This window comes from Vigna angularis, chromosome 8 (assembly GCF_016808095.1).
Source record: "Vigna angularis cultivar LongXiaoDou No.4 chromosome 8, ASM1680809v1, whole genome shotgun sequence".
Lineage (NCBI taxonomy): Eukaryota > Viridiplantae > Streptophyta > Magnoliopsida > Fabales > Fabaceae > Vigna > Vigna angularis.
The window spans coordinates 31,933,250-32,071,289 of record NC_068977.1 but is presented as its reverse complement, the minus strand read 5'-3'; the positions used below and the strand labels follow the sequence as shown (position 1 = coordinate 32,071,289).

At 36.0% G+C, this 138,040-nt stretch overlaps 10 protein-coding genes, 3 long non-coding RNA genes and 2 pseudogenes across 26 annotated transcripts; 12 read left to right on the top strand and 3 right to left on the bottom strand.

Annotated features, from left to right (window-relative positions):
• Window positions 1-744: 744 nt before the first annotated feature.
• On the bottom strand, window positions 745-1,314 carry LOC108345418 (uncharacterized). The gene is made up of 2 exons (XR_001833659.2): window positions 1,047-1,314; window positions 745-907 (listed from the first exon to the last, which is right to left on the bottom strand). It is a non-coding gene; the product is annotated as an uncharacterized LOC108345418 (long non-coding RNA).
• Window positions 1,315-6,599: 5,285 nt separating this feature from the next.
• LOC108345554 (inactive protein RESTRICTED TEV MOVEMENT 2) lies at window positions 6,600-7,535 on the bottom strand. Its single transcript, XM_017584144.2, has 2 exons — window positions 7,378-7,535; window positions 6,600-7,159 (listed from the first exon to the last, which is right to left on the bottom strand). The coding sequence occupies exons 1-2, from the start codon at window positions 7,487-7,489 to the stop codon at window positions 6,813-6,815; spliced, it is 459 nt and encodes a 152-aa protein (XP_017439633.1). The 5' UTR covers window positions 7,490-7,535; the 3' UTR covers window positions 6,600-6,812.
• Window positions 7,536-9,600: 2,065 nt separating this feature from the next.
• LOC108344034 (TMV resistance protein N) lies at window positions 9,601-11,159 on the top strand. The gene is made up of 2 exons (XM_017582495.1): window positions 9,601-10,055; window positions 10,181-11,159. Exons 1-2 carry the CDS (start codon window positions 9,601-9,603, stop codon window positions 11,157-11,159), a joined length of 1,434 nt encoding a protein of 477 aa, XP_017437984.1.
• A 664-nt stretch (window positions 11,160-11,823) lies between these two features.
• LOC108344035 (disease resistance protein Roq1-like) lies at window positions 11,824-14,842 on the top strand (annotated as a pseudogene).
• Window positions 14,843-18,122: 3,280 nt separating this feature from the next.
• On the bottom strand, window positions 18,123-22,233 carry LOC108345552 (disease resistance protein Roq1-like). Of its 4 annotated transcripts, XR_001833699.2 has the most exons (5): window positions 21,005-22,232; window positions 19,714-20,830; window positions 19,329-19,551; window positions 18,625-18,975; window positions 18,123-18,471 (listed from the first exon to the last, which is right to left on the bottom strand). XR_001833699.2 is itself a non-coding variant. In XM_017584142.2 (4 exons), the coding sequence occupies exons 1-4, from the start codon at window positions 21,469-21,471 to the stop codon at window positions 18,956-18,958; spliced, it is 1,827 nt and encodes a 608-aa protein (XP_017439631.1). In that variant the 5' UTR covers window positions 21,472-22,232; the 3' UTR covers window positions 18,513-18,955. The 4 variants fall into 4 exon arrangements, 3 of the variants coding, with proteins under 3 accessions (XP_017439631.1, XP_017439629.1, XP_017439630.1); XM_017584142.2 differs by lacking the exon at window positions 18,123-18,471 and having other exon boundaries at window positions 18,513-18,975; XM_017584140.2 differs by lacking the exons at window positions 18,123-18,471; window positions 18,625-18,975 and having other exon boundaries at window positions 19,239-19,551; window positions 21,005-22,233.
• A 24,143-nt stretch (window positions 22,234-46,376) lies between these two features.
• Window positions 46,377-57,312, top strand: LOC108344036 (uncharacterized; annotated as a pseudogene).
• A 4,553-nt stretch (window positions 57,313-61,865) lies between these two features.
• On the top strand, window positions 61,866-65,715 carry LOC128193596 (TMV resistance protein N-like). The gene is made up of 5 exons (XM_052867431.1): window positions 61,866-62,367; window positions 62,475-63,588; window positions 63,748-64,038; window positions 64,127-64,921; window positions 65,018-65,715. Exons 1-5 carry the CDS (start codon window positions 61,898-61,900, stop codon window positions 65,636-65,638), a joined length of 3,291 nt encoding a protein of 1,096 aa, XP_052723391.1. The 5' UTR covers window positions 61,866-61,897; the 3' UTR covers window positions 65,639-65,715.
• A 2,039-nt stretch (window positions 65,716-67,754) lies between these two features.
• LOC128193347 (TMV resistance protein N-like) lies at window positions 67,755-68,732 on the top strand. The gene is made up of 2 exons (XM_052867919.1): window positions 67,755-68,224; window positions 68,612-68,732. Exons 1-2 carry the CDS (start codon window positions 67,755-67,757, stop codon window positions 68,730-68,732), a joined length of 591 nt encoding a protein of 196 aa, XP_052723879.1.
• A 61-nt stretch (window positions 68,733-68,793) lies between these two features.
• LOC108344037 (disease resistance protein Roq1-like) lies at window positions 68,794-75,660 on the top strand. The gene is made up of 8 exons (XM_052867432.1): window positions 68,794-69,727; window positions 69,924-70,214; window positions 70,320-71,111; window positions 71,191-72,278; window positions 72,382-73,495; window positions 73,660-73,956; window positions 74,038-74,775; window positions 74,872-75,660. Exons 4-8 carry the CDS (start codon window positions 71,809-71,811, stop codon window positions 75,520-75,522), a joined length of 3,270 nt encoding a protein of 1,089 aa, XP_052723392.1. The 5' UTR covers window positions 68,794-69,727; window positions 69,924-70,214; window positions 70,320-71,111; window positions 71,191-71,808; the 3' UTR covers window positions 75,523-75,660.
• LOC128193394 (disease resistance protein Roq1-like) lies at window positions 69,198-71,466 on the top strand. The gene is made up of 6 exons (XM_052867918.1): window positions 69,198-69,207; window positions 69,312-69,727; window positions 69,924-70,214; window positions 70,320-70,910; window positions 71,009-71,116; window positions 71,191-71,466. Exons 1-6 carry the CDS (start codon window positions 69,198-69,200, stop codon window positions 71,464-71,466), a joined length of 1,692 nt encoding a protein of 563 aa, XP_052723878.1.
• A 5,740-nt stretch (window positions 75,661-81,400) lies between the features above and the next one.
• On the top strand, window positions 81,401-98,272 carry LOC108344038 (toll/interleukin-1 receptor-like protein). Of its 5 annotated transcripts, XR_008244714.1 has the most exons (5): window positions 94,312-94,775; window positions 94,940-95,236; window positions 95,324-95,427; window positions 95,492-96,267; window positions 96,364-98,272. XR_008244714.1 is itself a non-coding variant. In XM_052866858.1 (4 exons), exons 2-4 carry the CDS (start codon window positions 83,606-83,608, stop codon window positions 94,945-94,947), a joined length of 660 nt encoding a protein of 219 aa, XP_052722818.1. In that variant the 5' UTR covers window positions 81,401-81,693; window positions 83,595-83,605; the 3' UTR covers window positions 94,948-95,045. The 5 variants fall into 5 exon arrangements, 3 of the variants coding, with proteins under 3 accessions (XP_052722818.1, XP_017437986.2, XP_052722817.1); XM_052866858.1 differs by lacking the exons at window positions 94,312-94,775; window positions 95,324-95,427; window positions 95,492-96,267; window positions 96,364-98,272 and adding exons at window positions 81,401-81,693; window positions 83,595-84,075; window positions 84,170-84,351 and having other exon boundaries at window positions 94,940-95,045; XR_008244713.1 differs by lacking the exons at window positions 94,312-94,775; window positions 94,940-95,236 and having other exon boundaries at window positions 95,340-95,427; window positions 96,364-97,724; window positions 97,825-98,272.
• On the top strand, window positions 85,666-94,216 carry LOC128193473 (uncharacterized). The gene is made up of 2 exons (XM_052866856.1): window positions 85,666-86,560; window positions 86,639-94,216. The coding sequence occupies exons 1-2, from the start codon at window positions 85,666-85,668 to the stop codon at window positions 87,655-87,657; spliced, it is 1,914 nt and encodes a 637-aa protein (XP_052722816.1). The 3' UTR covers window positions 87,658-94,216.
• A 10,922-nt stretch (window positions 98,273-109,194) lies between the features above and the next one.
• On the top strand, window positions 109,195-110,268 carry LOC128193632 (uncharacterized). 2 transcript variants are annotated; one of them, XR_008245018.1, is made up of 4 exons: window positions 109,195-109,295; window positions 109,405-109,487; window positions 109,579-109,673; window positions 110,217-110,268. It is a non-coding gene; the product is annotated as an uncharacterized LOC128193632 (long non-coding RNA). The 2 variants fall into 2 exon arrangements; XR_008245017.1 differs by lacking the exon at window positions 110,217-110,268 and having other exon boundaries at window positions 109,579-109,735.
• A 642-nt stretch (window positions 110,269-110,910) lies between these two features.
• Window positions 110,911-111,590, top strand: LOC128193652 (uncharacterized). Its single transcript, XR_008245068.1, has 3 exons — window positions 110,911-111,187; window positions 111,284-111,348; window positions 111,453-111,590. It is a non-coding gene; the product is annotated as an uncharacterized LOC128193652 (long non-coding RNA).
• Window positions 111,591-116,866: 5,276 nt separating this feature from the next.
• LOC108345755 (E3 ubiquitin-protein ligase RING1-like) lies at window positions 116,867-126,571 on the top strand. Of its 6 annotated transcripts, XR_008244715.1 has the most exons (3): window positions 116,867-118,187; window positions 124,235-124,335; window positions 124,779-125,301. XR_008244715.1 is itself a non-coding variant. In XM_052866862.1 (2 exons), exon 1 carries the CDS (start codon window positions 117,061-117,063, stop codon window positions 118,165-118,167), a length of 1,107 nt encoding a protein of 368 aa, XP_052722822.1. In that variant the 5' UTR covers window positions 116,867-117,060; the 3' UTR covers window positions 118,168-118,187; window positions 126,157-126,571. The 6 variants fall into 6 exon arrangements, 5 of the variants coding, with proteins under 5 accessions (XP_052722822.1, XP_017439982.1, XP_052722821.1 ...); XM_052866862.1 differs by lacking the exons at window positions 124,235-124,335; window positions 124,779-125,301 and adding an exon at window positions 126,157-126,571; XM_017584493.2 differs by lacking the exons at window positions 124,235-124,335; window positions 124,779-125,301 and adding an exon at window positions 126,092-126,571.
• Window positions 126,572-138,040: the final 11,469 nt, after the last annotated feature.

The window sequence follows — 138,040 nt, the reverse complement described above, 5'->3', positions numbered from 1 at the left end:
AAAAACAAATATTGAAATATGAGACTCAAGTCATTAATACTCGTATTTCTTATTTTTTTAATATTCATTATTAATTCTTATTAATTTAAACATTAAAAAGTAAATAGCTTGATTTTTAATAGTCTCATTTTACTTTATGCACCATACTTGTCTACTATATTGCTATATTGCTATATAATAATATAGTATACATAATAAGCTACGACTTTATTGAAATTTAAAGAAGGACTACTGTATTATGTGATTTCCTTACATCTCTACCATGACTAATTAGAAAGTTTATCTTCAGAAAAAAAGAAAAGAAAAATGTCTATTTAAAATAATTTTTATTTTATAACCCTTAAATATAAGACCTCATTCAACTATATACAAGGAATAACAAAATTATGGGAACAAAATAAATTGATTGCGGTTTTTTAGTTTTGTTAAAAAAACTATTAATAATTTATTCAAATATATTTTTATATGCTTGAAAAAGTATAAAATAATTAAATATTTATATACTTATCATATTTTTACATATCCACGTTTATATTTGTGATTCATGTTATAAAGGCTTATTACCTTTATCAGAGTTTAAGTATCACTTTCTCTTCAGTGTTTTATTTTTCTTGTTGTCTTCTTTAATAGAATTTGTCGATAAATTTTTCTTTAAAAACAAGTTTTATTAATACTCAAGTTACAAGAATAAAAAAGATAAGAAAGATGAAAGGACGTAATTGGAAAAGAAAATTAATACAGAAATAAATAAGAAATATTATTTTTTATTAATATTTATTACTCATAATTCAGCAGGAAATATTATTTCTAACAATTTCTCAGTCAGAAATTGTAGTTACAAATTAAAATATTTTTTTACACTCTTTCATACAAGTATTCATCAGATTATTCCCAAGATCACCAACACCTGATAAACATGTAAAAATAATGGTTAAAATCCCAAGCAATTGAAATTAATATCAAAGTCTCGAAAAAAAAAAGATTAATGAAATGAAATATAAAGGAAAAATATAAAATGAAGGAGAAAATAATTTTAGAATACATACCATTTTTTACGGCAATAGACTTCTGACAATTAGTAATACAACTATAAAGTGGATCAGATGATGTACAGTGTGCTTCACAATTCTTCAAACAATTTTCTTCAGGAATTGGTTCTTCCAGACATTTGATTTTACACCAGGTATAGCACAAAAGCTTATCCGTTGATTGAGCTGCAGCAAAACTGATAGAATCATGACGGCCATTATAACTCCAATACTTCTTATTTCAATTTTCTCCATAACTCTTATCTAAATTCTCTCCAATACAAGATGAGATCTTACTTTCAATGTTTCATGAAACCTAAATATGAATTTATAGAAAGAGAATTTCCATACTCGTTTACTCTAGAAAATATATTTAGTAAATATGCTTTTACTCTTTTACTTTCAATGTGAAATCATAAATATTATTTTCTCCAAAGTTAAAGAATATCTTACGTTCAAGAAACCTTTTAACCACATTCTTCAAATTTATGGAGATATAGCAAATTAAAAGGATTAGATGAAATTTTATAACATGATTTGTTTCCTAAATTTACTCAAGAGATGTTGTGAGATTTAATAAATTACCCATTAATATTGATTTTACTAACTTAATCTTTTTTCATTAAATTATTATCATAACTTAAATGATTATTATTTAACACAGAAAAGAACACATTGCCAGACTATAGATAATAAATCAGGTTCAATAGTTATCTAATATCTTGATAAAACTTGGTAAAAAAACCTTTTTTTTAACTTCATCTCCACAACTAATCAAAATCACATAGAAGAATCATTCAAACCCTCTGGTAATATATAAAGTATGTCCGATCCTAACAATGTGAAATTAACCAATCAAGTTATCTAAATACATGTGAAATTAACACAATTATTACTAGTTATTAAAATATTAAAATATATTGTTTCCTTTAATTAGTACATATTATATATATATATATATATATATATATATATATATATATATATATATATATATATATATATATTATTAGTTTATTTTATTTATATAATTGACAATTGCACATAAAAAAGTGTTTAGGTAATTTTTACAATAATATTTAGCAGCATCTTTTTAGTATTAAAAACCTTTTTAAATAGTTTCAATAATTACGAATATAATTGAAAACAAAATTGCCGCTATTACATTTTGCAAATGAAAACAAGTACAGTTAATAAAACATAATTATTCTTCATTACTTATTGTGATATATTATTCGGATGTTATCAAAAACAAAATTATTATTCCAGTAACTTTTTCATTTGCGATTTCTTATAAATATGGCATGGTTTATTAGGTGGGGTCTTTCCTTCTCTATCATAACTATATCCAGAATATTTATTTAAAGTAATTCTTATTCCCATTTTAATAATATAAAATTATTAAAATAAAATATTACATTGAAGATTTTTAGAGAAGGAGATTATATATTTGAAAAGTAAATCTATTTATACTTATGCTTCATCTTTCTGTTTATGCTGAAACGACTAAAGAGATATTTATTTTCTAAGTTCACACCGGTTAAAGTGATAATCGCAAAAGAGAAACATACACAAAGACAGACAACTCAAAACCAAGGATAAGCTAGTGATAAAACAATTCATAATATACTTAAACATTTCATACATGAATTATATATCACATAACACAAACCAAACATCTTAAACATGATATGACCTAGATTGAATTATTCAGATTTAGTATGGATGTCGAGTTATGGTGGGTTGTGCACTTATGGAGGCCTCCAATGTTTTCCAAAGCCATTGTCAATAGGTTTGTCACACTTACTAGGTTAGTTTGTACTGCGTCGTAGGTCATACTATAAACACATAGACTAAGACCTCCTGCTACTCTCACCACATGTGTCAATCTTCTCTACTTGAGAATGAATGATCATTAGAGTGTCAGTATAACCTCCAAGACTGAGTTCCCTGCATTCATACTAATAACTCTTGAAACCACACCAAGAAGTTTCACCTTTAAAATTCATATCACTACTTTGAAACCATGAGATCACTTCAAATTCACATAGTATACCAATACATAAAACTATTGGTCATACATTAAAGAACTAGAAACACTCTTACAAGTAATCAGAAATCACACAATAACACAAATTTTCTGCATAGCAGCTTGATATCTACAATAGGCAAGGAAAACAGCTTGGAAACCCTCACAAATAACTTCAGAAGGGTTTAAAACCCCCAAAACGACCTAACGTCCAAAATTGATATCCAGAATGCTAAATTTGAGATTTCTAAAACCTGAAAAACCTAAAACTAATGCAGTGGTGCTCAACCCCCCCTAAAAGGACGCTCAGACTTTAGACTACCTAAACCCAATTCTACCATTCCATACACAAAAATAACAAACTAAAGGCCTAGACAAGTTTTAAGTGACTCCTCCAAACTTCTCAAACATGTCTCAACTCCTTATTTCAAAATTTCACTACCCAAACCATTCATTTGCATTAGAAACCACTCAACCATCAATCATGGACCACCCTCTTTAGTTCCAAAACAGTTTCCAATTAAACCATGCTTCTAACAACCTTCAATTGTTCCCATAACAGGCCTGGAATTCCCATTTTCTTACACCAATACTTAATTCACCAACTCACTTAGTAAAAACCCTTTTTTTTTCTAGCCTTAAAACTCATGACTTAGTCTCTTAATACTCCAAACACATTTCAGCCAATTATACATCCAATATACATTTAAAACGCACAATTCACATAAGTAAATACATTACAACGATATCATATCAGAATTTATCAAAATCAAACAACTCAAATTCTACTAAATTGCACTAACAAAGTATAAGTATCTGAACATATAATTCAACCATTATGATATACATGCAAGTACTAAAACTAAATAACAAACACCAATTAAAATTGAATATCTAGCTTTCCTTACCTTAGAAAGAACTCTTACGGCTCCAAGAACTCCCAACTATTGCTTCCACTGTAAGGAACTCTAGGAAAAACTTACAACTCACCAATTGGTGATCGAAATCAAACCTTAGAACCTCAATTTGACCAAAAGTCAAGGAAAAAACACTTTTGATAGATGCAAAAACAGATTTCTTTGCATGATCATCCAAAAATAAAAAGAAAAGTGGATAGAAATTACTTGCTCTAAACAAAACATTGATTGGGTAGAAGTGGAGATTGCTCTACCGTGATCTCCTAATACCTCTTGATCGTTAAACAAATTATCGATGAGTTAAAACTCTTAAAGACATGACAGAAAACTTTAGAAAAGTGATTTTTAAAAAAATATACGTTTTAAAATAATTAAACTCATTTATAACAAAATTATTTAATATTAAAAATATCACTATTTTTATATTATCACCACTTCTTAAATATCACTTTCTAGGATTTTACAGCTATATTAATCTTACAAAATTCCGTTAATACAGCATATAGGAGAATTATATTAATGTTCATTTTAAAAACCAAACATCTTTTTGTAAAATAATTATAAATATATTTTCATCATGATACAATTATATTATAAACTTTAAATTGCTTCAATATATTTGATTACAAATATTTACATATCACTATACATTTTTTATTTGTTTTCAGTTCAAATAATCTATTTTTATTAACAAAATTTCATCCAAAATACTCTATAAAATTAGTATTTTTAAATGATTTTTTTATTTATTATAAAATTAAAGTTGGATAGATTGAAACTTTATACTCTTTGAGAAGAATTTTTTTAATATTTTGTTTATATAGAATTTCAAGTATAATATTTAGTGATTTTAATTTGAATTTCTTTTATTTAATTTAGTTAAAATTTTTAATTATGTTTAGAAAAACACTTTTATTATGGATTTAAATAGATAATTAAGTTTAAATACATGATGTGTTTTGTTATGATTTTTGTTTTGCAATCAAATTAATCAACAATGTGGCTGTCAAAGTTAAAGTTTTCTATTTCTCCTTCCATCCCCTTCTACCTTTTCTTCCAATCCTCATTTCCCTCCTTCACTCTCACTCGCAACCCTCATCACTTGACGACTCCGTTTCCAAGTTTGATTGCTTGCTTCTTACGCGTTCTCTTCCTTCCAATTTCAAATTTGGGAAAAAATCATCCTGACCTTGTTAATTTGAGCATGGTCATCAATTGTTTCTGCCATTTTTCTAAAATGAACTTTGCTTTTTGTATATTGGCCAAGATTCTCAAATTGTCTAAAGTGGGAAGACGTAGAGATGCACAATATGTTTTCAAAAATCTTTAATACCATCTTGATGTTTAGGCGTATACTGATATGATCAATGTGCTATGTAAAGAGAGGGTTTACTTGATAATGCGAGTTGTCAACTTAACCTTATGGACTAATTCTAACTTATTATTAAAAAAAAAGTATTTTAGAAAACTTCTCAAGTAGGAGTCAAAAAAGTATCCCAACTCAGAAAATTCCTTTTCAAGTGGGTTAGGATAAGAGTTAAGGTAAGTTTAATCTCAATCCCATTATAAAACTTTGTATTTTTTATATTTGCAAGTAGATTTGTCAATTTGGTCTCATTACACGGTCTGATCCTGACTCACGTGGGTTGGGATCAGAAAAACCCACATGACCAAAAAATCCTCTATCAAAAAAAGTCCATGAAACCAAAACATCTACAAAATTCCATGAATCAGGGTCAACCAATGAATTTTTTTAGAAAAAATATTGATTTTGAATACAAGAATTTATAACATATTAAACTATTAAATTATTACATAAATATAAAATTATAACATATTAAATTATATATTTATGTTTATAAACATAATTTAAAATTTTATTTATATTTAAAACATAGTATTACCACATATGTATAATCAAGCAGTTAATAATAATAAAAGAACACAAAAGTGGTGGAAAAGAAATATATTGATAAATAAAAACCACAAAGTTAAGATATATTACACCAACGTGAATAAGGAAGTTAGCTATTCATCTACATTATGAATACTGAAAAAGAATAATGAGCAATGTCTCCAACCTTCAAAATAAGTTTATTTTGTATCTCTGTTAAAGTTAGTTTCCTATATTTCAAGACTGTGTTTCCTAACTCTGTTAAGCTTCCTATTTATAATATCTAGACAAGTTCACTTGAATTGGACTGAGTTTGAAATTTGTATTTGATTTTTGTAATTAAAGTAAACTAATATGGTGATAAGTGATGTTGCTGAGATATTATTTTCGACCTTTAGTGATTTCCACTTATCTGTGTAGTATTTTCACAAACAAGAACAAAATATTTCTATTTCCCAATTTATTAAATAAAAACCTTAATTATCTAAAAAGTAATAATAAAACTATGGATAAAAATAAACAAAACAAAAACAATGATAATGATAATTATCATATAGGTGTATCTGAGTGATAGCGCAGTATGATTATTCTATTTTGTTTGGTTAACACTTTTGCAATAATGTTGGACCAACTAGTTATATGCTGACAAGAGTTAATTTGATTTTTCATTCTGTCACACACACACAATCACACACCAGAAAAAGCACTAAAATCACCACAAAGCAATAGTGTATTGTGTGATCCCAAGCACACTTTATTATTATTATTATTCTTCTTCGAAGGTATGTATATGTTACAAGAAAACATAAAAATATGAACACCTTACTCACTTTTTCTCATTGCCACAGAAAACCATTCTGAAAGCAAACATTCCTCTGCCATGCATTATCAGCATAGAATACATATCCTGATTTTTTAACACCCCACATTTCAATTTTGATGTTCTAGCTAATTAACTGAATACTTTCATCATTATATACTCTTCGAGCTATGTAAGTCCCGAGTGCCACCACAAACACTACAGCAATTGCCACTTTGATAGCATTTGTTCTGTTTCTTGTTTCTGCCCCATAGATGAAAAGCTCCCTTACTGCTTCTTTAGGCATGGCAATGAAGAGAAGGCCATGAGAAAACTTTGCACGAATTGCCTTCGTATCACTCCCTATTGAGATCTTAATTTCTTTCTGGAAACGGCACCATTTGTTATTGGTCGCATTCACAGGCCTTTCTCCATAAATTTTTAGTGTTCCCCAGTTGTCGGTTTCAACCTTAAGTTGCTCCTTTTTGAAGCCTGTAAAAATGTAACACCATAAGAGATAACTTTTGTTTTCCATTCAGACCAATCGAATCTATCTATATATAGTTTATAACAACTCTATCATATAAAGTTATATTATACTTTCCCACTTTTTATTGATTATAGATGTGAATGTTTTGGAAAAACTATTAAGTGATTCATATATAAATGAGAACACAAGTAGAAACTAAAAAAGGAAATTTAACAGATACCCTTCAAATGAATCTCAAGAATCGCTTGTCCTTCCTGTGTAAGCCATTTGCAATAAGGTTCAAAATCTTCATAGGAGCGATTAGTAGCAGCTTCAGCAGCATTGATTTCCATAGTTGTATTTTCCTTTATGGTTGAGTTGAGATTTTTCTATTGCTTGTGGAAATGGATTGAATGAATAAAAGAATTGTGATTCAGTTTCATTTTATATTTAGCTTTGGGTTGAGAATAATTCCTTTTTGGTTTGAGTAGGAATTCTATGGGATGTTGTTTGCTTCATTCCTGGTGTTGCATGGTGAGAATCAGGTGTTAAACTGTAAATGAAGGAAACCCGTGTTTTAATTTCATACCCCATCTTATTATTCTTTTTCTTTTCTTCTCATACTTTTTATCCTTTTACTACCACTCAAGAATTTTCATTTCACAAAATTTTTGTTCCAAAAGTCTTATTAACTAGCACTGGAATAACAAAATATTATAAAATGTTAACGTGATTGAGAAACAAAAGATAATGTTTGCAGCAGCAGAAATGTTAAACATTGATCTCTTCTTCTTCTTCTTCTTCTTCGTCTGGAATTCTTAGTTATTCTTGATTTTTTTTTTCTTTTTCTTCTCTCTTAAATGCTTTAATTCTTTTTCTTCTTCGTATCTTTCTTCCTTTTTAATCCCTTTTCTTTTCGACATTTTTCTTATTTTTGAATTCTTAATTCTTTCTTTTTCTTGAGTTATTTCTTCCTCAATACATTAGATCTATTATCGAATCCTTTTTGCTTCTCGAATTCTTCCATTCTTTAACTTTTCTTTAATTTCTTTTTCTTAAAATTGAAAAAAGAATTAATGACTTAAAATTGAGTAAACAAATATGTGTGTCTAGTTTTCTTCTTCTTCAAATTATAATGATGTGAAAACCACAAAAATAAAATTGAAAAGAAAATATTGATTGGTAGTTACAAAATTGAAAAAGAGAGAAGGTAAAGCTGAAATGTGAAAAGCTTGCTGTACTCCGTAGCTAAATTAATCTGGTTCTTTTCACCATTTTCTCACCGGACTACTTCACTGTCGATTATCGAGAAGTACTTAGTCTTGTAAGGTGGTTCTTGCTACTCGGATAAAAAAATAAGTTAGTGATGTTTTTGACTACTTAACTCTCGGCATCTAATAAGATGCAACATTCTATGTTGCTTCCCCACCAGCACGACACTTGTATTGCTCTCTCACACACATTTGACACAAGTGAAAAGCTTGAGAAAAACATAATCTAACAATAGTCACCAAAACATAAGAAAATATAAACGAAACTAGCTTAACTGGCTTATCCATTAAGCAAAAGAGTAAAAAGAAACAAAGAAATGAATACACCATACTTAAACAAAAATAGATACATCACACAAAAGATTGAAACAAAGAAATGAATACACCATACTTAAACAAAAATAGATACATCACACAAAAGATTGATCACTGGTACCCTTATAGTCCCACTCATAATTAAAACAAGAGAAAAAGAAAACCTAAAGCCAAAAGAGATCTTTCTTCAAATTTTAAATTGTTGACCTGCGAGGTTTTCAATTCATGATCAACTGTTTCAGTTTGTAAATGAAAAAAAAATCCACCATGCTTCTTTTGTTAACTGCTTTTAGCCACTTCCACTTCCACTTCTTCACAACCGGCTGTCAACCATACGTGAAAAATAAACGAAATTGAATCCAAACCAACCTGAACATTTGAACATCTTTTAGGTTTTTCAACGAAGATTTAACACAGATTTGACACCAATAAGTTAAGTTATCAGTCAACTTATATAAGAAACTTTACCTCTGAACAAGAAACCTTAACATAATGAGTTTACAAGTTTTCTTCCATACATATTGCCTAACTTTCTCATTTCTACTTATCGTAGTACTCAAACTCACTTGAATTTCTAACACTTCCTAACACATTCCAATAATAAAAAGTGATAAATCACCACAAAAAAAAAATTTTTGAAACAGACAGTGAAAGAGACAAAAAGGCCACCTTATAATCGTAATATGAAAAGTTCAAGGTTGTCTAATTAAGATAATTTATTTATACGTTGTAATATATGTTAGAGTAAAGTCAACTCAAAACTTGATGCTATCTGCTTAATCTTTGAGTTTATCTAGTTCACGTTTATTCAAGTTTGATTCTTCATTCCAACACACCGACCAATCGATCCATAATCATACCAACCAACCCCTACTCTAATGGCTGCATCATCCACCTATGATGTGTTTCTCAGCTTCAGAGGAGGATACACAGGCGATAGTTTTGATAGCAATCTCTACAAATCTCTCTGTAAGAGGGGAATTCACACTTTCAAGGATGATGAGATGCTTCTGAAGAGAAAGGAATCAATAGCAACGCTTCTGAATGCAATTGAAGAGTCTAGGATTGCCATTGTTGTGCTCTCTCACAACTATGCTTCTTCCTACTTCTGTTTGGATGAACTTGCCAGAATCCTTCACTGCCAGACCAAAGGACTGTTGGTTATACCGGTCTTCTATAAGGTGCACCCTTCTGATGTCAGACATCAGAAAGGGAGTTATGGAGAAGCATTGACTATGCATCAGAAAAAATTCGAAGATATGGAGAAGGTGCAGAAATGGAAGATGGCTCTGCACCAGGTAGCTAACTTGTCTGGCTATCATATCGAAGACGGGTACAGCACCTTACCAATATTTATACATGAACTTTCATTGTATTGCATTAAGTTTGAGAGAAGAAATATTTGATAACCATGACAATACAAGGCTTTTAGTTTTAACTTTGTTTTGTTTGAAACAGAGTTGGATATGAATACAAGTTTATTAAGAGAATTGTTGACGATGTCTATGACAAGATTACTCGTGATTCTTTTACACATGTTTCGGATTACCCAATTGGACTACAGTCACAAGTGCTAGAAGTGAGGAAGCTTTTGGATTTTGGATCTGAGGATGGTGTTCACATGATAGGAATCCACGGGATGGGTGGGGTAGGAAAATCAACACTTGCTCGAGCTGTCTACAATGATTTAATTGGTGAGAATTTTGATGGATTGTGTTTTCTTGAAAACGTGAGAGAAAAAACAAACAAACATGGGTTAAAACACCTGCAAAGCATCCTTCTATCACAGATATTAGAAGAGAAGGACATCAACTTTACAAGTACGCAGCAAGGAATGAAGAAGGTTCTCCTGGTTCTGGATGATGTTAACAAGCCGGACCAATTACAAGCAGTTGCTGGAGGATGTGACTGGTTTGGTCCTGGCAGCAGAATCATAATCACAACTCGGGACAAACAATTGTTGGAAAATCATAGAGTTACAATGACATATGAAGTGAAGGGATTGAATGACAATGATGCTCTTCAGCTGCTTAAATGGAAAGCTTTCAGAAATGAAAAGGCTGATCCATGTTATGAGTTAGCCTTGAATCGTCTTGTAACTTATGCTTCTGGCCTTCCACTGGCTTTAGAAGTAATAGGAGGCAGCTTGGTTGGAAAAAGTATAGAAGGATGGAAGACCGCTATCCAACAATATGAAATGATTCGCAAGAGGGAAATCCTGAATATACTTAAAGTAAGCTTTGATGCTTTGGAGGAAGAAGAGAAGAGTGTTTTTCTTGATAATAGACTTAAAATGCATGACTTGCTAAGGGACATGTCTAGGATTGTCCGGAAGGAATTACAGAAAGAATTACAGAAAGAGCCGGGGAATAACATTAGATCATGGTTACATAAAGATGTGATTCATGTTTCGAATAACAATGTGAGTGAGGCTTAGGAATGTTTGGTTTCTTATATTAGAAAGTGGGTTTTAAGCCTAACTCAACCCCACAAAACCAGCTTGTAAGGTAAAGTTTGCACCTCACTTATATATTATAAATTGGCCTTATCTCTAGTCGATGTGGGACTTCCAACACACCCCTTCACGCCGCCGAGGTATAGACATCTCGTGCGTAATAGTAGAAATTGGGTGGTGTGATAAGTTAGGCTTAAAACACACTTTCTAATATCTTATCTTAATCTTTGTTCACTATCTATCACATTCTCACCTCATGCTTGTATTCTGGCGTGTTGTGGCCGTTTCGAGCCTTTTTGCATTTACAGAGAATCTTTGAAAGTGAAATTAACCATCTTGTTTTCTCCATATCTGCCATACAGAGAATAGTAGGATCGTATGCAAACACCTTCAAGAGGATGAAAATCCCCGAAAAACATGATAAAAAATTTCAGTTTTTTAATCATTTTTTTCAAAGTTTGAGAGCACTGATATGGTTCAGAATTTCTTCAAATTTACAATCTTCGTTGGATAACTTATTGAAGGCAAGTTTAAATAGTATATTTTTCTCATCTTGAAAATTACAAAATTAATTTCAAATTTATTCATTAGATTCTTATTTATTTTTCCCTTATTTTCTTTTCAGAAGTACGAGACTCTAACCGTCATGAATTTTGACGAGTGCAGAATTTTGACGCAGTTGCCTGATGTATCTGATCTCCCAAATTTGATAGAACTTTCATTTAGAGAGTGTGAGAATTTAATTACAGTTCACGACTCAGTTGGTTTTCTGACTAGACTTAAAATATTGAGGGTTGTTGGTTGCAGCAAGCTTATTAGTTTTCCACCTCTCAACTTCACCTCTCTTGAAAGACTTGAACTTTGTTTTAAGAACTTTCAGAGATTCACCACAGGTTTCAGAGTTTTTTTTCTTCTTTGTATTTTGTTTCCGTTTCAATCATTACATGCTACATGATTTGACACAACCTGAATATGACTAGAGTTACGGAGATTAAAGAAAGAGATTTTAAACAAACTAGTTTGCTGACTTGACTTTATTTGGAGCTCATATCTGTCTTCTAGATCTTTTGTCAGTTCCTTTTAGATTAGAAATGGAATCATGTTGTAACTTATGCTTCTTGCCTGCCATTGTTTTGAAGAAGATTGGGAATGTGCTATAAATGAAAATGACCCTGTTGGACTGGAGTCACGTTCAGAGGCATTCTGCTACGATGTGTTCCTCAGCTTCAGAGACTTGGACACACTCTATGGTTTTACGGGCTATCTCTACAAAGCTCTTCATGACAGTGGAATCCACACTTTCATTGATGATGAAAACCTTCAGAGAGGAGAGGAAATTACACCAACAACTGTGAAAGCAATTTAAGAGTCCAAGATTGCTATCACTGTGCTTTCTATAAACTATGCTTCTTCCACCTGGTGCTTAGATGAACTTGTAACCATTCTTGATTGCCTTAAGAGAAAAAGACTGCTGGTTTTACCAGTCTTTTATCATGTGGATCCTACTCAGGTGCAATTGCAGCAAGGCAGGTTTGGAGAAGCCTTGACTAAACATGAGGAGAGGCTCAAGAATAATATGGAAAAGTTGGTTAAATGGAAGATTGCTCTTTATCAAGTAGCTAAGTTGTTTTCCTTTCATATCTACCATGGGTACCCCACCCTGCCACTCTTCTATTTTCAAATGAGATTACGTTTCACTTGGATTTATGAAAAAATAATTTTTTTATCAACCTTGACTTCATACAAGGTTTTAACTTTAAACTAACTAGAACTTTTTTGAAACAGGGATGGTTATGAATATGAGCTTATTGGGAAGATTGTGGAGTGGGTCTCCAAGAAGATTAATCGTGCTCATTACCCAATTGGACTAGAGTCACAAGTGCAAGAAGTAATGAAACTTTTGGATGTTGGATGTGATGGTGGTGCCCACATGATCGGGATTCATGGAACTGGCGGGATTGGAAAATCGACACTTGTTCAAGATGTTTATAATAATTTGATTTCTGAAAGGTTTGATGCTTCATGTTTTGTTGAAAATGTGAGAGAAAAATCAAACAAGCATGGGTTACAATACCTCCAAAGCACCATTCTTGAGAATTTACTTGGAGAGAAGGACATCAAGTTAACTAGTATGCAACAAGGAATTTTAATGATACAACGCAGGCTCCAGAAAAAGAAGGTTCTCTTGATTCTAGACGATGTTGACAGGCAGGAGCAATTGCAGGCAGTTCTTGGAAGAGCTGATTGGTTTGGTCGTGGCAGCAGAGTCATAATCACAACACGAGATGAACAGCTCCTTGCCTCCCATGATGTTCAAAGAACTTATGAGGTGAAGAAATTAAATAACAAGGATGCTCTTGTATTGCTTAAATGGAAAGCTTTTAAAAAGCATTACTTTGATCCAAGGTATGAGAAGCTCTTGAATCGTGCAGTAACTTTTTCTGCTGGCATTCCATTAGCTTTGGAAGTAATAGGTTCCAACTTGTGTGGAAAAAGTGTAGAAGAATGGAAATCTGTCATTCATCAATTAGAAAAATGTCCCAATAATCCGGTCGAAGCAATACTTAAATCAAGCTTTGATTCTTTGGAGGAAAAAGAAAGGGGTGTTTTCCTTGACCTTGCTTGTTGCTACAAAGGATATGAATTGGCAGAGGTCGAAGATATACTTCAAGCTCATTATGGTCAGAACATGAAGTGTTACATTGACTTATTGGTTGACAAATCTTTAGTTAAGCTTAGTCATGGTACAAAACCTTGTTATGACAGAGTTACATTGCATGACTTGATTGAGGACATGGGTAAAGATATTGTCCGACAGGAATCATTGATAGGGCCAGGTGAGCGTACGAGATTATGGTTACTCGAAGATGTAAGACAACTTTTAGAAAACAACAGGGTGAGTTAAATTCATGATTGGTTTGGTTTATCGTTTTTGATTATCATATTTTCACATCATAGTTGTTTTTTCTTTTCTTTTGTAGTATTTCTCCCTAAATATGTGTACTGAAGTCTTACACATTCTTGTATTGTGGTTGGTTCATGCCTTTTGCATTAACAGGGAACTAGTAAAATTGAAATCATATGTCTGGATTTCTCCATATTTGATCAAGAAGAAATAGTAGAATGGGATGGAAAGGTCTTCCAGAATATGCAAAACCTCAAAACACTTATTATTAGACATGGTGGTTTTTCCAAAGGTCCAGAATATCTCCCAGATAATTTGAGAGTGCTTGAATGGTGGAGATATCCGTCAAATTGTTTACCATCTGATTTTCATCCAAAGGAATTTGCCATATGCAAGTTACCCTGCAGTAATATTTCGACAATTGAGTTGACAAACTTATTGAAGGCAAGTTTAATGAGTGCATTTTCCTTATCTTGTAAATTGATAAATCCACTGTAAGATTATTCATGCAATTCTTCTTTTTTCTTTGCAGAAGTCGGTGAATCTAAGAGTTTTGAAATTTTCCAATGCAAAAGGTTTAACCAAGATATATAACATATCTGGTTAGCAAATGTGGAGAAACTTTCATTTGAATAGTGTCAGAATTTAGTTACATGGTTAAAATAATGAGTGCTTTTGGTTGCACCCAGCTCAAAAATTTTCGACTGTCAAGTTGACCTCTGTTGAAACCTCCATCTTTCGTGCTGTTATATCTCGATAGTTCTCCATAAGTATAAGAAAAAAACTGGAAAACATATGTGAACTCAATTTCCAGTACACTCCCATAAAAGAATTTCCATTTTCATTTCAAGATTTTACATGGCTTTCATAAACTGACTGTCAAGATTCTCCCTTGATTTTGTCAGGTTCTGGATGGAATTAGATCATATATATATTTTTTAATCTTTGTAACAGAATTCAAAAACTTGTGTATTGTGAACAAATCTCAATCCTTAAAGGAGTCATACTTTATGTACTTAAAGGAGTCATGCCATAGTCCATGGAGGATATTCATTTCATTGATCCATTAGCATGAGAAAATTGAACAATCATCTTAGCGGTATGGACTAGCAAGATTCACACACGGTGCAAGTGCATAGTGTGAAGTTCGATGGAGTTAAAGTTTATAAGTGGTAAAATTAGTTCGAAAGGTAAATTATCCTGTGTCATACTTTATCATAGTAACTCATTTTATATAAACTTGTTATTTTGATCTGTGTAAATTGAAGAAGAGAAAAGATAGTTGAAAAATAAGACTGATTTATTATTCTCAATCATAAAAAATACATTATGATACCCTCTATTTGTAATAATCTAATTCTCCTAAAAAGGAAAATAGGAAAACTAGGAAAATAAAATAAAACAAAAGATTATATGTCTATTTCCTCTAATTAGGAAGATTCTAAAGATATTATCTCAAATTACAATACTCCCCCTCAAGCTGGATCATACAAGATTGTATGAACCAAGCTTGGAATAGTCAAACTCAATTGTAGAGAACGTCAATAAACCAAATTGGACAGCAATGGACAAAAGCGAACTAGCACAATGAAACTTCAACTTGGACAGCAATGGACGAGGGCAAACTAGCATCATGAAACTTCAACTTGGACAGCGATGGACGAGGGCGAACTAGCACCATGAAACTTCAACTTGGACAACAATGGATGAGAGAGATTTCCATAAAAAATGGATAATGACTTGCAGCAGCAAACAACAACAAACTACAAGAACAAGATTTCCATGAGTAACATATGGGAGGCCTGAAAAGGCTAACAACCACAAACCTGTAGGGACTTTAACCACCCTGAACAACAACGAACCTTAAGGGACTTAACTGCCTTAACAACAACAAACCTTTAGGGACTTAACTGCCCTAACAACAACCAACCTTCATAGATTTCACTGCCCTAAACAGCAACAAACCTGCAGGAACTGAACTGCCTGCAGTGGCTAACAACAACAAACCTATAGGGACTTACCACCCTACAGAGGCTGAAACAACAACAAACCTTCAAGGACTAACTACCCTGCAACGACTTAAACTTTTCTTCCCCTCACGATTGAACACACGTCAATGACGTGAACGTGGAAGAACGGGTAAGAACCGATCCGTACTTGGGGACAAATCTGAAACCCCTAACATCGAACAAGTCAAATCAGGGGGCAATCTCATAAAACAACTCTTAGTGAGCTGTTACAACAAGGCATTGGCGGTGCAAAGATCATTTCACATGGCAGAAACCAAAACACCAAATATTGGGACTTATGATGGCATCAAAAGACCCAAAGAAGTGACACACTAAACTTGAGCCCAAGAAGAAAGTCAGCAATCCAAGAAAGAGGTGATGCAGTGGCGTCGAGAGAATGGTGGAGACAGGTCAGTGGCTCACAAGTTGAATCAACGGAGCAGCAAGGAAAGGAAGAGCGCTCGATTGGTCCTAAGAAGATGCGTGCATGGATTCCAACTCCTCCAAGTTGGATTGAAGGTGGAACACCCGAAGATAAAAAAGAAAAGACTGTTCAAGGGTTGCAGAGAGATTGACAATAGCTCACAAAGCGGCGAGACTCCTGTCTGTGGCGGTAGCGACTGACTGCAATGGCGGTTGATTGTGCCGACGCCGACTGTGGCATCAGTGACATTAAAGCAGCAGAGACGACATCAAGAAGCACCAATCAATGTTGCACAAGAAAGGGAAGAAAAGGCAAGAATAACACAGCACGACGCGAGGCGAAACCCATTGGTGGAGGCAGAGAGCCCTTCGCAATGGAGAAGAAAGAAGTGACGCATTGGTGTCGAAAGCGAACTAGGCATCAAAAGAAGTCTCCCTGGTCATGAAACGTGAGGCGAACAGTAGCTCGCAAAGCAGAAGTCACGGAGAGAAGACGAAGATGCTGTGAAGACAACAAAGATGGCAGCCATGGCTGCTATGGAGGGTCAGAACAGAAAGATGGAGGTCCGGCGACACGACCGGAAGTGACGCGGTGTGATTCCGACACAAGGACGACGGCGCGTGATGAACACGCGTCCGAGATCTACCAGAGAGAGGAGGCGCGTGACGGTGCGTGCGGACGAGACAGAGACGTCGACCACCAGGGTTAGGTCGCGCTTGAAGAGACGATCCAGATCCGCTGATCACCGATCGAAACTATGACAGTGGCCGGCGACGATCAGACAGATTTGGTGCTCGTGACGGCGCATGAATGAGAGGTAGCCCTCGGAACCGGCGTGGTTAGTCGTCGCTTAAGGAGGCGGTCCAGATCCACTGGTCACTCGACGAAAGTGCGATGGTGGCAGCATACAGAGGACGATGGTGTTCGATGGCGGAGAGCAGCGGTGCACAACAGAATAAACAGTGAAGGCAGTGGCCTTCCATGGGTTCTTCGAAGAAGAGACTTTCGGTCTCTTTGATTCAACTGGAAGTCAATAAGAATGCGCTAAAATTGATTTGGCATCAACAGATCTAAAGCACCAGTTTCAGCTACTGGTCCGAAAGGGAATGAGTTCGAATCCCATTCTGATCATACTCAAACAAACTTTGTATTTGGTAATACTGGAAAAACGGCCAGAATTCTAAAACAGAAGTTGACTAGGGCAATTGGAGCCCATTAAAAACACATGGTAAAGAAGAGACTTTTAGGGGGCCGCCGACAGCTGGCGGCTGGCTGCCGGCAGACAACAAAGATAGCGGAAGCGAATCAAACAGACTCTGATACCAAGTTGAAAAATAAGACTGATTTATTATTCTCAATCATAAAAAATACATTCTGATACCCTCTATTTGTAATAATCTAATTCTCCTAAAAAGGGAAATAGGAAAACTAGAAAAATAAAATAAAATAAAAGATTATATATCTATTTTTTCTAATTAGGAAGATTCTAAAGATATTATCTCAAATTACAACAGAAGGGAGCAGAGTGTTCGATTGTTTCAGATGATTAGTATTTTAATTAAATCTGAAATGGAAAGCCTGATTTAATGTAAACTAGTGAAGCAGGTAAAGAATGTTGCCATTGTTTTCTTCCTTCTTTATTATGATTAATTTCTTTGGTGAATGGACTTAATCAAGCTAATAGGGTAAATGGTGAGGAGAAAATGCTCAGAAAGAGGGAAGGCAAGGATACTACGAGATTAGGAAAAAAACCCATGGACAACTGTTGCTAACCCAATTAAAAAGGGTTGCTAAAATTAAAGAAAAAAATATTGATAAGGCAAATGTATCTAGGAAGGGATTATATGTTGATGATAATAACTATTGTACCAGATGACCCCGGACGGTCCCAGACAGAACACATGGGACGTTCGGCAGGACTCGAGCACTCAGACCGGACGATCATGATAGGTAGGTCTGCAAAAATGATTAAGGTAAAACACCGATTAGAGGGCTGGGCTCTGGATTGAACCGTGTTTAAGGTCCTGCTAATCCTAGGCCCATGACCAAAACTATAAATATAGGTCAAAGGTAAGAGGTAAACAGATTCATTAATTACACATTTATTACCTAAACAACCGATCAGACCTTTACTAACTTAAGCATCGGAGCACCTTTGATAGGTACCCTCCCAGGCATACAGGACGAACGGACTGTGACCAACGGAAGAGAGGACGGCGAGAAGATCGGACGAACGTAGCACCAAGCCCACAGATTTAGGTGACTCGACCCCATACAGAAACAACTATCATCAACATAATATAAGAAAACAACTGGAAAACATATGTTATATCTTGATAGTTCTCCATAAATGTAAGAAGTACAAAATTTAACTTGTTTAAGTCTTTCTCCTTCATGATAAAATTATTCATAGTAACCAGCAGCCTTATCATCCTTGCATTTAGAAGGAAACAATTGAACCTGCAAAAAGATGTAGTAAAAGCTATTTGAGAAAAGAACAAGATGGTTTTCTGATGTGTCAATGGACACTATCCTTAATGACTTATCTATGGTTTATTGCACAAATGGGCCTTGTGTACATAAAATGGTGGTACTTCCCATGTCTCTCCTCTATTTTCTATGCTCTGAAAATATTTTCAAACTACACGGAAAAATTAGTACAAATTTTGTTACCAAGTGAGATCTTTGAATACCATTAACAATAAACTTACATGCAAACATCATCTCTAGAATATTACTATGAGCTTACAGTGAATTTATTTATTTACAACATGAGTAAAATGTATTCTTCAAACTTGCCTTGGATAACCTACCATACTCCAATGATGTGATGCAACCATTAGCTACTACCTGTGCCCTCCATTCTAGTACCTTCAAACCTTCTGGTAGATGATTCCAAATTTGGGAAAAGATACCATTTCTAACAATAAGTATTTTAAGACTTTTCATATCTGTGAAAGCGTTTCCATCCCATTCTACTACTTGATCGTCGGATATGGAGAAATGCAGGCAGATAATTTTGATTTCACTAGTGCCCTGTTATAGCAAAATGCACTAATCAACAAGTATATGTGAGACATTGAATAAAGTATTGAGAGAAATTTCCAAATTGTAAGAAAAAAGACAACGGTGATGAAAAAATTCAATAGACAGAAAAAGGATGAGAGACAACCATTCATAAGTCACTCACTCACTCACCGATTTGTCTTTCAAAACTTGAATAATATCTTCCTGTAACCATAATCTCCTTCTCTTCCCTGGCTCTCTCGGTGATTGTTGACGGTCAATTCTTTTACCCATGTCCTCAATCAAGTCATGAAATGTGACTCTTTCATCATGACTAAACTTTATGAGAGACTTTTCAACTAGCACCCCAATATGGTACTTCATGCAGTTATCATAAAGAGCACGAAGTTTCTCTTCAATCTCTGTCAATTTATACCCTTTGAAGCAACAAGCAATGTCAAGAAAAACACTCTTCTCTTCTTCTCCCAATGAATCAAAGCTTACTTTAAGGATCTCTAGGATTTTATTATTAGGAATTCTTTTGTATTGTTTGATAGCAGATTCCCATTCTTGAACACTTTTTCCAAACAAGTTGGAACCTATTACTTCCAAAGCCAGTGGAATACCGGAAGCATAAGTTACTACCTGATTCAATACCTCATCGTAACTTGGATCAACTTCTTCCATTTTAAAAGCTTTAAATTTAAGCAACTTAAGAGCATCTATCTCATTCAATTCCTTCACCTCATGTGTTCTTTTAACCTCATGAGATGCTAGAAGTTGTTTGTCCCGAGTGGTGATGATGACTACGCTGCCGGGACCAAACCATTCAGGACTTCCAACAATTCCATGTAATTGCTTGTGCTTGTCTACATCATCCAGAATTAAGAGAACCTTCTTTCGCTTGAGCCTATTTTTTATTATTGAAATTCCTTGTTGCTCACTTGCTAAGTTGATTTCCTTCATTCCAAGTACCTGTGAAAGAATGATGCTTTGGAGGTGTTTTAACCCATGTTTGTTTGATTCTTCTCTTACATTTTGAAGGAAACACGAACCTTCAAATTGATGAGTAATCAAATTATAAACTCTCCGGGCAAGTGCTGATTTCCCTACACCGCCCATTCCGTGGATTCCTATCATGTTGACACCATCATCATCTCCAACATCCAAAAGCTTTCTTATTTCATGGACCTGTGACTCTAGTCCAACTGGGTAATCTGCAACATGCAATCTTTCTTCAACATTACTAATAATGCTGAAGACACGCTCAACAATCTTCTCAATAAGCTTGTGCTCATATTCTTTTCTGCTTCAAACAAAAAGTTCAACCAAGTCAAACTTAAAGCCTTGTGTTGTATCCATCAATGTCTTGACACACACGTCAACCAAAAAAATATTTTCTCTTAGAATTTCAACGAGTCCAATCTAATGAAAAATAAAATTTAATCCAACAGAAACTACAAAGATTGGTGAAGAGGCATACTCATCCTCGAAATGAAAGCCAGAATGGTTAGCTACTTTTTTCAGCGCCTTCTTCCAATTCTTCATTTTATGGTGGAGCCCTTCCTCTAGTCTGGCCAATGCTTCTCCATAACTTCCTTGCTGGTGTCTGACATGAGAAGGAGGCACCTTGTAAAAGACAGGCAACACCAAGAGTTTTGTCCTTTTGAAGCAGTCAAGAATTATTTCAAGTTCATCTAAACAGAAGGAAGAAGAAGCATAGTTTGTAGAGAGCACAGTGATGGCAATCCTGGACTTTTCAATTGCCTCCTTGAGTTCTGGTGTTATTATCTTTCCACTCTGAATGCCCTCATCATCAATGAAAATGTGGATTCCACTGTCAAGTAGAGCTTTGTAGAGAAAGCCAGTAAAACCTTGGCGTGTGTCTGAGCCTCTGAAATTGAGAAACACATCGTAGCTGTATGCTTGGGAAGGTGATGTTACAGCCATAAGAAGAAAGTTTACTTATTAACACTCTTGAACCAAACTTCAATGAATATGCACTTATATATTACATAACTATGTAACATTGGAGCTATGTTTAGTTAATATATTAACACTCCTGGCCGAAACTGTAGAAATTTTAAACGCTCTCTTAAACCACTTTGTATAAATCTGGGAAATGTACTCTTATTATTATAAATTTTCTGGACAACTATCCAGAACATACACATACAAACACAATACTTTAATCTCTCTAACTCACAACAAACAACTCACACAATAACAACCCAACACAAAGTGCAACCCCTCTTTTCTTCTCTGGTACTCCACGGCACACACACCACACTCCTCTATTTTTCTCTCTTTCCACACACTCACAATATTCCTTTCTTTCTTCTTCTCGGTGGCGTGCCACTCTCTCTCTCTGTACTTTTCTCTATTCATGGGTTGCATACCCTTCTACCTTTCTCACAAAACACCATGACTTTGGTGGCTTCTCCCTCTCTGGTTTTCTCTCACAAAACCGTGAGGCTTCTCTCTGCCCATTCCCACGGTGCACACACTTTAGTGTGCCACACTCCTTTCACAGCTATCAAGCATACATTTATAATAAAACCAAACAACCAAAGCTTACCTAACATCTCCACTCACTACATGGATAATGATGCCAACACAATACCTAACTCCTTTTGACTAAGAGATGCACTTACGGTGGAAATATGCTGACACTTTCCACACTTCTTTTCATATCATTAAAAACATGTGGGTCCATTTAAAATTTATCCAACAGAAACTTCAATGAATATTCACTTATTTATTATATGACTATGTAACAGGCTGGAGCCATGCTTAGTTTAGTTATTAACACTATCTTGGAGAAAACTTCAATAAATATTCACTTATTTATTACATAACTATGTAACATTGTAGCCATGTTTAGTTTAAAAAATAATTCCCACCTTCCTGAGTTAATGGTCCAATGTCAAGATCCTGCAAGGACGGAGTTTTCAAGAATACATTCACAATCCCTTATATGACTATTATAATATTGTATTATGAAAAATGAAAATGAACAACAATAATCTTTTGATAAGCTAATAGTTTAATGAAATTAAAACCATTTCACTTTAATATCTAAAAGCGCAACAACTAAAAATTACAGCAAAATACTTATACTTTATTTATTTATTATGATTTTATTGATACGGAAATGAATATGAATTAATCCTTTATATTTGACTTCCCTTTTTTGTTAACTTGGTTTCGTTGTTTTCATTACAAAAAATCTATACTAAGTAACAGTAAAAGCAATGTATGTATACTTGTTTATACTGTTATAGTTAATTGCACAAAATTGGCAATGGATGCAGAAGGCGAAGACTTGCACTTTGGCACGGAATAAGATTGGGGAAAAAAATAATAATTAACTTTTAAATTGACTGAAAATTAATCATGAATCATGAAATAGCAAACTGATAGCCATTAGAATACACGTGAGAAAAGAGACTGTGATTGAGAAAAAAAGGTATATGATAAATGTGAGAAAAATTCACAATTAGTCTAAGCATACCACTGATGTAGAAACAAATTTTTATGTTGCAGGAAATATAGTTGTCAAAAATATCACTACACATTTCCAATTAAGAAGTGAAAATAAAGTAAAACAACCAACTAAGTTAATTATGTGATTTTACAGTGTATAATCTTTATGAAATGAAAGACAATGGTCAGGATTGATCAAAAGTAAAGCAAATTAGAAAGAGAGAAATTTTTTTTTTTCAAAAGTTTCGCACAGAAGTTTGTATGCTTTTTACTTCATAATTTTTCTTGGAGTTAGTTTTACTTCTCTAATGATTTAACGTTAAAATTCTTGCTAACCTTGACCATACAAATTTCAAGTATTAAGACATGGACAGAAGGCCTCTATTTTGGTCGGGGACTTTTCTAAATACTTTAACAATTTAAGATTTTATTTTCAGTTTCCTCTGTTTTGTCAGATTCGATTTAATGATATACCTTTTCGTGGGAAAAGTTCGCTGTACCGTTAGTGATTAAGTAAAAAGGATTGGTGCTGGTATTCATTTTGTGCAGTGTCAAAATAGTGATAGGGATCCATGGTATGTGTGGGGTAGGAAAAACAACACTCGCTCTAGCAGTTTCTAATTTGATTGCAGTCATTTTTTATTGTTCTTGTTTTCATGTGTGAGAGAAATCAAATAAACATGGGCAGAAAGACCTCCAAAGCATCCTTCTTTCTAAAATACTTGGAAAGAAAGACATCAACTTAGCAAGTGAACATGAAGGAATTTCAATGATACAACAAAGGTTGTAGAGAAAGAAGGTTCTCATTCTTGATGACGTTGACAATCCGAGCAATCACAAGCACCGGCTGGAAACCCTGATTGGTTTGGTCTTGGCAGCAAGGTCATAATCACAACTCGAGATACACAATCACTTGCATCTCATCAGGTCAAAAGAACATATAAGGTTTTTTGAATTCACTTTTGTTGTATCTTGCATTGCATAAGTCTTACAATTTATAAGATTAGCATTAGGCCTTTCATATACAGAGCATAATGTGTCTAATTATTACAAATAGCACACTATAATGACTATAAAACATAACAGAGTAACTTTCTCACTCTTTCTCTCCCAATGCAATAACTACTACCATTCTCAATAATTATCTGATAACTCTTACATTAAAGTTTATTCCTACAAAACTTTCCCATAAACTTAAAACTTTCTTTCTTTCATCTTTCTTCCTGCATCAACCCATGTCAAAATGACTCCTTTAATTAATAGTAACAATTGGGTTCATGACCAACTTGTTTTTCATTGTGGACAACTTCTCAATAATGTTGACGGACTTATTCTTTGCTTTTTCCGACTTGTTTTTTGCTTTGTCCGATTCATCTCCTTCATACCCTATTCTTGGAACAACACCAACACTACCTGGTCCAATTGATTTCCAATTATTTGCATTTTTTTGGCAACCTCACCCACTCTTCCACTTCAAGCATTTGTTCAATATCAAGTTCTGAAGGATCTCCTATCGACAATTCTGGAAGACCAAAAAATGCGACCATGACTTCTCCATCAACATGAATACTAGTTATAACCCCTTGAGATTCAGACTGAGCTCTTCTCCAGCCCACCTTGGTTCAACCAAACCAGTTTGAAACCTAACATAATGCCCAACTTTAAAGCTAGGAACCCTTTCAACATTTGTATAATGAGTGATCCACTTCCTTTTGCAAAAACAACAAGCTAACTCCAAGTATCCAAAATCTTGTACACTATGCACAACAACTAAACTTTCTCTCCCAACACTATTCCAGTCATAGCTTGGTCTAGTTCCCAAGCTTGGTTTGGAACGAACCAAATCCCCAACTTTCAAATCTTCCACCTTCTCCATATCCAAGCTATCAACATACATTGTCGGGCTCTGCAATTTCTTCATCGAGATCTCCAACGAGCCCTACACCAAGTTCTGCGAGCTCTCCAGGCACCTTTCTGGTTTGTTCGACCTCTTTATCAACTTCTCCAAGCTCTCCAGTAACTTTTTCACCTTTATCCCATGATCAACCAAGCTCCCTCCATTTTCTCCTTTCCTTCCACGACTATCTTATGGGAAACTATCAAAATACTCTGGCCTCAACCTTGAAATTTTGTCTCCAGAGCTACATGGTCTTCTCTAAAATCCTCTCTATTAGGTTTTCCATCATCAACATATTTTTCTTTCAATTTTGTAAACCTTCTTTCTAGGTTACCTAGTTTTGCTTCAACATTCTCCAATTGAGATACCAGGGCACTCCTTTCATTTTGTAGATTGTGCTTTTCATTATTCAGTAAATTGCAAAATTTCTCGAAGCTACTTGGTCTTCCCAAAGAGATGTTCGAGCTTCCCACCTGTTCGCCTAGGCAATCTAAGTTCCTTTTTCCACTTATCGGGCTCTTATTTCCATTAATTATCGGGCTCCCATATACATTTACCAAGCTCTTACCTTCACCTGTCGGGCTCCATCCTTTACCTGTCGGGTCTGCATTCACCTGCTGGGCTCTTGCATTTCCTTGTCGAGCTTTGTAACATTCTACCTTTCTTTCTGCATTCGTTTTCTTCTTGTACAACCACTTCACACCAATTGGTCAGGCTACTGTGGATATATTTGTCTGTTCCCACGTGTCATTCTTCTCAATCGAGTCAATCTTCTTCTCCATAGCTTTCTTCCATTTGTCATTGAGCACGACTTCCTCAAAGTTTATATCCTTTGCACTTTCTAAAAGACATATAACATGTACCTCATTAGTAATATTGTATATATCCTGGAGAGTTCAAGTTCTAAGCCACAGGTTCATCTTTATCAGTATTTTCATTATCTCAGACTTCTTCCATGCCTTCATTTCCACCTGCCGAGCTCTCATTCACATTGGCTAAGCTCTTGTTTGCATTGGCCGAGCTCCTATCTTCAATTGTTCGGCTCTCTTTTCCGGGCTTTGTGCTTGCACCTAAATTTTCCTTCATGTCATCCCAACTCCATTCATTTTCTTCATTAAACTACACATCTTAGCTTACCAAAACTGTTAGTTATTGGATTGTATAACTTATATGCTCTGGTCTTTTCGTCATACTCAATAAACACATATTTCTTGCTCTTGTCTTGTAGTTTAGTTTTCTATTGTGTTGGAATGTGACCATAGGCCATGCTGCCAAATACTTTGAGGTGTTTTACACTTGGTTTCCTCCTGCTCTAAGCTTCTTGGAGCGTATTCTCATTTAGCTTCATATGCAGGCATCTATTTTGGACATAAACAACACATTGTCGTGTTTCTGCCCAAATTTTCTTTGACATGTTCTTACTTTTGAGTATGGTTCAAACCATGATGAGAATGTTAGATAAAAATAAAAATGGGACCCATCCACATGCTGAAAAGAAGGGTCAATGTTTTCATATACCATATATTGAGGAAGAATGTCTTCCACCTTCACTAAAGCTCCATAAATTGCTCCAATGCACCAACCATGTTTCTTGTCCTTTCTTCCTTCATTCATTATAAAATGAATGCAAAATGTGCAGCAAAACACAACTCACCAAGAATCAAACAGTGAAGAAAGAATTCAAGAGGAAAAAGAGAGAAAGCCACGGGTACTACCGTCACCGAAAGGTGAAAGACACTGTGTAGTACAAACTGTGAGTGTGCAAAAGAGAGTGTTTTTGTATACCATCCGAGAGGGTGAGATTTATTGAGAGATCCTCAGAGAGTGAGAAACACTGTAATCCTACTTTCATAGTGGAGATAATTTTCTGGACTAGGTCCCGTGGTTTTTTCCGAGAGGATTTTCCACGTTAAAATTTTCGGTGTTATTTTTCCCTACGCATACACAGCTATTTTTACGCTTCCGCATAGTGCCCATTTTGGGTTAGTAGAGGAGGGAACAAATACCGCTGTTTCCCAACAATGGTATCAGAGCCACCAGTTCGAAAAATTCAGAATCCTGTGAAACTCAAGATGGAAGGAGACATGTTCAAGCTAACTGCGGATAATTACTCCTACTGGAAGCCGATGATGGAAGATCATCTATACTGCAAGGATTTGTATGAGCCGATCACAAATCCATAAATTCCAGAAGGAAAGACCGAAAAAGATTGGGAGATTCTGAATCGTAAAACAGTGGCTATGATTCGGAAATACATCGACAAAAGCTTGTTTGAGCATGTATCGACTTATACCGATGCGTATGAGTTATGGACAAAGCTTGAATCTATGATTCAAAAGAAGACTCCGAGAAATAAAGCTCACCTTGTCAGACGAATAGTAAAGTTGGAGTACTCTGACGACCTGAATATGATCGAGCATCTCAATACCTTCAAAGGTATTGTGAACCAATTAATGAAGGCAGATATGAAGATAGATAATGAGTTACAAGCTCTTCTACTCCTTAGTTCTTGATAATGACCAATTTTACTTCATTATCCAACACCAAATTGATGTAAATTGTCAACTCTTCCTTTACTTCTAGTCTTGTTTAACTCATTTTCTTGTTATTTGTAAGTGATTACATCATAAGTTGTAATTAGCCCTTTTGATGGCTAATCCCCATTCAAAGAAGCTGGGAGAAGCTACCCACCAAAGAACATTGCCAAAACCCAAGAAATGAGAGAAGAGTAGCTGAAAAGATGAAGAACCCAGGCTGCTGCAGAGAGTCACACCGGGCGCCTACTGACCTAGGTGGCGCCGGGCGTGACAATGCTGACCGAGAGCGCGCCTGGCGCCTGTCTGTCGGGCCGCCGGGCGCCACTTTTGCTGATGTGGCAGAAACAGCTTATTTAGTTCTGGAACGCGAAGGGGTTGGCATCTTTGGCAGCCCAGACGTGATTTCTACACCTTAGAGTAGCTGGAGGCGATCTTGGAGCTGTGGAAACACTTCTCCTTCCACCTTGGGTCTTCTCACTTCTTCCATTTCATCAATTTGTAAGATCAAGCTATCCATGACAATGGAGAGCTAGTTTCATTATTGTTGGGGATTGATGTAATCACGGATCTTTTGTGCTAATTACAGTTGAATTGATTGATTATATGTCTATTCCATTGATTTCTAGTGTTTAATTCCTTCTCTTAAAGCTTGTGATGTTGTGTTCCACCATTGCATGATTCTAGGGTTTGCTTGATGTTGGGAAATGTTGTGTAAATCTGGAATTGGATTAAATACCTAAGGGAAATTGTATCTAGGGATAGAACTTGGACCTTTGGTTGTCTTAAATCTCAACTCTTAAAGCGGATGAACTTGTTAAAGTTTCTAAGGAATTAGAGTTTAAGAAGTAAGTCTAGGCTCTTTCTACCAAGGGATTGGGTTGGAGTAATTTAGTTGATTGACATTGGTTAATTAATGGAAAGAAAGTGAATTGTTTGCACAAAAGTGAAGTAGATGAGATCATATCCCCAATAATACCATTTCATACCATTTCTAATCACTCGCATTTCTAGCGTTTAAGTTATCAAAGATCAACTTTTATCATTCTTGCATTATCTTTACTTTAATCGTTTTAAAACCTCAAAAATATGGAATCATTCTTTAGTCTAAATTAGTTAGATATTATACGATTGTCTAGGACACGAGTCTCTTGGGAAACGATATCCGGTCTTACCGGTTTTATTACTTGAACGATTTGGTACACTTGCCAAAGTCTCAACAAGTTTTTGGCGCCGCTGCCGGGGACCCGTGTTAAACTAGACTTTTGTGTGATCTTTAACCGATTTAGACTTTATTTTTTGTGTATAACTTTCTGTTTATTGTATTTATCATTTATATATTTTTTTGAGCTAAATTGTGCTTCGAGCTTGGGTGATTCTAGTGTATGCAGGGAAACATCCGTACAAGGAGGACTGTGTCATCTGAACCACTCCTTGCGGATCCAGAGATTGAGAAAGCAGCTAGAAGGAACAATAGTGACACTAGGAAACGAAAAGCTCTAGCAACACAAGCTGCTCTTGAATCTTCATCTTCTTTCAACAATCAAGACATAGAGTCTTTTGATTCTTCTTCTGTGAACGGGATGGCTGGCGCAGGACCACCTCCAAGGAGAACCATAGGGGACTCAATAACCTACACAAGCCCGAGGAATTTCTCAAGCATTGTGAGGCCCACTATGAGTGACAAGCTGGCAGAAATGAAGCCTGCTCTACTCCAGCTCATCAGTTCAAACCAATTTTCTGGCCTGGACAATGAAGACCCCCATGCTCATTTGGTCACTTTCTATGAGCTATGTGGTACTATGGGTGTACAAGGGGAGGATGAAGAAGCATTGTACATGAGACTCTTCCCATTCTCGCTGAATGGCAAAGCAAAGGCTTGGCTCCAGTCACAGCCTAATCAAAGTCTTACAAGCTGGGAGGATGTGGAATATAAATTTCTAGCACGCTTCTTTCCACCATCAAAGAGCACGGAGGTGAAGGCTGCCATTGCTACCTTCGTACAAGGAGTAGATGAACCACTTTGTGAAGCCTGGGAAAGATTTAAATCTTTATTGAGAAAGCGTCCCAGCCATGGATTCAGTCTAGAAATGCAAGTGCAAACTTTCTGTAATGGTTTGCAACCTCATACAAAGATGATATTAGACGCATCCTTTGGTGGTTCAGTACTTTTTAAGACTGCTGATGAAGCCATTGCTGTGATAGAAAATATGGCTTCTACCGACATGAGAAGCCAACATGGGAGGATTCCAGCACAGAGAAGAGGGGTGTATGAGCTTAGTGCTCAAGATGCACTACTTGCTCAAAACAAGCTTCTTTCTCAACAAATGGAGCTGTTAACTCAAAGCATGGCTAAGTTACCTCAGCAGTTACAAGCACTGCAAACTCAGTCACAACCACATCATCAGGTCATGAGATGTGATTTATGTGGAGATGATCATCCTAATGGTCATTGTCAAGTTCCTGGTAGTTCCCAATCTGAAGAAGTCAACTATATGGGGAACCAAGGACGTCAAAATTTCTTCAACAATTCTTTTCCTAATCCTGCAAATCAAGGATGGAGACAAGCACAGGGAGCTTCAGGTAGTAGAAATTCTTATCAACCTGGGCAACAGTATGCATCTCAAAATGACCGAATAGCAAAATTAGAAGATGCTTTGCAGATGTTTATACAACAATCCATCCAAAATCAGAAAAACACTGACGCTTCAATCAAAAATTTAGAAGTGCAAGTAGGTCAGTTGGCCAAGCAATTGGCAAATCAACAGGGTGGTCAATTTTCTGCTAATACTCAAACAAATCCAAAGGAAGAATGCAAAGCTATAACCACCAGAAGTGGAAAGGAAATAAGAATAACTGAGGATGAAAGTACAAGAAGAGAAGAGAAGAACCAGATAGAAGAAGAAAATCAAAAAGAAAGAGAAAGTGAAGAAGAGGATGTTAGAAAAGAAGAAGAGACGAATAAAAGACAAGAAAAAGAAATACCTCAAAAAGAAAAAGAAATAGTGAAACACCTTCCCTATCTAAAGGTGTATACAAGAAAAGAGAAGGAGAAGCAATTTGAGCGATTCTTAGATATATTCAAGAAGCTGGAAATAAAAATTCCCTTCTCTGAAGCTCTTCAACAGATTCCAGCTTATTCTCGCTTCATGAAGGATTTACTCACGAAGAAGAAAAAGTATATTGAAGCAGAGACCATTGAAGTACAAGGCAACTGTAGTGCTATCATCCAAAAGCTTCTCCCACCAAAATTCAAAGATCCAGGCAGTTTTACTATCCCTTGCACTATAGGGAATCTAGCTATTGGGAAAGCTCTGATTGATTTGGGAGCAAGCATCAATCTAATGCCCCTCTCTATGTTCAGAAAGATTGGAGAGTTAGATCTGAAACCTACAAGGATGACTTTACAATTAGCAGACAGATCTATTAAATACCCTCATGGGGTGGTGGAAGATGTGCTTGTTAAAGTTGACAAATTTGTCTTTCCAGTGGACTTTGTAATAATGGAGATGGAGGAGGATACTGAGGTGCCTCTCATTCTGGGTAGACCATTCATGAAGACTGCAAGAGTTCTAATTGATGTAGACAATGGCAAACTCAAGGTGAGAGTACAGGATGAAGAAGTGAATTTCAACGTTTTTGAAGCTATGTCTCATCCCAATGACGATGAATCATGTTTTCAAGTTGATGTTCTGGATGAAGTATGTTCAAATAATGAGAAGATAGCATATGTTTCATCCCCTCTGGAGAAGACACTTATTGATGCTTGTGAAGCTCTCAATGAAGAAGAAGAAAAATTGATTGATGAATGCCTGACTAACTTGGATGCTCTGAAGGAAATTCCCCCTCATGAAGCAAAGATGGAAGATATAAATTCCAAGGAAAAAGTCAAAGATGGCAAACTTGAGTTGAAAATGTTACCCCCTCATTTGAAGTATGTGTTTCTAGAAGAAGCGGGTAGCAAACCAGTCATCATCAGCAATTCTTTATCTCCTGCAGAAGAGGAGAAATTAACTGAAGTTCTCAAAGCCAATAAGGGAGCCATCGGGTGGTCAATTTCTGATCTAAAAGGGATAAGTCCTTCTTACTGCATGCACAAGATATTCATGGAGGAGGATTTCAAACCAGTAGCTCAACCACAGAGGAGATTGAACCCTGTAATGAAAGAAGAAGTAAGAAAAGAGGTTCTGAAATTGCTAGAAGCTGGAATCATATATCCTATATCTGATAGCTCATGGGTAAGTCCAGTACAGGTAGTGCCAAAGAAAGGTGGTATGACCGTAATGTGTAATGATAAAAATGAGCTCATACCCACGAGAACAGTAACTGGGTGGAGGATGTGCATTGACTATAGAAAGCTGAACAAGGCTACAAGGAAGGATCATTTTCCCCTTCCTTTCATGGATCAGATGTTAGAAAGGTTAGCTGGTCAAGCTTTCTATTGCTTCTTGGATGGTTATTCTGGTTATAACCAAATTGTGGTGGATCCTAAAGACCAAGAAAAGACTGCTTTTACTTGTCCTTTTGGTGTTTTCACTTATAGGAAGATGCCTTTTGGATTATGCAATGCACCGGCAACGTTTCAGAGATGTATGCAAGCCATTTTTGCTGACCTAGTGGAAAAATGCATTGAAGTTTTTATGGATGACTTTTCAGTGTTTGGTAGCTCATTTAACCTGTGCTTATCAAACTTGGAGATTGTGCTTGAAAGATGCATTCAGACAAACCTTATTCTCAATTGGGAAAAATGCCATTTCATGGTTACTGAAGGTATTGTTCTAGGTCATAAGATTTCTTCGAGAGGAATTGAAGTTGACAAGGCTAAAGTGGAAGTTATTGAAAAACTCCCACCACCAACAAATGTGAAAGGAATCAGAAGCTTTCTTGGTCATGCTGGTTTCTATAGAAGATTCATCAAAGATTTCTCCAAGATTGCCAAGCCACTCTGCAGCCTCTTAGTAAAAGACACTCCTTTTGTGTTGGATAAAGAGTGTCTAACGGCATTTAAGGTTCTCAAGGACAAGTTAATTTCTGCACCGGTGATAATTGGTCCAAATTGGGAACAAGAATTTGAGTTGATGTGTGACGCCAGTGATTATGCCATAGGTGTTGTCCTAGGCCAAAGAAGAGGAAAGGTGTTTCACAGCATTTACTATGCTAGCAAGGTATTGAATGGAGCTCAATTGAACTATGCCACAACTGAGAAAGAATTCTTGGCAATAGTGTATGCTTTAGAGAAGTTCAGACCTTATCTCATCGGATCAAAGGTGATTATTTACACTGATCATGCTGCTATCAAGTATTTGCTCACCAAGCCTGATTCCAAACCAAGATTGATAAGATGGGTTCTTATGTTGCAAGAATTTGATTTGGAGATCAGGGATAAGAAAGGAAGCGAAAATGTCATTGCTGATCATCTCTCAAGACTTGTCAATGATGAAGTTACAACTAAAGAAAGAGAAATCCGTGAAGAGTTTTACGATGAGAATTTGATGATGGTCCAACAAAGGCCCTGGTTTGCTGACATAGCTAATTTCAAAGCTGCGGGAATCCTTCCAGATGATCTTTCATGGCAACAAAAGAAGAAATTCTTAAATGATGCTAAGCAGTTTGTTTGGGATGACCCCTATTTATTCAAACTAGGAGCTGACAATCTCTTGAGGCGGTGTGTTACTGAAGAAGAATCAGCAGGAATCTTGTGGCATTGCCATAACTCACCTTATGGAGGACACTTCAATGGTGAAAGAACAGCTGCCAAAATCCTCAAATCTGGATTTTACTGGCCTACTATATTCAAGGATGCTTATGCCCACGCCAAACGTTGTGATAAATGTCAAAGAGTGGGCACTATCTCAAGAAGGCATGAAATGCCACTACAAAGCATCCTGGAAGTTGAGGTTTTTGATTGCTGGGGTATTGATTTTGTCGGTCCCCTACCTTCATCCTATACTAATGAGTATATTCTGGTTGCAGTAGACTATGTCAGCAAATGGGTGGAAGCAATAGCATGTCAGAAGAATGATGCAACCACTGTGATTAAATTCTTTAGGAAAAATATATTCTCAAGATTTGGGGTGCCAAGAATTCTTATCAGCGATGGAGGATCACATTTCTGCAACTATCAGCTTGAAAAGATACTAAAACACTATGAGGTGAAACATAAAGTCGCTTCCCCATATCATCCTCAAACCAATGGGCAAGCAGAAGTATCAAATAGAGAAATCAAAAGGATTCTTGAGAAAATTGCTTCTTCTTCAAGGAAGGATTGGTCATTAAAGCTGGATGATGCTCTGTGGGCTTACAGGACTGCAATGAAAACACCTGTTGGGATGACTCCCTTTCAACTAGTCTATGGCAAATCTTGTCATTTACCGGTGGAGATGGAACATAAAGCTTATTGGGCCCTGAAGTTTTTGAACTTTGACTCTACCTTGTCTGCAGAAAGGAGGAAGCTGCAATTACAGGAGTTGGAAGAAATGAGACTGACAGCTTATGATAACTCCAAGAATTACAAAGAGAAGGTCAAGTTATATCATGACAAAAAGCTCTTAAAGAGAGAGTTTCAACCTGGCCAACAAGTTCTCCTTTTCAATTCTAGATTCAAGATCTTTCAAGGAAAGTTGAAGTCAAAGTGGTCCGGACCCTTCACCATCAAGGAGGTAAAACCTCATGGAGCAATCGAATTGGTTGACCCTACTTCAGATGATCCAGCAAGAAGTTGGGTGGTTAATGGGCAGAGATTGAAACATTACATGGGTGGTGAGATCCAACGTCTCACCACAATCATCCACCTCTCTGACCCTTGAGCTTAATGGTGTCAAGCTAATGACGTTAAACAAGCGCTTACTGGGAGGCAACCCAGCTTTCTAACCTTTTCTTTTGTGTGTTTTCAATTTTTAAGTGTGATTGATTGTGTGATTGTTTGTTGTAAATTGTGGTGTGATTTAATTGTTTTTGAAGCATGTTTGTGTGAGGAACAACCAAGGTGATTTGTAGAGTTGATTGTTAAATATGTGAAGGCTATAGTGAATTGATGTGAATAGGAGATGTGAAACTGTTTTGGCTATTTTCTGGGCTGTTTTTACTTGATTTCAAATTACCTTACTCAAGCCAATAGCCAAAAATGTTGCCTAACTTGTGGAATTTCAAAACTTTGAAAGAATGACTTCAATTTCCAACTTGAGTGCTCCAATTCAATTCCTTGGGTTTTGAACAAGTTTGTTTAATAATAATATAAGATTCTGGAGCATCTCAAGTGATTTGAAGTTCAAATTCACAAAAAACCCGAGTTAGGTAGCTTGGAAATCAGTTTCTGCATAATCTGCAGAAACTCACGCCCGGCGCCTTCTACACTAGAGGGCGCCTGGCGCCAGATCGTCCAGCCTAACCATTCCTTCTCTGATTCAGCATCTGGCTGGGTCACGATCCCACGCCCGGCGCCGCATGATCTAACAGGCGCCCGGCGCGACTTATGCAGCAGAATTTTTTTCACTTAAGTCTGAGTTCACAGTGGGCTTGGCCCATCAAATTCTTTTAACCCCACACTCACCCTAACACTCCTCTCAGTTCCGAAACTCCTCACGCACACTATCACTCCTTCTAATTCTTCTCCACTTCACGGCCTCATCTATTTCTTCACTCTCCACCACCACACTCACTCTGCTGCACCCATTGCTCATTCTTTCTTTACTCACTCTCGGTCCATCTCCACCCAAACACTCTCCCATTCAAAAATCCACACACCAACCTAATCACATTCTCTGTGCATCAAGTAAGCTTTTCACTCTTTTCTATTGTTTATTCCTTCGCAATGCTTAGCCTTGGTTGTTCATCATGTACATGGTTTGAATTTGACCTAGGGTAGTTTAATTTCAGTTCAATTAGTGTGTTGTGTGTGATAGCTGCTGGTTAGGACTCAAATTCTTGCTTTCATTGTCAGATTCGAACACACACACACAATCACAGTGGCTGGAATGCAGAATCTGGGTTTTCCCCAATTCTGCATGTCGCGCCAGGCGCCTGCTGGCTGTGCGGCGCCGGGCGCGACTCCCTCTGCCCAAGTTTGGAACTTTGTTGTGGTGTGTCCTGCAGCTTTTGTTTGTTGTTTAAATGTTGTTTTTGATGAATTTTTGACTGAGCTGTGATTATATCTGAGTTTGACCTATATTAAAGTAGCAAAAGTGTGTTGATTCATGGAGTTTTGCCTGTGCCTTGGCTATTGATGATTTGTTTTCCCTGAGTTATGCATCATTACATCATCTAAACTTAATCTCATACACTCAAACTGAACCAGCAGCTGAGAAGCCAAAAAGCTAGAATCTGCATAAAATGCTGTCACGCCCGACGCCTACTGACTTGTGCGGCGCCCGGCGTGACCACCCCTGACAGCAACCAGAATTTTTGTTGTTTTGCTGCTTTGGCTTCATTTCTTCACTGATCAGGACTTTTCTTTTATATGTTTTGCCTGTGTGGTTTGTGTGCATACCATTGAAAGCATTTGGTACATCATGATGTAAGCTAATGATGAATTTACTCATGAATCTAAACGCATTTATCTTCTTGAACTCTACCTTATTTTGCAGCTATGGCTTCTTCATCTGGGTCCAAGAGGATTAAGACCACTGCTGGTCTAAGGGAAAACAGAAGGAAAGAGAAGATATACTCTGATATCTTCTTAACCAAGGACCATAAGAAGCACTTCTCCAATGTCCAGAACAGAAAACTTTTGATGGAGAGGAAGGTCACCCTTCTACCTCAAGATGTGCCAGACTTCTCCAATGAGATTATGGAGAGGCAATGGAGCTATTTAACCACATACCCAGAACCTGCCAATATAGCCATTGTCCAGGAATTCTATGCCAACGCCAAATCCTTCTCTCCGGACACAGAACCCTTCTGGAGCTATGTGCGTGGTCAGCGGATTTCATTCGATGCGGACACTATAAATGAATTCCTCAACACGGAGTGGGAAGATGATGATGAGATATGTGGCTACGCCGAGTTGATGGCGACTGAGCTAGACCATGAGCAGATTGAGCAAGCCTTATGTATTACAGGAGGCACATTTCAAAGAAATAGGCAGCAACAACCTCTTCATATCAAGAGGGTACACCTCAGTTCTCTCAGCCGTCTATGGATGCCTCTTGTGCATTCCAACATTTCACCGTGCACACATGTCTCTGATGTCACGGTTAACAGAGCTGTCATCTTATATGCCATTCTCACTGGACGCTCTGTAAACCTGGGGAAACTAATAGCTAATGAGATACGCAACTGTGCGAATTCAACCAAAGCTCCCCTTGGACATCCGTCTCTGATCACACATCTCTGCAAGCAAGAAGGAGTAGACACTACTATTCCACCGTTCGAGCATCCCAGGAAACCGATTGATATGGGGTATTATACCCAATTTTGTTTGGATGCAGATGATGGAGTTGCCAGTCCACCACCGAGATCGCCGAGGAGACATGCCAGACAGCGACCTATTCCCCGACGTCCTCCGCCACCACCATCACCTCCAGCTGATCCTTCACAGATGACAGACTCGAGCCTTGCATTGATTAATGCAAAATTGGAGGCGGTAAATTGGATTGGCTAGGCGCATGCAGAGATGATGAGGCATGTTTATGCAGCATCCCATCCCGGTTTCATGACATCGGAGCAATACAGCACCTTCGTTGCTTGGCCTGGGGACCAGTCCTTTCCTGCTGGGGGGGTAGACCTCAGGCTGGCACTGCTGCTATGGATGAGGATGACGATGACGACGAGGAGGAGGACGATGACGCGGTAGACGAGGACGAGGACTCAGACTGACTGATGGCCATCACAGCAGGAGTCGTTTTTTCTTTATTTTTTCTTCTGTTTTCAGTCGTTATTTTACTTTTAGGTTCTTTAAATTTTTGAACATAAACATCTTTTATGCATTTGGTTTGACAGTATGAGTTGATGTGTGAAAATCTGGTTGTTATGCTTTCTGTATGTGATTGAACGTGTGGAAATAGCTTATTTGATTGAGCATTGATTGTTGATGTGTTCACTGAGTTATGTTAATGCTTGGGGAGTCGATTGCAGTCAAAATTCATGACATTGTGTTTAGCAGAGTATGGAATCTTAATCAACAGGATGAGATTTAGTGCCTCATAATTTTTGCTGTGTGATTGCTATCATGCTAGATCACAATTGACTTTGCCTGAGTTTCTAAAATTCGAACTATCTACTTGTTGTTGAATTTGATCAAGGCATTCTTTTCTCACCTTACATATACTTTAGCCATTCAACCACAAAATGTAAAAAGATCTTTCCTCTTTGTACCTTAAGCTTATTGAAAATTCCCTGAACTTTTCTACCTTGAGCTGAATAGAACATGCATCTGCATTACAGGAGAATAGTCCAAGTTTGGGGGGAAAATATGGTGTATTGAAAAAAAAAGACAAAGATGGAAAAGTAAGAAAAAAGAGAATAAGAAAAGAGCTTAATGAAAAACAGTTGGATATAAGTTTGAAATTGGTAATAGTACATGAGGAGCAAAAAGAGAAGTTTATATGCATGAAGTGAATTACTTAATCTCTCAGCTCAAGATCCTTTGAATTCCAGAAAAACCATGATTCTTTCTTAGCCCAATCACACTACAAGCCAAACAAAGTCCTTGTGTTATCAACTTACTTGTGATGTGTTTGATTTGATTGAAACGAAAGGCAAAGTTAAATTGTGTGATATTATGACTGCAGAGTGAGCGTTATACACCCCTATACACCAGTGCATTAGAGTGAAACACTTTCCAGGTGAGGATTGATTCCATACATCAAGTGAAACACTCTGTCATGCTTGTTGATTTCTTTTGCACCCTTTGCATTGTGACCATAATTGTTTATAGGTGAACACCTCTTTTGTGCTTGATTGATGACAGCTGTATATATCCATTATGTTCTTTCTATTAGGTGCTAACGCAGGTTTTTCACTTCTTGAACTTAAAGGATATCTCAAATTTGAAACCAATGCATTTGAATGTTTGTATTCTAGAATAGTTTACCATTTGCTTGAGGACAAGCAAGGTTCTAAGTTTGGGGGAGTTGATAATGACCAATTTTACTTCATTATCCAACATCAAATTGATGGAAATTGTCAACTCTTCCTTTACTTCTAGTCTTGTTTAACTCATTTTCTTGTTATTTGTAAGTGATTACATCATAAGTTGTAATTAGCCCTTTTGATGGCTAATCCCCATTCAAAGAAGCTGGGAGAAGCTACCCACCAAAGAACATTGCCAAAACCCAAGAAATGAGAGAAGAGTAGCTGAAAAGATGAAGAACCCAGGCTGCTGCAGAGAGTCACGCCGGGCGCCTACTGACCTAGGTGGCGCCGGGCGTGACAATGCTGACCGAGAGCGCGCCTGGCGCCTGTCTGTCGGGCCGCCGGGCGCCACTTTTGCTGATGTGGCAGAAACAGCTTATTTAGTTCTGGAACGCGAAGGGGTTGGCATCTTTGGCAGCCCGGACGTGATTTCTACACCTTAGAGTAGCTGGAGGCGATCTTGGAGCTGTGGAAACACTTCTCCTTCCACCTTGGGTCTTCTCACTTCTTCCATTTCATCAATTTGTAAGATCAAGCTATCCATGACAATGGAGAGCTAGTTTCATTATTGTTGGGGATTGATGTAATCACGGATCTTTTGTACTAATTACAGTTGAATTGATTGATTATATGTCTATTCCATTGATTTCTAGTGTTTAATTCCTTCTCTTAAAGCTTGTGATGTTGTGTTCCACCATTGCATGATTCTAGGGTTTGCTTGATGTTGGGAAATGTTGTGTAAATCTGGAATTGGATTAAATACCTAAGGGAAATTGTATCTAGGGATAGAACTTGGACCTTTGGTTGTCTTAAATCTCAACTCTTAAAGCGGATGAACTTGTTAAAGTTTCTAAGGAATTAGAGTTTAAGAAGTAAGTCTAGGCTCTTTCTACCAAGGGATTGGGTTGGAGTAATTTAGTTGATTGACATTGGTTAATTAATGGAAAGAAAGTGAATTGTTTGCACAAAAGTGAAGTAGATGAGATCATATCCCCAATAATACCATTTCATACCATTTCTAATCACTCGCATTTCTAGCGTTTAAGTTATCAAAGATCAACTTTTATCATTCTTGCATTATCTTTACTTTAATCGTTTTAAAACCTCAAAAATATGGAATCATTCTTTAGTCTAAATTAGTTAGATATTATACGATTGTCTAGGACACGAGTCTCTTGGGAAACGATATCCGGTCTTACCGGTTTTATTACTTGAACGATTTGGTACACTTGCCAAAGTCTCAACAGTTCTCTACCGGAGAGTTGGGACACATTGGTGGTCACTCTCAGTAACTCAACACCATATGGAAAGCTCAGGCTGGATAACATTACAGACAGTTTGCTGAATGAAGAGTCCAGAAGGAAAGAAAGAGGAATGAGTAGTCACTCAGAAGCCAACGTTGTTGAGAATAGAGGAAGGAGTGAACACAAAAGTAAAGGGAAACGTGAAAAGTCACGAGGAAGATTCAAGTCTCGTTCCAAAGGTTTGACATGCTTTTATTGTGGAAAAGATGGCCACAAGAAGCAAGAATGTAGATTCCTGAAAAGAGATCAGAAGAATGGAACTATACACCTTGATGTGATAGATCCCAAAAAGAAGTTGGAAGAAAAGACCACATCAGCGATGGTATCAAATGATGAGAATGTGTTCCTTATCACTGAGGTAAACTATCTAAATATTGCTTTTGATGACTGCACTTGGATAGTAGATATCGGAGCATCTTTCCATGTTACTCCTCATGAGGGATTCTTCTCATCCTATCAAAAAGGAGACTTTGGAATAGTGAAGATGGGTAATCATGTCACAAGCAAAATTGTGGGCATAGGAGAAGTGACTTTGACGACAGAAAATGGAAACAAACTTGTGCTGAAGGAGGTAAGACATGTGCCAAAAATGCGACTAAACCTTATCTCAGTCGATAAGCTAGATAATGCTAGAATGAACAACTAGTTTGGAGATGGAAAATGGAAACTTAGTCGAGGAAGCATGATTGTTGCTCATGGCAAAAAGGAAGTCTCTTTGTATGTCATACAAGGAAAGATATGCAAAGGAGAGACAAATGTTGCTCAAGAAGAAAGTAAGGAGTTGTGGCACAAAAGACTGGGCCACATGAGCGAGAAAGGATTAGAGATCCTTGCGAAAGATCATCTCCAGAGTATAAAAGGACAACCACTTGAATTATGTGAAGACTGCCTAGCAGGTAAGCAGCACAAAGTATCTTTCCATAAGTATGATAATAGAAAAAGAAGAGAGCATATTTTGGATCTTGTGTATTCAGATGTCTGTTCAACATCCGAAAGGTCCCTTGGTGGTGCTCAATATTTTGTTACCTTCATTGATGACCACTCTAGAAAATTGTGGGTCTATCCTTTGAAGAGAAAAGATGAAGTTCTACGAATCTTCAAGGAGTTTCATGCCTCAGTAGAACGTGAAACTGGTAGAAAATTGAAATGCTTGAGAAGTGATAATGGTGGAGAGTATAGAGGTCCATTCGAGCACTATTGCAAGACTCATGGGATCAGACATGAGAAAGTACCTCCCAAGACACCTCAAATGAATGACGTAGCTGAAAGATTCAACAGAACGATTGCCGAGAAGGTCAGAAGCATGTTGTCTCACGCAAAACTTCCCAAGTCATTCTGGGGGGAAGCCGTGTTAACAGCAACTCATTTGATCAACTTATCACCATCAAGACCATTAAACGGTAAGATACCAAAAGAAGTATGGTCCGGTAAAAAGGCCTCATATCACAACTTCAGAGTCTTCAGATGTAAGGCATCAGTTCACATTCCGAAAGATGAAAGAGCAAAGCTCGATGCTAAGGCGAAAGAGTGCATAGACCTTGGTTCTCCAAGAGATGAATTTGGTTTCAGATTATGGGATCCTGCAAACAGAAAGATTGTTCGAAGCAGAGATGTGGTGTTCTTTGAAGATCAGACAATCCAAGACATCAAGAAAGTGGAGAAACCAACACTTAAGCTGATAAGTGATCAAAGCCCTATTGTGATGAACAACTTAGGGGGAGAGACTCGTCAAGCTGAGACAAATCAGGAGTTACAACTTGATGAGATGGCTGAAGAAGCAGATCAACCTAATCTGATGGTAGAAGATCAAGCAATTGAGAATGCTCCGCAACAAACCCAACTGAGGCGATCAACAAGGCATAAGCAACCGTCAAGAAGGTATTTTTCAGATGAATATGTTAATTTTACTGATGAAGGTGAACCTCAAAGCTTTGTAGAAGCAATGGAGATGAAAGACAAAGACAAATGGTTGCAAGCCATGGAAGAAGAGATGCAATCCTTAAAGGAAAATCAGACTTATGATTTGATAGAATTACCAAAAGAAAGAAGAGCATTGCAGAACAAATGGGTGTTCAAGCTCAAGAATGAAGAGAACAACCCAAGCCCAAGGTACAAAACACGAATTGTCGTGAAGGGGTGCAACCAGAAGAAAGGAATATACTTTGATGAAATACTCTCACCAGTAGTGAAGATGACATCCATTAGAGCGATTCTCGGTCTGGCAGCAGCACTAGACCTGGAGATTGAACAATTGGATGTCAAAACAACATTCTTACATGGAGACCTAGAGGAAGAAATTTACATGAAGCAACCAGAGGATTTTGAAGAACCAGGCAAAGAACACTTTGTGTGTCGTCTGAAGAAAAGTCTCTATGCTCTGAAGCAAGCTCCAAGATAATGGTACAAGAAATTTGATTCCTTCATGATCCAACATAATTTCAAAAAGACCTCCGCAGACTATTGCGTGTTTGTGAAGCATTATGAAAATGGTGAGTCCATCATACTTCTCTTGTATGTTGATGATATGTTGATTGTAGGGAAGGACAAAATTAAAATAGCTGCTCTCAAGAAGGCATTGAGTAAGTCTTTTGCCATGAAAGACCTGGGTGTAGTGAAGAAGATACTTGGAATGAAAATCTCAAGAGATCGTTCTAGAAGAATGCTATGGGTATCTCAAGAAGATTACATTGAGAATATTCTCAAAAGGTTCAACATGCACAATGCCAAATATGCTCGTGTTCCAATTGCTGGACATTTCAAACTTAGCAAGTTGCAATGTCCAAAGAATGAAGAAGAAAAAGTAGAAATGAAAAAGGTACCCTACTCTTCTACCGTGGGTAGCCTTATGTATGCAATGGTTTGTACAAGGCCAGATATTGGCTATGCTGTAGGAGTTGTGAGCAGATTCCTGTCAAATCCAGGAAAGGAGCATTGGGAAGCTGTTAAGTGGATACTAAGGTATTTAAGAGGATCTGTCAAAAGAAGCTTGTGTTTTGGCAATGAAGATCTAAAGCTAATAGGATATTCAGACTCAGACATGGCTGGAGATGTCGATTCAAGGAAGTCAACATCAGGTTATCTGATTACTTTTACAGGGGGAGCTGTTTCTTGGCAGTCAAAGCTACAAAAATGTGTGACATTGTCTACTGCTGAAGCAGAGTATGTAGCGGTGACTGAAGGCTCTAAAGAGATGCTATGGATGAAGAATTTCCTAAGTGAATTAGGACATGATCAAGATGATTATGTGATTTATTGTGATAATCAAAGTACCATTCATCTAACCAAGAACCCCATGTTCCATTCACACTCAAAACATATCGACGTACGATATCATTGGATACGAGAAGCGTTGGATGAGAAGAAATTGAAGATAGAGAAAATCCATACAGACTTAAATTGGTCTGACATGATGACTAAGTCAATACCAACCAAGAAGGTTGAAGATTGTTGTCAAGGTGCTGGTGTCGTGGTACCTTCCAACTAAAGACAGGATGCAATGATGGAATGAAGGATGGAATACCCATTTTGAGTTTTATGGGGGAGTTTTGTTAGATAAAAATAAAAATGGGACCCATCCACATGCTGAAAAGAAGGGTCAATGTTTTCATATACCATATATTAAGGAAGAATGTCTTCCACCTTCACTAAAGCTCCATAAATTGCTCCAATGCACCAACCATGTTTCTTGTCCTTTCTTCCTTCATTCATTATAAAATGAATGCAAAATGTGCAACAAAACACAACTCACCAAGAATCAAACGGTGAAGAAAGAATTCAAGAGGAGAAAGAGAGAAAGCCACGAGTACTATCGTGAAGAGAGAAACATAACCGAGAGGTGAAAGACACTGTGTAGTAGAAACTGTGAGTGTGCAAAAGAGAGTGTTTTTGTATACCATCCGAGAGGGTGAGATTTATTGAGAGATTCTTAGAGAGTGAGAGAAACACTATAATCCTACTTTCATAGTAGAGATAATTTTCTGGACTAGGTCTCGTGGTTTTTTCCGAGAGGATTTTCCACGTTAAAATTTCCGGTGTTATTTTTCCCTACGCATACACAACTATTTTTACGCTTCCGCATAGTGCCCATTTTGGGTTAGCAGAGGAGGGAACAAATACCGCTGTTTCCCAACAAATAATGGTTCGATTCTTTTTTTCTGTTACACCATTTTTTTGCGATGAGTATGAAGTTGTTAAAAACCACTTTATTATGTGTTTCTCATAGTACTTCATCATGAATTCTCCTTATGTGAACTTACCTCCCCTATCAGACCGAACAACTTTTATTGACTCTCCGGTCTCCTTCTCCATCATTTTCCTAAATCTCTTAAAGACCTTGAACACCTTGGATTTCTCTCGTAAGAAATGTACCCACAAATTTTGTGAAAATTCGTCTACGAATGAGATAAAGTATATCGTGCTACTGAAGGACTCAGGGGTGAATGGTCCACACAGGTCGGTATGAATTAGACCGAGTTGTGCCTTTGTTGATACTCAATAATCTTTGGAAATTTTGTTCTAGATGTTTTTCGATTACACACTCCTCACAAAACTTCTTTTTAAACTCTATATTTGGTATCCCATGCACCACCAACTACTTCTTCAATAGATCGGCCAATCCTCTAAAATTCAACCCTAAATCAATTTTTTTCCTATTAAAAAAATCCAATTTCTTAATAAAACCCTATCTTCTCCAATTAACGAACACGTCAACACGCACGGAAGTATATTTTGACACGTAACCACTAATTGCTGCCAGATCACCAGACCATTAACTCCGTTTGGTTATATTTAACGGAAGGAACTAATTTGACTCAAAATTTTAAAAGTAAAGACCCATTTCAAACACTTTTATAACGAAAGACTAAATTGAGATTTGTCATCGAAACTAGGGACTAAATTGTCTATTAAACCTTACTTAATCACTTTATGATATTCAAACTAGATGATTCAACCATTAGAACTCTAAGAAAGAAAGTATAGGATACACTTATGTGTTTTAAATAATAAGATTCTTAACAAAATTTCATTCATACTTTTAATTTTTTTCAATATTAAAATAACAGAAATCATTTAAACCATGATATCAGCTCTGTTATGTTATGCTCCTTATGTTCACACCGCATGCCTTTGTTCCTACCCACCAATACCATCGTCCCAATCATCATCATTACCATTGTCATTGCAAGAATTATTGTTAAATTCTTTTATAACTATAATTACTTTTTTTCTGTCTCTGGAAGAAAATTCGTGACCTCAGATTCCTTATAATTTTCACTTGCTAAGCATCTTGATCCTTCCATCGGTCTATCACTAACTTTGTTAGTCGCATGAACAATAATTTATTAATTGCTTAGGTAACACTAATTATTTTCTTTCTCTTACCGAATACATGTCACTATGGCACCAAAAGATAAGCATATGAAGCTACATAAGAAACTGTTAACTGAGAAGAAAGAAAAGGAACATTTTATGCATTTATTTATTTATTTAGAAAAGTTTCATCCGCGCGTAAATTGAGTAATATGTAAGATGTCCCCGTAAATTTGGATTAAGATTGAGAGAAAAAAAAAATCATAATTAACTTTTAATTTGATTGAAAATTATTCATTATATAGCCATCCTTACAAGTAGAGAGAAAAAAAGACTGTTTGAGAAAAAAAAGAAAGAGTAAACTATAAATGTGAGAAAAAAAAGTGAGAATAAGTTAAGCATACCACTGATGTAGAAATACATTTTCATGTTCCCGCAAATATAGTTGTAATAAACATCACTACACATATCCAATTAAGAAATGAAAATGAAGTGAAGCAACTAGTTAGTTAGTTATGTGATTTTACAGTCTATAATCTTTATAAAATGAACAACTGTAAGCATTGACCAAAATTGATGCAAATTAGAAAGAAAAAAATAGTTTTAAATATTAATTTTATTTAAATTAGGTTTAATATTTTTTTAATTTAACTTAATTTTTGTCAATTTTATTTAATTTGATTTTTTTAATCATATATTATTTTATGGTATTTTTTAAAATTATTTTATTAATAAAAAAATCAAATTGTATAAAATTGATAAAAATTAAGGTTAAATTAAAAAAATTAAAATTAAATTGAATAAATACTGAAACCAAATTAGTATTAAAAAAATAATTTTTCCAAAGTGGGTCACTAAAGAGTTATTTGTAGAGGACTCACTAAAACATATTCAGAAATCCGTAATTCATATGCTATTTGAATCACATTCTAGTACAAAAAAGTGGTCAAAGTTCCACACAAAGTTTAAAAGCAATGACAAGAGCATTTTATTAAATATTATTTAAGTTTGTCAAAGATTGAAAAATGATTATATGTTAACATGAACACGGACTCAAGGTTCAGTGGTCCTGCTGCTATGATCGGATTTTTAGTTTGATTACTATTCTAGACCTATATTTAAAGTCGAGATAAATTATTTTTTACTTTCTAAAATATTATTCAGTGGACCCACGCGTTTAATGTACAATTCAGTCTTGGAATTTGATGTGTATTCCAAGTTTGATTCCATTTAGAGTCCCAACACGCTCACAATTATCACTCCAGACTTTGTTCTAATGGCAACTCCAAGTTCCCCTGGATTCACGTACGATGTGTTCCTCAACTTTAGAGGGAAAGACACGCGTTATGGTTTCACTGGTAATCTCTACAAAGCTCTCTGTGACAGGGGACTTCACACTTTCATGGATGATGAGGAACTTCAAAGCGGAGAGGAAATCACACCAGCACTTCAGAAAGCAATTGAAGAGTCTAGGATTGCCATCATTGTGCTCTCTCACAACTATGCTTCTTCCTCCTTCTGCTTGGATGAACTTGCAACCATCCTTCACTGCCAGAGTAAAGGGCTTTTGGTTATACCAGTGTTTTTAAGGTGGATCCTTCTTATGTTAGACATCAGAAAGGTAGCTATGAAGAAGCATTGACTAAGCATCAAAAGAGGTTCAAAGCGCAGAAGGAGAAGTTACATAAATGGAAAATGGCTCTGCGTCAAGTTGCTGACTTGTCTGGCTATAACTTCGGAGATGGGTGCCCACCTTACCAATCTTTTTATTTTATTGAAACTTAGTATACGTATCAAGACATGGTTTTCTAGTTTAGCATAGTTAAACTTTAATGTTTGTAACAGGGATGAATACCAGTACAAGTTTATTGGGAGCATTGTTGACCGGGTTTCCAGGGTGATTAATCGTGCTCCTTTACATGTTGCGGATTACCCAGTTGGCCTACTGTCACATGTGCTGAAAGTCAAGAAACTTTTGGATGTTGGATCGGATGATGTTGTCCACATGATAGGGATCCATGGAATGGGTGGATTAGGAAAAACAACACTTTCTCTAGCAGTTTATAATTTGATTGCTGCTGATTTTAATAAATCATGTTTTCTTCAAAACGTAAGAGAAGAATCTAATAAACATGGGTTAAAACACCTCCAGACCGTCCTTCTTTCAGAAATACTTGGAGAGAAGGACATCAGCTTAGCAAGTGTGCAGAGAGGAATTTCAGTGATACAACAAAGACTTCGTAGAAAGAAAGTTCTCTTGATTCTAGATGATGTTGACAACAGAAAGCAGTTACAAGCATTTGCTGGAAGATCTGATTGGTTTGGTCCCGGCAGCAGAGTTATCATTACCACTCGGGACGAACAACTGCTAAAATCTCATGAGATTGAAAGAACTTATGAGGTGGAGGAATTGAATGAGAATTATTCTCTTCAATTGCTTGTATGGAATGCTTTCAAAAGGGAAAAAGTTGATCCAAGTTACGAGGACGTGTTGAAACGTGTAGTAACTTATGCTTCTGGTCTTCCATTGGCTTTAGAAGTAATAGGTTCCAACTTGGTTGGAAAAAGTGTAGAAGAATGGGAGTCTGCGATTGAACATTACAAAAGAATTCCAAACGGTGAAATTTTAGAGATACTTAAAGTAAGCTTTGATGGTTTGGGGGAAGAAGAAAAAAATGTCTTCCTTGACATCGCATGTTGCTTCAAAGGAAGTAGTTTGAAAGAAGTTGAAAGTATACTTGGTGTTCTTTATGATAACAACATGAAACATCATATTCGGGTGTTGGTTGAAAAATCTCTCATAAAAGTTTGGGGTGAAATTCAAATGCACGACTTGATTGAGGACATGGGTAGACATATTGACCGGCAAAAATCACCCGAAGAGCCAGGGAAGCGCAGGAGATTATGGTTAGCGAAAGATATCCTTCATGTTTTAAAACACAACAAGGTAAGTAAGCTTCATCCATGACTTATGCTTTCTTAGCTTGATTTAATGTTTTTATATCATCTGCTCACATCATAGTTTTTTTTTCTCTTAACAATTTTCGTAGTTCTCTTAGCACGTGAATCTTTTAGATTAGTGAATGTGACTTTTGCATCAACAGGGAACTAGCGAAACTGAAATCATATGCCTGGATTTGTTGTCTATGTCTGAGAAAGAAGAAACTCTAGAATGGAATGCCAACGCCTTCAGAAGGATGAAAAACCTTAAAATACTTATCATTAGAAATGGTAAATTTTCCAAAGGTCCCAACTATTTTCCGGAAAGTTTGAGAGTACTGGAATGGCATGGATATCCTTCAAATTGTTTACCATCAAATTTTGATTCTAGCAAACTTGTGACTTGCATGTTACCGCACAGTCATTTTACGTCATTTGGATTCCTTGGCTTATCAAAGGCAAGCTTAAAGAGTGTTTTTCTCATCTTGTAAATTATTAAAAACAATATAATATCTCAACTTGTTTTCTCTTTATTTTCTTTGCAGAAGTTCGAGAATCTAACTGTCTTGAAATTTGACGGGTGCAAATTTTTAACACAGACACCCGATATGTCTGTTGTCGGAAATTTGGAGGAAGTTTCATTTAACTGGTGTGAGAGTTTAGTTGCAGTTCACGACTCAATTGGTTTTATGAATAAACTTAAAATATTGCATGCGCAACATTGCATCAAGCTTATGAGTTTTCCACCTCTCAACTTGCCCACTCTTAAAAGCCTAGAACTTTCATTTTGTTCCAATCTTGAGAAATTTCCAGAAATACTAGGAAAGATGGGAAAGATAAGGGTACTTGAATTGGAGGGGCTTCCCATTAAAGAATTGCCACCGTCCTTTCAAAATCTTATTGGACTCGAAGAGTTATACTTGTTATGTAAAAATGTTCACTTATCAAGTATCATTGCCACGATGCCTAACTTGTATTATTTTGATTCTACTAATTCAAAGGGGTGGCAATGGGTAAAATCAGAAGATGCTGAAGATAACGTAGGCTCAATGGTTCCTTCAAAGGTAGATTTGTTTTCGGCCTTGTCTTGCGACCTGGATGATAACTTCTTTTCAACAGGTTTCAAAGGTAGATGCACGTACGATGTGTTCCTCAGCTTTAGAGGGAAAGACACGCGTTATGGTTTCATTGATAATCTCTACCAAGCTCTCTGTAACATGGGAATTCACACTTTCACCGATAAGGAACTTAAAAAAGGAGAGGAAATAGTACCAGCACTTCAGAAAGCAATTGCAGAGTCTAGGATCGCCATCGTTGTGCTCTCTCACAACTATGCTTCTTCCTCCTTCTGCTTGGATGAACTTGCAACCATCCTTCACTGCAAGAGTAAAGGGCTGTTAGTTATACCAGTGTTTTATAATGTGTATCCTTCTTATGTCAGACGTCAGAAAGGTAGCTATGAAAAAGGATTGGCTGAGCTTCCAAAGAGGTTCAAAGCGCAGAAGGAGAAGTTACATAAATGGAAGATGGCTCTGCGTCAAGTTGCGGATTTGTCTGGCTATTACTTCAGAGATGGGTACCCACCTTACCAATCATTTTATTTCATTGAAAATTAGTATACGTATCAAAGACATGGATACAATGCTTCTAGTTTAGCTTAATTACACTTTAATGTTTGGAACAGGGATGAATACCAGTATAAGTTTATTCAGAGAATTGTTGAACGGGTTTCCACGGTGATTAATGGTACTGCTTTAGATGTTGCGAATAATCCAGTTGGCCTACTGTCACAGGTGCTGAAAGTCAAGAAACTTTTGGATGTTGGATCGGATGATGTTGTCCACATGATAGGGATCCTTTGAATGGGTGGGTTAGGAAAAACAACAATTTCTATAGCAGTTTATAATTCGATTGCTTGGAGAGGACATCAGCTTAGCAAGTGTGCAGAGAGGAATTTCAGTGATACAACAAAGGCTTCGTAGAAAGAAAGTATTATGGTAAAACTGATGAGAATATTCTCATCAGTTTTAGCATAATATTCATCACCTCTATCACATCTCACCAATTTTACTTTTCTATCTAATTGTCTTTCCACCTCATTTATGAACACCTCAAGGACATTCACTGATTGAGATTTTTCATGTAATATATATATATATATATATATATATATATATATATATATATATATATATATATAACAATAATGTGAGAATGTTGGACTATGATAAAGTTGATTAAATTTTTGATATTTTATTAAAGTTGATTAAATTTTTGGTATTTTATTAAAGTTGATTAAATATCATAAAAGAGGGAAAATGTTGGACTACGGTAAAAGAGAATGTAAAGCCTTCTATGCCTAAAACAGAAAACACAAAGGAATTCATGAAACTATCAATGAGTACTCACAATCAGACATAACTGACAAGTCTATTGTAGGAACTCTTATGAGTGAGCTGACTACCAAAAAGTTTGACTGGTCACAGCCCATACAAGACCATGTAACTAGAATGGAAAATATAGCAGCAAGATTGAAGTCTATGGGAATGGAGGTGAATGGGTCTTTTCTAGTACAGTTCATCATGAACTCTCTTCCTCCTGAATTTGGCCAATTCCAAGTCAACTATAACACTCTTAAGGATAAATGGAACTTTCAAGAAATCAAAGCCATGTTGGTACAAGAGGAAGGGAGATTGAAGAAAATGAAAGATCATTCTATCCATCTCACAACTCATGAAGGTGCTAGCTTCAGTAAAGCTAAATCAGGAAAGAAGAACAAGAAGGACAAAGCTCAAATGAAAGTGAATAAGGGCAATATCTAGAAGGACCAGAAATGTTTCTTTTGCAAGAAAGTAGGTCACTTCAAGAAAGATTGTCCAAAAAGAAAATCTTGGTTCGAAAATAAAGGTACTTTTTATGTTTCTATAAGTTTTGAAGCAAATATAATTGAAGTGCCTAATAATACCTGGTGGTTGGATTCTGGAGCTACCACTCATGTTTCTAATATTATGCAGGGATTCCTTTCAATCCAGCCCATAAAAGGAACTAAAAAGTATTTATATATGGGAAACAGAATGAAGGCACAGATAGAAGGAATTGAGACTTACAGATTGATTCTAGACACTCGTTATTGTCTGAATCTTGAAAAGTGTTTCTATGTTCCTGGTTGTGCTAGGAATTTAATTTCTGTTGCAAAGTTGGATTATTTTTTAGGTTTTAAATTTAAGATTGAAAATGGTATTTTTCATTTGTATAAACTTTCGTACTATTATGGTTATGGTACATTATTGGATGGTTTATATCGTTTAAATCTTGATGTTAATTTTTCTGAATCCCTGTTTAATGTTGAACATGTTGTTGATAGAAATTGTGGTGCAGGAAAAGAATGTTCTGCTTTCTTATGGCATAAAAGATTAGGTCACATATCCAAACAAAGGATGTTGAGGTTAGTAAAAAATGAAATTTTACCTCAATTGGATTTTGATGACTGGGATGTATGTATTGATTGTATTAAGGGTAAACAAACAAAACACGTATCAAAATATCCTGCCACAAGAAGTAGTCAACTTCTTAAGTTAATACACACTGATATTTGTGGTCCTTTTGACATTAAATCCTGGAGTGGTGAAAACTATTTTATCTCCTTTATTGATCATTTCTCACATTATTGTTATATATATCTATTACATGAAAAATCCCAATCAGTGAATGCCCTTGAGGTGTTCATAAATGAGGTGGAAAGACAATTAGATAGAAAAGTAAAATTGGTGAGATCTGATAGAGGTGATGAATATTATGGTAAAACTGATGAGAATGGACAATTTACAGGTCCATTTGCAAAGTTTCTTGAAAGTCGGGGTATTTGTGCACAATATACAATGCTTGGTACACCACAACAAAATGGTGTAGCAGAAAGGCGGAATCGTACTCTTATGGATATGGTTAGGAGTATGTTAAGTCATAGTAATATTCCTTTATCTTTGTGGATGTATTCATTAAAGACTGATGTATATCTGGTTAACAGGGTTCCTAGCAAAGCATATTCTAAAACTCCTTATGAACTATGGACTGGAAGGAAACCCAGTTTGAGACATCTTCATGTTTGGGGTTGTCCGGCAGAGGTAAGGTTATATAATCCACATGAAAAGAAGCTTGATGCAAGAACCATTAGTGGTTACTTCATCGGTTATCCTGAAAAATCAAAAGGATATAGATTTTATTGCCCTAATCATAGTACAAGAATAATTGAGTCTGGAAATGCTCTGGTTCATTGAAAATGGTCAATTTAGGGGGAGTGAGGAATCACAAATAGTGGATATTCAAGAGCATACTGATGGTGTTTCTACATCTAATGTCTCTTCTGAAGTTGTTATCCCTCTTGTTGTATCACAGTCACACAACAAGCAGAGACAACAAGTTAATGTTCCAATCCCACAAAATGAACATATAAATGTTAAGCCAATTCACAATGAGCAAGTCACAAATGAGCAAGTCATAAATGAGCAATTGATAGAGGAACCACAAGAAACAACATTAAGAAGGTCTGTAAGGGAGAAAAGACCTGCTATTTCGAATGATTATGTGGTTTACTCTGTTGAACATGAATGTGACTTAAGCATTGATGAGGATCAAGTCTCTTTCAGACAAGCCATGGAAAGTAATAATTCAGAGAATTGGTTGAATGCTATGAAAGAAGAATTGAAATCAATGGATGACAATAAAGTATGGGATCTAGTTGAATTGCCTAAGGGTTCAAAAAGAGTCGGTTGTAAATGGGTCTTTCAGACTAAACATGACTCAAAAGGCAATATTGAAAGGTATAAAGCTAGATTAGTCGCCAAAGGTTTCACTCAAAAGGATGGCATTGACTACAAAGAAACCTTCTCTCCTGTTTCTAAGAAGGACTTTTTGAGAATTGTTTTGGCTTTGGTGGCTCATTATGATTTAGAGCTTCACCAAATGGATGTAAAAACCGCTTTTCTGAATGATGACTTAGAAGAGGAAGTTTATATGGATCAACCATAAGGTTTCACAATAACAGGAAAAGAAAATTTGGTGTGTAAATTGAAGAAATCAATATATGGACTGAAACAAGCTTCCCGACAATGGTATCTAAAATTTAATGATACCATAACTTCATATGGTTTTGTAGAGAACACCGTTGACCGATGTATATATATGAAGATTAATGGGAGTAAGTTTGTTATATTGGTTCTATATGTTGACGACATTCTTCTTGCTACTAATGATGTTGGTATGTTACATGATGTAAAGAAGTTTCTCTCTAGCAACTTTGAAATGAAAGATATGAATTAGGCATCTTATGTGATAGGAATAGAAATATTCCATGATAGATCACAAGGATTGTTAAGTTTGTCTCAAAAAGGCTATATTAACAAAGTGTTAGAGAGATTCAGAATGGAAAAATGTTCTCCTAGAATAGTTCCAATTCAAAAAGGAGACAAGTTTAGTCAAATGCAATGTCCCAAGAATGATTTAGAATGAAAGGCCATGGAGTCTATTCCTTATGCGTCAGTGGTTGGGAGTTTGATGTATGCTCAAACTTGTACTCGGCCATATATCAGTTTTGCTGTTGGAATGTTAGGTCGATATCAAAGTAATCCCGGAATGGATCACTGGAAAGCTGCAAAGAAAGTTCTTAGGTATTTACAAGGTACCAAAGAATACATGCTCACTTATAGAAAGTCAGATCATCTTGAAGTGATTGGCTACTCGGATTCAGACTATGCTGGATGTGTGGATTCAACAAAATCCACATTTGGGTATGTTTATCTATTAGCTAGAGGAGCAATTTCTTGGAAAAGTGCAGAACAATTAGTCATTGCTACTTCCACCATGGAGGCTGAATTCATGGCATGCTTTGAGGCCACGGTTCATGCTTTGTGGTTGCGGAACTTTGTATCGAGGCTTGACATTATTGACAGTATTGATAGGCCAATAAGGATTTATTGTGATAATTCCGTAGCTGTCTTATTCTCTAAAAATGACAAGTACTCAAAGGGTGCTAAACACATGGATTTGAAATACTTGTCGGTCAAAGAAGAAGTGCAGAAACATAGAGTGTTGATTGAGCATATTGGTACGGATTTGATGATAGCAGATCCGTTAACTAAAGGACTACCGCCCAAAAATTTTATTGGCCATGTTGAAAGTATGGGCATTATGGATAAGTCAATATTAACATAATGATGTTATCTATCTATATGGATATGTATAGTTATATCTTTGTATTGTTATGACACTTGTGAATTCAATTAAAGTTATGTTTCTCTTTATTCTATTGTTATCCACATTAAGTTATATACATGTATTTTTGATTGTGGTAACATGTTATATCTCTTTTAGAGACATGAAAGTTATAAGATTGATTAAAGTTATGTTGAGTTGTTTTGATTATGTGATACATGGAAGGAATCTTGTCGCTTATGACTTTTGCTTGCCATGATCCGATCATTTCAATTCATATAAGGATGATGACTTGATAATTCTAATGAATGATGCGCACTTAAAGTTTAGTTTTAGATCTTCAAGTCATCACATGAACCAAGTGAGAGAATGTTAAATTATATTAATATTTAAGATTGGTTTATGTAATTTAAAGTATAACTTTGATGTACAGATTCTGATGTGATGATTATTAGAATATAATGTATTAAAGTTATAGGGATTATTTTAGAGTTATTAAAATTAATCCCTCTCTTCTCACTTCAACAAAGGGTATTTTTGGTATTTTATTAAAGTTGATTAAATATCATAAAAGAGGGAAAATGTTGGACTACGGTTGACAAATTAAGTTTCTGGAAAGAGAGAAAGAAATGTTACGTTCTCTGAAAAGAAAAGAAACTGTGACATCCTTCAGAATTTCTATATCATCTTTTGATGCTTTGGGGGAAGAAGAAAAAAATGTGTTTCTTAACATCGCCTGTTTCTTTAAAGGAAGTAGTTTGGAAGAAGTTGAACATATACTTGGTATTCTTTATGATAGCAACATGAAACATCATATTCGGGTGTTGGTTGAAAAATCTCTCATAAAGGTTTGGGATGGAATTCAAATGCACGACTTGATTGAGGACATGGGTAGACATATTGAATGGCAGAAGTCACCCGAAGAGCCAGGGAAGCGCAGGAGATTATGGTTAGGGAAAGATATCCTTCATGTTTTAAAACACAACGAGGTAAATAAGGTTCATCTATGACTGATATGTTTTCTTATCTTGATTTAATATTTTTACTTCATCTGTTCACATCATAGTATTTTTTTTTTCTCTTAACAATTTGCAAAGTTCTCTTAACACCTGAATTTTTTGGATTCGTGAATGTGAGTTTTGCATTAACAGGGAACTAGCAAAACTGAAATCATATGCCTGTATTTGTCTATGTCTGAGAAAGAAGAAACCCTAGAATGGAATGCCAATGCCTTCAGAAGGATGGAAAACCTTAAAATACTTATAATTAGAAATGGTAAATTTTCCAAAGGTCCCAATTATTTTCCGAAAAGTTTGAGAGTACTGGAATGGCATGGATACCCTTCAAATTATTTACCATCAAATTTTGATCCGAACAAACTTGTGACATGCATGTTACCTAACAGTCATTTTGGATTCCTTGGCTCATCAAAGGTAAGCTTAAAGAATGTTTTCCTCATCTTGTAAATTATTAAAAACAACATAAATATCTTAACTTCTTTTCTCTTTATTTTCTTTGCAGAAGTTCGATAATCTAACTGTCTTGAATTTTGACTGGTGCAAATTTTTAACCCAGACACCCGATATGTCTGATCTCGGAAATTTGGAGGAAGTTTCATTTCACAGGTGTGAGAGTTTAGTTGCAGTTCACGACTCAATTGGTTTTATGAGTAAACTTAAAATATTGCATGCGGAAAGTTGCAACAAGCTTGTGAGTTTTCCACCTCTTAACTTGCCCACTCTTGAAAGCCTAGAACTTTCATATTGTTCCAATCTTGAGAAATTTCCAGAAATAGTAGGAAAAATGGGAAACATAATGGAACTTAAATTGCACGACCTTCCCATTAAAGAATTGCCACTGTCGTTTCAAAATCTTATTGGACTCGAAGAGTTATCCTTGTCATGTGAAAATGTTCACTTACCAAGTTTCGTTGCCAAGCTGCCTAACTTGTATGATTTTTATGTTACTAATTGCAAGGGGTTGCAATGGGTAAAATCAGATGTTGCTGAAGAAGATAACTTAGGCTCAATGGTTCCTTCAAAGTTAGATTTGTTTTGTGCCCTCTCTTGCAAACTGGATGATAACTTCTTTTCAGCAGGTTTCATGCAGTTGGCACAAGTGCGTTCTTTAATTCTACAGAACAATAATTTCAAACACCTTCCTGAATGCATCAAAGAATTTCACAACCTCAACGAGCTTGACGTGAGTCATTGCAAACATCTTGAGGAAATAAGAGGGCTTCCACCAAAATTAAAATATTTCATTGCAAAAAACTGTATATGTTTGACTTCCACCAGCTTAGACATGTTGCTAAATAAGGTTTTGTCTTGCTTTTGAATTTTTGATTAATAATAGGTAGTGCTCTTAATGTTGGTAAGCTAATGAGCTCTTTATGAATTATGTATGACTAACAGGAACTATACGAAACTACAAAATCTATGTTCAGGTTTCCAGGAGCAAGTTTTCCAAAGTGGTTTGATCTCAAGAGCAGTGGACCTTCATGTTCTTTCTGGTTTCGTAATAAGTTTCCTACCAGAGTTCTTTGTCTTCTTATTCTACATACCGATAAAGATAAGTTTGCTTTCATTGCACCAGATGTGTACATTAATGGGAAATTTCAAAGAGGCGGAGGCTTCTGTACGAAGAAAGAGGAGAGGATGTTTGAATTCGATCAAACATACCTCTTTGATCTACAAAGGCATGGTAATTTGTTTGAACAACCTTTAGAAAAGGAATGGAATCATGTGAAGGTTACATATAATTTTTTTTTAGATGCCTCAATAGTTAAAGCAACAGGAATCCATGTATTCAAAGAGGAAAACATGGAAGACATTCGGTTTGATGGTCCTTAATTATATCATGGAAGACATCGTGGAAGAAGAGGAAAAAGAAGAAAACGGCATCATGGAAGACTTTCGGTTTGATAATCCTTATACCAGCAACAAATTATCTCAACCCTTCTCAATCACAAAACCACTTGTTAAGAACCATAGGTTTCTTCACGTGCAAATCTTTCATAGGCCATTTTTTTTTTTGTTTTTGTTTGGACGATATGTTAACAATCCATTGTTAACAACATTTTGACAATGAAGATGTGTAACAATAAACATATAATCATAAATAGTATAACAATAAACATATAATCAGCTTTTAGATGACAAAAAGAGAAGAAATATTAAAATTGAGAAAAACTAAAAAAATTCACAATTAACCGAAAGGAATAATGTAAAAATAAACATTTTACATTAAAAAAATGTAGTTGCAAAAACTATCAAAGTGCACTAAGTAGTAAAAACAATAGTTTGAGATCATTAGGAATGAATTACATAGATCAACCCAACTTAATCAAACAAATCAATTTAAACTCATTTTTTTGGATTGGGTATAGAATTATCAAAGGTGAAAATCAAGCTAACCAACCATGTTAATTAATTATTGTGTGGCTATTGTTTGCATTGACCAATATAATGAGGCAAATCAGAAAGACCGAGACAGATATTTTTCATTTACAGTCCCAACACGTTAACATTTATTATGGGAAATTTCTAAGACCTTGAAAGTTGATGAAGACCTTTCTCGTAACGTATAATTGAGGTAATGCATATCTTAACTTAGAATAGATATTATACATAGTGTTGAATTTTGAGAGAAAAGAGAGGAAACAAAGATAATTTTCTATGAAGTTTCACTGGTAATCTCTACCAAGCTCTCTGTAACAAGGAAAGTTCACACTTTCATCGATTATGATAAACTTCAAAGCAGAGAGAAAATCACAACAGCACTTCAGAAAGCAATGGAAGAGTATAGGATTGTCATCGTTATGCTTCTTCTCCATCTGCCTGATGAACGTGCAACCATAATTTAAGAGTAAAATTATAAGATTATAAAATTATGATATTATGAAATTATAAACTTATGAAATTACGAAATTATAAGATTATAAAATTATATGTATGATGGTTATTTTTATGTTTATTTTTGAAAACTATTTTGGCACATTAGGTTATTATTTCTTTTTTGTTTTTCTGTTTGTTTTTTCAGGCTATGATGGTTAGTTTAATGGTGTGACCAGATGAATAGATTTCAATTGATCTGGCATAAGGTGAAGGAATTGAAACAACATAGTTATGTTTTGTTCTATCATATATAAACTTTGTTCATTTGAAAATTTCAGCTTTTTGTTACTATATATATATATATATATATATATATATATATATATATATATATATATATATATAACTTATTATACTCAACATATGCTTTATAGATTACAGTAATATAGTAGTTATATTTCTAACTCACTTCATTGTTAATTTTTATTATTTATATAACTTATTTAATAATTTTACATTATTAAAAATTATTAAAAGAGATGTTACATCACTCAAACAAACAACATATTGAACTTGTTTTTTCTCATAATTGACATGTTCTTCAATCTTCCAGTCATTTTTTCTTGAAACAATCATTTAACAAAGTAAATTTCTTTTAATTAAAGCAAAGAGGGTCTTTGCATTGATATAATCGGTTGAATAATATAATACGGATTACAGATATGCAAAGCTGAACCATAAATCCAGGGTGATCAATAAACATTTTTATGATATAACAATCAGGTCAAATATGGCTGTAAAAAGTTTCATCCACATTTGTAATACCTGACCTCTATTCATAATTTTCATCCGCATCTTAAATCTAATTAAATTACAGCAACACTTTCTTCTTTCTATTTATAAGACCAAATTACCCATCATGGCAAGGAAAAATGGTTCATTATTTGATAGTAACAGATCTGTTTATATATATACTTTATAATAAATTTATACTTTATTATGTGTAAATTTAAACAGATCTGTCAATTATTCTAAATAATTGTGTCGCTATTGTTTACATTGACCAATATAATGAAACAAATGAGAAAGAAGAAGACAGATATTTTCCATTTACCGTCCCAACACGCTAACATTTATTATGGGAAATTTATAAGAACATGAAACTTGACAAAGACCTGTCTGGTAACGTAGAGTAGGGGTTATGCATAGTGTTGAATTTTGAGGGAAAAGAGAGAAAAAAAAAGAGAATTTTCTATAAAGTTCATTCCTGTAATAATTAACACTGATGGATATTTCCAATATGTTTGGTAACATTTTCTTAATCTCATAATTCAGGTTTGATTTTCAAGACCAAACAAGTTATCTACATAACTTTTCTCCTTCCTCACCATTTTTACTCATTTTAGTTTAGGGGACTAAAAACAAACATTGAAATAGCACTTCTGCCTGTTAAAACGAGAGAACCAGAATAGAACATGTCTTTTGTTTTTTCTCTCAGCTAAATTTAGAAGCCAATTAAACTCGCTTGTTCAATATAAAACCAATGTTGATTCCTTTTTCATAACATTTTAGAATAAACTCGGTTTTCAAAGGAGATTAATGCTTTCAGAAAAAATAATTTTTAATTTTTTAAATTATTTTAGCAAAAGATTTCACTTATCAAACCCCCCTTAATTTAACCCAAAATGAGTCTATATCTAAACTCAGTTCTTATCTCTCAACTTCACATCACATTTTAGCCATCTAAGAACTTAAACAAGTTATAAATGACCTTAAACCACTTACCAAACTTCAGATACCACTCCAAACTCGTTGCTCTAGAAATTGGCCTACTGGTACCCCTAAATTGGACCACAAAACAGTACAATAACCTCCTCTTTCACTAATATCTACCTTACAACATTTTTCATTTAATGCCACTTCCAATTCATCCTGGAATAAGTACATAACAGTCACACACTACCAATCATATAAATATCACACCATCAATTATCAAAATCTACATTTCCTCAAATTTTAACTTACCTAAACTGTCATATATAATTAGGTTTCATCAACCACTCATTCAAACAATTTGATAAGAATTTCACACCATACAACACACATCAAAACAGATTATCAATTTCTACATTCTATAAAAACAACCAAAATTAGCTTCCCTTATCGATTAAATGATCAAACGATCCTAAATGAACCTAAAACCACTTCCTCGACTCAAAGAATTTTATCTGTACTTACAAATTACGGAAACATGATCAGGATACACGATTAGAACCACTGATCAACAGAGAATCTAAAAAAAAACTTAAATGACACATACAGTGTGAAAAACATGAAAGTTAGAGAAAAAAAATATAAACTAACTCACTCTTTTGCAATAACTACTCGGCTAAACTAAAAGGTCTTGCTATAATGATCACTTTAACACCTATGATCTTTTCACCCAGTAGGTAAAACAACTATAGAAAAACAAAAGCTCCAAAAAAAATTATTTTAAAAACAATGATATGATTAAAAATAATGAAACTCATCTCATAAAACTTTTAGTTATACTTTAAATTTTTAATATTAAAATATTCGAACATTCATTCATTCTTGAAAATGGAGTACTGCTTTATTAAATTTTCTTCTAGGATATAATTTTATTATGAATATTTTTTTACTTGATAATTATGTTAAAAATTGTGTATGATACTATTCTTTTTTTTTCTTGTTTAAAATTCTGACATTAAAAAAAACGTTTATTTTAAAATGATTAACTATTTTATAAAATGACATCTTTTAAAATCAACTTAGTCCTATTTCACCGTTTAAATTTGTTTTAATTAATTATAAACATCGTCATAGTTTTAAATATTGAAAGAGTTATAAGATCTAACCATCTTGAATTTTGACGACTGCAAACTTTTAATAGGAGTACCTGACTTATCATATCTCCAAAATTTGGAGAAACTTTCATTTAAAGGGTTACAGTTCACGATTCAGTTGATTTTCTGACCAAACTTAAATATTAAGTGCTGAAGGCTGCGAGAAGCTTAGGAGATTTCCACCTCTCAACTTGCCCTGTCCTGAAATTCTTGAACTTTCTTTTGTTTCAGTCTTGAGAAATTTCCAGAATTATTAAGAAATATGGGAAACATTTGGACTTAGAAATATCCTCTTAGAAGTATATTAGTATAATTTATAAAAATATAATTAAATTAAGATAGAATATTACTTTTAATAATGTTTTTATACAATATTAATTTTAGAGGTAAATGTTATTTATGTATAAACCGTTTTCACATTTATTTTATTAATTACAAATTATTGTTTTTTTTATATTAATTATAATTGAATCTTAAATATTTCTCTTCTACCTATAAATATCTCTCTTTTACCTATAAATAACCCTATTGAAGTGTTATGCCTTCTTCTTGGGAGAGGAACACATTATACTGTGTCTTGCCCCCAAGACATTTTTTCTCTAAGGACAGCCTTGAGTGTCTCAATCCAGCCTTGAATATCTCAATCTGGACTCTTTTAGTTTTCTTTCATTTATCTATTGTGTTTGACTCTAATCTCTTTTTGTCCATATTTATGTCTTGTCTTTTATCTACTGTGTGGCTATTGTTTGCATTGACCAAGTGAGAAACCAGGAAGACCGAAGCTGACGATATTTTCTACAGGAATTTCCAAATCACTTGACTCTGCATTACCTACATTTCACTCTTGGAATTTCAGGTTTATTTAAAGCTTGATTCCATTTACAGTCCCAACACGCTAACAATTATCACTCCAGACTTCGTTCTAATGGCAACTCCAAGTTTCCGTAGATTCACGTACGATGTGTTCCTCAGCTTTAGAGGGGAAGACACTCGTTATGGTTTCACTGGTTATCTCTACAAAGCTCTCTGTGACAGGGGACTTCACACTTTCATGGATGATGACAAACTTCAAAGCGGAGAGGAAATCACACCAGCACTTCAGAAAGCAATTGAAGAGTCTAGGATTGCCATCATTGTGCTCTCTCACAACTATGCTTCTTCCTCCTTCTGCTTGGATGAACTTGCAACCATCCTTCACTGCCAGAGTAAAGGGTTGTTGGTTATACCAGTGTTTTATAAGGTGGATCCTTCTAATGTCAGACATCAGAAAGATAGCTATGAAGAAGCATTGGCTAAGCATCAAAAGAGGTTCAAAGGGCAGAAGGAGAAGTTACATAAATGGAAGATGGCCCTGCATCAAGTTGCTGACTTCTCTGGCTATCACTTCAAAGATGGGTACCCACCTTACCAATCTTTTTATTTTATTGAAAATTAGTATACGTATCAAGACATGGATACAATGCTTCTAGTTTAACTTAATTAAACTTTAATGTTTGGAACAGGGATGCATACCAGTACGAGTTTATTGGGAGAATTGTTGAACGGGTTTCTAGGGTGATTAATCATGCTCCTTTACATGTTGCGGATTACCCAGTTGGCCTACTGTCACAGGTGCTGAAAGTCAAGAAACTTTTGGATGTTGGATCGGATGATGTTGTCCACATGATAGGGATTCATGGAATGGGTGGGTTAGGAAAAACAACCCTTTCTCTAGCAGTTTATAATTTGATTGCTGATGATTTTGATAGTTCATGTTTTCTTCAAAATGTAAGAGAAGAATCAAATAAACATGGGTTAAAACACCTCCAGACCGTCCTTCTTTCAGAAATACTTGGGGAGAAGGACATCAACTTAGCAAGTGTGCATAGAGGAATTTCAATGATACAACAAAGACTTCGTAGAAAGAAAGTTCTCTTGATTCTAGATGATGTTGACAACAGAAAGCAGTTACAAGCATTTGCTGGAAGATCTGATTGGTTTGGTCCCGGCAGCAGGGTTATCATTACCACTCGAGACAAACAGCTGCTAAAATCTCATGAGATTGAAAGAACTTATGTGATGAAGGAATTGAATAAGAATGATTCTCTTCAATTGCTTGTATGGAATGCTTTCAAAAGGGAAAAAGTTGATCCAAGTTACGAGGACGTGTTGAAAAGTGTAGTAACTTATGCTTCTGGTCTTCCATTGGCTATAGAAGTAATAGGTTCCAACTTGGTTGGAAAAAGTGTAGAAGAATGGGAGTCTGCGATTGAACATTACAAAAGAATTCCTAACGGTCAAATTCTAGAGATACTTAAAGTAAGTTTTGATGCTTTGGGGAAAGAAGAAAAATATGTCTTTCTTGACATCGCCTGTTGCTTCAAAGGAAGTAGTTTGAAAGAAGTTGAACGTATACTTGGTGTTCTTTATGATAACAACATGAAACATCATATTGGAGTGTTGGTGGAAAAATCTCTAATAAAGGTTGGGCGTGGATGGTTTGATGTAATTGAAATGCACGACTTGATTGAGGACATGGGTAGACAAATTGACCTGCAAAAGTCGCCCACAGAGCCAGGGAAGCGCAGGAGATTATGGTTAGGGAAAGATATCATTCATGTGTTAAAAGACAACAAGGTAAGTAAGCTTCTTCGACCACTGATATGCTTTCTTAACTTGATTTAATATTTTTATATCATCTGTTCACATCATAGTAATTTTTTTCTCTTAACAATTTCCCAGTTCTCTTAACACGTGAATTTTTTTGATTCGTGAATGTGAGTTTTGCATTAACAGGGAACTAGAGAAACTGAAATCATATGCCTGGATTTGTCTATATCTGAGAAAGAAGAGACGCTAGAATGGAATACCAACGCCTTCATAAGGATGAAAAACCTTAAAATACTGATCATTAGAAATGGTAAATTTTCCAAAGGTCCCAATTATTTTCCGGAAAGTTTGAGAGTATTGGAGTGGCATGGATACCCTTCAAATTGTTTACCATCAAATTTTGATCCGAACAAACTTGTGACGTGCAAGTTACTTCACAGTCATTTTACCTCATTTGGATTCCTTGGCTCATCAAAGGTAAGCTTAAAAAATGTTTTCCTCATCTTGTAAATTATTAAAAACAACATAAATATCTTAACTTTTTTTCTCTTTATTTTCTTTGCAGAAGTTCGAAAATCTAACTGTCTTGAATTTTGACTGGTGCATATTTTTAACACAGACACCCGATATGTCTGATCTCGGAAATTTGGAGGAAGTTTCATTTAAAGGCTGTGAGAGTTTAGTTGAAGTTCACGACTCAGTTGGTTTTATGAATAAACTGAAAATATTGAATGCGGAAGGATGCATCAAGCTTATGAGTTTTCCACCTCTCAACTTGCCTACTCTTGAAAGACTAGAACTTTCGTTTTGTTTCAGTCTTGAGAAATTTCCAGAAATACTAGGAAAGATGGGAAACATAAGGGTACTTCAATTGCAAGATCTTCCCATTAAAGAATTGCCACTGTCGTTTCAAAATCTTGATGGACTCGAAGAGTTATCCTTGCCATGTGAAAATGTTCACTTTTCAAGTAGCATTGCCACGATGCCTAAATTGTTTCGTTTTAGTGTTACTAATTGCAGGGGGTGGCAATGGGTAAAATCAGAAGATGCTGAAGATAACTTAGGCTCAATGGTTCCTTCAAAGGTAGAATGGTTTGCCGCCTGGTCTTGCAACCTGGATGATGATTTCTTTTCAGGAGGTTTGATGCGGTTGGCACATGTGCGTTGTTTATTTCTACGGGACAATAATTTCAAACACCTTCCTGAATGCATCAAAGAATTTCACAACCTCTGGGCTCTTGATGTGAGTCATTGCAAACATCTTGAGGAAATCAGAGGGTTTCCACCAAAATTAGAACATTTCAAGGCAATAAACTGTATATCCTTGACTTCCTCCAGCTTAAGCATGTTGCTAAATAAGGTTTTGTCTTGCTTTTGAATTTTTTGATTGATAATACATAGTGCTCTTAATGTTGGTAAGCTAATGAGTTCTTTATGAATTATGGATGACTAACAGGAACTGCACGAAGCTAGAAAAACTGAGTTCTGGTTTCCAGGAGCAAGTTTTCCAGAGTGGTTTGATCTGAAGAGCAGTGGACCTTCATGTTCTTTCTGGTTTCGTAACAAGTTTCCTGCCAGAGTTCTTTCTCTTCTTATTGCACCTGTGGGTGATGATGAAGATGGGTTTAGTTTGATTAGACCTATGGTGTTCATTAATGGGAAAGTTCAACCAAGACCGTTTTATTTCAAGAAAATAGAGAGGATGATTGAATTCGATCACTCATACCTCTTTGATCTACAAACGATACCTATGTATAGTAATTTGTTTGAACTACCTTTAGAAAAGGAATGGAAACATGTGAAGGTTACATACGAAGGTGTCATAGAGACCTCAATTGTTAGAGCAACAGGAATTCATATATTCAAAGAGGGAAACAGCGAAGACATTCGGTTTGATGATCCTTATACCAACAATAAATTAGACAAAGATCTCAACTCTTCTCAATCAGAAAACCACTTGTTAAGAACCATAGGTTTCTTCACGTGCAAATTTTTCATAGGCCTTTTTCTTTTTCTTTTCTTGCTTTTATTTTTTACTTTATTTACCAGCCTCGGCACCAATCCAACTAGGGTATGACTGGGATATTTCCATTTTTATTATATATATATATATATATATATATATATATATATATATATATATATATATACACACACCCAAACCATTTAATAATGATAGCTCTGATTGTACAAATCCAACTTGTTCCATCTTGAGCTTGATCATGTATGTATGTTCATGAATATAGGCATTTTAAAACTTTCAAGCTTTGTTAGAGTTTTTTTCTAATTTCTAATTATTATAATAATAACAACACTATATTAAATTTTTATGAGTAAAAAAATACTTACCTAATACACATTTTAAATATACTAAAACTCACAAGCTTTATATTTGTGTTGAACCGTATCATAATAATAATAATAATAATAATAATATTGATAATAATAATAATAATAATAATAATAATAATAATAATAATACTTAATTATGTTTTAAGTCTGTCATAAATTTGTGAATTTCTAACAAATAATCAAGTCAAACTAATCTTCCCTATCATTTACATGATCTTATAATTATTATTATTTGTTATAAAAATTGTTTTACTTGATTAACCTCTTTTTATCCATACCTATACCTTGTTGTCTTTTAGTTTATTCATCTAGTTTTCTAACACTTCTTTTAAAGAAACTTTTCCATAAAAGATTTGCCAGTTTCATTTCTAAATCTTACTGGACTCCAGTTATACGGGGACTGTGTGCATTGTCTAATTTTATTGTTTATAGATGCAAGGGGTGGAGGATTTTTCCATGTAGGTGATAAAATCAACAAATGATTGGTTTAATTTTCAAAACATAAAAAAGAACAAGAAAAAAAATATATCGGTTAAAACTCGATAGAGGTAAGTGCAATTTCTACTATATTTGTTTCATAAAAAAACTCGTAGTTTATTTTTTTATGAGCATTGAACTTGTTTTTCCTCATAATTGACATGTTTAATCTTTCAGTCCTTTTTTCTTGAAACAATCATTTAACAAAGTAAATTTCTTTTAATTAAAGCAAAGAGTGTCCTTGCATTGATATAATCTGTTGAATACAAATGGGAATATAATACAGATTACAGATATGCAAAACTGAATCATATCAATAAACATTTTTTTGATATAACAATCAGTTCAACTATGGCTGTAAAAAGTTTCATCCATATTTCTAATACCTGAACTCTATTTCGACACAATTTACATCAGCATCATTAAATCTAATTAAATTACAGCAACACTTCCTTCCTTTCTATTTATAAGACCAAATTACTCATCATGGCTAAGAAAAATGGTTCGTTATTTGATAGAACAGATCTGTTTATATATATACTTTATTGTACTTTATAATAAATTTATACTCTATGATGTGTAAACTTAAACAGATCTGTCAATTACTCTAAATAATTGTGTGTACACTTTATTATGGGAAATTTCTAAGAACTTGAAATTTGATGAAGACCTGTCTCGTAAAGTAGAGTAGGAGTTATGCATGGTGTTGACTTTTGACAGTAAAGAGAGGAGAAAAAGAGAATTTTCTATAAAGTTCATTCCTGTAATAATTAACACTGCTGTGGTATTTTCAATATGTTTGGTAACATTTTCTCAATGTCATCATTCAGGTTTGAATTTGGAGACAAAACAAGCCATCTACGTAACTTATCTTCTTCCTCACCATCTTTACTCATTTTAATTTAAGGGACTAAACAATAGCACTTCTGTCTATTAACATGAGAGAACGAGAATAGAACATGTCTTTTGTTTTTCTCTCAGCTAAATTTAGAAGCCACTTAAACACGCTTGTTCGATATAAAACCAATGTTCCATTTTTCAGAAGATTTTAGAATAAACTCGACTTTTAAATGATTAATACTTTTAGCAAAAATAATTTTTAATGAGAAAAAACATTCTAGAATAAGAATTTAAAAGTAAATACTTATTTTAACACTGACATCTAGTACTGCAGATTATTTGTACAAAGATATGTGTGAACGCATGTTCCTTTTTCTTTTCTTTTTTACTACATTAATCGAAGATCACGGGAGACGCCGCCTGCAAGTTCTTTTATTTTTTTATTTAACTCTACACTTCAGTGCTTATATAAATTTCATATTTATTCAAAGATTAATTCCATATACACTCTAAGCTCTCATTTAATGCCGACAATAACCTCCTCGACATTCACCTATGATGTGTTTATCAGCTTTAGAGGAGAAGACACGCGCTATGGTTTCACTGGCAATCTTTACAAAGCTCTTCGTGACAAGGGAATTCACACTTTCATTGATGATGACAAGCTTGAGAGGGGAGAAGAAATAACACCTGCACTTATGAAGGCAATTCAAGAGTCTAGGATTGCCATCACTGTGCTCTCTGAAAACTATGCTTCTTCCTCGTTCTGCTTAGATGAACTTGAAGCCATCCTTGACTGCAAGAATAAAGGTCTACTTGTTATACCAGTATTTTATAAGGTGGACCCTTCAGATGTGAGACACCAGAAAGGGAGTTATGGAGAAGCATTGACTAAGCACCAGAAAAGGTTCAAAGATAAGAAGGAGAAGTTGCAGAAATGGAAGATGACTCTGCGTCAAGTAGCTGACTTGTCGGGTTATCATTTCAAAGATGGGTACGCCACATTACCAATCTTTTACTTCATAATTTTTGTTATTGAACTAGAGATAAGGTCAATTTAAAATATATAAGTATTTGTAAATTTCACTTTAAAAGCTGGATTTGTGAGAATTTTTTAACATGGTATGAGTTATAACCTGTCTTAGCGAGATTTGTGTTTATTGAATATATCATTCTAACTCCGATGGAACTACCTAATAATGTCTAGTTCCATGTATGAGATGTATATACCTCGATGTGACTTAACATGATATCAAAGTCATTGTTAGAGTTTATCCTAATAATATTTGTTATTTGTTAAATACATTGTTTTCACCTGTTATCAGTTCATTATTGGATTACATGGATACAAACTTGTTAAAACCTTTTTTGTTTGAAACAGAATTGAATATGAATACAAGTTTATTGGGAGCATTGTTGAGTGGGTCTGTAGCGAGATTGGTCGTGGTTGTTGTTTACATGTTGCAGATTACCCAGTTGGACTAGATATTCACGAGTACTAGAAGTTAGGAAGCTCTTAGAGGCTGGATGTTATGATGGTGTCCACATGATAGGCATCCACGGAATGGGAGGTGTAGGAAAATCAACACTTGCTCGAGCTGTTTATAATGGTTTAATTGCTGAGAATTTTGATAGTTTGTGTTTTCTTGAAAACGTGAGAGAAAAATCAAACAAACATGGGTTAGAACACCTCCAAAGCATCCTTATATCACAAGTATTAGGACAGGAGGACATTAACTTAACAAGTAAGCAACAAGGAATTTCAATGATAAAGTGTAGGCTCAAGAGGAAAAAGATTCTCCTGATTCTAGATGATGTTGACAATCTCGGACAGTTACGAGCACTTGCTGGAGGATGTGACTGGTTTGGCCCCGGAAGCAGAATCATCATTACAACTCGGGATAAACAATTGTTGGCAACTCATCAAGTTACAAGAACATATGAGGTGAGGGAATTGAATGAGAACGATGCTCTTCGGTTGCTTACATTGAAAGCTTTCAAAAAGGAGAAAGCTGATCTAGATTATGAGTTAATCTTGAATCGTGTGGTAACTTATGCTTCTGGTCTTCCATTGGCTTTAGAAGTAATAGGTTCCAACCTTTTTGGAAAAAGTGTGAAAGAGTGGGAATCTGCTACCAGACAGTATAAGAGAATTCCTAAGAAAGAAATCCTAGAGATACTTAAAGTAAGCTATGAAGCTTTGGAGGAAGAAGAGAAGGTTGTTTTTCTTGACATTGCTTGTTGCTTCAAAGGATATGCATTGAGAGAGGTAGAAGATATTCTTGGAGCTCTCTATGATGAATGCATGAAACATCATATTGGTGTGTTGGTTGAAAAATCTCTCATAAAGGTTAGTCTGCTTAGTACAGTCGAAATGCACGACCTGATTGAGAACATGGGTAGAAAAATTGACCAGAAAGAATCAGCAAAAGAGCCAGGGAATCGCAGAAGATTATGGTTGCCTAAAGATATAATCCAAGTTTTAAAATACAAAATGGTATATGAGTGAGCTTCACCAATGATTGATTTGTTTTCTTATCTTGATTCAGTCTTTTGTCTGTCATAGTTCACATCATAGTTATTTTTTTTTTGCACAATTTCTATATTTTTCTGTTTATGTTAGTTCTTAAACTTCTCTTTATTGATGTCTTACACTTATGCTGTGGTTGATTCGTGCCTTTTTGCAATAACAGGGAACAGGTAAAATTGAAATCATATGTCTGGATTTCTCCATTTCTGAGAATGAAGAAACAATAGAATGTGATGAAAACACCTTCATGGAGATGGAAAACCTTAAAATACTTATAAATAGAAATGTTAAATTTTCCAAAGTTCCCAATTATTTTCCAGAAAGTTTGAAAGTACTGGAATGGCATCGATATCCTTCAAATTGTTTACCATCTAATTTTCATGCCAACAAACTTGTCATATGCAAATTACCTGACAGTTGCTTTGCGTCTTTTGGGTTCCATGCCTCATCGAAGGTAAGTTTAAAGAGTATATTTTCCTCATCTTGTATAAAGTGATAAATGCACTTTAAATGTATCCATTTGATTCTTATTTCATTTCCCTTATTATTTTCTTTGCAGAAGTTCGAGAATCTAACCAGCTTGAATTTTGACGACTGCAAACTTTTAACACAGATACCAGACGTTTCCGATCTCCAAAATTTGGAGAAACTTTCTTTTGAATGGTGTGAGAGTTTAACTGTAGTTCACAACTCAGTAGGTTTTATGACTAAACTTAAAATATTGAGTGCAGAAGGTTGCTCCAGCCTTACGAGTTTTCCACCTCTTCACTTGACCTCTCTTGAAAGACTGGAACTTTCATATTGTTCCAGTCTTGAGAATTTTCCAGAAATATTAGGAAATATGGGAAACATAAAGAGACTTGAACTGGTTAAACTTGCCATAAAAGAGTTGCCAATTTCATTTCAAAATCTCACGGGACTCAAAAATTTACTAGTGAGATGTGATTTCGTTCGGTTAAGTAGCATTTTCATGACGCCTGAACTGTCTGATTTTAAAGTTTATAATTGCAAGGGGTGGGAATGGGCAAAATCAGAAGAGGGTGATGGACAAGTGGGCTCAATCGTATCTTCAAAACTAGATGACTTTATTGCTCTCTCTTGCAACCTTAATGATGATTTTCTTTCAGCAGGTTTCTTGCAGTTGGCTCAAGTGAGTTATTTATGGCTACAGGAAAGTGATATCACATTCCTTCCCGAATGCATCAAAGAATTTCACAACCTGCATGTTCTTGATGTGAGTGATTGCAGACTTCTTCGGGAAATCAGAGGGATTCCACTAAACTTAAAGCATTTCAAGGCAAAAAACTGAATATCATTGACTTCCTCGGGATCAAGCGTGTTGTTAAACCAGGTTTTGTATTGTTTTTGATTAATTTGTTTTGATAGCAGATAGTTCATTTGATGAATTGTTGATGAACTGTGACTAGCAGAAACTTCACGAGGCTGGAGGGACAGTGTTTATCTTTCCAGGGGGAAGTGTTCCAGAGTGGTTGGGAAAACAAAGCAAGGGACCTTCAATGTCTTTCTGGTTTCGAAATAAATTCCCTGCCAAAGTTCTTTGTCTTCTTATTGCACCTGTGTTGGGCCCTTTCGACTTGGCTATACCCATGGTGTACATCGATGGCAAAATTAGAAAGTCTCTTTTTCATATGAATAAAGAAGTGAAGATTTTGGAATTGGATTATATGTTGGGAATCCAAGTGTGAGTTTAAGTCCCACATTGGAGAGAAATGAGAAAGTAGAGTGGTTTATAAGTGGGAAGACACATTAACTCATTGCCTTAAGGTTTTGGGTGAAGAGTGGTGTCAACTACTTATAAGGTTGGACTCACGTACATAACTTAGCAAAGTTATGTATGTGTTGACTATTTTCCAAAAGTTTGACTTTTGAGAGAAGATAGTGGAAAATACAGGACAACAGCTAATTACTGTTTCGCCCTTGATTCTGTATTCCTTTACATTTCACTCTTCTAATTTAAGTTTTATACAAAGTTTGATTCCCCTTACAGTCCCAACACGTTAACAATTATCACTCCAGACTTTGTTCCAATGGCGACTCCAAGTTCCCGTAGATTCACGTACAATGTGTTCCTCAGCTTTAGAGGGGAAGACACTGGTTATGGTTTCACTGGTTATCTCTACAAAGCTCTCTGTGACAGGGGACTTCACACTTTCATGGATGATGACAAACTTCAAAGAGGAGAGGAAATCACACCAGCGCTTCTGAAAGCAATTGAAGAGTCTAGGATTGCCATCGTTGTGCTCTCTCACAACTATGCTTCTTCCTCCTTCTGTTTGGATGAACTTGTAACCATCCTTCACTGCAAGAGTAAAGGGTTGTTGGTTATACCAGTGTTTTATGAGGTGGATCCTTCTTATGTCAGACATCAGAAAGGTAGCTATGCAGAAGCATTGGCTAAGCATGAAAAGAGGTTCAAAGAGCAGAAGGAGAAGTTACAAAAATGGAAGATGGCTCTGCGTGAAGTTGCTGACTTGTCTGGCTATCACTTGGGAGATGGGTACCCAGCTAATTACCAATCTTTTTATTTGATTGAAAATTAGTATAACTATCAAGACATGGTTTTCTAGTTTAGCTTAGTTAAACTTTAATGTTTGGAACAGGGATGAATACCAGTACAAGTTTATTGGGAGCATTGTTGAACGGGTTTCCGGAGTGATTAAACTTACTCCTTTACTTGTTCCGGATTACTTAGTTGGCCTACCGTCACAGGTGCTGGAAGTCAAGAAACTTTTGGATGTTGGATCGGAAGATGTTGTCCACATGATAGGGATCCATGGAATGGGTGGGTTAGGGAAAACAACACTCTCTCTAGTAGTTTATAATTCGATTGCTGCTTATTTTGATGAATCATGTTTTCTTCAAAATGTAAGAAAAAATTCAAACAAAAATAGGTTACATCTCCTCCAAAGCATCTTTCTTTCAAAAATGCTTAGTGAGAAGAATATCATCTTAACAAGTTGGCAAGAAGGAGCATCAATGATACAGCAGAGGCTGGGGCGAAAGAAGGTTCTCTTGATTCTAGATGATGTTGACGACAGAGAGCAGTTACAAGCATTTGCTGGAAGAGCTGATTGGTTTGGTCCCGGCAGCAGGGTTATCATTACCACTCGGGACGAACAGCTGCTAAAATCTCATGGGATTAAAAGAACTTATGAGATGGAGGCATTGAATTTTGATGATTCTCTTCAATTGCTTATATGGAATGCTTTCGAAAGGGAAAAAGTTGATCCAAGTTACGAGGACGTGTTGAAACGTGTAGTAACTTATGCTTCTGGTCTTCCATTGGCTTTAAAAGTAATAGGTTCCAACTTGTATAGCAAAAGTGTAGAAGAATGGGAGTCTGCGATTGAACATTACAAAAGAATTCCAAACGGTGAAATTCTAGAGATACTTAAAGTAAGCTACGTTGCTTTGGGGGAAGAAGAAAAAAGCGTCTTTCTTGACATCGCCTGTTTCTTTAATGAAAGTAGTTTGGAAGAAGTTGAAAATATACTTGATGTTCTTTATGATAACGACATGAAACATCATATTGGGGTGTTGGTGGATAAATCTCTCATAGGTTTTTGGAGGGATGGAGAAGATTATATTGATATGCACGACTTGATTGAGGACATGGGTAGACATATTGAATGGCAAAAGTCACCCGAAGAGCCAGGGAAGCGCAGGAGATTATGGTTAAAGAAAGATATCCTTCATGTTTTAAAACACGACAAGGTAAGTAAGCTTCATCAATGACTGTTGTACTTTCTTAGCTTGATTTAATATTTTTTGTGTCATCTGTTCACATCATAGTATTTTTTTTTCTCTTTACAATTTTGCAAAGTTCTCTTAAAACGTGAATTTTTTTGGATTTCTGAATGTGACTTTTGCATTAACAGGGTACTAGCAAAACTGAAATCATAATCCTGGATTTCGATTGGTCTATATATGAGCGAGAAAAAACGGTAGAATGGAATCCCAACGCCTTCAGAAGAATGAAAAACCTTAAAATACTTATCATTAGAGATGGTAAATTTTCCAAAGGTCCCAATTATTTTCCGGAAAGTTTGAGAGTACTGGAATGGCATGGATACCCTTCAAATTCTTTACCATCAAATTTTGATCCGAGCAATCTTGTGACATGCAAGCTACCTCACAGTCATTTTACGTCATTTGAATTCCTTGACTCATCAAAGGCAAGCTTGAAGAGTGTTTTCCTCATCTTGTAAATTATTAAAACAGCATAAATATCTTAACTTTTTTTCTCTTTATTGCAGAAGTTCGAGAATCTATCTGTCTTGAATTTTGACTGCTGCAAATTTTTGACAAAGATACCAGATATGTCTGATTTCGTAAATTTGGAGGAAGTTTCATTTAACAGGTGTGAGAGTTTAGTTGCAGTTCACGACTCAATTGGTTTAATGAGTAAACTTAAAATATTGCAGGCGGAACATTGCATCAAGCTTACGAATTTTCCACCTCTCAACTTGCCCACTCTTGAAAGCCTAAAACTTTCATTTTGTTCCAGTCTTGAGAAATTTCCAGAAATACTAGAAAAGATGGAAAACATAAGGAAACTTGTATTGGAGAAGCTTCCCATTAAAGAATTGCCACTGTCGTTTCAAAATCTTATTGGACTCGAAGAGTTATTCTTGTCATCATGTAAAATTGTTCACTTGCCTAACTTGTCTACTTTGAGTGTTACTGAAGATAACGGAGGCTCAATGGTTCCTTCAAAGTTAGAGTGTTTTTCAGCACAGTCTTGCAACCTGAATGATAACTTCTTTTCGGCAGGTTTCATGCAGTTGGCACAAGTGCGTATTTTAAGTCTACGGGACAATAATTTCAAACACCTTCCTGAATGCATCAAAGAATTTCACAACCTCAACGAGCTTGATGTGAGTTATTGCAAACATCTTGAGGAAATAAGAGGGTTTCCACCAAAATTAGAACATTTCACTGCAACAAACTGTATATCTTTGACTTCCACCAGCTTAGACATGTTGCTAAATAAGGTTTTGTCTTGCTTTTGAATTTTTTGATTGATAATACGTAGTGCTCTTAATGTTGGTAAGCTAATGAGTTCTTTATGAATTATGTATGACTAACAGGAACTATACGAATCTAGAAAATCTTGGTTCTGGTTTCCAGGAGCAAGGTTTCCAGAGTGGTTTGATCTCAAGAGCAGTGGACCTTCATGTTCTTTCTGGTTTCGTAATAAGTTTCCTGCCAGAGTTCTTTCTCTTCTTATTATACATATGAATAAAAATGATAACTTAAGTATCTTTTACCCTGCTGTGTACATTAATGGGAAATCTCAAACAGACGCAAGCATGTATTTGATGGAGCAGACGAAATTTGAATTCGATCTAACATACTTCTCTGATCTAAAAATGTATGGTAATTTGCATGAACAACCTTCAGAAAAGGAATGGAATCACGTGAAGGTTAAATATAATATTTCTATAGGTGCCTCTATAGTTAAAGCAACAGGAATCCATGTATTCGAGGAAAACAAGAAAGACATTCGGTTTGATGATCCTTATATCATGGAAGATATCATGGAAGAAGAAGAAAAGAGGAAGAAAAGGAAGAAGGAGAAGAAGAAGAGGAAGAAAAAGAAGAAAAGGCAGAAGAAGAAGAAAATAGCATCATGGAAGACACCATGGAAGAAGAAGGAAGAAGAGGAAAAAGAAGAAAACTGCATCAGGAATCCATGTATTCAAAGAGGAAAACAGCATCATGGAAGCAATTCGGTTTGATGATCCTTATACCAACAACAAATAAGACAAAGATCTTTTTCTTTTTCTTTGTGCTTTTGTTTTTTACTTTATTTACTAGCCTCAGCACCAACCCAACTTGAGTATGAGTGGGATATTTCCATTTTTAATATATATATATATATATATATATATATATATATATATATATATATATATATATATATATATATATATATATATATTCTAACCGTCATTTAATAATGATTTCTTTGATGGTCACAAATTCAACTTGTTCCATCTTCAGCTTGATCATCTATCTCATGATTTTAGGCATTTTCAACCTTTCAAGTTTTTATATAAAGAGTTGATTTTCTAATTTCTAAATTATTTATTATAATACCAACATTATTATTATGAGTAAAAAAATATGTAACTAATACACATCTTAAATACACTAAAACTCACAAAGTTTACATTTGTCTATAGAACCTGTTATAATAATATTAAGACTTAATTATGTTTTAAGTCTCTCATAAAATTGAGAAATTTTAATAAATTTTTGAATTCTATTCAATACATAAGTAAAAATTTTTGTTAAGGAGATATGTGGTTATTAAGTGCCCTGCTTATTATCTCTCACCTTGGTGAGTTTGTCATACATAATTTATCACTTTAAAAAGTCATAATTAGTAATTTTAAAACTTATACTTTTATATTTCAAAATTTTTTAACTTTACTGTTTACAATTTTTTCATTTTTAAACATAGCCATTGAACATTTTATAATTTTACAATTGGATAATTTTATAATTTTATAATTTAAAAACTTTATAAAATAATACAATTATTAAATTATAAAATTATAAAATTATAAAATTATAAATTATGAAACTATAAAATTACAAAATCGTAAAAAAATTATAAAATCCTAAATTATAAAATCCTAAATTATAAAATTATACAATTATCAAATCCGAAATTATAAAATTATAAAATTATAAAATTATAAAATTATAAAATTATAAAATTATAAAATTATAAAATTATAAAATTATAAAATTATAAAATTATAAAATTATAAAATTATAAAATTATAAAATTATAAAATTATAAAATTATAAAATTATAAAATTATAAAATTATAAAATTATAAAATTATAAAATTATAAAATTATAAAATTATAAAATTATAAAATTATAAAATTATAAAATTATAAAATTATAAAATTATAAAATTATAAAATTATAAAATTATAAAATTATAAAATTATAAAATTATAAAATTATAAAATTATAAAATTATAAAATTATAAAATTATAAAATTATAAAATTATAAATTATAAAATTATAAAATTATAAAATTATAAAATTATAAAATTATAAAATTATAAAATTATAAATTATAAAATTATAAAATTATAAAATTATAAAATTATAAAATTATAAAATTATAATATTATAAAATTATAAAATTATAAAATTATAAAATTATAAAATTATAAAATTATAAAATTATAAAATTATAAAATTATAAAATTATAAAATTATAAAATTATAAAATTATAAAATTATAAAATTATAAAGTTATAAAATATCAGATTATAAATTTATAAAAATTTTAAATTTTCAAATTTTCAAATTTTCAAATTTTCAAATTTTTAAATTTTCAAATTTTCAAATTATCAAATTATCAAACTATAAAATTATAAAACTATAAAATTATAAAACTATAGAATTATACAGAATTACAGAATTATAGAATTATAGAATTAGAATTATAAAATTATATAATTATCAAATTATTAAAGTATGATATTTTAAGTTATATAATTATAAAGTTTTTAAATTATAAAATTATAAAACCATAATTGTGTAAAATTATAAATATATATACTGTAGATGTTCTACTTTAATTTCTTTTCATATATATATATATATATATATATATATATATATATATATATATATATATATATATATTCCAGATGGTAATAGATGATCGAGGACTACCATCTGGAATATATATATTCATTCTAGATGGTAGTCCTCGATCATCTAATATATAAATATATATATATATATATATATATATATATATATATCAGATAGTGGTTCTCGATCATCTAATATATAAAGCAGCTTCTAATTTCTCTTTTTATCTTATTTTTCTATCATTTTGAAAAAAATCTAATATTTTATTCATTTTTCTTGAGTTTTTAATTTTTTTGTGTCCTTTTATTTTTCTTTTAATTTGTGTATTTTATATTTGATTTGTGAAAATGATTTATTTTCTTTTTTTGTGTTTTTCAATTAATTGTGGTCGTTTCAATTTACCTTTTCCCTTATCATGAGTTTTGGTGTTTGAAGGACAATCTTTATTTATGTGTTGAACTGTCAATTAAAAAAAGTAGTGGATCTATTAAAGGGTGTTGCTCTCTCCACCACCACACTCTTCTTACGGTACCTTTCCAATTATTCTTTTTTTTCCAAAAATATCATTAGGTTAAATTTCTTTTACTTTTATCATTAATTTTTTATATTTTTAATTAAATACCCTAATTCAATATCTCATTCCAGCCACGCACCCCCCCCCCCCTCCCTCCCTCCTCTTTTCCTTCTCTTTCCTTTCCATCACCCATACCCATCCTCCCCCCTCTCTTCTCAGTCCCCCACTACCTCCCCCCGCCCCCTCTTCTCCTTCTCTTTTCCATTTCCATCACCCATCCCCCCTTCCCTTCTTTCTCTTTTTCATTTCCATCACCCATTCCCCCTTCCCTTATTTTCTTTCTCTTTTTCATTTCCATCACCCATCCTTACACTTTTATCTTCTCAGTTCCAGTAATTAGAACATTCTTAGGCTTAATATCCCTATGGATCACGCCCATAATCATGACAATACCGAACACGGCCCCTCCCTCATCTTATCAACCAACCTTCCCTTAAAACACAACTCCATCACAAGGTGCCAACACTCCGCATCCTCATACACCACTTTCAGAGTTACAATCCCAGGGTGCCCGACACGTGCTGCATTATCTCCACCTCGTAGTGCACCGTCTCCTCCCCCTTCCTTAGCGTCTTGCATGCGTACTCCACGCTTTCCCATGTATATATATGTAAATGTGTGTACTAGTAAAGCCGAAACGGATGTGGAAATCCGTTCGGCCTTCAGCGGACATGGATATCCGTTAACTGATGTCCGTTAAATGTTGGATTTTTTATTTTCGTTTATTTTTTTTAACATTTTAAATATGGTAATTCAATTTTTACTGAAGGACAATTATAGAATGGGGTGGTGCAGGAAAAGATTTGTGGTGGTATAGGGAGCAACACCCTCTATTAAATTGTTGGCCCACAACAATAGTTTGAGGCCTTAAAGCCTTTTTAGCCCAGGAAGTAGAGACAATAGGTCTCGCTAGAAGATTCCTCACGTGAGAAGCCCTTTCATATCCAAGTCCAACAAACATCAATATACCATGGTCATACAAAATTCCACATATTCACCAATACAACTCAACATGCCATAAATTACAAGTTATTCAAACACACACATAATACAGTCCAAACAGTATATGACTAGCTCCCCTTACCTTCTTCTTTTGGGTTGCTCAATACAACTCACAATAGATGCCCTAACAGTACCCTCCACACAGGGCGGAACTTGACAGAACCTACAGATCACCAAATTGGTGATAAAACATAGCTCTTAGAGCTCTAATAGACAGAGAATGAAAGGAAAAACATACAAGGCACGTGAACCCAACAAAGTTGTATGCCCTAGGTTCTAGAACAGTGAAAGAGAAGGGAAAAGGAAACTTAACGGTCCGAACAGGAAATTGTTCGGTTCAAAATGAAGCTCTTGTCACCGCGATTGTTTATGCACCTTCAAATTAAAACTTAAACGGTTCAGTACTTGGATCTTTTAGAGAGAAGGCAGAACAATTATTTAGGAAAAAAAAAAGGTTTCTATTTAGAGAGAGAAAGAGAAGGACAAAAGTGAAGATTCTGACTTTTGGGGAATGACCCTGGCCTAAGGTCAGGTTCCCTTAATCTGGGCTTAACTGTCTCCAACTAGGGTCCAATAGTCCATTTTTATTTACAGGCCTTACAATTTTGGTACGTTATCATTTCTTTTTTGTTTTTCTGGTTGTTTTTTTTTCTAATGTTGTAAGTAGATGAAGAGATTTTAGTTGATCCAGTAAGATGAAAGAGTTGCAGCAACATAATTAAATTTTGTTCTATCATGGAGAATAGAACATGTCTTTTGTTTTTTTCTCTCAGCTAAATTTAGAAGCCACTTAAACACGCTTGTTTGATATAAAACCAATGTTGATCCCTTTTTCAGAACATTTTAGAATAAACTCGGTTTTTAAAGGAAATTAATACTTTTACCAAAAATAATTTTTTATTTTTTAAATATTATCTAATAAATTAAGTTTAAAATCGATAGAAAATTAATTATAAATAGTCTAACAATAAACCTATAATCAGCTTTTAGATGACCAAAGAGAAAAAAGATTGAAATTGAGAAAAACTAAAAAAACATTCACAATTAACTTAAACGAATAATGTAAAAATAAAAACTTTTACATTAGAAGAAATGTAGTTGCACTAGAAACAGTAGTTTGAGATCATTAGGAATGAATAACTTAGATAAACCCAACTTAATCAAACAAATCAATTTAAACTCAATTGTTTGAATTGGGTATAGAATTATCAAAGGTGAAAATCAAATGAACCAACCATGTTAATTAATTACGTGGTTTTATAATTTATAATCTTTATAAATGAACGTTATAATGAGGGAATCGAAAAGACGGAAACAAAGATATTTTCCATTTATAGTACGAACGCGCTAACATTTATAATGGGAAATTTCTAGGAACTTGAAACTTGAAGACCTGTCTCGTAACATAGAGTAGGGGTATGCATAGTGTTAACTTTTGAGAGAAAAGAGAGGAAAAGAAGATGATAGTTTCACTGCTAATCTCTATAAAGCTTTTTGTGACAGGAAAGTTTCACAGATAATAATTTCTACGAAACTCTGTTCTATGTGACAGGGTAGTTTCATGGATAATAGTTTCTACAAAGCTCTGTGATAGGAAAATTCACAGGAAATCACACCAGCACTTCAAAAAGGAATTGAAGAGTCTAGGATGGTCATCATTGTGCTCTCTCACAATTATCCTTTTTTTTCTCTCCGATGAACTTATAAAATTATAAATAAAAGGTTTATTTTTAACTTTTTAAAACTATTTTGGTATATTAAATTATTATTTTTTTGTTTTATTTCATGTTTTTTTTTATAATCATCTTAATCGTGTAACTAATGAGTGGATTTGAGAGAGAGTAATTGAGGGGATCTGAGAGAATTTGAAAATAATTTTTTTTGTTGATTATTTGAGTGAATTTGGAGGTAAATAAGATTGGATTTGGAAGTAAATTTTTTTAATTTATCACGTCAATCAAATACTACATTAATTCTTACAAACTTTATTTTCAAATTCATTCTTACTTACCTCCAAATTAACTCAAATAAACAACAAAAAAAATTATTTTTAAATCTTCTCAAATCCCCTCAATTACTCTCCTTCAAATTCACTCAAGTGAACAAGGTCTAAATGAAAAGATTTCAACAAAGTGAGAGAGTTGTAACAATATGTATCTGTTCTTTTGAAAATTTCAGCTGATGTGAATATATAACTTGTTAAATTCAAAACATGCTTTATAGACTACGATAATATAGTAATTCTTAGTGGTTAATTATCATTTATATAATTTTTATTTAATAATTTTACATTATTAAAAGATATGCTACATTGAAAAGACCTGTCTAACGTAGAGTAGGGTTATGCATGTTGACTTTTAAGAGAAAAGAGAGAGAAAAGAGAGAAAAGTTTCAGTGGTAATATCTAGGAAGCTCCCTCTAGCACACCAGCACTTCATAAAGCAATTGAAGAGTCCAGGATTGTCATCGTTGTGCTCTCACACAACTATGCTTCTTCTTCCTTATGCTTGGATAAACTTGCAACCATAGTTTATTAAAGAGTGCTTCTTCCTTCACCTCACCCTATCTTCTCTTTTATCGCGCGTAGTGTTCCCCCATCTTTCCTTCCCTTTCACTTTACTTGTTGTCGTGCACATACCTATCCTTGGTGGTCATCATGGTGGTATCGTGGTGAGGTGATTCTTCTTAGTTTGGGTGTCCAGGTTGGTTGTTCTTTCCTTAAGCTTTGTATGATAGAAAGATTGTATGCAATGATATTTGTTTGTATGGATTGTTTATGTGCTGTGATACGTTTATGGACTGGATGGGACGAAGGTCGATGCCTTAACCGCATCGGTTGAGAGCCGGCCTTAGAACAAGAGTTGCAGAACTCTTCACACTGAACAGTTTAAAATGCGGTCTAACCGTAGTTGAACTGCGGTTCATACCAACGCGCACTTAAAAGTGCAGTTTCACTGTAACTTAAACTGTTGTCAAGTCATGGCTTTTCCTTCTTTTGATTTTTATTATATTTAATTGTTTTTTGAATTTAATTTGTTTTTTATTTTTTCTATTAGTTTATTTAAATATTAAATATTTTGCGTTAATATTTTGTAATTTGTATTTTATTTTTATATTTGATGTTTATTTAAATTTTATTTTTAATGAAATTTAATACTTTAAACATATTTATTGTAATAATATATATAAGAAAATAAAAAAACAACATAAAACTAAAAAACCTAAATAAAAGCATACAACTAAAACAGCATAAAACTAAATTTAAAAAATAGCATATAACATATTATATAAATAGAAACATCTTATAAATTAAATCAAAAGTTAAAATAATTAACACTTAAATAAATGTATACATTAAATACAAAATAACAAAATAATTTAATAACAAAAAATTATCAAAAAATTTAATACCAAATATAAAATATTTAATAACCACAAAATAACCTAATACACAATAAATAACAAAAAAATTATAAAAAAATAATAGAAATAAATATCATTAACAGATAAATAATGCAATTTAAATAAATAAATATAAAAACATTAAACAAATAATAAAAAAATATTATATATGAAAGTTAAAATAACTCGTGCAGTACATAGCATAATATATATGAAAGTTAACAAAGTTCAATGTTCCAGGCATTATTCCTTGAAACAATCATTTAACAAAGTAAATATCTTTTAATTAAAGCAAAGAGTGTCTTTGCATTGATAAAATCGATTGAATACAAATGGAAATATAATACGAATTACAGATATGCAAAGCTGAATCATAAATCCAGGATGATTAAACATTCTGAAATAACAATCAAGTCAAATATGGTTGTAAAAAGCTTCATCCATATTTGTAATACCTGACCTCTATTTGGACATCATTTTCATCAGCATCATTAAATCTAATTAAATTACAGCAACACTTCCTTCCTTTCTATTTATAAGACCAAATTACTCATCATGGCTAAGAAAAATGGTTCATTATTTGATAGAAACAGATCTATTTATATATATTATGTAATAAATTAACTCGGTTTTTAAAGGAGATTAATACTTTTACCAAAAATAATTTTTTATTTTTTAAAATATTATGTAATAAATTAAGTTTAAAATAGACAGAAAATTAATTATAAATAGTGTAACAGTAAACCTATAATTAGCTTTTAGATGACCAAAGAGAAGAAAGATTGAAATTGAGAAAAACTAAAAACATTCACAATTAACCGGAATGAATGACTTAGATATAGATAGTAAAACCAATAGTTTGAGATCATTAGGAATGAATGACTTAGATCAACCCAACTTAATCAAATAAATCAATTTAAACTCAATTGTTTGGATTAGATATTAAAGGTGAAAAGTGAACCGACCATATTAATTAATGATGCATTTGACCAACCATGGATTAGATACTGTGTGGCTATTGTTTGCATTGACCAATATAATGATGCAAATAAGAAAGACCGAGACAGATATTTTCCATTTACAGTCCCCACAGCTAACATTTATTATGCGAAATTTATAAGAACTAAAATTCCCATAATAATTTTATGTTTATATAAAGTTTCCATTTACTGTCCCAACACGCTAACAATTATCATTCCAGACTTTGTTCTGATGGCAAGTCCAAGTTCCCGTAGATTCATGTACGATGTGTTCCTCAGCTTTAGAGGGAAAGACACGCGTTATGGTTTCACTGGTTATCTCTACAATGCTCTCTGTGACAAGGGAGTTCACACTTTCATGGATGATGAGGAACTTCAAAGCGGAGAGAAAATCACACCAGCACTTCAGAAAGCAATTGAAGAGTCTAGGATTGCCATCGTTGTGCTCTCTCACAACTATGCTTCTTCCTCCTTCTGCTTGGATGAACTTGCAACCATCCTTCACTGCCAGAGTAAAGGGTTGTTGGTTATACCAGTGTTTTATAAGGTGGATCCTTCTAATGTCAGACATCAGAAAGGTAGATATGCAGAAGCATTGGCTAAGCATGAAAAGAGGTTCAAAGAGCAGAAGGAGAAGTTACAAAAATGGAAGATGGCTCTGCGTGAAGTTGCTGACTTGTCTGGCTATCACTTCGGGAATGGGTACCCAGCTTACCAATCTTTTTATTTTATTGAAAATTAGTATACGTATCAAGACATGTTTACAAGCTTAGTTAAACTTTAATGTTTGGAACAGGGATGAATACCAGTACAAGTTTATTGGGAGCATTGTTGAACGGGTTTCCGGAGTGATTAAACGTACTCCTTTACTTGTTCCGGATTACTTAGTTGGCCTACCGTCACAGGTGCTGGAAGTCAAGAAACTTTTGGATGTTGGATCGGATGATGTTGTCCACATGATAGGGATCCATGGAATGGGTGGGTTAGGGAAAACAACACTCTCTCTAGTAGTTTATAATTCGATTGCTGCTTATTTTGATGAATCATGTTTTCTTCAAAATGTAAGAAAAAATTCAAACAAAAATAGGTTACATCACCTCCAAAGCATCTTTCTTTCAAAAATGCTTTGTGAGAAGAATATCATCTTAACAAGTTGGCAAGAAGGAGCATCAATGATACAGCAGAGGCTGGGGCGAAAGAAGGTTCTCTTGATTCTAGATGATGTTGACGACAGAGAGCAGTTACAAGCTGTTTCAGTAGGAATGTGGAGACCAAGATACGAACCTAACAATCTTCTCTCTTCCTCTCTGTACTGCCTTCACTATCTTGTCTTTCCCTCTTCTCCAAGTCTCTGAGTAAGGTGGGCTGGGTACCTGCAAAGGCACTCCGACGCTCAAGTCAATAGGGGTGTAGATCAGGGTATTGTCAGAATAACCAAATCTTTCTTAATTTTCTCTTAGGGGAAAAAACGTACCTTTTTTCTCCTATGCTTTGTATATTTAAATTAACATAATAAACCGTTTACCTGAAAATCCGGTCGGTTACGGAAACTGACTGTTTAGAAGTTGTAACCGTCATATCATGTGCTGATATCGAGTCAACTACTTCCATGATATATGGCTGTGATTCACGGCGCTGTGTGACCAAGATCTGTAACTGCTCATCTGAAACCGTTAGATCACGATGTCGCGTACTGTATGTCGATCATCATTCGTGTCGACCCGAGTGGACGACGTGTCGCACATATGCTTCCTGTCGGTTGTCGAGCCTCAACTGGTCGACAATGCCACATGGTCGTATGTTATTACAGTCGGTTACCTAGTGGTCGACCACGTTATGAGAATGTCCTGCAGTGGTTCAATTGTCGTCGGGTTACTGGTCGACAGTTGGAGGATTAGGTATCCTATAGTACATGCCCCCCAAGTCCGAGTAAATGGATGATGACAAAGTTACGAAGGACTTTTGAGTATTGTTGGAAGAATCGAGGAGACGTGTACAACAGCTGTGCGTGGCGTTACGAATTTTGGGTTTTCCCGCTCCTTTAGGGAAGTGAGAGGACGCGAATTAATAGCCGTTAGATGACAAAGGATCCTACGGCGCCTGACGATTAGACGGTTTGGCTTCTTCAGCACGATTTCAGAAGGGGGTTAGTCACTTTTGCAGAAGAGCAGACATTGAGAGTGTGCACTGTTAGCGAGATTGTCTCTTCTTCAGTCTCATTGCCCTCGTTGCTACGAGAATCAACCAGGTAACCCTAAAATTTCTTTCGTCTTAGTGTGTTTATTGTTGATCATGGAAGGAAGGGGGCAGGATATCGGGGGCGATATGCCGGGGCCGTCATCTACGACGGAATGCTCCGAAGTTACCACGATTCCATATGGGGAAATGGCATTTGTGTATGGAAATGTGTGCGGCGAGGATCCCAGGGGACGCATAATGTCTCCTATTAGCGGAGATGAATACGCCTGGGCGGCGCGTGAGGTAAAAGAACTTAGGAGTCAATTTAGGAGTAGGGCTGTAATTACGGATTGGATTGAGAATAGTTGTGTGTTGAGGACCCTAGGGTATCACACCTGTGTGAAGTTGATAGCTTGCCGGGAGGATGAGAGGATCTGTTATGGGAGGGAGAATGCCTCTGATGAATTCTTTTACTGTTATGCTACGCTATTCTATGATCTGTACGTGAGATTGCCGTTCACCACATTCCAAATGGATGTTTTGCGCACCTTGAACGTTGCACCGAGCCAACTGCATCCCAATAGTTGGGGGTATGTGCAGGCGTTCGGGGTGTTGTGTGGGGCGCTAGGAATTAGGCCTACGGTAGGTTTGTTTTTGTACTTCTTCAGATGTCGTCCGCTTGCGACGAAGGGGTGGGTATCATTGATTTCGGAACCAGGTAACGCGCTTCTAGAGCTTTACCTGCAATCGTATAGAGGGTTTAAGGAGAAGTTTTTTAAAGTGTCGATCACCGATGTTGGTCGACGGTTCTTTTTCGATGGTGAGGGGAATCCCAGATTTCCCTTATACTGGACGCAGGATCCTCTGAAATTTACCTCATGGTCGGAAGATAATATGACGATCGAAGAGTTGGAGGCTTTAAGTATGTTGACCTCGTTGCCACGCCCCTTCTCTTCTCGTCAGATTATAGATTGCCTCGAGTTCGATGACGCAGGGGCGAGGGTTTTTGGTATGTGCCTTTGCTTATCATTTTTGTAACTTGTTATGTTGTTGCTGACCATTCTGGATGGGTTTTGGTGTTTTGCAGAGATAATGGGGAGGAAAGGAAGTGGTCGTAGCTGGTTTCAGACCATCGACGACGAGAGGGATGAAGGTAATCGTCCGGGGTCTTCTGTTGGGCAACAACGCCCCCTGGTGCCACCAGCTGGTCCACCTCCCGTCGTAGTAGCGTCGGCTGAGGAGACAACATTAGTCGAGGTGCCCCTCATACGCAAAAGGAAAGCCAAGACAGTTGACACCAGCCGCGAGGCATCAAAGAAAAGTAAGGAGGTGGTTGAAGAAGATGAACGCCCCCTTCCGCTGGGCATATGGGATCGTGCCTTCATGCCGGGTCATAGGGTGGACCTCAACCTGGATGCTTCAGAGAAGAAGGTGATCGAAAACATGAGCGAGCAACAGATTGCTGACAGCTTGCTGGAGATGAACACACGGGCACAAGCGTTGTCTTGGCATCTAGCGTATGCTTCGGATAGGGGTCAGATGCGGTCTGAGTTAGAGAAGGTGCGCGCCCAGCTGAAAGAGCTCGCCGAGATCCATGCGGGCTGTGAGGTCAGGCAGAAGCGTACTGAACAACTTCTGAAGGAGGGCGAGACACTGTGGAATAAGACTCGGGAAGCTGGTGTGGCCCTCCAACAAGAACGCGATCAGATTGCCAGGGATCTGGATCAAGCGAAGAACTCAATGCTGATAGTGGCCCGAGAGAGGAACGCGCTGAAGGTAGAGGTCTTTGAAAAAAATGAGTTGATCGAGGAGCTGAAGGATGCGATCATGGACGAACATAAGAAGGGTTTCAGGAAGGCCTTGAGGCAAGTCGGGAACTTGCTTCAGGTATCAACAAAGGGAGCTGAATTTGACGTCCGGAAGGATGTGCATGAAGGTCATCTGAAGCCCTTGAAGGAAATTCCGGATGACGCTGTCCTGGAGGGGGAAGAGGATGAAGAGGAGGTCGCCAATAATGAGCCCGAGGGAGCAACGGAAGTGGACAAGCTCGCCAAGGAGACTGCTGAAGCTGTTGAAGGCGACACATCCCAAATTGTAATAGATTAAGATGTAGTAAGGATCTGTACATACATACTTGAGTATTTGGTTGACGACTATAAATGTTAATCTTTGATTATTCACGAATACTTGACGTTGAAATTGATTGCGCTGTTCGTTTAACTTAGCTGATTCTGCGATTGATTTGCTGTGGTGAGCACTAAGTGTGAATGTCGAGTGTATTGATAATGCTTTGTGCGACAGTGGGAGTATATCCTGATCAGACTGGGTGTTCAAGGGTGAACATCGGCCAGTGGGAGTGTATCCCGATCAGACTGGGTGTTCAAGGGTGAACATCGGCCAGTGGGAGTGTATCCCGATCGGACTGGGTGTTCAAGGGTGAACATCGGCCAGTGGGAGTGTATCCCGATCAGACTGGGTGTTCAAGGGTGAACATCGGCCAGTGGGAGTGTATCCCGATCAGACTGGGTGTTCAAGGGTGAACATCGGCCAGTGGGATTGCTTTCATCCTCTTCGTGTATGGAAGTGCCTGGTACGATAACCCTGGGACTTGACCTCACAGCAGTGATAAATGAATCTAAACAATAATCATGATGAAAGACAATCTTTATTTGATAATTAAACTTGATAGCGTTGTAAGAAGAATGAATAAGAAGTGGATGTTAACTAAAGTAATATTTAAGGTGAGTGGCGTTCCAAGTGTTGGGAACTGGCTGTCCGTCAAGAAGTTGGAGACGATATGCGCCGTTCGACATGTCCTCAGCAACCCGAAAGGGTCCTTCCCAGTTAGCTGCGAGTTTGCCATGGGCTCGATTCTTCCGAGCTTCTCCCCGCTTTCGCCACACCAAATCGCCGCTTTTGAAGGTTCTGGGCTTGACCTTGGTATTGTACCGTCGAGATAGCATGCGCCGTTGGGCCTCTGCGCGGATGGTGGCAACCTCACGACGCTCAGGAAGGACGTCGAGATTTGTCCGTAACTGCTCTTCATTAAGGGACATATCAGTGATTTGTCGTCTCAATGAGGGCTCGCCCACCTCGACTGGGAGCATGGCATCAGTGCCGTAAGTTAAGTTGAATGGCGTGTCCCCTGTAGATCCATGGGGAGTGCATCTGTATGCCCACAGGACCTCGGGTAGTTCCTCCACCCATAAACTCTTGGCTTCACCGAGTCGCTTTTTTAACTCTGTCAAAATGGCTTTGTTAGCGGCCTCGGCTTGGCCGTTGGTTTGAGGGTGCTCGACTGATGATGTGACATGTTTAATGCCCAAACTGTTGAGGTAATCCTCTAATTTGCGTTCGATGAATTGGCGACCGTTGTCGGTAATGATCTTCTGAGGGAGACCGAACCGACAGATGAGACGCCAAATGAACTTCTGCACTCGTTGGGCGCTGATGACGGACAGTGGCTCAGCTTCTATCCATTTTGTGAAGTAGTCAACCGCCACGAGGAGGAACTTGTTTTGCGCTTTGGCGATCGGCAGCGGTCCAACAATGTCGAGACCCCACTGGGCGAACGGCCATGGAGAGACAATATTGTGTAAGTCTTCAGGAGGTGCACGGATGTCGTGACCATGTGCTTGACAGGAAATGCATTTCTTGACGAATATCTCGCAGTCGCGGTCGAGAGTAGGCCAGTAATATCCTGCGCGGAGAACACGTCCTCTTAATGTCCGTTTGCCAGAGTGAAATCCACATATCCCTGTGTGCAGTTCGCGGAGCACATAGTCGGCCTCTTCTTCCGAGATGCATTTTAGCAGCGGAGTGCTATGGCCGCGACGATATAGGTCGTCGCCTATACACACAAAACGCGCAATGTGCTTGGAATCAGCCGCGGTAATGCTAACACCTTTGTCCTGCCGCTCCATGAGGTCTTTGATTCTCTGCCGCCAGTCTGTTATAGGTGTCGACACATTAGTAACAAAAGCTTCCACCACAGGACGGTCGAGCGTCATTCTAATGATTGAGGATAACTGCGCTCGCTCCTTAGAATGAGCTAATTTGGACAAAAGGTCTGCTCTTGCGTTTTGCTCCCTGGGTACATGGAGGACATTAACCTCGACGAAATTGCGGAGTAAAGCCTGAACCTTGTGGAAGTAACGCAACAGCTGATTGTCCTTGACTTGATAGATTCCATTCACATGGCTGACGACCAGCTTCCAGTCCATCCGACACTCTAAACGCTCGACCGACAACTCTCTAGCCAGGGATAAGCCAGCAATTAAGGCTTCGTACTCGGCTTGGTTGTTGCTAACTGGAAAATTGAATATGATAGCTTGCTCTAGGACCACATCATCCGGCCCCTCCAATACGACACCGGCTCCTCCCCCCCTTTTGTCGGAGGAACTATCCACGCTGAGGAGCCATTTTGTCGTGGGATTTTCTGGGGCAGGTGTTAACTCGACTGCGAAATCTGCTAAATGTTGACCCTTGACAGATCCACGGGGCTCGTAGCGGAGGCCGAATTCTGACAGTTCCACTGACCAAGCAACCATTCGTCCTGCTAAATCTGGTTTACGGAGGATCTTGGCGATGGGTTGATCTGTGCGGACTATCACTTGATGGCTCTGGAAGTATGGTCGAAGCCGGCGGGAGGCTGTGAGTAACGCTAAGGCAAACTTTTCAACGCGGGAATATCGTTCCTCAGCCCCTTGCAAAGTGCGACTGATAAAGTAAATCAACTTAAGGGAGGGCGTCTCCTGTATCAGGGCGGCGCTAACCGCATACGGGGCGGCTGCGAGATACAGCTGTAAGTCGGATCCCTCGTCTGGTCGAGCCATAATTGGAGGACTGGTTAAGATGTGTTTGACAGTGATGAATGCAGTCTCGCAGTCATTGTCCCAGTGCTGAGTGGAGCCCTTTTTCAAATTCTTCAGGATGGGTTTGATGTGTTCAGCCAGCCTTGGAATAAATCTGGACAGGGCGGTAAGGCGACCCACCAGACGTTGTACTTCTCGTAGGGTTTTTGGTGCTGGCATGTCGAGCACGGCTTTGCACTTGTCGGGGTTGGCTTCAATACCTCGACGTGTGAGCATGAAACCTAAGAATTTTCCCGCGGGGACGCCGAAGGTACACTTGGCAGGATTGAGGCGCATGCTGTACCGTCGGAGCTGGGAAAAAACTTCCTTCAAATCCTGGAGGTGTTGTTCGACAGAATTGCTGCGTATCACCATGTCATCGACATATACATCCATGCATCGTCCAACCTGGTGATGGAAGACCTTGTCCATAAGGCGTTGATAAGTAGCCCCGGCATTCTTCAATCCAAACGGCATTACTTCATAACAGTAGTTAGCGCGTTCGGTAATGAAGGCTGTTTTGCTTTGATCGGGCTCGTACATTGGAATCTGGTTATAGCCTGAGTAGGCGTCGAGGAAGCTTAGCATTACATGACCCGAAGCTCCATCTACCAGACGATCGATGCTGGGTAAGGGGTATGAGTCTTTAGGACATGCCTTATTAAGATCAGTGAAATCGACACACATTCTCCATTGGCCGTTGGACTTTTTAACCATAACTACATTTGACAGCCACGTAGTGTACGTCAACTCTCTGATGAACTGGGCATCCAGCAATTTCCCGACCTCAGCTTGGATAGCCTGACGTTTCTCTTCCCCGACTCGTCGCTTCTTCTGGGCAACAGGTCGTGCTTCCCGGAAGATGGATAACTTGTGGGCCATGACCCCGGGATGGATGCCTGGCATATCAGCAGCTGTCCATGCGAATAAATCTGCGTTGTTCCGTAGAATGCGTCCCAAATCGTGCTCTTCGCTGGAGGTGAGGTCTCCGCCAATGCTAGTGGTTTTGGATGTGTCTGTCGTTAAGGACAGGAGTTTGACTTCGCCTTGCGGATGCAGACGCTCGTCTACATTGGTTTGGGGGTCTAAGTCGACTGCCGTTGCCTTGGGTCCTGTCGCCCTTCTGGTTGGGATGAAGGGGGTGATTTTTAATCCGGCGACATAGCACTGTCGAGCTGTGCGCTGATCAGCCCTCACGGTACAAATGCCTCCATGGTCTGTCGGGAACTTCATGGCGAGGTGGGGAGTAGACACTATTACCCCAAACGCGTTCAGACAAGGTCGTCCTAGCAGGGCGTTGTACGATGCATTTGCCTCGACCAGCAGGAATCGAACTCGAAGTTCAGGTGCCTCCCGACTTGTCCCGAGCCGAGTGCGCAGGTCAAGGTATCCCCTGGTGTCTACTCGTTCTCCTGAGAATCCGACAATCTGCTCATTAAATGGGGCGATGAGGTCCTCAGATAGGTCCATTTTCTGAAAAGTGGACCAATACAAAATGTTGACCGAGCTTCCTTGGTCGACGAGGACCTTTCTGACATCATACCGAGCTATATTAGCCGTGATTACCATAGGATCATCATGATCAGGGTCGGGAGCATGGAAATCAGCGTTCGTGAATGTGATATCAGGGATTGACCGAGCCTGACGCTCGACCATATGGACCGACTTCAACTGTCTCAAATGTCGCTTCCTCGCTGAAGCCGACACGCCTCCCCCCGCGAAACCACCAGATATGGTGTCGATGCGGCCTCGGACTGAGCGTTCTCTCTCTATGCGCCGAGGTGGACTGCGCGACCGCCTACGATGTCGAACATCTTTAGGGGGAGATCGCTGGGGACTGCGCCTAGGAGGATCTCTTCGGCGAGGAGTTGTTGCTCTAGTGGAAACCCTTTCCTTGACGTAATTCTGGAGATAACCTGCACGTATGAGTCGTTCTAACTCGTCCCTTACTACGTTACATTCTTCCGTGTCGTGCCCATGATTCATATGGAACCGGCAAGTTTTGCTGTTATTCGCGTTCTTTGGGGTGGCACTTCGCCGCACGGTGAGAAGTTCGGCGTGTAAGGCCTCTTCTAGCACCCTCGCCCTTGGTGCGTTGAGAGTCGTGTAGCGATCGTATTTAGACGTCCACCCCGACTCCTTCCTAGGTGGTCGATTTGGTCTGTAGTCGTTTGGGGGTCGTTTCGTTGGTTTTGTTGCCTCCTGGTTAGGGACATCCTGTTGGTGCTTCATCCTGGAGTTACGGTGATCTTCGATGCGGATGAATTTCGCCATAGTGGATTGGAGTTCCTCCAGGGATGCTGGAGGGTCAGCATATAATTGTTCCGAGACCTGTCCCGGCGTTAGGCAGGATGACAGGTTGCTGATGATAAAGGTGGGAGTAATATCTGGCACGCGTCGGGCCGTCTCGATGTACCGCTGCATGAAAGCTTTCAGGGTCTCATCCTTCTCCTGCCTGGTATGGACAAGCTCAGTAGCAGTCATCGCTGGTTTTTTGTTGGCTGCGTACTGTTTTCGGAATAAAGATTCGACGGTTGCAAAGCAATCTATGGAATTTCGGGGAAGTTTATGGAACCATTCCAGAGCTTCCCCTTTAAGGGATAAGGAGAAAGCTCTGCATATCACCGGATCGCTGTCGGTATAGAATGCCATTGCATCTATAAAATTACGTAGATGGTCCTCAGGATCTTCAGAACCATTGTAGCGTTCCAGGGTTGGAGGAGGCTTGTCCGGCATGTTTGCTTGCATGATGGCTTCTGTGAATGGAAGCAGGTTAGTGAGGCGCATAGGAGTAGGCCCCCTCCTTCCTCCACCATGATGGCTGGCATCGTTATCCTCCTGTCTGTTGGAGGCGGATAACTCTGGTGGTGGGATCTGTGCTCGCAGCGCCGCTATCTCCTCCGCGTGTTTACGTTGAATCTCCTGCATGGTTTGTGTCTGTGCCTCAATTTGCGCCTGCAATTGCCTGATCAAATCGTGCGTATCGGAATTTTCCATCGCTCCAGTGGTCGTTGTTGGGATAGTAATCTCGGGCCCCACGGTGGGCGCCAAAATGTTTCAGTAGGAATGTGGAGACCAAGATACGAACCTAACAACCTTCTCTCTTCCTCTCTGTACTGCCTTCACTATCTTGTCTTTCCCTCTTCTCCAAGTCTCTGAGTAAGGTGGGCTGGGTACCTGCAAAGGCACTCCGACGCTCAAGTCAATAGGGGTGTAGATCAGGGTATTGTCAGAATAACCAAATCTTTCTTAATTTTCTCTTAGGGGAAAAAACGTACCTTTTTTCTCCTGTGCTTTGTATATTTAAATTAACATAATAAACCGTTTACCTGAAAATCCGGTCGGTTACGGAAACTGACTGTTTAGAAGTTGTAACCGTCATATCATGTGCTGATATCGAGTCAACTACTTCCATGATATATGGCCGTGATTCACGGCGCTGTGTGACCAAGATGTGTAACTGCTCATCTGAAACCGTTAGATCACGATGTCGCGTCATCATTCGTGTCGACCCGAGTGGACGACGTGTCGCACATATGCTTCCTGTCGGTTGTCGAGCCTCAACTGGTCGACAATGCCACATGGTCGTATGTTATTACAGTCGGTTACCTAGTGGTCGACCACGTTATGAGAATGTCCTGCAGTGGTTCAATTGTCGTCGGGTTACTGGTCGACAGTTGGAGGATTAGGTATCCTATAGTACACAAGCATTTGCTGGAAGAGCTGATTGGTTTGGTCCCGGCAGCAGGGTTATCATTACCACTCGGGACGAACAGCTGCTAAAATCTCATGGGATTGAAAGAACTTATAAGGTGGAGGCATTGAATTTTAATGATTCTCTTCAATTGCTTATATGGAATGCTTTCAAAAGGGAAAATGTTGATCCAAGTTACGAGGACGTGTTGAAACGTGTAGTAACTTATGCTTCTGGTCTTCCATTGGCTTTAAAAGTAATAGGTTCCAACTTGTATAGCAAAAGTGTAGAAGAATGGGAGTCTGCGATTGAACATTACAAAATAATTCCAAACGGTGAAATTCTAGAGATACTTAAAAGTAAGCTATGTTGCTTTGGGGGAAGAAGAAAAAAGCGTCTTTCTTGACATCGCCTGTTTCTTTAATGAAAGTAGTTTGGAAGAAGTTGAAAAGATACTTGGTGCTCTTTATGATAAGAACATGAAACATCATATTGGGGTGTTGGTGGATAAATCTCTCATAGGTTTTTGGACGGATAGAGAAGATTATATTGATATGCACGACTTGATTGAGGACATGGGTAGACATATTGAATGGCAAAAGTCACCCGAAGAGCCAGGGAAGCGCAGGAGATTATGGTTAGAGAAAGATATCCTTCATGTTTTAAAACACGACAAGGTAAGTAAGCTTCATCAATGATTGTTGTACTTTCTTAGCTTGATTTAATATTTTTTGTGTCATCTGTTAACATCATAGTATTTTTTTTTCTCTTTACAATTTTGCAAAGTTCTCTTAAAACGTGAATTTTTTTGGATTCCTGAATGTGACTTTTGCATTAACAGGGTACTAGCAAAACTGAAATCATAATCCTGGATTTGGATTTGTCTATATATGAGCGAGAAAAAACGCTAGAATGGAATCCCAACGCCTTCAGAAGAATGAAAAACCTTAAAATACTTATCATTAGAGATGGTAAATTTTCCAAAGGTCCCAATTATTTTCCAGAAAGTTTGAGAGTACTGGAATGGCATGGATACCCTTCAAATTCTTTACCATCAAATTTTGATCCGAGCAATCTTGTGACATGCAAGCTACCTTACAGTCATTTTACGTCATTTGAATTCCTTGACTCATCAAAGGCAAGCTTGAAGACTGTTTTCCTCATCTTGTAAATTATTGAAACAGCATAAATATCTTAACTTTTTTTCTCTTTATTTTCTTTGCAGAAGTTCGAGAATCTATCCGTCTTGAGTTTTGACTCGTGCAAATTTTTGACACAGATACCAGATATGTCTGATTTCGTAAATTTGGAGGAAGTTTCATTTAACAGGTGTGAGAGTTTAGTTGCAGTTCACGACTCAATTGGTTTAATGAGTAAACTTAAAATATTGCAGGCGGAAGATGTTGGGAATCCAAGTGTGAGTTTAAGTCCCACATTGGAGAGAAATGAGAAAGTAGAGTGGTTTATAAGTGGGAAGACACATTAACTCATTGCCTTAAGGTTTTGGGTGTAGAGTGGTGTCAACTACTTATAAGGTTGGACTCACATCTCATTGCTCATTGACTTCCCGGTCAAAAACCTCCCCCTTGATACTCCTAACAGAAGATTGCATCAAGCTTACGAATTTTCCACCTCTCAACTTGCCCACTCTTGAAAGCCTAAAACTTTCGTTTTGTTCCAGTCTTGAGAAATTTCCAGAAATACTAGGAAAGATGGAAAACATAAAGAGACTTGGATTGGCGGGTCTTCCCATTAAAGAATTGCCACTGTCGTTTCAAAATCTTATTGGGACTCGAAGAGTTATTCTTGTCATCATGTGAAATTGTTCACTTGCCTAACTTGTCTACTTTGAGTGTTACTGAAGATAACGTAGGCTCAATGGTTCCTTCAAAGTTAGAGTGTTTTTCAGCACTCTCTTGCAACCTGGATGATAACTTCTTTTCGGCAGGTTTCATGCAGTTGGCACAAGTGCGTTCTTTAATTCTACGGAACAATAATTTCAAACACCTTCCTGAATGCATCAAAGAATTTCACAACCTCAACGAGCTTGATGTGACTGATTGCAAACATCTTGAGGAAATAAGAGGGTTTCCACCAAAATTAGAATATTTCAATGCAACAAACTGTATATCTTTGACTTCCACCAGCTTAGACATGTTGCTAAATAAGGTTTTGTCTTGCTTTTGAATTTTTTGATTGATAATACGTAGTGCTCTTAATGTTGGTAAGCTAATGAGTTCTTTATGAATTATGTATGACTAACAGGAACTATACTACGAAGGTAGAAAAATTATGTTCCAGTTTCCAGGAGCAAGGTTTCCAGAGTGGTTTGATCTCAAGAGCAGTGGGCCTTCATGTTCTTTCTGGTTTCGTAATAAGTTTCCTGCCAGAGTTCTTTCTCTTCTTATTATACATATGAATAAAAATGATGAGTTTCTTACCTTTTACCCTCAAGTGTACATTAATGGGAAATATCAAACATTGGGAGGCAAATCTGGGAACGAGCAGACGAAATTTGAATTCGATCTAACATACCTCTCTGATCTAAAAATGTATGGTAATTTCCATGAACAACCTTCAGAAAAGGAATGGAATCACGTGAAGGTTACATATTATGCGCAAAATGTCAAAGCAACAGGAATCCATGTATTCGAGGAAAACAAGGAAGACATTCGGTTTGATGATCCTTATATCATGGAAGACATCATGGAAGAAGAACAAAAGGAGGAAGAAAAGGAAGAAGTAGAAGAAGAAGAGGAAGAAAAAAAAGAAAAGGCAGAAGAAGAAGAAAATAGCATCATGGAAGACACCATGGAAGAAGAAGGAAGAAGAGGAAAAAGAAGAAAACTGCATTAGGAATCCTTGTATTCAAAGAGGAAAACAGCATCATGGAAGACATTCGGTTTGATGATCCTTATACCAACAGCAAATAAGACAGATTTTTTTCTTTTTCTTTGTGCTTTTGTTTTTTACTTTATTTACTAGTATAGCAAAAGTGTAGAAGAATGGGTGGGATATTTCCATTTTTAATATCTATATATATATATATATATATATATATATAGATATATATATATAGCCTAACCATCATTTAATAATGATTTCTTTGATGGTCACAAATTCAACTTGTTCCATCTTCAGCTTGATCATCTATCTCGTGATTTTAGGCATTTTCAACCTTTCAAGTTTTTATATAAAGAGTTGTTTTTCTAATTTCTAAATTATTTATTATAATACCAACATTATTATTATGAGTAAAAAAATATGTAACTAATACACATCTTAAATACACTAAAACTCACAAAGTTATGCTTTCACTGGTTATCTCTACAATGCTCTCTGTGACAGGGACCTTCACACTTTCATGGATGATGATGAACTTCAAAGAGGAGAGGAAATCACACCAGCGCTTCTGAAAGCATCCTTCACTGCCGGAGTAAAGGGCTGTTGATTATACCAGTGTTTTATAAGGTGGATCCTTCTTATGTCAGACATCATAAAGGTAGCTATGCAGAAGCATTGGCTAAGCATGAAAAGAGGTTCAAAGAGCAGAAGGAGAAGTTACAAAAATGGAAGATGGCTCTGCGTGAAGTTGCTGACTTGTCTGACTATCACTTCGGAGATGGGTACCCAGCTTACCAATCTTTTTATTTGATTGAAAATTAGTATAAGTATCAAGACATGGTTTTCTAGTTTAGCTTAGTTAAACTTTAAGGTTTGGAACAGGGATGAATACCAGTACAAGTTTATTGGGAGCATTGTTGAACGGGTTTCCACGGTGATTAATCGTGCTCCTTTACATGTTGCGGATTACCCAGTTTGATTATATGTTGCGGTAAATTGAATAATCTGAACAAGTGGATTTGATCTTGTTTAGACGTTAGATATGTAGTTATGATTGGAAATGGATCTTAAAAGTATAATTAGAAATATTGGAAGACTGGTCTGGATTGATGATTTCAGTAATTTGGGTTCATGAGTAAATATTGGTTGTGAATGAATAAAGGGGAAAAACATAGGTATGGTTAGAAAGGGTTGGGCAAGGTCTTATTGGAGTTTTTATAAACGTGAATTTAAGTCATATGCTCAGACTTTTGTAGTAGTGAATGATATGAACTGCTTGGCAACTTTTCAGAAATGATTAATTAAGTACATAAGTTGTGATGTGTGTAAATGGTTTCTATATAATCTGATGTTATAGAATGTGGGAATGAATTTAAAGTAATTAAACCTAGTTAAATTATAATCTTTTGGAATTCACTTGGCTGTTGAGTAGGTGTTATTAATTGGTAATAATGCAGTTTGGACTTGTTCATAGATTCATGGTTGTTGTTGCATGATGATATTATAGTCAATCATTGATAAGAACTGTGTTGGTATACATTGTTAGTAATGGGCATTGATTGCCAAGTTCAGTTTTGGTTTGAGTCCTTTGTCTAACTAAAAATGCGAAGCTGCTTAATCATGTGCATGAAATATAGAGATCTGGTTTGGGTATAAATATCCGTAAATACAATTAAGAAAATATAGGAGAGGAATTGCATTGTTACAATCTGAACGAAACGTTTAAGTTGTAGCTATGTGTACTCAGAATTAGTATACTAGCTTAAGCTCATTAAGTAACAAGAAGTTGTATATTCTGTGGTGAGAAAGTGTCTAAGTAATTGTATGTTTCATTATGTAAGATGGCTTAAAAGAAAGATTTGTTGAGCAGATGTATGCTTTATTTGGAGTGACTTTTTTGAACATAATATGTTGATAGTTGTTGTAATTAGAGAAAACCTTACTAAGTATTTTTCTATAATTATTTAGGTATGAGGTGCCTAACTTAGGGGTGCCTAACTTAGGGGTGCCTAACATAGGAGGTGCCTAACTTAGAGGTGCCTAACTTAAGGAGGTGCCTAACTTTTACTCCTATAAATACATTAGTATGTTGTAATAATATGTATTGAAATAAATATAGTTCTACATGTTTCTCAAGATGGTATCAGAGCTCCCGATCTTGGGAGCTCTGTTTCCGCTGCACTGATAAGCTACCAGCCACCAACAACAGCAGCTATCCAGCCACTTCAACTGTAGCAGAAACTATTGGAATCACTGATAGGACAGAAAGGGACGCCTATCTGCAGCAAACACAACATTGCAAATCGCTCCGGAGAAGACGTTGCCACGCGCCGCCACGCACAACCAGCCTTGCCGGCGCGTGTAGCCCACGCGCCTAGTTCCGGCGAGACCCACTCGCCGCCGACGTCACAGAAGGAGTCGCCGGAGCCTCCTTATTCCGTTACAAGGGCCGGTGACAACCCATTTTGGCTCAGATCGGAGTAAATCTGAGTTTTGAAGTACTGCTCCATATTATTCTGTGTAGCCCACACTGTTTTCCACTGCCCAGGCTGTTTTTCCGCTGTCCGACGCCTTGTGCCGCTGTCCGACGCCTTGTGCCGCTGTCCGGCACCGTTTGTCGCTGTCCAGGCCGCGTTTGTCGCTGTCCAGGCCGCGTTTGTCGCTGTCCAGACACCGTTTGTCGCTGTCCAGGCGCCGTTTGGCGCTGTCCAGGCGCCGTTTGCCGCTGTCTGGCACCGTTTGCCGCTGTCTGGCGCCGTTTGCCGCTGTCCGGCACCGTTTTCCACTGTTTCGTCAGCAGATAGGGTCCCCAGATTGCATTCCCAAGGATGTCTGAGGTAAAATTTATTCCTTTGGGTCCTAATGATCTTCCAAATATGATAGGTGCCTATCGGTTGGATGGGCGAAATTTCTTACAATGGAGCCAGTACATTCGAAGGATTCTCAAGGGTCGTTCAAGACTAGACCACATAGATGGTGGAGGACCAGAACCAGATGACTCAAACTTCCTAATGTGGGACAATGAAGATTCACTAATTATGACTTGGATGTGGCATTCCATGGTTCCTGAGATAAGTCGAAATTACATGTTTCATTCTTCTGCCAAGGAGATATGGGATGATTTACAAAATACTTTTTCATTAAAAAAGGATTTTGCTGCATGTTATGACATTGAGAGCAGGATATTTAATACAAAACAGGGCTCACATTCTGTATCAGAATATCATGGAATTTTGAATGGTCTTTGGATTGAATTAGATCAATACCAAACAATAAAGATGTGTAAGACAGATGCTGCCGCACATGCTGAAGTCGTGGAAAGAGGAAGAATCTTTAAATTTCTCCATGGCCTAAATCAAGAGTATGACCCAATTAGGGTACAGATCTTAGGAAGAGAAAAATTATCTTCCTTATCAGAAGTATTTTTTATGGCAAGAGGAGAAGAAACTCGAAGAGCTGTCATGCTTGATGGGGGGATCTCCAACACAGGCTCTGCCATGACAACCGGAAAGGGATTCCACAAAGGAACGAGCACTGGAGGAAAGTCATTTGAAAGAGGAAATCGTGGAGATTATTATACTGGAGGAAAGTCATTTGAAACAGGAAATCGTGGAGATTATTGTTCATTTTGTAGAAGATCTGGACATACCAAAGAAACATGCTTCAGACTCCATGGGAAAAGTAATGTTCTAGAGCGTATGAGGAATAACAAAGGGCCTACTCAAAAATGGGTAAATCACACTACCTCAGAACAGGAAGCCACCAATCAATCTAATGTTTCTCCACCACCAGATCTTGACATGAAAGCTTATAAGGAAGAACTCGACCGCTTGAAAGCAATGGTTGAATCAATGAGTAAGCCCTCTGGATCATGTACTCTGTCCATGAAAGGTAAGATTTGTCTCAATACTGTTGGTAATATGACTCAAGGTATTTGGATTCTTGATTCAGGAGCAACTGATCATATGACACCTTGTCGTGTGTCTTTCAACTCATATGATGAAAGCAGTAAAGAACAACTTATTACTGTTGCGAATGGTCAGGGTATACCTATATGTGGCTCTGGGAATATAGTTTTGGAATCATCCATTATATTAAAGGGCGTTTTACATGTTCCACAATTAGCCAATAATCTTATCTCTGTGCAAAAACTCACAAAGGATTTAAATTGTTCAGTAATATTTTTCTCCACTCATTGTGTTTTTCAGGATCTTGCCACGGGGAAGACGATTTTAACTGCTAAGGAGCAAAGTGGGTTGTATCTATTAGAGACTAATGATCAAAGCACAACAAATATTTTGAGTCTACAAGCTACATCTGAGACGTGGGCAAACTCTCAAATATGGCTTCATCATAAAAGGCTTGGACATCCTTCATTTAACGTTATCAAGTCTTTATTTCCCCATTTGTTTACCAATGAGTCTGTTGAGTCTTTTAATTGTGATATTTGTCAATTATCAAAACATCATCGTGCATCTTATCCTATTAGTAATAAAAAGAGTACTTCTCCTTTTGATTTAATTCACACTGATGTTTGGGGACCAGTTGTCGCATCTATTTCTGGAGCAAAATGGTTTGTTACCTTTATTGACGATTGCACTCGTGTCACATGGACATACCTTATGAGCAATAAATCTGAAGTTTTCCAAATCTTTGTTAAATTTTTTCATCTTGTCCAAAATCAATTTGGAAGAAATATCAAAAGAATTCGGTCTGATAATGGTACTGAATATGTTAATCATGAATTCCTCAATTTTTTCTCTCATAATGGTATTGTTCATGAACTTACATGTGTAAACACTCCTCAACAAAATGGGATTGCGGAGAGAAAGAATCGTCATCTCCTTGAAGTAACTAGAGCTCTTCTTTTTCAAATGTCTGTTCCAAAAATTTACTGGGGGAAGCAGTGTTAACTGCCACATATCTCATCAATAGGTTACCTACCCGTGTCTTAAACGGCATTAGTCCTATAGAGTCTTTATTGTCTTTTGTTCCTTCTTCCCCTTTAATATCAAGTCTGCCTAGTAGAATTTTTGGATGTATTGCTTTTGTTCACTCTCATCACCCTAATCGTAGCAAATTAGATCCAAAAGCCCTTAAATGTATCTTTATAGGGTATCCTTCTAATAAAAAAGGGTACAAATGTTATCATCCTCAGAGTCGTCGCATCTTTATCAGCATGGATGTCACATTTCATGAAACACAGTCCTTTTATGTCAGTTCACCACTTCAGGGGGAGAAAACACTTGAAATGGATGAACTCTCCTTCTTGTCATTACCATGTCAGTCTTCGCAGGATGCCCAAGACCTGAGCAATGAAACTATTAGGATCCATAATAAGGATGAAGAAGAAGACAAATTTTTTGGTCAAAAATATGAAAGAAGAAAACAACCCACTTCGACTCTAGAGCAAGAAAAATTGTCTAATCCGGAGGTGAGAATCCCTGAAGACAACATCGAAGAGGTAAGTATTACTGATGACTTGCCCATTGCATTGAGAAAAGAAAGGAGATCATGTGCTAAATATCCCATTTCTCAACATGTTTGCACTAACAATCTCTCTGATAAGCATAGAAGTTTTATTGCTGCCATTGATGCAACAAAAATTCCTACCTCAATCCAAGAAGCCATGAAACTTGAACATTGGACTCAAGCCATGAAAGAAGAGATGAATGCATTAGAAAGAAATTCAACTTGGGAAATTGTTGACAAGCCAAGAGACAAGAAGGCAGTAGGATGTAGATGGCTATTCACAGAGAAACATAAGGCGGATGGAACAATAGAAAGATATAAAGCGAGACTGGTGGCAAAAGGCTATACTCAAACCTATGGGATTGACTATGAGGAGACATTTGCTCCTGTGGCAAAGATGAATACAGTTCGAGTTATTCTTGCTTTGGCGGCTCATTTTAGATGGGACTTACACCAGTTGGATGTAAAGAATGCCTTTCTTCACGGAGATCTGGAAGAGGAAGTTTACATGGATATTCCCCCAGGGTTTGAAGTGAAAAATGAACGAAACAAGGTTTGTCTCCTAAAGAAAGCATTGTATGGTCTTAAGCAATCCCCTAGAGCATGGTTTGGAAGATTTACAAAAGCAATGATTTCCTTGGGATACAGACAAAGCCAAGGAGACCACACTCTGTTCATAAAACATTCATCTACAGGTAAACTCACCCTATTGCTTGTCTATGTGGATGACATGATTATTGCAGGAGATGACGAAGCAGAAAAGTTGGCATTAAAAGAAAAACTGGCAGCTCAATTTGAAATAAAAGACCTAGGAAAACTTAAATACTTTCTTGGAATAGAGGTTGCTTACTCCAAGGAAGGAATATTCATCTCCCAAAGGAAATATGTACTTGATCTCCTCAAAGAAACGGGAAAACTGGGATGTCGAACTTCAACAATTCCTATAGAACAGAATCATAGAATTGGAAGTGAAGAAAGTGCTCCTGTAGAGAAGACCCAGTATCAAAGATTAGTAGGAAAACTAATCTATCTATCACACACAAGACCAGACATTGCCTATGCAGTTAGTGTAGTAAGCCAATTCATGCATGATCCAAGAAATAGACACATGCAAGCAGTTGATAAAATTCTCCAGTACTTGAAGTCAAGTCCAGGGAAGGGATTGTTGTTTAAAAGGGAAGACACATTAGGTATGAAAATATATACTGATGCTGATTATGCAGGGTCTATTACTGATAGAAAATCTACTTCTGGGTATTGTATGTTTCTTGGAAATAGTCTGGTAACATGGAAGAGCAAAAAGCAAGACAGAGTATCTCGCTCTAGTGCAGAAGCTGAATTTCGAGCCCTTGCTCAAGGAATGTGTGAAGGACTTTGGATGAAAATCATTTTGGATGATCTTAAAATTAAGATAGACAGTCCTATGCAACTATACTGTGACAATAAGTCTGCCATAAGCATTGCTCATAATCCAGTACAACATGACAGGACAAAGCACATTGAGATTGACAGACACTTTATAAAAGATAATCTAGACAGAGGCTTTATGATTACAACTCATGTTCCAACAGGTCTTCAGCTAGCAGATATTTTTACAAAAGGGCTACCTCAGGGAAGATTTCAAGATCTTGTAAGCAAGTTGGGAATGATTGATATTCATTTACCAACTTGAGGGGGAGTGTTGTAATTAGAGAAAACCTTACTAAGTATTTTTCTATAATTATTTAGGTATGAGGTGCCTAACTTAGGGGTGCCTAACATAGGAGGTGCCTAACTTAGAGGTGCCTAACTTAAGGAGGTGCCTAACTTTTACTCCTATAAATACATTAGTATGTTGTAATAATATGTATTGAAATAAATATAGTTCTACATGTTTCTCAAGAATAGTTATTTAAAATACTCGTTTCTTGCAAGGTCGTTGTCTGATTAGAATGTTGACCTTGGAACTTAGAGATTTTTACGTGAATGTTATATGCTTAGGAGCTATAGGAGTATGGATGTTTTTTCTTTAACACAATTCAAGAACAAAAATTTTTGTAGAAGGAGAAAATAGGCCCTCATTGTAGACGTCATTGAATGGTTGGGTTGTATGGGAAGCTTGTATGTTTTATAGTAAATTAATAAAAGTACCATGTTATTTAATTGGTCAGAGTTTAGTATGGTGGGGTAAATGTCTTGTGTATATGCTTAAGTGTTTGGTGAAAAATAAAAGGTTTAATAGCTTTTTTTGTCCCTAGTTTCGCTGTAATGTGTTAAGTTGGTCCAACCTTTTAAAAAAATGTCAATTTTGTCCATAATTGATAAAGTTTGTCTCAATCAAGTCTCTTCCGTTAAATATGCGAAAACGACGTTAACTTTTCTTTCTCTCACTTCTGCTCCTCTACAACGCATCAGTTTTTTGTCAGTGTTATCATCATCTCATTATCCTTCACGTGATCCTTTATATAAAACATGTGAATTAACGTTCATAGTTTCTCCAAATCATAATGAGTTAATGATTGAATAAATTAAAATATTTTGGGTTTCATTCCTAATTTTTGGTATTTGTCTAACTATCTCTCCTTCTCTAATGTATAAATTATTAAAAATTTAAAATATACATAAGAATAAGATTGTCAAAACCCTTAAAAATCCCATGTGAGTGGAAGCTAGGTGTTAGTGAAAATCAGAAAGTGAAAGACAGGTGTGAGCAGCTGAATGGCCGATCGGTTTTGACGGTGATGAAAAACTTAAACTTTCAAATTTTGTGCCACTTTTCTGCATGCACCCTTCATCTTCAAACTTCTGAAACTTTCATTTTCTCCTCCTTTTCTTTACAATACAATCTTCATCTTCTCTCTACCAATTCTTACCTTTCTTTTTCTCCGATCATCATTCAGGCAGCACCTGAATATTATTGGCATTAAACCCTTTCTTTTAAGCTGATCAAATTGTCATTCTGAACTGGTAAGTTCATTCATCTCATAACACTATTGTTTTCTAGTACATGCAAACCAAGTTTCTGGTTGCATGAGTTTATCATCTCATTCTGAACACACTTCTGGTCTTTTGATTTGTTTAGTTTCATAAATCACTAGTAGAAAATAGGGTTTTTAAATTGCGTATTATGCCTCGGTTTTTGAAAACCCGAGACGTATAAAAACGCGGTGGCAGAAATGTAATTTTGGAAACACTATATGCCTCGATTTTTCTAAACCCGCTTTTTAAAAGAGTATACTGCACCGGTTGGAAATTAAACGAAGTTGTAACACATTTATGCTTCGGTTTTATTGTAACTGAGGCCTATATTTGCCTCGATGGCTGGGTTTGAGGGTTAAAGTTCAAAACTTTATTCACTTTCACTATTCTTCTTCCCGCAAAACCTCTTTGCCCCTCGTCGTTCACCACTGCTTTTTACTTCGGCCGCCACGCCACTGCACCATTGCCTCCGTTGTCTCAGTTCCCCCTGCCAGGTGCCCCACTACCGTCACTGGCTCAACCTTTGGGCGTCGTGGTTTCGCCTGTTCTTCATATCGCCACTGGTCCTTGCCTCCCCGCAGTCGCCACTACCAAGTTCACCATTGTCACCGTCGTGGTTTCGCCTGTTCTTCATCGTCCACCACTGCCGCTTGTTCTTCTCATCAACCACCGCCGCCTGTTCTTCTCATCGACCACCGCCAACCCCTCCTCCTCTCCTCCTCTCCTCCTCCATCGCCTCCCTCCTTTGTTTCTGATTGATGCATGTGGTGGGGTTTGGCTGGACTCTGAATCGATAAAAGTTTGAAGCTTTGGAGAGGGGAAGTATTTTTGGTGTTAGGTTTTTTTGTTTCATCTTGAACTTTTGTTTTTTGCTGCAACTCTTGGTTGGTCTTGGGTGATTCACCTCCGTAAGGTACCGAGTGAGGCTCTGTTAAAGAAGAATTGAAGTGGTTTGGAGCTAGGTTGTGAAAAGGAGGTTTTTTTTTCTTTGGGCTGTTTTTCGGTGATGAAGGGATTGAAGGGGGATTGAAAAGCATCTGGGTTGTTCGATGAACACACGGTAAAGCTCACTTTTTTTTGGATTTTCGATGAACAATATCTGGGTTGTTCGCTGATGTATTGAACTGGAAGAGCTTTCCAGTTGTTGTCACCACTTGAGGCCTTACGTGGTCAGCGACTGATGCTTCCCTTTGTTGCCCTTTCTCCTCATCCCGTTCTCTCCCAGCAAGATGGGCACCCCGCACAGAACCTGTTCGATGAAAGGCTCGTGAAGGGAAGGTCCGTGGTGGAAGAACTGATACTGCATCGGTTCTTAGAACCGAGTCGAATCTTAGATACTGCTTCGATTAAAGAGAACCGAGCCTAATCCTATTTACCTCGGCTGCATATGCCTCGGTTCCAAATCGATGTTTATGACCGAAAACACCCGATGCCTATTCCTTTAACTATACTAGTGAATCGTGACCTATAGAATTCTAAGATTTCTGGTGGTGAGCTATTCTATTCAAACTGTGAGCGTTCAGCTACATTTAGAGGTAAGGGAAGCTTATATAATTTGATTATGATTTTTGTTCTGAATGGTTGTATTGTTTGTTGGATTGTTAGATGGATATGAAATATTATTGGTACTGCATGTTTGAATGTATGTGTGTATGAGTTACAAATGATGGGAACTAGGTTGATGTAGGGTTTTGGTCTTAAGTTTGCAATTTCCTGCATAATTCTATGTTTATCACCGAAAGTCATTATTGATCGTTTGGTTTTTCATTGAGTATTCGATCTGGACTGGGTTCTTCTTCTGGGAAGAATTTCAGTTAATGACCGATCAGTTTTCTCTTAGTATACTTGTAAATAAGTATTATGTCTAAGTATAGTTGTCTTTTTATATTTGGTAATAAGTCTAGTAAGGTATTCAATATTACTTACATATATATTAGTATATTTATCTTCCATTAAAAATCAATTATTTGTATTTGTATTTAATACATATATAATCCTTCATTCTATAAGCTAAGTAGTGCTCGGTCTTAAACCAGGCGCTCGGTTTCAGTGGTGCTCGGTTTTAAACCAAGCGCTCGGTCTCGTCACAGTAATCTATTATTACTATTTTAAAATAAGAGCGTTCGGCCAAACTCAATAATATTTGTTTTCTACAGTGCTTGGTCTCAGACTAACACTCGGTCTCTTCAGTGTTGTCTTAAGACTAAAGCTAAGTATTATTAGTACTCAATATCTTACTAGTTCTCAATATCTTATTCGGTGTCAAACAGTATTCGGTCTCAATAAATGGTGTTCGGCCTAGAGTCTTAGTATTCGGCCTAGGCTTCGTAGTGTTCGGTTTAAACTCTTAGGGGTCGGTTCAATGAAGTGGTTCACTTGGTAAATAGCGTTCAGTCATGTTAGCTACTGAGAAGTGTTATTCCATTCGGTTTTGTTTCACAAGCATAATATTAATACCTCTTTCGGTCATGTTCTGCGAATAAGTAAAATACCGCTCGGTAATACACTCAGGGTTCGGTTAGTTTAGTCTAAAAGTTGTTCATTAGTTCAGACTTGTTTCTATGATGAAAAAGTGTTGTCTTTATTCAGTTTGAATATATTGATAATGAAGTATGATGGAATTTGAAATGTGATACGAATGAAATAGTATGGATATGAAAGAGTATTCCAGGGAGGAATATCTCAGAATTTGGTTATTGAATGGTAAAGTATGAATGTGGTCATGCTAAGGTAGCATTTATCTTGATATTTTGTGATTACTCACTCTCAAGTAGAGAGGAGTAAATCATGTGTGAGAATGGCAGGAGGTCCTAGTCCATAAGTTAAGATGGACATAGTATAACGGACTAACCTCGGGTGGCAGCTGTTGAGTGCATCCCAGCTACTACATCACCCGGGTGCAAAAACGTCGTAGCTACACAGAATTCCTACAGTTCGGACAGTCTGAGTCAAGTGGTTCTGTATTGCATGCAATAATGTATGATTGATGGTGTATAATTGATTTATGGATTTGTATCACACTCACTACAAGAAAAAGGCCATTTACATACGAATTATTACATACGGATCTGAATCTGTATATAATAAAACTATTACATATGGATATTATGTACGGATATATTATGTACGAAAAAATTCATATATAATAATAAATAATTTTATATACAGAAAATCCGTATATAAAATATGTATATAATATTTACACCTTTGGCGGAAGCTTTCTCAATAATAAATCCATATGTAATGTAAATAGATTTCTCTGTACATATGAATATTATATACGGATGTTAAAAAATAATAAAAAAATTGAAAATTTAACCCTAAGTGAAAACCTAATAGCCTGAGAATTAATTGAAAAGTTCTCGAGCCATTCCCAGCTTTCCCTCTCATCTCTTTTGCTCTGAGCTTTCCCTCTCATCTCTTTCGCTCTTCTCTTTCCCTCTCTTCTCTTTCCCTCTCGATCACAAACCATCGTCACGTGTTTTTCGTTAATGAGGTTTCGAGAAAGGGAATGGGATCACGGTGCCGTTGAGGGCCCTCGTGCTCCTGTCTAACCGAGGGTTTGGATCGACGGCCGTTGCATAGTGCTACTACAAGGATGACGAGAAGAGGAGTGTGCGACACACGGCATGCTTGACACACAGGGTTGCAAGCCGAAGCGTGGAGTGTAGTGGGTGATGATAGGGAAGCCTGGAGCTGGGAGGAACCTCTTAGCGTAGAGGCTCTCGAAGGTTCTAGAAGTTCCTCACATTTCCATGGCTATGCTCCTCAGCCAGAACCTCAACCCTTGCTCCTACCTCTATCACCAACAAGCAAATGCCTTAGATCTTGGAAAACTTGTCCCAGAGGAAAATACTCTTTTATGACCATCACGCTTCGTTCTTTTTGCGCTCACGGTCACGCTAACAAAGTTCCTTCATCTAGTAAGTAATCCATTTCTTCTTTGATTCATAAATCCCTAAAATTGCAAAACTCGAAAACCCTAATTTGTTTATTCTTTCTTCCTATTGCACGTAACGATATGTGGTGTAGTTCGGAAGACGTTGTTCCATTGTTACCAGATATCGATTGAGGCGAGGGTGTTGCATTTTGAAAACATTTGAAGTGGTAGTAAGGTATGTTTCGGTGATAATTGTTTTCTCACGAGGTTTTTGTTATGTTGTTTTGTTCATCATTCTCTCTGACCTGGTTTGGACATGTTCTTAGGTCTTAATGGATTAATTAGTGGGCATTCAGGAGCCTAACTTTGTTCAATTGACCAAGTCGATGGATTCATCCTTATTTGCAAACACGATATGCAGGTAAGGAGTTTTATGTGGAGTTAACATGTTCAATGGCTAGCCTTATTTGTGGTATTTATTGGCACTTCAGGTTTTTACTGTTATATTAGTAACTATTTCCTAATGAGTTGACCATTGTTGTTACAAGTAAAAGTATACCATGCTTGGAAGTGAAACCCACCTGTTGTTAGCATTCCATGAGAAAGAAAGTAGAGATTTGTGTTTTTCATGAATGAGAAATTAATGAAGAAGCAAAAGAAAACTTTATCCTAGAAGCTAATTTTGCAAAGTAACCTTTCATTACTAGTATTCATACTCTTTTTTGTACCCTGTTGTATTTTACTAATAAGACAAGAAATTTACCATAGTGATTCATAAGTTAATTTGTATCTATGAGATTTTGAATCCTAATTTTGGAGATTTTAATGATTTGATGATCTTAATTCCTGCTAATGGACATGACAATTGGTTTGCTTATGTGATTTCATAATCGACTAAGGTGCAGGGTATGCTTAGATATGCATAAACAAGTTCAATTTTCTTCAATGTGACATATGATTGCAGGCTATATACAGGGAGAATATCAAATAAAAGTAACTAAAAGTGCCCTGGCCTTGTTAGGGATCACTTGTAACACAAATCTTCATGAACTAGTTGAAAATTAAAGTACCAAAGCTTATCAACTTTAAGCTGACTGTTAACTTTTCTTCCAGGATATTACTTCTAGCTCTTTTGATTGCAAAATTGGCTTTCTTATGGAAATCTCATCTATCAGAGAATTACCTGATATGGTAAGAATTATGAATAACTCATGTAAATAATGATATTTGAATATGAGAATAACTTTTCTTTTGTTGTTTATCTGTCTTTATGGGCCATTGTTAGCCCAATTATTTTGACACATGTTCTTTTGTTTCTTTTGGAGGTTGATAAAAAGATGACTGTAATTATTGTTTTTTAATTAAAGACTACTCGCTGTTAACTTTTCAATTGGAATAAAGTTTCATTCAAAGTTGCCACTTTCACAGATACTTGTTTTCTCAGCAGGAACGAACCCAAGGGTGTTTGCGGTGTATTGCCATGTTCTTGCAACCATTGTAATTGCTCTAATAACTTATTTCTCACAGTATTCATCATGACCTCTCACTCCCATTTCTACTACCCTTCAATCTCATCTCATGTCTTCACTTTCTTTTTCCTTTCACAGCAGAAATTCTCGCTCCTTTTAATTTGATATTTTTGTAGGAATTTATTTAATTTAATATTTTTATAGGAATTAAAGTTGGCAACGCTATTTTCAAGCAGCTGGTGAGTACTTTTTTGTGAGTTTCCACTCAATATATATTTGTAGATAGCTATGCTTACAAATGTTACTACTGTGAACTGTAGGATGATCTCAGTTGCCAATGTTGTTCCATTATGGTGTGTTTCAATATTTCTTTTGTTGTTTCATCTGTACCTAATTTCATTATTAGAGATGTGCTAGTCCAACTATATGTGCTTCGATATATCTGGAGATTCTCTTGGTATCATGGGTAGGTATCCAATTGAACATGGTTTTTGGTTTGTGAAATTTTTTCGATTTGCATTTTCACTCTTTGGACCTAAATGAGTTTGATCTTGTTCTGTAGGTGAAACCTGATGACATATGTTCCCAAGTTGGTTTATGTTCCGCCAAAAGGATTCAATCTAAGAGGTCAGAAATGTCTATGGCTCTTTTATATAGATGTCTCTACTTTCTGCTTCCCTTGCAAGTCTACTATAGTTATGTCATTTCTTATCCCCTCCCTTTGTTTTCAGATTCCATCAAGCTTGAAGAAGGTCTTCCACCCAATAATTTTTTGTGCAACATTTGCAGAGCTAGCAACAATTGTTTCAGAGTTTCTTTCTGAGTAGAGCTTGATTATATTTTAGGTGTAAATTATAGTTTAGTTAATATTCAATTCTACCCTTTATGTTTTATCTTTAATTTAATTGCATGAAAACCCCAAAAACATGGAATCATTCTTTAGTCTAAATTAGTTAGATATTATACGATTGTCTAGGACACGAGTCTCTTGGGAAACGATATCCGGTCTTACCGGTTTTATTACTTGAACGATTTGATACACTTGCCAAAGTCTCAACAATAAGCCGTATGTAATAAAGTGTTATATACGGATTTTGGGTTTTATATACGGATTTTGGATTTTATATACGGATTTTGGCGGTATGTAATTCATATTTTTCTTGTAGTGACTTATGTGAAATATATGATTATTTAATTAATTAAATTACACAAGCTTACCCTATTTCTTATTTTGTCTATTTTGTTGTCTTTATTCCTGTTGCAATAATCATCTTGTGGATGTGAGTAGAAGGGGAAGAGTGCTTGCTAGAAGAAGCCTTGGAAGAAGTGGAGGTTAAGGCTAAACCGTAGAACCGTTCGGCGAGTTCTGATTGTCTTGTTTTGTATAACTGATCGGTGTAAGCTTAGTTTTGGAAATCGTTTGGTCTAAGCTGTAGATGTTGTAAAGTTTTAAATTCTCTGGTATTTTTGTAAGGTCGTTCGGCCATAATCGTACCTTCTTTCTTTGCAGAACTAAGCTGTAATATTATTAATATGTGATTATTCTATGATATAGTTTTACACTGTATTTTTAGGATGTTACAAAGATTAATAAAAATAATAAATATGATTTTAACTGTGAAAAAAATCTTCAAAAATTTAAGTTTTTGTATCGTATATAATTAAGGGTTAACTAGATTTTTTATTCCTAAACAATTTTTAAAAATTGTATTTTGTTTTTAAACTATATTTTGCTGTATTGAAGAAAGTTATGTAAAAGTATTTTTTAACAAAATATATGTTTAAGTTATATTACACTATAATGTAAAGTTCTATTATTTTGCCTTCTTTTAATAAAGTAAAAAAACCATAAATTTATTTTAAGGATGAAACACATTCTTAAGAATAATTGAGGAAATGGGCAGACAAATTGACGAGTGAGAATCATCGAAAGAGGCAGGAATGTGGAGAAGATTAAGATTACCCAAAAATATAATTTAAGCTCAAAAGTATAATTTAAGAAGGGATAGGTTTTGTTCTTGATATTCTCTCTTTGTCTTCCATACGATTATGTTATTCAAATCTCCAAAATTTTAACTATTTCAAAAAACAAAAAGGTTTAATGTCACCAGAAGCCCCTCTTTTTGTCCAAAATCTTAAATAGATCCCTTTTCTTTTCGGCGTATCAATGTGGTCCTTTTTATTGTTAATTTGATTCAATTAGAGGTCTGCCGTCAAATTCAGCAAACAATCGTTTAATAATTGGTAACGTGTAAAGAGGGAGATAAAGAAGAAGAGAAAGAGGATAAAGAAAGTGAAAAAGAGAGAGAGGGAGAGAAAAAGAAAGAACAGGTGTACGAGAAACCTCTTCCATATCCAAAGGTTTTCTCTAGAAAGGAGAAGGAAAGACAATACAAGAGCTTCATTGATATTTTCAAGAAGTTGGAAATCAAGATGTCATTCTCAGAAGCACTGAAACAAATACCTTCTTATTCGAAATTCATGAAAGATTTGCTCACAAAGAAGAGAAAGTATATTGAGGAAGAAACTATAGAAGTACACGGCCAGTGCAGTGCTATCATTCAGAGACAAAAGAAAAAGAATATAGCATTATGATTTGACATTAAAAGAAAATAATTATTGGTCTCTTTTTGTTTTGTTGCTTAGAGAAAATTTGTTTATCAAGGAACCATGACATCAACAATGGAAGGAAGACAGATGACAAATCTTTGATAATAAGATATTGGCCTCTTCAAGGACCCAAATCTCATTTTAGTAGAATTTCTATTTTAGATTATTTTATATTTATATACGTAGGATTTTCTCAAATTTGGGTCGAATTCTTTCTAAACCGGAGAGAATGATAAAGAATTTTCAAGTGGTACAAATTTGAGAACAAATTTTCTTCAAGAAGGAGGATATGATAGAGAAATATCTCGTGAAACATATATGAGAAGAACTTGGGGAAGAATATTTGCAATTTAAATTATTTATAACAAGGTTCAAGATCAAAACATGTCTCATTAATCTTATAATTGAAGAAGGAAATTTAAAGAACATAAAGATCATGAGCACAATTAAAGAATAATTTATGAAATTAAATAATTTATAATAATATTTTAATTTGAAAATGTTAAATTAGTTGAGCGAGTCAATTTGCATTCGTTGGACGAGCGGGCCTTACTAGGAAAAAAGGTCTGGATTTGTAATTTTCATGTTATGTTATTTTTATGTGTTTTGGGCTTTGGACTTTATTTTAATGTTTCTATGTTTTTTAAACTTATATTCCTATATATAGAGGTACCAAAAGCTAATGTAAACATTTTTGAGTCATATTATATGCATTTGCATTCTTAGAGAGAATTCTCTTGTTTCTTGGATTAGAACTCTGATTCTTATTAAAGATTATGACTTATCAATTTGTTAGATTATGGTGTCCTCATCTCTGTCTTATTCTATATTTTTCTCTTATTTATTTTTATTGTGCCTATTGAGAATTCAAATTAAAAAAAGATTGTACTCTTTATTGGACTAGCTTGTTTTAGATGAGTTTATTTGTCATCCTATCTCCCTATTTTAATTTCAAAATTAGATTTGATTATGTTTTTTAATCTTTGATTTTTCCCTTTTTTTATATGTAATTCTTATCTTTCTTTTCTTGTATGAGATCATATCTTTATTTAATTTGACATTATTCATTATATTTTTTTCTTTTATCAATCACATCTTTTTTATCTATTATGGATTTTGTGGTAGTAACATCTTACCTTTGATAAATGTTATAATATAGTTTTTTTATCTACTTTTTTTTGTCTTGGATATCAAACTTCTTAGGAGATATTCATCTTCTTTTTACTTTGATCTTTCTTTTATTTCTTCTTCATTTCATCAAATTTAAAGACTTTTTTTTTATCTTTCATATAAACTTTGAATATCTATATTTTGTTTATATCTTAATCACACAGATACTGTTTTCGAAAGACACCTTATAATTGTTAATTGTCCTTTAACTAGTGAGGAACACTTATCAAATTTTGATTAATTTGAAGAACATATAAAATGTAAAAAATAATTTAACATCTCAATAATTTTTAATGACAACTCTTTCTTTATAAATGTCATGTTTAGCTCTTTGAAAAGTTCGTAATAATGAGTCATGTCATTTGTACAATCATTATCTATAAATTGACCATTTTTAGATTTGTTGGTTGTAGAACATGATGTTACAAGAAGTAGTTCATATTTTGATTCATTCTCTGATGATTTGACAATTTCTTGAGGATGTTGAGATTTGTATATCTTTTCTATATATCTCAATTCATCACATTTATGGTACTTTACATGCCTCCATTAACACTTGTTGTATTGGTGATTATTTTTCTTGCAATAGAGACAAAATGAAAAATAAGTGTGTTATTGTTTTGGTTGTATTTGTTCCTTTTTATACTTTTTGACTTTGAAAGCAACTATAATAGTATGCAATGAAATACCTTCAATAATATAGTCTTCTTTATTTAGTCTCCGTTGCTACTGTGCTTGCAAAAAATTTATCACTTCTACCAAAGTAACTGTAAACATATATCATTTGTGTTTTCTAAAGAAATAATAGATGTTTCATATTTTTTAGCATTGTTAGACAACTTTTCTAAACTATTCTAGAATCATAGAATTCTACCAAAAAAGTTTATCTTATTAGAAATACCTAAACAATTTGTTTGAATATTCTTTAATTATCTCATACTTTTTCATCATTTGTCGTTTAAATTTTTCATGCTCTAAATATTTTCATTTTAAATAGTCATAAATTTCTTTGGATGACTTTAAGGTCATGATTCTAGTGAGGATAATATGTGAAACACCACCAAACAAACATAAATTTGCCTTTGTTTTTTTTTTCTTATCTTTCTTTCTTTTTGAGTTTTTATTTAGGCTAACGTGAAATTCTCAGATAACATATTAACAATGTAATCATCTATCATAATTTCCCATAAATTTAGTCTCTTCAAATAAATTTGTATTCTTAAAACTCAAAGATCATAACTTTTGTCATTGAAAAGTGAAATAGCAAGTAGTAAGTTAAAACGGAAATATATAAGATGACTGAGACAAGTATGAGTGAATATGTACTTAATCATTCATCCCCATGTCCATTTAGAATATGGGTATTGGATGCATCCATACTTATAACTAGTCAATACAAGGATTTTTTTTGTATGTGCGAAAACGAGTTTATTTTTCATCTGAATTAAGGTGGTCCTCGTTCTACTCATAAACAATAGATTCCCTATTATAAGTTGTTAGCTTAAAAAGGACCAACAGCAAAATATCTTGAAGAATATTGTGTAACAGTAAAAACCAGTTATTAAAAGATGAAAATTGTTAGTATTTTTAACTGAAAAAAGATGGAGAAAAATTATTACCAATAATTAATCAAAGTAAACCACGTATAAAGAATTACAATACCACTTTAAAAAAAATCTTTAAATTCTATATTTATAAATCTTTTATTTCTTATATATCAATCAAATTTATCATTTATACCCAATATAACCATGACTCAGATTGAAGGAAAAGATTTAAAACCTATAACCATGACTTTACAACTTTTTTGAATCATTGCATCACACATACTTATGGAGTCATAGAATATGTGTTTTTTAAATTGGATCAATTCATCTTTTCCACATACCTTGTAATTCTAGGCTCAAAAAAGATACATTGCTATCTCTCATTTTCAAAAAGCTAAATCAAGCTCAAACCTTTTCGGCCCAAACATAATTAGACATTGATTCATAAAAAGACGTGAAATTGACTACTGGTGTGAAGGGTAAAAAACTCATGACGATAATCATATAATTTTTTAATGTTTTATTGATAAGAACTAATTATTAATGATTTGCCCTTTATGCTGATTAATTTATATTCAATATATAATTAGGGTTAAAACGATATTCATGTAATGTAATCTAGGAACTCATAATACATAGTATCTAACATCATACATTTTTGTAACCAAATGACTAACAACAATGACTAAATTGACTTGCTAAATTTAATTTCAACAATCTATTTAGCATTAACCTTAATTTTAGGAAAGAAAATGGCAAACGCAGACAAGGATGATTTTATTTTATTTGGTTAAAGGTCGTGTCTGGTCCAAGTCCGCGCTTAGTGTCAACTCCCTAAGATAGCGCGTGACTTCATCCTCCGTTTACCGACTCTGATTTTCCACGTTCAGAGTATTTACGATATTGCCACCGCTCTCTTTTCCTTCTCGCTGTTCTGTTGTCTTCCGATACAATTTCTTCTTCCATTTCCTTCTCTCGTTATCTTCTTTTATCTCTCCTTTTCTCCGTTGACATGTCTACTGCCGGCGGCGACGGTACCTCCGGCGAGCCTCGCCAATACTTCTGTCACCAGTGCAATCGCACCGTTTCTGTTACCCCTTCCCCGTCCTCTGATCTTCTCTGCCCCAATTGCAACGGCGGCTTCCTCGAAGAACTCGAAATCCCTAACCCTAACCCTATCCCTATCCCGTCCAATCCTTTCTTCCCCGACTTCCCCCTCGCTGGGACCACCGCCATTCCTCTCATCTTCCCTGGAGGAGCTGGCCAGCCCTTCGACGATTTCTCCACCCTCTCCGGCACTCGATCTGACGCCGCCACCGCCGATACTGCCCTCGCCCCCTTTGTCCTCCTCCAGAACTACTTGCAAACCCTAAGAGCCGCTGGCGGCGGTGGAAACCTTCAACTGGTGATTGAGTCCGGCGACCCCGGCGGAGCGTTTCGGTTTCCTGGCATCACCCACGGTGACTACTTCTTCGGGACGGGCCTTGAGGAGCTGATCCAGCACCTTGCCGAGAACGATCCGAACCGCTATGGCACCCCACCGGCTTCTAAGAAGGCGGTGGAGGGGCTGCCGGACGTCTCGGTCACCGACGAGCTGCTTGCGTCGGATTCCTCGCAATGTGCAGTGTGCAAAGACACGTTCGAACTCGGTGAAACCGCGAAGCAGATGCCCTGTAAGCATATATATCACGCGGACTGCATTTTACCTTGGTTAGAATTGCATAATTCCTGTCCCGTTTGTCGGTATGAGCTGCCCACAGATGATCCTGATTACGAGCAGAGGGCTCATCGTGGTAGCGGTGGCGGTAGTGGAGGCGGTAGTGGTGGTACCGGCAGTGGGGTGGCTCCCCAGGTGAATTGGAACCTGGCTGTGGGGCCTGGTGGTTCTGCGGATACATCTGGTGGAGGAGACAATTCCCAGCGGAGGAGGTTTAGGGTGGCTTTGCCGTGGCCCTTCAGGCAATCTGTTTCTTCTGGTGCTGAGACAAGTAATGTTGGCGGTGCCAACAATGATGACAACAGTATAAATGGTGGGGAAACCAATAGTGGGCAATCAAATTCTGAAAACAGGGGAAATCGGAACTTTGAGTCGGAGACCAGACAGGAAGATCTAGATTGAGAGGCACTCGTGTTTGATATGTAAGTTTGCATGTTACCTCTTTCTTTCGAGTGTTGAATTTTTGTTCTGTTGGATGTTTTGCTATTTGCAAATTATGATTAAGGTTTTTGCATTCTGCAGTCTGTTTCTGATGGCGTAATTAAGATGATGAGTTAGAATCATAGTGTTATGCTTAGTTTGATTCTGGTTATTGCAATGAGATATGCTGCTTTATTTTGGCTCTCTGTGATTCTCCTTGACTGAATGTAATTGTCCGGTGCGTGTCAGGATAATTCGTATGGTTTAAAATTTGTTGCACGTCAGCCATTAGGTGACAAGTTAGATATAGATACCTAAATCAATGAAATAGTATGATATCTAAACATACAAATTCGGATAAATAGTTGTCCAGCTGCTGCTTTATCTTTTTTTTTATGTTTCTTTGTTGGTGTACAATTTTTTTGAGGGGAGGGGTATGAAGATCTTTTTCTATCAATTTGTTAATTGTAGAAGTGGACCAAAGGATGCGAATATGGTTTCTCTTTTTTCTAACTTGAAAAGCAAAAGTCATGAGTTAAACAATGATTTATGGCAGACTTTAGTTCTCACCTCTTAGGAGATAAATATAGTCATAGCCACAAGTAGAGCATATGCTTCCTGTTGCTTGGAAAAAGATCCACTGGAATGCTAATATGACATGAAATGCATGCCATGAGGTGGGTATATTTTATAAAATAATTTACTTCTTGGCTATCAATGAGATCCATATTGCACTTTGTAATTTAGGAAGTTTTGGTATTTCTGATAAAAAATCTGTGATCAGGAGTATTGGTATATTTTTGGCTAGAGCACTTGAAAAAATACTCCTTTTTTATATGATTTTGCCAAGTTAAATATTTAATGTGCTTAATCAAGTATATGTTAAATGACTAATTATTTGGAGATCAAACTTATAGGATAAATAGAATGAGGAGTTTCTATCGAACTTGTAGACTACTTCGTCCACCTTGTTAATCCCATTAGTTGACCAAATGTGTCCCTGCTTTCTGTTTCATATGATTTCATGTCTAAGATAATTTTGATTGGGAGTAAAACTCTTTTCCCAATAGATGAAGTTGGTTGTATAGATCGCATGATATCATTTAGCTTGATTAAAAACCAATTTTTCATAGTAATAAAATTTCAATACGTCTACTTTGTCCTGAACATATTCAAGTAAAAGTGCTGTTATTTCTAATGTCTATCTCCAAAATCCTTTAGAGTTTATCACTTTCCCTAATTGCTCAATCAAAATTATGTAATCCATTAATATGAATTGAAGTAGGGCTAGTCTTTTGTACTTCTTTGGTAAGGACATCTAAAACTATATTGATCAAGTTAGAACTCAAAATTGAACCATGTACAACACTTCTCGTGAAACTTTATACTTTTTTCATTAAGTGTCTTTTATATTTCGTTCTTATCCATCAACTCTTGAGGATAAATAGCTTCCTTCATTCACTATCACATAATATGTGAAGTATAATTTGTGAAATAGTAGCAGATTTGTCCTGTTAATAACTTCGTGCTGCTCGCATGGCTGTCAATAGTGCTTAATTAAAGTCAAAATCAAAATTTCCTGTCTGGCAACATAACAATTCCTTCTATAGCAATATTCAGTATCAATCTCTTTTTTTTAAATGTTATTATTTTATTCTGGCTAAATATGAAGGACATGGATACAAAGCAAATCTTTTAGAGCTAGAAATTGTTCATTTGAAGTCCTTTTTGAACAGATCGCACTTTGCTGGAGTGCCATTCAGAAAGTTTGAATGATTATATTCCAGCAAGGGGTCCCTATTTTATTCTATACCAAAATATCTATAAAATCATCATGATAATCATTCTTATGTTGTCATACAAAAAGAAATCAACTGATAAAGTAATAAAATGTAATATTGAATACCAAAATGACACGAAGTACAGCAATACATTTTCTACACTGGAGACAAAAGTTTCCTACACAAAATATTCTGTTCACAAACTGTGCAAATACATTTTAATTACACAACCTATTATCAGAAGTATACTTCTAATGCATAAATATTTTCATGTAGTCTCTAACTAGACATATATACATGTTAGTCTTGATACATGACTATCAACATTTATTTTGTAAACCTTGCAGCCTGAACATTACTCCAAAAATGTGTGAAAAGTTGTGTAGGCACTATGCAATAATTATGGAATTACTTTTCTTGATTTCAAAAAGAAACAATACATGGGAATTTGAAGAAAAACAAAATCCTAATAAAAGGAAATAAATCTTATGAAATATAGGAAGTAAATCTCCAGAAATAAAGACTCTAAATCAGGAGCAAATCTACCAAATAAACTATGAATACCAATCCCTTAATTGTAGGGATTCTTACAAACACATCTATATTTATGGTTCAATCAATTCATATTTATTGTACAGTAAATGTGTAATGTTTGCACCCATATTTCAACAAAATGTTTAATAAATTTGCTATGGCAGAACCAGTTATTTTCTGCTACATATTATCCTAATAATGAACTATTTGGAGATGGGCAGCAAACATAACAAATATTCTCTGATTCCGTTGGGGGTTTTTGTAGGGGTTTTTCATAAGCTTCCCAATAATCTTAGGTTGAGAATGTTAAGTTTTCATGTTTGGTATAACAATTTTAAAAATAATTTCCAGCAACCTAATGTTTCCTGAAATTGTTTTTAATCAAGTTTCCCGCTAAGACTTTGTCATGGGGGAGGGTTTGTAAATTCAAGTGTTTTTATACAATTTTGTCTCTAATTCCCAAAAACATTTTAAACATACCAAACATATTTATGACTTTTCTGGATACGAGATTCCTGGATTAATCAATATTTTGTATACTAAACACCTTAATTAGTAAAATATAGGACACTTTACACATACAATGACAATATTGGAATGAAATAGGAGACACGTTCTTATTTATTCTTCTTTCTCTCATTATGTGAGCCTCACGAAAGGATATAAAGAGATTTCATTTTACAAACATGAGAACTTTGGGTGTGCATATATATATATTGGGGGGATCTTGATATGAAATGGTGTAGTTGATAATACTCAAATAGAATATATGAGAAAAATATCTGGAGAGAAAAGAAACCTCTATTGAGTTACATAGATAAAACAAAAAAAAAGAACTTTTGCTTAGAAGGTAATGCAAACAATTCTGACACTTCCCATCAAGCTTGAGCATAGAATATGTTCCAAGCTTGAAACATAAATTGAATTTGAGCTCCTATCAAGAATTTTGTAAAAATGTTAGTAAATTGACCATCAGAGTCAACAAACATAGTGCAAATTTCCTTGGACAACAACTTTTTTGTAACAGAATGACAAAAAATCTGTGGTTTGTCCTGTCATGAAACAAAGTGTTTGAAGCAATTTGAAGAGCTCAATGATTAGTGCAATATATCCTCATTTGTTAAATTTCACAAAACCGCTGTTCTTAGAAAAATTGTTTTATCCACACATGTTCACAAGTGAGTGATGTCATTGCCCTACATATAGTTTCAACCCTTGGTTGAGCAACATTTTCCCAAGAAATAATATTCCTTCCAATGAGAGTACAATATCCAATAGTGGAATGTTTGTCTATTGGAGACCTTGTCCAATCAATGTCACAATTCCTAGATTTTGGATACTTCCTTTATTTTTATATGATGACCTTGTCTTAGAGCCTTTTTGAGGTATTTGAGGATGCAAAGAACAATATTCCACTGATCACTATGAAGAGCCTGCATAAATTGACCAATCTCACCCACTAAAGATAGGTCACGCCTAGTTGTAGTAAGATAAATAAGTTTTCCCACAAGTCTTTTGTACTTATTTGGATCTGAGAAGGGCTCAATTTGTTCTGCTACTATTTTCTTATTTTGATTCATAGGACTATGCATGGGTCTATAATCAATTATTATTGTTTCTTTCAAGGTATGTAATGTATATTTCCTTTGAGAAATCATAATACCTTCTTTTGATTGAGCCACTTCAATGCCTAAGAAGTATTTGAGACACCCAAGAGCTTTGGTTTGAAAGTGTTGGCATAAACGTTGCTTTAGCTGACCAATTTTGGTAACATCATTTTCTGAATAACTATTATTAAGAAAGTGGAATTTAAGTGACAAAGGAACTAAGACCCACGTGTGATTATGCTTCAATCACATTTTTTGAAATGGTAATAGAAGACACAGGAAATAAATAAGAATAGGAAAGGGATACTCGATGATACTCAAGAAAATTATAGCTAGGATGAGGATTACAAGTAGACCTAGTACCTTTTTGGAAAGTAATAGGCCGACTAGAATCTTCATCAAGAGTCACAATTTTGATTGACAATGCTAAATGACTTATTGAAAAGGACTCATTATGTAATATGAATTAGACACTTGTGGCCTGGTTTGGTAAGTGAAAATGGGCAGTGATGATGACCTCGTTAGGTTTAAAGTAGGAGAGGAACCTGGAGTGTTATGACGAGCAGGGAAAAACAAAGTTTCAACCACTAGAAAGGGTAAGACTTGTTGGACGTAGTCAACTTCAGAAAGAGAGGAAAGGAAGAAAGATGTCTCTTAAAAAACGATGGCACTTATAGACATATAATACCTTTTTGTTACGGAAGAATAACAATGATATCGTTCTTGGAGACAATAATATCCTTGGACGACACATTTGGTGACTCTTTAAAATAATTTGTCTAGATCTGATAAGTCATGTACAAAACACACACAACCAAAGACATGAGGAGTAACTTGAAATAGAGGTTCACCTAGAAACATAATGCAAAATGCAATTTTATTATCAAGGGATGAAGAAGGCATTCTATTGATAAGAAAACGTACAATAAGAATGACATCACCCAGTGATAAGCTAGTATACATTTGCATCAGGTAATAAGGTATGTAGTTTCAACCAGTGTCTATAATTTTTTATGTGAACTCAATAGCAAAAAATATGAAAAGAAATATTCTTTGGCATAATCACTGAGGAGGATTTTGATAACTTGTCAAAATTGATTTTTTATTTTGTTCAAGAAAGATATAAAGATAGACAAAAGTTTGGAATGATCTTTCATTAAATAAACTCAAGTATATCAAGAGTGTTCATGAATAAAGGTAGCAAAATATCAAAACCTAAGAGATGTAACACGACTTTGTTGCCAAATGTCAAGTGAATGACAAGAAAAATAGGTTTACATTAGCTTGGTAAAAGATGATCTAACATGTTTTATAAGTTGACGGGACTCATACACTAGGACTTGAAGGTTAAGTTCAAGAACCATTTTTTTTAATTTTGACAAATGTGAATGATCCAACCAATCTTGCAAAAGTTTAGGAGAGGCAAGACAACACATGTATGATCTAGTCCCATAATAGTACAATCCTCTACACTTATGTCCGTCGCCAATCAGTCAACATGAACAATGCTCGTGTATAACAAATGAGATGCTGTCAATGGTTACATAACTATTTAATGACTTAGTCAATTGACTTAAAGATATAAGATTATAGGGGAGTGCAACAACAAAAAGAAACTTGACCAACTCCTTGAGAAGCAACAATGGATCTATTGGCTAAGGTTACAAGGTAAGGAAATTTAGGAGAAATAGTAGAAGTGAACAAGAATGTATTACCATAAATATGATAATAAGCTCTTGAGTCAATTGTCCATGGTTTTTTATTTCCATAGACTGTGAGATGCTGGTTGTGGACAAACTGAGATGTGTGGTAAGATTGTGCTTGGTTGCTGAAATTAGATTCTTCGTAAAATATAATTGGTTTTATGCTCAAACTAACTTAGAAACTCTCATATAGTTTCTCTAATCTGTCTTTAACTTGTGCATAAGCTAATTTTAGCTTATAGAGAAGTTAATTTCATGTTTTTCTTTTCAATTTTTTCTCCTATAAAAGATTGTGGAGAAATAAGACTCAAATAAAACAAGCCTGCATACAAACAAATCCACGTTTAGGTAATTAACAAACCTGACACATAATTTACATTAAGACTGTAATACTCTGGAAAACCTGTTCAATTGATTTTTTCAGGGTTTAAAATAGAGTGGTGTGGAGTTGCCCCTATCCGCCACCATAGGAACTGCTGTAGCATAGCAGTTTAGTGTGGCAGTCATGGCAGGCCTCAGCAGGTGGTATGTTGATTCTAAAAAAGTCATCTGAACAGAGACATTAGGACTGTTTTTGAAGGCTATTTTTGATATTTTATTTTCCAAAAAATGAAATATACAGATGTAATAACACTGAAAATGATAAAGAAGACTTGCATTTAGAACATGATGATTGATGATTCCTAGGCAAACTTGTTTTGACTTTTGTTCTTATTTACTTGTATGTCTTGTTTAACACACATGACTTCATATTGTCAATTATGAAGAACGCTAATGTTAATTTATCATTCTTTAGAATTTATAAGTATATTATAATATGCATTATATAAACTATATAAAAAATTTAAAAATTGTAGTTATTCTGCTATACACTATACCTAGCCTGTGTGGAGCTGGCCACTATCCAAGATTTAAAACATTGTATTTTTATTACAGGCTACCTTCACTAATTTGCTTTCATGTTTCAGTGCTGCTAAGATGACACTGACTGCAAAAAACTTTCTGCACTGCCTGATCTTGATGGCATACTTGATGCCCTATAGTGAATTTGAATTGGATTAGACCAAGCCCTTTTAATTGGGCAGGTAGTTATATTTGATGACAGTTGTATAGGGTTCTTTAAAACTAAACTTCATTCATCATTTAAGGTCATGGCTTCATATGCTTCTGGTTTTCTATTTTCAATTCTATAGATTTCAACAAAATGAATATTGTCCATATATTCATTGACTTGTTGAATTCATGGTATCTTACCAACATCCTCTTGTTCTTGGTTGGAAGATTTAAACTCTCAAATTTATGTGTTTTTTGTTGAAATTATGGTTATTGTATTTTTGTACAGTTTTCTCATAGAGCTTTTTTTGGGTGTATGTACCTATCTTAAGGATTGAGTGTCACATGCTATAACTATTCCTTGTATTGTCTACCCTTCTCTTATCTATTATATATGAAATACATCAGCTCAGCACAATAACTTGCTGATTTTTATCACCTGTAAATTTAAGTTGGTATCAAAATCGGTGCTATCCTACTTTGTCTTTGGAATGCCATTGTCCACTGCTGCCGATCAGTGACTCTTTTGTTCTGCAAAAGTCAAGGTTAGGTATATCTCGACGAGTGTAACTCAACCCTTGTAGTCACGTGACCAAAAGCTCCCAAATGGGCTTTCACACGCTAATCTCTGTGGGCGTTGCACAGGGTGCGCATGCATGCCATCTTCGTATGGTTATATTCATGTTGGACCAAAGCCATTTGTCCCGTAAGTATCTTTTGGGCATGTTTCTGCCCTCAGCTCCCTATTTCAACCTCCTTGGATAGGTGGTCAAGTCTCTCCCCTTCCATGGAGCTATGGTTCCTTGGTCAAGGATATCCTGACCATTTGGAGAAGGAAGTCAATGTTGTTCCCATTGAAAATAAGTCTTAATGCGAAAAACTTGACTTCTTTATGTATTGTTTTATGGCAATAAATTGAACACAACGTTTGAAAAATACTTAAATACTTCAAGACATGGTCGTTTTTTAAGAAGGCTCGAGATAGTTTTGCTAATGATATTCGATGTCTCTTTTATGTGACTCTAAAAGTAGCCCTTCCTCAAATATTGGATTTCTCATCTCTAACAACAAGCTTGTTAGACATCCTAGCTAACTCTTTGAGAGAACCTACAATTTAATTTATATATGTATGAGGCATTATTTCTTCTATTTTTTTTAATGAGAAATGTTACCACTTGCAGATGTTCTTTAAGCTACTTTTACATTTTCTGTTCTTGACCTTTTACAGGATGCTACAATGTAATTAGCATCTTTTTTGTGATATTGCTTCTCAGATGCCATACACTTGAGCAGATTTTCATTTTTTGAACTTTCTTGCAGGTATGTGGAGTTTTTCAAATTTGCAGCATTTGTTGAATAGAAATGATGTTAAATATCAATTAGTGGTTCGTGACAGTTGAAAATGTTATATTGGATTATAATGAATTTGCGCAACTGTCCATCACCATTTTTTGAGTTCTTTATATAACTAGATCAATACCTGTACGATGCACAGGCAGAAAAAGAAAATTAAAACAGTGGCCCGTACTTTTATCAAGAGTTTGTGTATAAGTAATAAAAAATTACGCAAAAGATGTGTAGGTCCATAATGCACAAAAAACCAACACGTGGATGAGTAGAAAGTGGTTGGATAGAATTTATAATACTGTTACTATTGATGATATGTACATTACTATTGGTTCAATATTTTCTGAATTTTTGTTTTTTATTGCGTGACTCGTTTTTTTTTCTCTTATACTCCTGTCTGTTTGTTAGCCAATAAATCCTTCTACTGCATTGGTGGCAAAGCTATAATGCACTAGGTTTTCCCCCCTAATGTTAGCAACATGTTCTAACACATTATTGGTAGTCGAAATTTGTTGGAAATCCTAATTTTGTATGTTTCTCAATTCCTCTTTATTTTGTAATTTTCAGAAAATGTCAATAATATTTTTAATGAATGTATTAGAAAGTATATTGTTATTAGTCCTTTAGTAATCTGAAAATTTGGAGCAGAAAACGCCTTCAAACCCGGGAAAGGAAGATTTCTTGTTGCGTGAGTTTTCCTTGTTCCAATGTGGGCGTAGGATGTAATACGCATAGTCTTGTGCTGAATCTGTATGTGCAGGTCATGTTTCCTGCTTTGAAACGTTACTCCTAAATTGAGATTTGTTGAGTAGCGTAATGACATTTGTTAACTTTACGTAGTTGGCTAGAAAGGTCAACTTATTCACCCCTAAAATGGTGCCATTAACTTTGCCATCACTAAAGGAGTTCAGGTTCTAACTGAACATAGGTGCTGTCTAATCATTTGTTCAGAAGTTTCAATGTTTCCTGGAGTTGTGGCACGCACTTTCCCATCAAGAAAGGGGATTCTCATCCTGTGGAGGAAAACCTTCACAAGTTATTTGGCCAGTACCAACTTAGTTTTGACTCAGTTTTTTCAAATTTCAAAGATGATATCATGCCTTAGAAGTGAGTAGAAAACCCAATTTATGTAGGTTCTTACCTAGAACGTACTCAGTCAATAAGTTCCTCATCGTGAACTTTTAATATAGAAAAGGTCACATATATTTGAAAAACATCAACCTCAGATAAGTGACACCTCACATACTTCATAGAGATGGAAATATGAAGTTCTGAGTTTTGTAAATTAGTGGCCACATAACATTGAATGGACAAAGTTCAGTGTCAAGCCTATTTGCCTAAAGGGGTTAGAAAAAAGAGGTCTAATTTCAAATAACATCATGATAAATGTGTTTGACTAATCATTTTTTAAAATTAAACTTAAAAATACTTATTAACTATTATTGATAGCAAATTATATTTATTAAAAAAATAAAATTTCTGATGACATGAATATCTCTATTTATACATAAAAAATTCATGGAAATCTATTTTATCATTAATCCTTTCTTTTTTTTTCTTTATCACATTATTGTCAAGAGTAAAGAGGTGGTGTTCGTGAAAAAGAACTTAAAACAGTGTATTTTAGATATTTGTAGATGTTATAATAATAGTAATAGTAATACGATAGGAATTTTATATGTTATAATTATTTTAATCTCACGATGTGGACAGAAGTCAGTTCTTGCCAGACCACTTTTCCTCCTTCATCCACACACAAACGGGTGGCACTCAGCATTTGGATGGAAAAAAAAGTAAAGAAAATGATTACATTTATATTTCATTTGACATGCCATCATCTATAGAAATGAATTAAAAAATTTATATTATCATAAGGGTTTTTAAGGATGGGTTTGATTGGATTTGAACGAATTTGATTAAAATTAATATTAAAGAATTTGTTTGGTTCATTTCAAAGAATTTCGATAAATACATTACCAAACCTAATTCAAATAGGTTTAATTGGGATGGACTATATTTATATATTTTCTATCAAAATTATAAAATTATTTTACGATTTAGAAGATTTTATCATAGTGTATTTTAATATAACTTTTCTAATTTTTGTATGTACATATATACATATTAATTAAATATTGTACTTGAATAAATTAAGAAAAGTGAAAAATAATGTAAATGTAGAAAGACGTAAAATCATCAAAATTTAATTAGTAAGTTGTATTCTATATGGTCTTCTATAATTTTTTTTTATCGATTTTCTTCTCTTTTCATATAATACATGAGATTTTAGTCCTCAAACATTATTTTCATTTCTTTACAAAAAAAAAAAAACTAGAAAAAGAAAATTGAGCTTATACTGAATTTATTAGTGGAGTAAAAAATGGATAGCCTTGTTGAATAACATGAAATATTACCTGGTAAAGATGATGTAAGGAAGTTTGGACAAAAGAGACTAAAACAAAAAATATAGAAAGAAAAAATATATTCAATTTATGTGATTTTTCTCTATCTTTATTTTCATAAAATATATAAATAATAAATTAAAATTGAAAATGTTATATTGTTTTGGATTTATAGGTTCAACACTAAATTCACTTGATCCAAAATGTTTGAATTTGATTTAATTGGTTTGAATTCATTATATGCTTATATTCATAAACATCACCCTAAATTTTCATTTGAATAAACTAGGTGATGAATCTGTGCTACAGAGAATGAAAATAAAGAGAATGTGAAAAAAAAATGAAATACATTGTATAGAGCAAGTTCTTTAGTAATGGATGGATAATTTTTTATATTAAAATAATTACACAATTGTTTCTCGCATTCTTCATGTGTTTGTGTTTGCATATATCGATGACTAATATAGGAAGAGTAAGAGACGATTAAATCATTGTTCCTTATATATTTTCGTCTTAATAGAATCAAATACGAAATTGTTACAACATTCATATCAAACCCTTCTATATAAAAAAGTGAGATTTAATGTTATAAATATTTAAACTTTTTAACTTAAAGTCATTATATAACTTTGAACTAGAACAATTATTAATAAATAAAATATGTAATTTTTCAATCACGTTGTTGAAAGAGTAGAACATATTATAACACCGTTCGAAAGATTGATTTTGAAGTATACAAATATCACTTTTCAACTATCTATTGATATCTCATTTAGTTGATGAATATTTTATTAGTTGAAGATTTTGTGTAACCTTCTATATCATAATAAAGCAGCAATCTAAATGTTAGGCACTATTTGACTTGATTAATTTGTTTGGCACTACTTTATGACACCAATAACTTCTTTTTTACTTTTATGCAATCGGAAATTGTTCTTTCAACTAATGAAAGAAGGTATGGAACCAATACTTGTAGAAGTGTAATTTACATTAATCCACACTCATTGATGGCTTATCATCTCAATAATTACACTCTTTTTTTCGTAAAAAGAAGTGTTTAAGCCATTCAAGTTATTACGCTTGGTCACTAGTTAGGTACCATAACATTGGTAAAGTAAATTGTAGAAATTTATTAATTAATTTGATTGCTTCTGTTGTGATTAATATAGGGTTTGACTAATAATGGCTATATGGTCTTTAAAAATAAAGATTTACGAGGTTTAATTTAATAGGTGATGGGTAAATAATATTTATAAAATAACATTAAACTATAACTAATTTATTGAATATATAATTTATTATTAAATGTAAAATATAAATCACTTTTACTTGTAATTGTATACTTAATATATTCAAATTTATAATAGAAATTAAAACCGTTCATATTTAAAATATCATAGTCAACTCATAATGTTGATACAAAATAATAGTTAGTTATGGAATATTTTTTTAAAAATAAATAAACAATGATAATAAAGGTTAATTTTAATGTCTTTATAAATAAAGGTTGTAGAGAGGTGAAACTTGGTAGACGAAGGTATTCTTGTCCCAACAATAAAAACAACTTATGAATGTTGTGGAGGACGCCAAACTCAAAGATACGAAGATCAAGAATCTTTTGTTTCAAACAATTGATAGAGAAATCATAGAAACTATTCTTCATAAGGGAACGGAAGGCAATTTGGAACTCCATGAAATTGAAATATTAAGGTCCACATGAGGGCACAACTTCAAGCCTTGAGAAGGGAATTTGAGTTACTTATGAAAGAAGATAAAAAAGTAGATAGCTTCTTGAGTCAAACCTTGACCATGGTAAACAAGATGAAGACAAGTGATGAGAAAATGGAGCAAAACATAATGGTTCGTAAAATATTATGTTCTTTAACAAACAAGTTTAATTATGTTGTTTGTTCAATAGACGAGTCAAATGATCTAAGTATGTTAACTATTGATGAGTTGCATGGAAGTCTACTTATACATGAACAATTAATGTTGAGATAACAAAAGGAAGAACATGTGTTGAAAATGTCCCAAGAATACAGATCAAGTCATGAGAGAGGTTGAGGTGTATCTAGAGAAGGTCGTGGTTGTTGGTTTGTCCACACAACAACCAGATATACCAAGTATACTAGGTAGTTTGCAGTATAACAAGTATCATATTCACATATATTTGACAAAAAAACACAATGTTCTAACTGGTTTGATCCTTGATAAGACTACAACTGAATGGAAGAACCCAGGTAATACATGATGTTTATTATATTCTAGAGCTGAAAAACAATATCTTAAGCATAGGACAACTTCAGAGAAAGGGTTAGCCGATTGAAATTGCAAAGTAGTCCATCCTAGGAAATGGTTGATTATGAAAACTCATATGAGTAAGAGCGTAATGTTTTATGTGTTATACTTGAAAATTCTTTATGTTTCTAGCTAAAATTGTTTTAGAAAAAAAAAAGCTTACATGTGACACTATTGCTTTCAACACCTAAATCATAAGGCTCTGAGCACCATTTCCAACAAGAAGATGGTGATTATACTCGTACAACAAAATTGAAGCTTACTTTACACGTGAAAGGTTTAAGAAATGTCCAAGTGAACACACACTCTTTATAAAGTCACAAGGAGGTAAAATATTAATAGTTGTTTCGGTTGAATTGGTCAAAGGGTCAGTCGTCCTTCCTTGTTCTGCTCTCTTTTGATCTTCAATCCTCTCCAAGAACGCGATCCACTCCAATGGGTTGTTGACCTGCAGAAGACACTCTGACACTTTATGTTTCATAAAAAGGTCTATATTTTATTAAGATCGAAAATGATCCTTGTACCTGGACATCAATTGTCTACTTATAAGGCTTGTGACAGCCACGTCCATTGATTAACCATTAGTGCAATATATTTTAGGTAATCAAACCCAATAATTAATCATTAATGTCGTATATTTGTAGAGTGTAAGGCAATCTGACTTATTAGTACCTGCTTAATGACAATCAATTCCGATCGGTATACTTTATATAGTACATAAGCCCCCCAAGTCTGAGCAAGCTCTTTATTAAAAGAGGTGCGTAGGGATTGCTATGAGTTTTAAAAGAGGTCGCTCACGTTGTATTTAGGGAGTCTATCTTTGATGCTTTAAGTATTCATTGCTCTATGTACCGAGCGGCGAACTCTAAGAGTTCTCTTTGGATCTGTTACTTAGACTGAACAGAAAATGCTAAGAGTTCTCTTTGAAACTTTTTCCTCTACAAGAGATTTTCACTCCAAAAAAATATGCTTTTAAATAAAGTAAACGCTTCAATATTTATTTTTATAATGAAAAGGTATTGGAACCTGACAAAGTTGAACCTGTTGAGTACTTGACTGATAAGAGTTCTTTTTCGAACTTCCTGCGTTGAGCGGGGATTTCTGAAGCCATTTTTCTGACTTCTCCCCACGCGGCTTGAGGCAGAAGTCATTTTTCTGACTTCCTGCGTTGAGCATAGATTTCTGAAGCCATTTTTCTGACTTCCTCCCGAGCAGGTTGAGGCAGAAGTCATTTTCTGACTTCTTGCGTTGAGTGGGGATTTCTAAAGCCATTTTTATGACTTGCCCCCGAGCGGCTTGAGGCAGAAGTCATTTTTCTGACTTCCTGCGTTGAGCGGGGATTTTTGAAGCCATTTTTCTGACTTTCCCCCGAGCGGTCCTGAGGCAGGAGTCATTTTTCTGACTTTTTGCGTTGAGCGGGAATTTCTGAAGCCATTTTTCTGACTTCTCCCTAAGCGGCTTAAGGCAGGAGTCATTTTTCTGACTTCCTGCATTGAGCGGGAATTTCTAAAGCCATTTTTCTGACTTGTCCTCAAGCGGCTTGAAACATGAGTCATTTTTCTGACTTTCAAGCGGCTTTATGTTGATATTTAATATTTATTGGAAATGATAGAGCCATGTGTGAGGAGTTTAAAACTTTAATGATGTTGGAATTTGACGTGTTTAACTTGGGAAAGATAAAACATTTCTTGGAAAGAAATTAAATAGTGTTCTGTTTCAGTGTACATTTTCCTGTGTGTCTCTGTTGCTTCTGGATGTCTGGGATGCTTGCATTTCTTCAACTTTTGTCCTTCGTATTCACCAAAGGAGGGGGAGGTACCTGCAAAGATACTCCGACGTTCAAGTCAGATATGAGTTATGGAGCTGAAGCTCAGAAGAGAGTAATTGGATACTGTTCTGAAATATTATTCAGGATCTCTAGAGCATAAAGAGAACGTACCTGGACTGGGGTCCTGTCATTGTATTTATAAAGAATAAAAATAACCACCTTACCTAAAAGTGTGGTTAGTGGCTTTGACTGATATTTTAACTGTCTAAAATATCTAAGATATTTATGTTATTACATAAATATCCTTACTACATAACATGCCCCCCAAGTCCGAGTTAACCGTTGACGTGGTAACTATAGGACTTATGAGTTTGAGGGAGGCTGTCTTTGCTGTAATTAGAGAGCGTGTTCCTGGTCATTGCTCATGTGTGGATTGAACGTGACCGAGTGGTTGAATTTGATGGACCAAGAGGAGGCGAAGCCAAACGGCAAAAAGCTGGAGCAAGTGAGGCCGAACGTGAGGATACGTATGACCGAGCGGTGGAGGCCGAGTGGCATGCGAGGCCGATCATGAGGACGCTCTTTGACAATTTAATGTTGAGCGTTGAGGCCGAACGACTGACTGATTGGACGCTCGCTGACAATTGAATGTCGAGCGTTGAAGCCGAACGACTGACTGAGTGGACGCTCGTTGATAATTGTTTGTCGAGCGTTGAGGCCGAACGCTGACTGAGTGGGCGCTCGTTAACCATTGAATGTCAAGCGTTGAATGTGTCCCTTTGTTCGATGCAGCTGGGTGTTCTAGGGCGAACATCGGCCAGCGGGAGTGTATCCCTTTACGCACGTGTTGCTCGATGCAGCTGGGTGTTCTAGGGCGAACATCGGCCAGCGGGAGTGTATCCCTTTATGCACGTGTTGCTCGATGCAGCTGGGTGTTCTAGGGCGAACATCGGCCAGCGGGAGTGTATCCCTTTATGCACGTGTTGCTCGATGCAGCTGGGTGTTCTAGGGCGAACATCGGCCAGCGGGTTTAGAAGTACTTCAGGATGATCGGCTTTCAAGTGTCCGCTTTTATGTACAAGATATGTTTATCTGCACTGTAAGAAATAATATTAAGCATATAGGTGAGACCGTTTGGTCAAGTTTGCAAACCTGGTGGCCGAACGGTCGAGGCCAAAGATGGCCGAACGTTGTTGAGACTGGTGGTCGAATGGTTGAGGTGGCCGAACGTTGAGGTCGATAGAACAAACGTCACTTGCGTCGTGGAGTGTCCGTAGCCGTGGCGTGTCGAGCGTTCGCATTCAAGGGCGAGGAGAACGGTCTTTTGTTTGAATGCTCGTCCACATTGAGTGTCGAGCGTTCGAACCCAAAGGCGAGGACGAACGGCTGAATGCTTGGCGTCCACAGGTATTGTCGAACGTTCGACTCCTTGAACGTCGAGGCCGAACGTTGGCTGTTTGGACGCTCGCACGCACTGATTGTCGAGCCTGCGAGCAGGAACGTCGAGGCCGAACGTCGAGCGTGCGAGCAAGAACGTCGAGGCCGAGCGTCGAGCGTGCGAGCAGGAACGTCGATCGCGCGAACGGGAACGTTGAGTCCGAACGTTGGCTGTTGGGCGCTCGCACGCACTGATTGTCGAGCTTGCGAGCAGGAACGTCAAGGCCGAACGTCGAGCGTGCTAGCAAGAACGTCGAGGCCGAGCGTCGAGCGTGCGAGCAGGAACGTCGAGGCCGAACGTCGAGCGTGAGAGCAAGAACGTCGAGGCCGAGCGTCGAGCGTGCGAGCAAGAACGTCAGCGAGCAAGAACGTCGAGGCCGAGCGTCGAGCGTGCGAGCAGGAACGTCGATCGCGCGAACGGGAACGTCGAGTCCGAACGTTGGCTGTTGGGCGCTCGCACGCACTGATTGTCGAGCTTGCGAGCAGGAACGTCGAGTCCGAACGTTGGCTGTTGGGCGCTCGCACGCACTGATTGTCGAGCTTGCGAGCAGGAACGTCGAGGCCGAACGTCGAGCGTGCGAGCAAGAACGTCGAGGCCGAGCGTCGAGCGTGCGAGCAGGAACGTCGATCGCGCGAACGGGAACGTCGAGTCCGAACGTTGGAGAGGCCATGGATGGCCGAGCGGTGGTGACGGAGTGAACGAACGTTGAGGATGGAGTGGACGAACATTGGTGACCGAGTGGACGAACGTCGGGAATGGCTTGAATGTTCGTCGCGTTGTTTGTAGAGCGGCCTAAACCAAGTGGAGAGTCGAGTGGCTGGGCGAGAGGACGGTTTGAGCGCTCGTCACATTGATTGTCGAGCGGTTTGTTAACGCTCGTCTTGAAAATTTGTCGAGCGATAGAGATCGAACGTCCTCAAAACCGAAAGGCCGAACGCAAGGCTGATTGCGGGACGTCTCAGGACGAACGTCCTTGACGTACGCGAGTCTGAACTTGCGGCGCTTCAGGACGAACGGTTGTCTGCTGAACGCTCGTCCACAGGCACTGTCGAGCGTTTAAGTCCGAAGGGTGATGCCGAACGGTCCGCTTATTGAACAGTCGTCCACATTGAGTGTGGAGCGTACGGATATAAAGACGAGGACGAGCGGCTGCTGTTTGAACGCTCGTCCACATTGAGTGTCGAGCGTTCGTTTCCGAAGGGTGAGGACGAACGTCCGGCTGTTTGGACGCTCGTACACATGAGTTGTCGAGCGGTCTAGTCGAGCGCAAGGGACCGAATGTCGATGCTGAGCGGAGAGACGAACGCTCCAGGCTGAACATCAATGTCGTACGCGAGGCTGGGCTAGGGACGTTCCAGGACGAACGTCATTGGCGTACGCGAGGCTGACAGTTTGGACGCTCGTACATTGTGATTGTCGAGCGTCCTCGAAGCCGAAAGTCGAGGTCGAACGTTGGAGTATTTGAGGAATAGAAATTGGGTTGGATGACGTGGAGGCAAAACTGAATGACGCGTGGGTTACGCGGGGGTTGCGGAAGACGTGGAGAATGGGTTCGCGCGATCGACGTTCCTGTTGTTCTCCGATTTTGTGATTTGGGATTTTGTGGAAATTGGAAAATTAGGGATTTCTGTTGTAATTGGGTTTTCATTGATTGGAATTGTGGTTTTGATCTTCGCAGCGGCGATGATGAAGGCGGCAGCCCTCTCCGACGAAGATTTCCTACGTTTACCGACAAAGGAGACGGTGAAGCCAGATACAGTTCCGATGCGTCACAGTCCCTGCATCAGTCTTCAACCCGTTCTTGAATAATTGGATTGGGACATTGTTGTTTCCTCCAAATGGAAGGGAAAACTGGGGTGACGGCGTCGAGATTAAAAGAGGCAGTGAAAGAAGTTTTCTCTCCCGCAAAGGGTGTGATTTAGCGGAGGTGCTCAATGGCGCGATTTCGCAGAGGTGCTCGCGGTGGCGTCAATGGCTCGCGGAGGAGATTCCTGGCAGTGATGCGGCAGTAGCTTTATCTGAAGAAGGGATTCGTCAAGGCCGAGGCTCCTCTCGTGGCTTCTTTGGGTTGGCCCTCGGCCCCACGGTGGCGCCAAAATGTTTCGGTGTACATTTTCCTGTGTGTCTCTGTTGCTCCTGGATGTCTGGGATGCTTGCATTTCTTCAACTTTTGTCCTTCGTATTCACCAAAGGAGGGGGAGGTACCTGCAAAGATACTCCGACGTTCAAGTCAGATATGAGTTATGGAGCTGAAGCTCAGAAGAGAGTAGTTGGATACTGTTCTGAAGTATTATTCAGGATCTCTAGAGCATAAAGAGAACGTACCTGGACTGGGGTCCTGTCATTGTATTTATAAAGAATAAAAATAACCACCTTACCTAAAAGTGTGGTTAGTGGCTTTGACTGATATTTTAACTGTCTAAAATATCTAAGATATTTATGTTATTACATAAATATCCTTACTACATAACATGTTCAATTGAAGTTTTTCTTTGTTAAAGGAGCTATATACGAGCAGTGTTGTCTAGATTTGGCATGGGTGACAGTAATGTTATCAAAAGTCCAATAATACCAAGAATAAAGTTGTCTAAACATGAAGGGGATGAGAGTTAATGTTATCAAAAATCCAATAATACCAAGAACAAAGTTGTCTAAACATGAAGAGGATGAGAGTTGATACAACATTGTTTAAACAATTGGTAGAGAGTCTCATGTATCTTACTGTAACCAAACTTAACTTAATGTGTGTTGTTAGTTTGATAAGAAAACTCATCCAATCCCACTATGTCACACTGGACTACAACAAAATGAATTCTAGGATATTTGAACGAAATAACTGACTTTTACAGTTTTCATAAATAAAGAGAAAGAAGCTTATTTAAATGAGGAAAATTAATTTTAAAAATATGGATTATTATATCATTGTATATTTATTTTTTTATTAAAATATATAATTTTTAAATTATTTTTCTACTTTTCATATTATATTCTACTAATTAATTAAATATTTAATTAATTCATTACGTACTTAAACCAAACACAAGAAAATTACTATTTTAACATGTATATACTTTTCATTTTTCCTTAACGGTAATAAAAAAAATAGGCTAAAATCTTCTTTTTCCTACCTTTTATAAATAATTTAATTAAATCTTGAATTTTTATTTGTTTTAATTTAGTTTTATAAATTCTAAAAATATTTGATTAAATATGTCCGTAATTGACATTAACTTTTTAAAATTTAATAGCAACTCACTCCATTAAAAAATAAAATTAATTTTATTTTTGAATAGAATGATTTAATATATAAATACTAAAAAAATAACCTTAATTTAACAAAAATAATTTAATTAAATTATTTTAAAAAATTAAATCAAATCAAATAAAAATTAGAGATTAGAGATGTAACTGAATTATGATAAAAGTTAGAGAAAAAAAATTATTTTAAAAAACAATTTTTTTTTGTAAACAAATAATATATTAAAACGTGCATACACTTTATTTATACATAAAACTTCAATTTAGTACATTTGACATGATAGATACTAGCTATATCCATTTTTGCATTCACCTTTAATAAATTAAAAACTGTGGTTTTTGACTTTTGATGTAGATTTTTCTTAATAAAAATTTTCAAAACATTATTAGTTAAACAAAATATTTAAATCTTAAAACAATAAAATAGCATATAGTTAAATAGTGTGCATTTTTTGCTTACGATAACAATGCAATAATTAACTTCATAAACTAAACTTTAAAAAAAGTATACAAATATCTTTAATATTATTTAGTAAACGTATGTAGTTTCTATCACGTTGACTGTTTTGAGTAACCTTTCACACGTTAGAATAAAGTATAAATAAATAAATATATATATATATATAAATATATATATATATATATATATATATATATATATATATG

What these genes read in the sequence shown, in the direction of transcription:
- LOC128193596 (XM_052867431.1), top strand. Translation starts at nt 61,898, where the DNA reads ATGGCAACTCCAAGTTTCCGTAGATTCACGTACGATGTGTTCCTCAGC. An exon ending in GGCTATCACTTCAAAGATGG is followed by an intron (nt 62,368 to 62,474) that starts GTACCCACCTTA and finishes TGTTTGGAACAG; the next exon opens with GGATGCATACCAGTACGAGT. An exon ending in GATTCCTTGGCTCATCAAAG is followed by an intron (nt 64,039 to 64,126) that starts GTAAGCTTAAAA and finishes TTTTCTTTGCAG; the next exon opens with AAGTTCGAAAATCTAACTGT.
- LOC108344034 (XM_017582495.1), top strand. Translation starts at nt 9,601, where the DNA reads ATGGCTGCATCATCCACCTATGATGTGTTTCTCAGCTTCAGAGGAGGA. An exon ending in GGCTATCATATCGAAGACGG is followed by an intron (nt 10,056 to 10,180) that starts GTACAGCACCTT and finishes TGTTTGAAACAG; the next exon opens with AGTTGGATATGAATACAAGT.
- LOC108345755 (XM_052866862.1), top strand. Translation starts at nt 117,061, where the DNA reads ATGTCTACTGCCGGCGGCGACGGTACCTCCGGCGAGCCTCGCCAATAC.
- LOC128193473 (XM_052866856.1), top strand. Translation starts at nt 85,666, where the DNA reads ATGGAAGGAAGGGGGCAGGATATCGGGGGCGATATGCCGGGGCCGTCA. An exon ending in CGCAGGGGCGAGGGTTTTTG is followed by an intron (nt 86,561 to 86,638) that starts GTATGTGCCTTT and finishes GGTGTTTTGCAG; the next exon opens with AGATAATGGGGAGGAAAGGA.
- LOC128193347 (XM_052867919.1), top strand. Translation starts at nt 67,755, where the DNA reads ATGCCGACAATAACCTCCTCGACATTCACCTATGATGTGTTTATCAGC. An exon ending in GGTTATCATTTCAAAGATGG is followed by an intron (nt 68,225 to 68,611) that starts GTACGCCACATT and finishes TGTTTGAAACAG; the next exon opens with AATTGAATATGAATACAAGT.
- LOC108344038 (XM_017582497.2), top strand. Translation starts at nt 83,606, where the DNA reads ATGGCAAGTCCAAGTTCCCGTAGATTCATGTACGATGTGTTCCTCAGC. An exon ending in GGCTATCACTTCGGGAATGG is followed by an intron (nt 84,076 to 84,169) that starts GTACCCAGCTTA and finishes TGTTTGGAACAG; the next exon opens with GGATGAATACCAGTACAAGT.
- LOC108344037 (XM_052867432.1), top strand. Translation starts at nt 71,809, where the DNA reads ATGGCGACTCCAAGTTCCCGTAGATTCACGTACAATGTGTTCCTCAGC. An exon ending in GGCTATCACTTGGGAGATGG is followed by an intron (nt 72,279 to 72,381) that starts GTACCCAGCTAA and finishes TGTTTGGAACAG; the next exon opens with GGATGAATACCAGTACAAGT. An exon ending in ATGTTTTAAAACACGACAAG is followed by an intron (nt 73,496 to 73,659) that starts GTAAGTAAGCTT and finishes TTGCATTAACAG; the next exon opens with GGTACTAGCAAAACTGAAAT.
- LOC108345552 (XM_017584140.2), bottom strand. Translation starts at nt 21,471, where the DNA reads ATGGCTGTAACATCACCTTCCCAAGCATACAGCTACGATGTGTTTCTC. An exon ending in GGCTTTCATTTCGAGGATGA is followed by an intron (nt 20,831 to 21,004) that starts GTATGCCTCTTC and finishes TTTTGTTTGAAG; the next exon opens with CAGAAAAGAATATGAGCACA. An exon ending in AAGTTTTGAAAGACAAATCG is followed by an intron (nt 19,552 to 19,713) that starts GTGAGTGAGTGA and finishes TTGCTATAACAG; the next exon opens with GGCACTAGTGAAATCAAAAT.
- LOC108345554 (XM_017584144.2), bottom strand. Translation starts at nt 7,489, where the DNA reads ATGGAAATCAATGCTGCTGAAGCTGCTACTAATCGCTCCTATGAAGAT. An exon ending in TCTTGAGATTCATTTGAAGG is followed by an intron (nt 7,160 to 7,377) that starts GTATCTGTTAAA and finishes ACATTTTTACAG; the next exon opens with GCTTCAAAAAGGAGCAACTT.
- LOC128193394 (XM_052867918.1), top strand. An exon ending in GGTTCCATGCCTCATCGAAG is followed by an intron (nt 70,215 to 70,319) that starts GTAAGTTTAAAG and finishes TTTTCTTTGCAG; the next exon opens with AAGTTCGAGAATCTAACCAG. An exon ending in GTGTTGTTAAACCAGGTTTT is followed by an intron (nt 71,117 to 71,190) that starts GTATTGTTTTTG and finishes TGTGACTAGCAG; the next exon opens with AAACTTCACGAGGCTGGAGG.